The 137,762-nt window shown below is 50.5% G+C and overlaps 7 protein-coding genes, 1 long non-coding RNA gene and 1 other non-coding gene across 30 annotated transcripts; 2 read left to right on the forward strand and 7 right to left on the reverse strand.

The window, feature by feature from the left end:
- Window positions 1–9,134: 9,134 nt before the first annotated feature.
- On the reverse strand, window positions 9,135–15,535 carry DDN (dendrin). 4 transcript variants are annotated; one of them, XM_059935806.1, is made up of 4 exons: window positions 15,369–15,535; window positions 14,912–15,001; window positions 12,992–13,063; window positions 9,135–12,584 (listed from the first exon to the last, which is right to left on the reverse strand). In XM_059935806.1, the coding sequence occupies exons 1-4, from the start codon at window positions 15,407–15,409 to the stop codon at window positions 10,709–10,711; spliced, it is 2,079 nt and encodes a 692-aa protein (XP_059791789.1). In that variant the 5' UTR covers window positions 15,410–15,535; the 3' UTR covers window positions 9,135–10,708. The 4 variants fall into 4 exon arrangements, with proteins under 4 accessions (XP_059791789.1, XP_059791787.1, XP_059791790.1 ...); XM_059935804.1 differs by lacking the exon at window positions 15,369–15,535 and having other exon boundaries at window positions 14,912–15,035; XM_059935807.1 differs by lacking the exon at window positions 15,369–15,535 and having other exon boundaries at window positions 12,992–13,113; window positions 14,912–15,032.
- Window positions 12,041–25,754, forward strand: LOC132373156 (uncharacterized). The gene is made up of 4 exons (XR_009505356.1): window positions 12,041–12,608; window positions 17,783–18,005; window positions 20,263–20,410; window positions 25,652–25,754. It is a non-coding gene; the product is annotated as an uncharacterized LOC132373156 (long non-coding RNA).
- On the reverse strand, window positions 16,135–30,186 carry PRKAG1 (protein kinase AMP-activated non-catalytic subunit gamma 1). 3 transcript variants are annotated; one of them, XM_059935810.1, is made up of 13 exons: window positions 30,092–30,173; window positions 26,064–26,112; window positions 24,083–24,174; window positions 19,043–19,152; window positions 18,763–18,844; window positions 18,606–18,664; window positions 18,420–18,465; window positions 18,263–18,317; window positions 17,856–17,982; window positions 17,582–17,747; window positions 17,386–17,423; window positions 16,971–17,117; window positions 16,135–16,840 (listed from the first exon to the last, which is right to left on the reverse strand). In XM_059935810.1, the coding sequence occupies exons 4-13, from the start codon at window positions 19,112–19,114 to the stop codon at window positions 16,736–16,738; spliced, it is 897 nt and encodes a 298-aa protein (XP_059791793.1). In that variant the 5' UTR covers window positions 19,115–19,152; window positions 24,083–24,174; window positions 26,064–26,112; window positions 30,092–30,173; the 3' UTR covers window positions 16,135–16,735. The 3 variants fall into 3 exon arrangements, with proteins under 3 accessions (XP_059791793.1, XP_059791792.1, XP_059791791.1); XM_059935809.1 differs by lacking the exon at window positions 24,083–24,174 and adding an exon at window positions 20,699–20,881 and having other exon boundaries at window positions 30,092–30,172; XM_059935808.1 differs by lacking the exon at window positions 24,083–24,174 and having other exon boundaries at window positions 30,092–30,186.
- Window positions 30,187–32,034: 1,848 nt separating this feature from the next.
- On the reverse strand, window positions 32,035–70,202 carry KMT2D (lysine methyltransferase 2D). Of its 14 annotated transcripts, none has more exons than XM_059935822.1 (55): window positions 69,011–70,202; window positions 64,690–64,775; window positions 64,294–64,420; window positions 63,890–64,113; window positions 63,666–63,775; window positions 63,328–63,490; window positions 62,823–62,988; window positions 62,609–62,723; window positions 62,305–62,462; window positions 61,952–62,097; window positions 60,356–61,813; window positions 59,153–60,261; window positions 58,570–58,680; window positions 58,106–58,216; window positions 57,467–57,571; window positions 56,541–56,722; window positions 56,227–56,391; window positions 56,022–56,131; window positions 55,875–55,922; window positions 54,977–55,198; window positions 54,628–54,747; window positions 54,434–54,538; window positions 54,076–54,206; window positions 53,844–53,991; window positions 53,579–53,644; window positions 53,293–53,403; window positions 52,954–53,091; window positions 52,765–52,849; window positions 52,293–52,534; window positions 52,122–52,195; window positions 51,862–51,912; window positions 49,924–51,735; window positions 49,638–49,817; window positions 49,424–49,560; window positions 47,327–49,191; window positions 45,664–45,787; window positions 45,433–45,517; window positions 45,257–45,323; window positions 44,924–45,156; window positions 41,917–44,823; window positions 41,643–41,783; window positions 41,352–41,519; window positions 41,033–41,192; window positions 40,332–40,407; window positions 39,985–40,160; window positions 39,746–39,876; window positions 38,926–39,058; window positions 38,720–38,847; window positions 37,433–38,573; window positions 36,162–36,298; window positions 35,933–36,063; window positions 33,969–34,254; window positions 33,656–33,729; window positions 33,420–33,528; window positions 32,035–33,280 (listed from the first exon to the last, which is right to left on the reverse strand). In XM_059935822.1, the coding sequence occupies exons 2-55, from the start codon at window positions 64,736–64,738 to the stop codon at window positions 33,188–33,190; spliced, it is 16,644 nt and encodes a 5,547-aa protein (XP_059791805.1). In that variant the 5' UTR covers window positions 64,739–64,775; window positions 69,011–70,202; the 3' UTR covers window positions 32,035–33,187. The 14 variants fall into 14 exon arrangements, with proteins under 14 accessions (XP_059791805.1, XP_059791799.1, XP_059791795.1 ...); XM_059935816.1 differs by having other exon boundaries at window positions 45,257–45,338; window positions 52,954–53,127; XM_059935812.1 differs by having other exon boundaries at window positions 45,257–45,338; window positions 52,954–53,127; window positions 54,425–54,538.
- Window positions 36,908–37,033, forward strand: LOC132373861 (U6atac minor spliceosomal RNA). The gene has a single exon (XR_009505518.1). It is a non-coding gene; the product is annotated as a U6atac minor spliceosomal RNA (small nuclear RNA).
- A 3,296-nt stretch (window positions 70,203–73,498) lies between the features above and the next one.
- On the reverse strand, window positions 73,499–76,151 carry RHEBL1 (RHEB like 1). The gene is made up of 8 exons (XM_059934577.1): window positions 76,093–76,151; window positions 75,408–75,479; window positions 75,009–75,076; window positions 74,650–74,732; window positions 74,504–74,560; window positions 74,254–74,301; window positions 73,910–73,991; window positions 73,499–73,750 (listed from the first exon to the last, which is right to left on the reverse strand). The coding sequence occupies exons 1-8, from the start codon at window positions 76,142–76,144 to the stop codon at window positions 73,661–73,663; spliced, it is 552 nt and encodes a 183-aa protein (XP_059790560.1). The 5' UTR covers window positions 76,145–76,151; the 3' UTR covers window positions 73,499–73,660.
- A 13,770-nt stretch (window positions 76,152–89,921) lies between these two features.
- Window positions 89,922–94,358, reverse strand: DHH (desert hedgehog signaling molecule). The gene is made up of 3 exons (XM_059934578.1): window positions 93,850–94,358; window positions 90,856–91,117; window positions 89,922–90,592 (listed from the first exon to the last, which is right to left on the reverse strand). Exons 1-3 carry the CDS (start codon window positions 94,150–94,152, stop codon window positions 89,967–89,969), a joined length of 1,191 nt encoding a protein of 396 aa, XP_059790561.1. The 5' UTR covers window positions 94,153–94,358; the 3' UTR covers window positions 89,922–89,966.
- Window positions 94,359–96,144: 1,786 nt separating this feature from the next.
- Window positions 96,145–109,020, reverse strand: LMBR1L (limb development membrane protein 1 like). Of its 4 annotated transcripts, none has more exons than XM_059935825.1 (17): window positions 108,637–109,020; window positions 105,014–105,098; window positions 103,902–103,935; window positions 102,710–102,849; window positions 102,418–102,521; window positions 101,650–101,776; window positions 101,059–101,127; window positions 100,857–100,921; window positions 100,431–100,503; window positions 100,254–100,337; window positions 100,082–100,158; window positions 99,441–99,518; window positions 99,217–99,290; window positions 98,892–98,982; window positions 98,742–98,808; window positions 96,949–97,110; window positions 96,145–96,736 (listed from the first exon to the last, which is right to left on the reverse strand). In XM_059935825.1, the coding sequence occupies exons 1-17, from the start codon at window positions 108,706–108,708 to the stop codon at window positions 96,525–96,527; spliced, it is 1,614 nt and encodes a 537-aa protein (XP_059791808.1). In that variant the 5' UTR covers window positions 108,709–109,020; the 3' UTR covers window positions 96,145–96,524. The 4 variants fall into 4 exon arrangements, with proteins under 4 accessions (XP_059791808.1, XP_059791811.1, XP_059791810.1 ...); XM_059935828.1 differs by lacking the exon at window positions 108,637–109,020 and adding an exon at window positions 103,592–103,710 and having other exon boundaries at window positions 105,014–105,067; XM_059935827.1 differs by having other exon boundaries at window positions 96,594–96,746; window positions 108,637–109,019.
- A 14,218-nt stretch (window positions 109,021–123,238) lies between these two features.
- On the reverse strand, window positions 123,239–126,922 carry TUBA1B (tubulin alpha 1b). Its single transcript, XM_059935840.1, has 4 exons — window positions 126,676–126,922; window positions 125,049–125,271; window positions 124,758–124,906; window positions 123,239–124,403 (listed from the first exon to the last, which is right to left on the reverse strand). The coding sequence occupies exons 1-4, from the start codon at window positions 126,676–126,678 to the stop codon at window positions 123,423–123,425; spliced, it is 1,356 nt and encodes a 451-aa protein (XP_059791823.1). The 5' UTR covers window positions 126,679–126,922; the 3' UTR covers window positions 123,239–123,422.
- Window positions 126,923–137,762: the final 10,840 nt, after the last annotated feature.

The following is a 137,762-nucleotide window of genomic DNA, read 5'->3' on the forward strand; positions in this document are numbered from 1 at the left end:
GGCTCTGTGATATTAGGCAAGTCCATAACTTCCTCAGTTTCTTCCCTTGCTGAGAGGGGATGAAACAAACAAACTTGGAGCCTGCCTTTCCTATGCAGATGAGCTGCTGTGAAAATCGCTCTAACTGAGTGACAGCTATGATGGTGTTCTGAAAAGAAACCAAAGAAGAAAGAGAAAGAGAAACCCCAAACAGAAAGGGTGCTGCTGCTCCTGGTGTACAGCTTTTGGACCCCAAAGCCTATCTGGGCCAGCTGTGGTCAGGGTGTTGGGCAATGGGGAAGCCACTCCCCTTCCCAAGACAAGGAAATGCCATATTAGGAGGCCAGCTTCCAAACCTTGGGCTAAGTAGGATCCAGGTAACAGGTGATAGGCTCTATTCCTGGACCCAAAAGCTCAGAGATGATGATGGGGGAGAAGAAAGGAGCAGTAGGGTTAGAATTCAAATAGAGGCTAGACTTAAACCAGTGTTACCGAAAGGAAACCCAAGTGTGGTCCATAACCAAACCATGAAGCTAGCCATTCCCATAAAGAGCCCAAATGAGGATTCTGTTAGTAACAACACCAGTATGAGACCTCTGTGTGCATTTCACCAGATTGGAGGGGAGTACTAATCCTGCCCACAGCCTGAAACCTACCTCTAACTCTAATCCACTCCCTTTCCCTAGGTCTAGGTCCACCCTTAGCCTTAACCTTACTTCAGACAAACACCAACCGCTTCCTAAGCTCTAATGCCTGTCCCTCATCCTAACACTTCCCCCTAGGGGAGGACCCAAAGAGCAGGGGGGAGCTATGAAGCACCGCACCCCCAAGGGCAACAACTGATCCCAGCCTACTAGAGCATTTCCCCCTCTCCCCAGGACTCTTGCTGTTGTTGCTGCCTCCCACCTCTCCCTGGCTGTGTGAACTCTGACCCCTGTTGGCCTTTGGGATATGTGTGGGGGTAGGGAAGTGGAGCCAGGAGCTGCTCAACCCTGCAATGACATCCCTTTTCCTTTCTCTCCATCCAGCAAGCTAGCATCAGCTCAGCTCTGATGGGCAGCTGAGGGGGAGGAATAGAAATCTTATTGATCCTGGGTAGAAGGCACCTGACAGGGCTTGGTTTCCAGGAAAGAACCCCCTGCAAAGAATGTCCAGTCTATAATCCAACGAGTTATTAGATCGCCCAGATCCCAAAGCATGAAGTTAATGGGCTGCCAGAGGCAGGAGGGGGGCTTGGGACCCTGCTAGACAATACCCAGATTCGGGGAGGAGCAGCATGGTGGGGAGTCGAAAGGTTCGCGGCTGTACCCAACCACTCTTGCCTAATTTCTAACTCTAAAAACTAGAATCAATATCTGCTTTCAGGCCTGGAAGCTGGGAGGCTCTGAGCTGAGCTGACACATAGGAGCTGGAAGAAGAGCAAGGGAAAAAGTGAATCCTGTTCTGGTCCTAACTGGACTTTCAAAAATTCCGTTCTTTTCTCAGCCTCAGTGGCTTTGTCTATTCAACAGGGATGGTTATTAGGTACTTAGTCTTCTTCAGGAAGGTGATAAAGTTCAGACGAGACCATGTATGTGAAACCTCGTGTCGTTTGAGCACTTGCTGACACCTCTTCTGTGCCAGGCATATATGCCAAATGCTGGGGATATAGTGATATATGAGCCATAGAGCCTGCCTGGAGAAGTTTACAGTCTGGCCAGGGAATCAAGCACATCAACAGATGTTGTCACAATAATGGGAGCAGTGCAGTGAGAGCTCAGTGAAGTGTAAAGCCCTCTGAACATGCATGAGGTTGAAGGACAGACTCCCATACTCAAGTCCTCAGCATGGAGGCCCTTCACTTCCAGGCACTGGGACTTCAAGGGAGGGGGTAGGGAAGTACAGAATGGGGCTGGGCCCTCAAGGGGGCGTGCAATGATAAAAAGGAAAAAAGCAAGCAAAAGGGCTGTAGGATCTGCAAAGCACTACATAGGAGCTAATTATTTATTATGATCATCTGTGCCATCCTCACACCGGGCAGGTAAATCCTGGGGAGGAAAGCAGCTGTGCCTAGAGAGAGGCCTCACAAAGGTCTTAGGGCCCAGAGCGGGCTCAGGGGGGTCACCATAGGCTAGTGCTATCAGGAATGGGCCTAATGCCCCAGCTAGCCCTATCTACCCAGGCTATCCTCCCGCCCACCTCTGATCTTCAGGTGGGATCTGAGACTGGCAGGGACCCCGGACACAGGGTCGGCCTCAATGAGTGAGGGAGGCACTCGTCCTGAAATATCCTGGGCGGGGGGAGGGCGGAAAAGCTGAGAGGACTGAGCCTGCACAGTCCCCGGAGGGTCAGCAAGCTGGCACCACACACACCCTGCCACACGCACCCTGGAAAAATCCTGTCAGTGGGGCTGCAAATACCCCAGGGTCTAGCACCCACCCCCCAACCTCAGGCTGGCTCAGTCCTCCTCTCCAGGCCAGAGGGAGAAAAATAACAAAATGAGGAGAAAATAAGCTGTTTGGCTGTGGTGTGAGCAGGAATATCCATGCAGAGCTGCCCACCACTCACCCTTACTCACTCTTTCCACACCCAGCCAGGGCGCCCAGCATGAGACAGACCACCCCCCTGCCCCCTCCCCCGTCTGGGCTAAAAGCAGACGCTGGTGAGCGAGCAGCAGGTTATAAATATGCCCAGGGAACTGCCGCCAACTCGCTCCCTTGTCATCCCCTGGGAGGGTATAGGGTGGGGTGGCTCCTAGGGAGGAGCCAGGGCTGCCCTGTTCCCTGGGGCCCAGGAGGAAGTGGGGCTTCCAAGAGGCTACTGCTTTTTTTTTTTTTTTTTTTTTTTTTTTTTGCCCTTTTCAAAGGGAAGGAGCCACTGCCACTTCATTTTTCCTGGACATTTGCTCATCTGCTCAGAGGTGGGGTCCCCATCCTCCTTGGGCCATGGCTGGAAGCTCAGAATGAAAGGGCCCAAGTCCATTCACTGTGTGTCACGGTGGAGCCCAGCGCCACTTCTCCTCCTCACACCCAACACCAAAATTCATTCATTCACTCAACAGACATTAACAGAGGGCCTGCTGAATGCCCTGTGCACAAGCATGTCTGCACATACAAGCACATGCCCGTGTATGTACACGCACACAGCAGCCCCTACTCCCATGCGCTCACACCAGCTCCAGCCCCTCCTACAGATTTCTTGGCTTTAACCTGGCAGCCTCATCAGGAACGGTAAATCTTCAGGCTCCTGGTCCTGTCTCAGAGTAGGTTGGGCAGGGGGCAGGGGGGACATTGAGAACAGGGCCCCTAAACATTCCTGCTTCTACTACTTCCCTGATAAATGAGAGGGTCCTTTCTCTCCTCCCTGTCCAATCATCCTACCAACGTGGGTGCCACACAAGGAAGAAAGAGCCACTCTGTAGGATGCTGGGGGGCACCTGCCCAGGCTGCCAGAGCCTCCTGCTTCCCAGCCACTTGCCAAGTAGGTAGCAAGCTGGGCAAGAGGGGGCAGTGCCATCCTGGAAAACTCCCAGCTCTCCTCCCCCAGAGCCAAACCCCTCCCTTTTCTCTCCTCCCTATTAATCCTCGGAAGTGAAGGGGCCGGCCCTGGCGGACCCTCAGCCCTATTGTGGCCCCTCGCCCTCCTCGGCTGGCGTCTAATTAACTCCTCCTGCCCCCGGTTTTGTGCGCCCCCCTTACCCCACCTTGTCGGCCCCGCCCCTCCGCTCGGCCGGCTCCCCCCCACGGACATTCCAGCCCGGCCGGGCTGGTGTGCCAGGGCAACCAAGGCCGGACCGAGGCCTAATCCCCCCGCCGCCTGGCCCGGCTCGGGGAGCCCCACTCACCTCCCCGCTCTCTGGGGGCTGCCCGGCTCTGCTGTGGCGGAGACACACAATCGGGACAAAGGCGCAGCCCCCAGGGGGCTAACTCAGCCTTCACGCCCAGGTTGTGCGGCATTTGGGGAGTTTAATGAATTGTCCATCACGCCTTTCAGGGCCCGCCCGTCAGCCTGGATTAATCTTTGGAGCCCTGGTGGGGTAGGAGACACTAAGCCTGTATTTATTACTCTCCCATTGTCACTAATTGAGGTAATTATCTGTGACTCTGGCCTGGCCAACAATGCGGCATTCACTCCCGGGACCTCGATGGGCCTGGCTCCCACTCTCAGCACCAACCCTCCCTCCTCTCCTCTCCCAAACCCGCCAAGGGCTGAGTGGAGCCCTGGAGCATGATGGGAAAGTGGACAATGTCCCATAATGCTTCACCTCCCCACCAGTATGGAGTTGCAGCCAGGGAGAGGCCTGGTGCCTCCAAAGCAGGTGAGAAGAGAAGGCTGCCTGTCTGGGGACAGGTTTGGCAGGCAGAGCCCTCAAGCCACGGAGGGGCATGTCTTGAGGTATTTGGTTTTCTGGACTCTCCAACGCCCCATCTCTGGGTTTGTGGTGCCAGGGTCTCCCAGGGCCCTTCTGTGGATCCACCTTCATGTCCCTGTAGCCTCCTGAGCTCTAGGGTATTAGGAGGCCGCATCCCATACCAGGTGTACTTTAGGGAGGTCCCTAAAGCTTTCAGGGCTGGCAGAGTAGTGTGGGTATGATGGGGGAGGTGGGGAGAAAGAATAGGAAAGGGCTCGTGAGGGAGCTCAGGGGAAGAGCCAGAGGAGCCATCCCAGGAAGGAGCATCCAGGGCTCACGCTAATGTGGCCATGCAGTAACCATAGGGAGAAACTTGGATTTGAAGGGGTGAGCAGTGCCGAAGAGTAGATTTCACATGGAGATGGCTTCCCAGGTCAAGGGGATTGGCCCTGGGGAACAGGTGTGTGTGTGTCTGTGTGTGTGTAAAAGAGAGAGATAGAGAAAGATAGCAAAGGAAGATTTGGACAGGACTGGATGGTGAGCTCCTGGAGGGCAGAGACTGTGTCTTCGTCACTGTTGTTTTCCAAGAGCCTAACATTGTACCTGGCACATAGTAGATCCTGTCAGATGAATGGATGGGTGAGGCCTGTACTTTCATTGGGGTTAAGATCTGTCGACTCGTCTCTTGCAGAGCTGCACGCAGACTCTTCATTCTGCCTCAGGACTTGCTGAAAAGAAGTTCTGACCATCCCCGGACAGTTCTTGAACAGGCAGTTCACCAGCTGCCGGTGTCAAGGACCTTGGCAGAACTCAGTGCTACAGTTGGAACAGCGCCACCTTGTGGTGCCTCTTGGGAGAGCTCCTGCGAGACCCCAGCAAAGGAAACAGGGTCATCCCTCCCAGCAGGGGGTGGTCACATCAGGCAGCAGCCACCCCTCCCTCTATATGTTGACCCTGAATTGCTGTGCCAGTGTTCCTGTGGCACAGTTTTATCATTTGTTCCTTCCTTCTGCCAGCATTTGCTGAGAGCCTGCTCCAGGCCAAGCTCGTAGGTGATATGAAGCTAAATCAAAGGCACTACTCTTGAGTAGCTCATGGTCCAGTAGGGAATTCTACAAAAACTCTCTGCCCCTCACCTCTCCGTCAATTCCTCTCACTAAAGCTCAAATGTTTTATCCTTGCTTCCCAGGGACACTTCATGATTTGGCTCCCACACATCATTCCAGGATCCCATCCCTCTGCAGCTCTGCCTTCCCCAGTGCCTTTGCTCCCAGTGAAATCTGTGCGCTTTCCCACCTCTCCACCTTCACTCACACCTTGGAATGAACCTCTTCCCCATCTCCCCCTGCTGAAATCCACCTCAAAGCTTCCTTCCTCTTGAAGCTCTTCTAATTTCCCTTGGCAAAGTGGCCCTGCCTCCTGAAGCACCTTCTTGGCAGGACTTTCATTAACAGCACATACTGGCTGTTCCACGGGTGGTGATCTGTGTATGTTATTCAGTTTCCTATTGGCTTCTAGCTTTCTGAGGACATGGACTCTGTGTTTTGTTCATCTTGGCATCTCTTGCAACACTGAGCTAGGCACATCATATGCCCTCGTTAAGATAGATGGATGGATGGATGAATGAATGGATAGATGGATAAATGGATGGAAGGATGACAGATGAGTTGGTGGCTGAATGGATAAATGGACGGGTGGGATGTATAGATGGACGCATGCATGCACGGATGCATGGATGAATGAACAAAAGGATGGATGCATGCGTGCATAGATAGATGGATGGATGAAGCAAGTCTTCTCTAAAAAAGATTCACAAAGGCTATGTAGTACCAGGGGCTTCAAGGGAGGGAGCCTACCCCATGCCAGGACACACAGAAGAGAGAAGAGTGTCCAGGCCGAGCCTTCCTTCACTAACCGGTGCACCCTCAGTGACTGGTCTCCCAGAGGCCTGGGTATATTTTGACTCCCCAGAAGTCATAGTTTGGGAGCTGTTCCTTCCTTCATGCTCACGTAGACCCTCTGGAATGTCTTCATCAACATATATTATATTGTACCGCCTGCACGGTGATGACTCTGTAGTTTCCTCTTCCACATCCCTTACTTACCCTGTCTCACACACACCCTAGATTTGTGAGCTCCCTGAAGATAGGTAACATGTCTGAGTCTCTTGTGTGTCACTAGGGCCTGGCATGCAGGTTTAATGGGTGTGTGAACAAATGAATAACTGAGTGAATGCCGACTCTCTTCCCCACAGACACATTTTGCACACTACCACTACTATTCATGTTCAGCCATCTTGGCTTGTCCTCTCCTCCTCACACACTTCCACACACGCCAGAGTTATGGCCTGGTTCTTTGTTTCATTACCCATTTGTGGCCGATCTAGGGAAGTCCCAGGGCTCTCCTGAAAGTCTGAAGGGGGAGGGGGCTCTTAGCTCCTCTAAGGCCACATTAACCGGGACCCATTCAGAAAAGGGCTTCCCTGAGAAGAACCTGGCTATTGGGAGGGTAGGAGCATCCTGCGCTGACCTGAGGGCTGCCGCCCCCACCTGACCACACCCTCCAGCTTTGCCGTCCTACTCCTGACCTGTGAGGCTGTCCCAAGGTGGGGGTGGGAGGAGAGAGGTAGTTGTGGCCTCTGTCTTGAGGCTGGCTGGCTGGCAGACACAGCCAGATTTAGAAGTCATTTTCACAGCAGGGAGTCTCCAGCCTCCCACCCACAGGGCCCTGCAGGGCCAGTCTGAGATATGGCTCACCAAGGGCTGGCCCGGAGACCTGCACTAGCTCCTCCTCTTCTCCTCTCTCTCCCTTTCTCCCCAGATCTTTAGCAGCTGGTGCTGATTCCACCCTTAGGCAAAGATAAAGGAAGTCCTGGGTTGGGGTGGGGGGGGCTAGTGCACTGGCATCTTAACCACCCAAGTGCTCCCAGTACACCATTCACCCGTTCAAGGGGCTGTTTGTCTCCACCCCAGGGATCCCCTCTACTCTCCGCCTCTGCTGCCTGTTCCTCCTCTTCCCTTACCTCTACTTCTCTCTTCCCATCTCCTAGCCCGATACCCCAACACTAATGACATAGCCCTAGAGAGAAATAAATAATCAGAGCTTAACACATATATCACTTACTATGTACCAGGCGTTGTTCCAAGTGCTTTACATATTGAATCATTTCATCCTCCCAACAAGCCTATGAAAAAGCACTATTAATAACCTCATTTTATAACTGAGGATACCAAGGCACAGAGAGGTTGAGTAATTGCCCAAGGTCATACAGCTAGCATGAGGTAGGTACAAGATTTAAACCCAGGCTGCCAGGTCCCAGAGTCCGTGTTCTGAACACAACACTACCATAGTTCTCTAACAATGATAGCAGTGTGGGTAAGCTCTTAGAAACTGGCCTCCTGTGTGCTCAGCCTCAAAGAGGCCCAGGCAGCATAGTGGAGCCCACCTCCACAAGGCCAGCCCCTCCACTTTCCCATGCAGCTCACCTCTCCTGCCAGCCCCAGAGCCCTGGAGCCCCTGGGCTACAGCAAATTCCAGGCAGATGCTCTCGCCACTGCCCTGGTCTTCCTCAGTCTTCCTCCTAGCCTGAAGTCCATCTTCTTCTCAGGCCCAGAGGTCAAAGGCACACACCCCTCAGCTGGACCAGGCTCACCCCAGCCTGGCCTCAGGTTTCACTCCTGCCTTTATCTTCCACAACTCCTCTGAATGTATCCTCAACTCCAGTCAAACCAGACCATTTGATAATTTCCTAAACATACCCTGTTCCCCTATGTCCATGCCTCTATTTTTGCTCTTCCCTCCACCTGGAACCTCTTTCCCCGAATTCTATCTCAGATGCCACCTCCTCCACGGAGCCTTTCCTGATCTCATAAAATCCATACAATCTGCCTTGTTTGATTCCTTAGAGTACTTAACACCCACTGCTCAATCTATCATTATTTGTGTGTTTTCCTCTTCACCCCATTGTCAGGCAGGTGTTACTCATCTCTTTCCTGGAACCCAGCTTAGTGCCTGGTTCCCCTCAGGTGCTCAGTAAATGCTCAGTAGTTATAATCGGTAGAAGTTAGAATTGTAGGTGGAAGGGAGACAGAACTCAGGAACCTCTGATCTCTGCCCAAGGTGAACCCCAATTACTTTACTTCCTCCAGCAAGAGCTAACTTGAAACCTGGCAGTGTGGGTTCCAGGTAGCTTCTGGGATGGAAGGACCTTCCTGGGTGACTCTGACCGAGGTTCTCCAATTAGGTTCAAAGCCCAAAGAGGACACCCTCCCCCCGCCCCATTCCACTGAACCAAGGCCCGGCTTAGGGTCCGGTCCAGCGGCCTCCCTACCCTGCCCCCTCCCCGTCCTGCCCAGCCTCTCCTGGTGCGGGTGGGGAGTGACACTGAGATAATTGGAGACCAAAACTATACGCGGTTTGAGAGCGGGGCTTGGGATCTGAACGCTGAGCCTGAGTTGGAGTTGGCAGGACTCCGTGGGGGTGGGGGGCAGAGGCGGGGCCGAGGGCCGGGCCAGGACTCGGAGACTGAGTCTGAGCGAAGCCCCCGCGCCTGCCTGCCGAGTCGGCGGCTAAATTTACCCAGGCTGACTCAGCCCTTGCCCGGAATGGGGGGTGGGGGGAGGGCATCGGGGCAATGGGAAGAGCCAGCGGGGGTGGGGTGGGGGGCAAGGAACAGAGAGTCCGGCCTGGGGGAGACAGGGGTGGGCAGGGAGTTTCCATCCAATAAAGGAGTCTCCTCCACCGCCCACCAGGCGGGAAGAAGCGCAGGAGCCCTGGGGGAGGGACACTATGGGGAATAGGTCGGTGAAAGGAAGAAGATGTCAAGGCTGGACAAAGGGAAGCTTAGATTTATTGAGCGCCTACTGTGTACCAGGCACTGTGCAAGGCGCTTTACATACATTATCGCATTAAGTCCTCACAACAACCCTGCGAGGTAGGTGTTTATAAACCCCCATTTGACGGATGAGGAAACTGAGGCTCAGGGAGGTGAAGTGATTTGACCAAGTTCACATGGCTAGTAAATAGAGACAGAAGAGGTGCCCGAGATCGAAGAAAAAAAAAATACTTCAATGTCTGGGTCCCAAGCCGTTTGGTGTGGATAGTACAAAGAGGGGCTCCGCGCGCTCCAGAGGTCTGCAAGGCCAGAGGCCTGCTCCCGATCTCGCAAGACTGGAGACAGCAAGGCGGGGGACACGCGCGCAGTAACTCGGGAGCAATTGATTAACTGGCAGTGCCGGGGTTGGAGGGACTCGCGGACTAGCTACCAGGGAAATCCGCGACCTGCGCGCGCCCCGTAGTGGCTACAGCGAGTATCACACCCCACACCTACAGGCTTTTGGGGACCAGCCTCCCTCTTCCTTCCCTGGCTGGTTTCTGGAAGAGGCAGACGTGCAAGACATTCTCAGGGTTCTTTCAGATGGGTGATACCACCTGAGTGGGAAATCGTGGTAACTATTCAGAGCATCGCTAAGGAACGCCGGGGAGGAGGAAAAGGGGAAGGCCTAAAAAAGTCCCAAGCCGCTCAGCTCAGACCACCACAAGCCAGGGACAGTGACAAGGCCACCACCCTGCACTGCCTTGGGGGTCCTACGCCTAAACCCGAGACTGGAATAGAAGCCCTTGCCCACTTACTCGGCTCTTCTGCAAACACTGCACAGTCTCTTGAATTGAGAGTGAATGCAGGTGTCAAAGAAGCCACCCAGGGACCCTCAGACTCTGTTCACTTATTCCTAACTGTCTTGGCTTGTGGAGGCGAGGAGTAGATAAACGCCTCCCCAAGGACTCCAAAACATCAGGGATGGACGTTAGAACTCCCCTGTTTTACATACTATAGGGCCTGGAGAGGGGAGGCGACTTGCCTAAGGTCACCCAGCAAACCAGTGTCAGAGTTGGGATTGGGAGCCAAAACCTGTGACACCAAAGTGAGTCCTCTTTCTGCTTTGCTGGTGGCTTCTGCCAAGAGCCCCTCCTCTTCTGCCAAGGGCCTCTCCATCACCTGGTCACCTCAGTCCGAATCCTCTCCATCACTTTCCCCCTCCTGCCCAGAGGCCCTGCCCTGAAGTTGCCCTATGACTATCTCATCCCTGTTCTCCTGCCTTATCCTGGCTAGGCCTCTCTGCTCAACTCCATGCCTAGTGCGTCGGCCCCTGCTGAAGACCTTACCCGAGTGCCCTGAATGGAGCAAAAGTTAAAGTCTACTGCGCACCCTCATCTCTCCTGAAAAAAAAAAAAAAATCATGAATTGACATATGCTCCCTTTCCTTTCATCTGTGCGCCTTCTATTTTGAGTATGGGAACGGGTATAGGTAAGAGGTACAAGGAAGTCTGTGAGGAAGAAAGGGGACACAAATACAATAAAGGGCCTCTCACTGTCGCTCCCTATTTCCCTGTGGGGTCCGCTTAGTGTCCCTCGCCCCCGAAGAGGACCTCCTCGGTTCGGCTGATGACATCCAGAATCTCTCGGATATTGTCGCTCAGCTCGGCTGCCTTCCCGCCTTCCGGGGGCCCGGTCCGCTCGTTCCGCCAGGAGGCGCCCGAGGCTTCTGTGTCGCTTCCATCAGAAGAGCTGCTATGGACGCTGAGCTCCGCAGCTTCGTCGGAGTCGGAGTCCGGGGCGGTGTGGCGGCGGATGCGGGACACGGCTTCCCGCAGGGCCCCGGCATAGGGCCCCGGGGTCCGCGCCCAGCCCCGGCCTGCGCGCCGCGGGACCGCCGCCACTTCCTCCGAGCCCTCGGCACCGCGCGCGCCTCCCGAAGCCGCTGGGCCTAAGGCTGAATGCTCTGGGCTACCTGGCTGCGTGGGGGCATCCTGCAGGTTTACTTCGCCGACCGGGAGCCCCAAGATGCGGGAGGCGCGCTCCTCCAGTGAGGAGTCCGCGGACTTCCCGCCCTCAGCTTCGAGCCCACGTCCCCCACCGGGCTGGTGTGAAGGGCGACTGCTCAACAGCAGCTTTCGGCAAGGGGAGGGAAGGACCGCGGCCCCCTCTCCCTCCTCCTTGTTGGGCTTCAGTTGGGTGGGGGCATTCCCCACAAGGCGCGGCACCCCAGCGGGCAAAAGCTGCACATGCTGGGTTCGAGGGGTCGGAACATACTGGGACCGTATCACCACGCAAGTGGCGTCAATGACAAAGACGCCTTCCCCACGAGCCGGGCCACGGGAACTTCGGGGCAGGGTGTGGGGGCGGCGGGTCGCCTTCCAACCCTCCAAGGTCTCGGGTCCTGCCTCCTCTCTATGACCCAGGGACTCCCTCCATCCCGTGCCTCCCGGAGCCCAGGGTCTGGGGAGGGTCTGGCTATGTCGGGGCGGCTGCTTTTTAACGGAGGGCATCCAGCACTTGGGGAGCCAGCTCTGTTCTCTCCCTTCTCTCCCTTCCCCGGAGCCCTTGGGATGGGGCCTGGACCTGGGAGCAGGGCGCGGGGGGCTGGGAGTGGCAGGTGCAGACCCCGCAGGAACTGTCTCCGTGCCTGGGTTCCCAGTAGCTTTGGCTTGGGGATGGCCGTCGCTACCACTCTTCAGGCCAGCAGCAGCAGCCAGCCTCAGGCTTCTCTCCGCGGCCCCCTTACCGGACTCCAGCCTTGGCCTGGCTGTTCCACAGCCTGGGGATCCCCCCAGGAGACCCCGGCCCTGACGGAGACCCCAGGCCCCTAGGACGTCCCGGTAGATCCGAGGATCTAGCCTCTTCTTTGCGCACCCTCCCTCTGTCCTGGTCGGAGCAGGGGTTGAAGAGGCGGGCGCCTGCGAGGGCTCGGGTCCTCGCTTAGTCCCCAGGGTCCTGTGGGGGCCTTCGTAAGAGGGTGGAGCCACGTAGGGTGGCGGCCGGTCCCAGCGGCGTCGCGGGGCCATTCCGGCAGCACCTCTCAGCAGCAGGTGAGCTTCGTAGCTGGGGGGCCCTGGCCGCCGACCTCCCCAGGGCCCCGCCCACGCCGCCCCTGGATTGCTCTGCGGCTGCGCGGATGGACGGGGCGGTCGCCCCACGGACCCCAGGCGCTCCGGCCGTGAGAGAGCTGGGAGCCCTGCAGGCTGGGCCACCCGAGGGGCGTTCCGAGGCTCCGGGCGGGGCCGACCAGGGGGACTCCTTCGGGCCCCACCAGCCTTGCGCCTTTTTCGCTCAGTCTCCTTGGCCTCCCGCTCCTGCGATGCCGCTTTCCTTTTCTCTTGCTCCCGGGCTCGGGCCTCGGCCGGGGGCCCCGCCCGCCAGTTGGTCGCCTCCTGCAGCACCCTGGAGGCCCAGGGCCGGCGGGGCGGCGGCTCAGGGGATCCCGGGCGCGGCCCACACCTGGGACAATGAGCAGGAACCCAGGTGAGCAGTTTGTGGGGGAAGGGAGCCGAGGTCCGGGGAGCTGGGAGCGCTGCAGACCACTTGGGGCCGCCTTGTGGAGGGGAGTGTGTGAGTGGGTGCGCGTGTGCACGTGCGTATATGTTAGGGTTGAAGTCGAAGCGGGACTCCTCACCATCTCTCCATACACACTTTAACAGCGTCTGCCCCATCTCACCTGCCCTTTCTCACGCCCACTCCTGTCCCCCCAAACAAACGGGATGAGTCAAGCCCCAGCCCTCGGGATGGGGTGGGGGGAGGCGTGGGAAAGAGAAGGGGGAACAGCAGCCCTGGCTAGTGCCCACGGGAAGGTCCAGACCCCAATCCCTGCCCCACCACTCTCTTCCCCTTACCCCTCCTTCACTCACGTGCGGCTCTGGGGCCCGCGGGCCCAGTGGCTGGCCTGGAAGTCCATGAGCTGTCGAGGAGGGGCGCGGCGACTATAATGACAGGAAATAGTCTTCACTTCGATCACCAGCAGCTTTGATTTCTGCACCCAGAGGCAGCTGCCAGACTCCTCATCCTGGAGCTCCCGGGGGCTATCGGGCCCCTCGGAGAATAGCTGGCCATCCAGCATCCTGCCCCACCCCACCCCGGCCCCCCACCCTCCCACCCGCCCCGAAAGCCCCCTCCCAGCCCGGGGAGCCGGCGCCCACTGCAGAGCGGCGGGCCCAGCGCCTGGGGACTATATATACCCAGGCACACGTGTGTGCCTGTCTGTGTGTGTGCGCGCGCATGTGACACGGCGAGGACGGCTCCTCGCTGCTACCTCCCCCACGTGCACGACCGCCTCCTAGGGCCCGGGATTGGGCGCCCCTTCCCACTGCTCTTGTCCCCCAAGCCTGATGGGACCTGCACGAGTGGGCAGGGGATTTCTTGTTCTCGCCAAGCTGACAGCGCCCGCCCCCATTTCTTCAACCTTCCCGCCGTTTTAACCCTTCATTCTCCTGCTTGTCAGGGTGCCTGACCAGCAGCGTTCTGCCCCTGACTTCCTGCCTCGGACTTTGTTTTCTCCGACAGGGAGGTGATCGGAATGGAACGCAAGGTCTCCGCCTGCCACTCTCTGCTGGTTTCCATGGGGTTGGGGTGCAGGAGGGGCTGGCCCACGGCTGGGGGGGTTATTTTTAGCGGCAGTGGCGTTCGGGCGCAGAGAGGAGATGAGTAACCAGCTTCCACGCGGTGGAGGGAGGAGGCGGTGGCTTTCACGCAGCCTTTGTGCGACTCTGGGGGAGAGCTGCCTCCAAGCTCAAAAAGGGTCACCCCCCCAACACACACACCATTAACTCCTTACCCTCTCAGTGCTGTGCTCAGGGCTGCTGGTGCAGCATGACAGGAGTCTGTCTTAGCCATCGAAGCTGCCCACACTCTCATTCTAAGATGTTTGTCCTTGGGCACCCATGGAGCCCTCTCCCTGAGGCAGGCTCTCTCCCCCAGTCCAGAAGCCTGGATTTAGCGGTCATAATGTTCTCAGCCTGAGCTCTGCTCAGCTTTATGGAGGACAGACTAGGGTGCATACCCACTTGCACCCTCTCAGAGGGTATAGAGGAGGAATGGCGTGCTCCCTTGGCAAAACTAATCCCCTAGCAACTGAAATGATAAAAGTGGCCCCTATTTCCCAGTGTAGATCTCTCCATCACCACTACCACAATGCCTGGCTGACTCAACCCCCACCTGAAGTTGTGCTCAAGACCATCACCTTTTAGGCTCATTCTGTCCCAGGGGGGTTGTTGCTTACATCTACATGATCCCTCCCCCCAAGCCTATACCAGGTGTCCCCTGATTCACCATGGTAATGTTAGTGGCAGCACAGCCCACGCCAACCCTTCCATGCAGAGACTTAGCAACCGTGCCTGGCAACCACGCAGCAGTTCCAGTGGGGAGGAGGGGTGCGGGGGGTGGGAGAGAAGGGCGTGTACGGCGATGGCTCCTGAGGAAGGGATAATTCGCCTCTCCTGAGAGGAACAGGTAAGAATAGGAGGCTATGAAGCTCCCAAATTTGGTCCCTTGTCTTTCTTTCTGCTCCATCCTCAGACTCTGAGACTGACTGGTTGGGTTTTAGGGGGCAACGGCAGAAGCAGATCCCAATTTGTTTTCCACCAAAGTATATGCAGCCCTTGGGCACAGACCCTTCATTTTAAGGTGATGAGCCAGGAGGGTTGTTTTAGGACAGAGACTGACTTACTGAGAACCAGAGAAACAAAACCCAGGCCTCCTGCTCCCTAACATGGACCTTTAGAGAGAACCCAAACATCCCCTATCCCATCCAGTCGACCCCACTTTACACCTACCAGGTGCACCGATGTCTCTCTGCTTGAAGGTGCTTCCTTCCACCCAGGTCCCAACAGAGCCCTAAGGCTTTAAAGGTCCTTGCCTCCTCCCTAGACATGATGGAATGTGACATAAGGAGACATCTGTCCTTTCCATCATTCACCCTCGCCCACACAAACATACCCTGATTCTAATAACTTGGAAGCCTCCCTCCCTCAAGTCTGGGAATGTGCTATGAGAGCTGTGAAGGGATGAATGCAGAAGCAGGGGCTTCTCCAAAGCCATGATGCAGCACTGAAAGCTGACCTCTGACCAGTGCCCTGATGCTTCTCTGTGTTCCATCAAGAAGCCTGGTTTGGAGGAACCAGTATGGTATGGCTGGGTTCATCCCAGTTCTTAGGCACAGTGTGGGTAGGGATACACACAGGAGTTACTCTGAAATTCTTTCAAATCTTGGATAGGAAATGGTTATCATACCTGTAAGGCAGTGGTGAGATGGTACCCAGAATGTGGTTCATAGCGAACAATCTAGCAGTCCTTATGGTGCTCGGTGCTGACTACTGTTTTGGTCCACGTGGTTTCAGCACAGGGAAAGGGTCTGATGGGGTGACCATAATCCTGCTGCTCCCCACCCCCCACTCTCCAGCTCGTATCTACCTTGGAAGAAAGGGATTTGTGAGTTCAAAGACAGTGCCAGCTCAGCAAAATCCAAAGAGTCCCACCTTCTCTAAGAAAAGTTGATAGTGGCAGGTCTCTCTGCCTACCTAAAGGAGATCCTCGGTCTGTTATGGGATTTTCCTTGGGTGCCAGCTATGGTCCAGGCAGAGGAGAAAGTGAGGTGATAAGGAGACTGCAGGGAATAGGGTGGGGAATAGTTATTAACAGAGAATTAGAAAGGCAGTAAATCTAGTGTAGTGGTGAAGTGCATGAGCTCTAAGGCAAGACTATTTCGGCTCAAATCCTAGCTCTACTTTTTATTAACGGTGTGGCCCTAGGCTAGTTACTTGGCCTCTCTGTGCCTCAGTTAAAAGAAAAAAAGATCTGTAAAACTGAAATAGTATCTACTATTGTTCTGAGGATTAGTTGAATATATGTAAAGCACTGAGAATGGTGCCTGGCACACAGCTTTATATATATGTGTGTGTGCTATTATTGTTGTTATTAATGATGAGCTGAAGAAGCCATATGAAGTAGGAGGGTTGGAGTAGTAGTGTCTATCAGCTACAAAAATCAAACACTGAAATACCATGAAGAGGCTCCTGTCATTTTAATTAGGTTTGCCACAAAAAGCAATAACCTCAGCTAACCACTCTGCCCTCCCCCTCCACCTACGTCTCATCTCCCTTCACATGCATACAGCACAGGAACCCAAAGGCCCTCCTCCCCATGATCCTCCCCACTCCCATTATGGGAAGAAATGCCATTAAATGGACTCAGCCTCCTCCATACAGCAGGAAACAGGATGAATAAAAATATCTTTATGAAGAGTCTTGTTGTGTCCATTATCTTAGGGTGGAGTCAGGGGCAGAGATAGAGGCAAAGGCTGGGTGAGGTCTGGGGATCTCTCAGAGATCAGAATTTGCCTGAGGAGCACAGAAGGGGGGCTATGTCTAAGCGGACAGGGACTAGGCGGAAAGTTTTCCTCAAGGGTGAGGATAAGGACAGCTAAAAATCCATTCTCCTTCCCCCCAACACCTTCCCTCACTCCCATGTAGAAGGGTAGGGGGCTCCCGGGCAGGGAACAGAGTCACAATTCTCTAAAGTTCTCGTCTCTGGTTCCCAGAGCTTTGGGCAGGCAGTGAGTGGGGCATAACCCCTGGTGCTGCATGACCCCTTCCCCCGGCTCAGGGCTTCTCTCCGCCTGTGAGCACCAGGGCCTGCAAGATGTCAGACAGTGATACAATTCCCTTGACCACATCATTCTCATCCACCACTACAAGTCGGTGAACCTGCACAGAGCAATAAGGGAGAAAGGGATGTTTAGTGCCAGCCTCAGTTAAGGTGAGCCCTCAGCCCCTACCCTCCATGCCAAACCAAAGCTGCTACCCCCAGCACCTTTTGGGTTGCTGGCTCCCCTACCTCTGCTTCTACCAGCCTGTTGATGATGGTTTCCAGAGTCTCATGCAGGTAGCACTTGAGGACACCCTCAAAGTAATGTGATCGATGTTGCAGGGCTTTGGTCACTGACACATCTAGGTTGTTGTAGGTCTTTTCTGCTGCCAGATTCTGGGGAGAGAGAGAAACATTCATGCAGGGAAGCAAGGGAGCCAGCCCGCAAACTCCGAGCCCACCCAACCTCACCAGAGTGATTTAGGGTAGCTGTCAGCCATGCCCACAAGCCACACCCAGCTCATTCAATTCCTTTTCAAGTAGGATTTGAAAGCTTGGAAGCTTCTAAAACCCTCAGGTCCCAGAAGAGACTCTCTTCTTCTCCCTCTCCACATCCAACACCCCACCCCTCTCCCTGCCTCCCAGCACCTCCACAATCACTCACGATAACATCAAACTTGGAGTAGATGTCCACCACACGCCCTAGGGGGACAGAGGCAGCTCAGCAAGGAGGATCTGGTATCCAAGGCTCCCCCTGCCTATAGAATCACCCTCCGGGCTGAGCTGAGGGGACAGCAGATTTTCCCACAGCCTCCCTGGCTTCCCTGGAGCCCTCCCTCTCCTTTTGCCCAATCTCTCACCTTTCTCATCCACCACTGGCAGGGCTGAGACTCGGTGCTGTACAAAGATGCCCAGAGCCACGTAGACGGGGGTAGTAGTGCGGACCATAGCAATGTTAGCATAGGTGCCAATCTGTAGTACTTCCAGAGACTTAGACATGAACGCTGGCTTGGGGAACTCAGTGATCTGAGGAAATTACCATCATCTTGATTTTTTTCAAGGCCCCTCAAACCACCTTTGGATACCCCTCCGACAAGTATGTAAGAAGTAAAAACTGGGCTGAGGAGCACTTACAAACAACTTGAGGAATTTGAGGATGCGCTTGTGCGTGAGGATGTACAAGGTGTTGCCTGATTCCGGGTCAATAACTGGCAGCCTGTGGATCTTGTTTCGAATTAATGAAGAGACAGCATCAAACAAGCTGTGGGAAGGTAGGGGATAATGGTAAGTTCCACAGTGCTGGGCCTGAGGGTGGTTAAATAGCTCCTTAGAGTTTGTTTATAAAAAGGTGGTTGGGGGAGAGGAGCAGTGTTCAGACTAGACCTAAATGCGTGTGTCTCTGTGTGTGTGTGTGTGTGTGTGACAGAGAGAGAGGAGTGTCTTGCCTCTCTTCTGCCCTCGGATCTTTGTGTATCTAGGGCCTTAGCTATGATAATGGCAAGGCTCTTTCCCCTCTGGACAAATGGTTAGCTGGAACTCACCTGGCATTAGGAGAAATGCAGACAAGTGGTTTAAAGGAATCCTGTAGGTACACCTCTGAAGGGAAAAGGGAGGTTCACAAAATACCACCATGAAAAACTGTTTCCCAGGAAACTTTCCATCCCTTTATCCTTTTACAACCCCCAGTTCTCTACATACCTCTCCAGGTTTCTATCTTGTGTTCTTCCAGCTCATAGATCTGTACCTGAAAGCAGAAGCAACAGAACTTGAGACTTGATCTCCCTGCTTCATTAACCCCCTGTAGTTTGTTTGGAAGAAAGGAAATGAGAATGAGGGACTCTGGGCAGGGAAAGTGGTTTTGGTCATTGAGCTAAGGCTCCTTACCAGGGCTGATTTATAGTAGCGGTGCAGAATATTGATGAAATCAGTGATGGTCAGCATGCCTAGAGGCCAAGATAAGAGCCCTCAGCACTGCTCAAAGCTTCTCTCCCTGCCCAGCACAAGATGCCAGTAAAACTGTGTTCCAACAACTTCTGCTTACCCACAAAACTTTGCTTCTTACTATCCCACAAAGGGGCAGCTCGGACACCATTAGTCACCAAAGCAAAGAAAGCTTTCTTCACCTGTAGTGAAAGAGTAACAGTCACAAAGGAAAATTTGCAGGGGGCAGGACTTTAAAAGAATAGGAATTGGGTATGCTGGGAAAACACGAGCCTAACCCCATAGAAGGACAAGGGTATTACCCTTGGGATGAGGTAGGATGAGAGGTATTGAACCAGAGGCTCCAAGGAAGGGGGAAGGGAAAAGAGGATTTCACCTACCTGAAGGGAAGTATCAAATACAACCAATTTTGAGCTTGTGGGAATCAGGTCATAGCAGCGATGAGACTTCATGAAGGAAGTATACACGCTATTGTTGGATTCTGGAGTCTCTGCATAGGGTGGGATAGTTAGTAGCTTCCTTCCAATGCAACAACTCACAATCAAAAGAGGCAGAAAATAAAAGTGTTGTAGTTGCTCAAATATTTACAGCATGATTTTATAATGCCCCCTATTCTGTTTTGTTCCTATTGTTCCCACAAAACCTGGATAAACCCCTTAGAAACCATTTCATCCAACCCCACCCCCAGGTAGAACTATATCTATTGGCTCCTTAGCCAAAAGATGGCTGACTAAAACAGAAAGTCTGTAATACTTTCACTAACCTATTCTAGTCTAAAAGCTTTTTTTCTCATCTTTAACTCATTGTCCTTTTCATATATTTAGCACATTTTCACTTGTTCTCTTTTCTCAATTAAGATGTAATTAAGCTTCTTAAAATCCAAGTAAACTTCTTAAAATTCTTCTAAGACCCACAGATGAGAAAGTCATGGTCCAAGTTGGGCCATTTCAGAACAACACTAAGTTCAAGCCCAGTGCTCAATCAACCTGGCCCAAAACAACCTGAGAGTCCATCTTGGGATGACCCTGTGATTCAGAAATCATCCCACCTACTCTAGACAAATGAGAGACCCTGGCTGGGTTTACCTTTCCATTCCCCTGATTTTAACTGCTTGCTCTCAACTGGAGAAGCAAGCCCCAAAATAATAGCCCAAATGTGCTACATAGTATGCTATGTGTACTTAAAAATATTACACCATTTAATCTGCAAGGCAAATAAATATTGCCCTCATTTTTTCAGCTGAGAAAACAGGTGGAAAGCAGCGAAAAAAACCCAAAAAAACAAAAAAACAACCTGCTCAAGGTCATACCATTAGTAACAAGAAAGACTCAAACATGGATCTACCTGATTCCAAAGTTCACGCTCTTAAATCCTACGCCAGTTGTTTGTTTTTAATTTTTTACCAAAGTTATACAGGTACACAGTTTAAAGAGTCAAACAGTTCTACAAATTTTGTTAAGAAAAACTGCAGTCCCTAGCACCCACCTCCCTGTACTACCCCTCCCCAGAGATGAGACCTCTTTTAGCTGAGTATTTTGGTACTTATTTCTATGTCTATAAATAACATGCTTATATTGCTACATTTTTTGTTCACTTTTAGGCATTAACTATTATCATGCAAGGAAGATGAGAGGCATTATCTATTATCATGCAAGGAAGATGAGCATTTTCAATTCTCTTTCCTACCAGGACCCCATTATAAACATGCACCTCCCATCACTCCGTTCTCCCAGAAGTTAAACTGTAAGGTTGGTTACATCAGTATTTAAATAATTTTGACTAAATATTCATTATTCAGAGCTAAGTCAAGTAGTAAAGTCTGATTTTTTTTTTTTTCTTTCACAACTTTTTGTTTTCCTTGGAGTTAATAATTGTCTTGTCTTTTTGTTTGCTTAGTTCTCTATGCATAGTACTTATAACTAATTCAATCCCCAAACTCTTTACCAATTGTTTAAATCTCCTTTCAAGAAGTTCAGAAGCATGAGACAGTCTAACAATTTAAACTACCCAAAGAAGTCTCTCTGGAGCCTTCTGACCTGCTCAGATCTGGGCTGGTATGCCTGGTGTGCACTGCTGTCATCCTTAGATCTTCCTTCATCACCATCCAGGGGAGCCCTTTCACGTCTCTCCTGTATTGGCACTCCTGTGTCCTGTATCCCATGTTTTCATCTTTTTTGATTACTCCCTTGTTTTGGTGGAGCACATCTTCCAGTAGCTTCCTGAGAAAGGGTGCATGGGAAGTAAATTTTTTGAGACCTTGTAGCCTGCAGATATCTTTATTTTACCCTCATCTTTGAATTATAATTTGGCTGGATATAGAATTCTAGGTTGGAATTTATTTTCCTGCAGAATATTGAAGGCACTGCTTCATTGCCTTCCAGCTTCTGGTGTTGTTGAGAGTCCGGAGTCCCAGGCAATTCTGATTCTTTATGTGACTTGTTTTTTTCTCTTTGGAAACTCAGGATCTTCTCTTTGTTCCCAGTGTTCTGAAATCTCATGATGATTGTGCTTTGGGTGGGACAATTTCACCCATTGTGCTGAATATTCAATGAGTCCTTTCAACATGAAAACGAATGTTCTTCAGTTCCAGGAAATGTTCTTGAATTACTTCCTTGATTGTTTCCTTCCCTCTGTGTTGTCATTTTTCTCTTTCTGTAACTCCTATTATTTAGATATTATTTAGATATTTAGATATTATTCCAAAACTGACCCTTTAAGGTTTGTTTTTGTTATTGTTGTTGTTTTTAAAATACAGTAGTCCCCCCCTTATCCAAGGTTTCACTTTCCACGGTCTCAGTTACTCGTGGTCAACCCTAGTCTGAATATTAAATGGAAAATTCCAGAAATAAACAATTCATAAGTTTTAAATTGCACGGCATTCTGAGCAACATGATGAAATCTCTTGCCATTAAGCTCAGTTCCAGCCCTGGGCGTCAATCGTCCCTTTGTCCAGCATATCCCGCCCGTTAGTCACTTAGTAGCCCTCTCAGTTATCAGATTGACTGTCACTGTATCACAGTGTTTGTGTTCAAGTAACCCTTATTTTACTTAATAATGGCCACAGAGCACAAGAATAGTGAGGCTGGCAATTTGGATATGTAAAACTGAAGCCCCAAAGTGCTTCCTATAAGTGAAAAGGTGAAAGCTCTTGACTTAATAAGGGAAAGAAAAAAAATCATATGCTGAGATCTATGATAAGAATGAACCTCTGGACGCCCCTGGTGGCGCAGTGGTTAAGAATCCGCCTGCCAAGGCCGGGACATGGGTTCAATCCCTGGTCTGGGAAGACCCCGCATGCCACGGAGCAACTAAGCCTGTGTGCCACAACTACTGAGCCTGCGCTCTAGAGCCCGTGAGCCACAACTACTGAGCTCATGCACCGCAATGGGCTGAAGCCTGCAATGAAGTCCGCACACCTAGAGCCTGTGCTCAGCACCAAGACAAGCCACCGCAATGAGAAGCCCACATACTGCAACGAAGAGTAGCCCCCGCTCACCGCAACTAGAGAAAGCCTGCATGCAGCAACGAAGACCCAACGCAGCCAAAAATAAATAAATAAAGATAAAATGTTAAATTAAAAAAAAAAAGAATCAGCATAAACACAATTCACTGATTAAAAAAAAAAAAGAATGAATCTTCTGTGAAACTGTGAAGAATGAAAAAGGAATTCATGCTAGTTTTGCTGTTGCACCTCCAATTGCAAAAGTTATGGGGTCAGTGTGTGATAAGGGCTTAGTCAAGATGGAAAAGGCATTAAATTTGTACAATAAGATATTTAGAGGCAGACAGACCGACCAACCCCATTCACATAACTCTTAATATATGTTATGGGCTTCCCTGGTGGCGCAGTGGTTGAGAATCTGCCTGCTAATGCAGGGGACACGAGTTCGAGCCCTGGTCTGGGAAGATCCCACATGCCGCGGAGCAGCTGGGCCCGTGAGCCACAATTACTGAGCCTGCGTGTCTGGAGCCTGTGCTCCGCAACAAGAGAGGCCGCGATAGTGAGAGGCCCACGCACAGCGATGAAGAGTGGCTCCCACTTGCCACAACTAGAGAAAGCCCTCGCACAGAAACGAAGACCCAACATAGCCATAAATTAAAAATAAATAAATAAATAAAAATTAAAAAAAAAAAAAAAAAAAAAAAAAAAAAAATATATGTTATAACTGTTCTATTTTATTATTAGTTACTGTTGTTAACCTCTTACTGTGCCTAATTTGTAAATTAAACTTTCATAGGTATGTATGTATGTATAGGAAAAAACCATAATATATACAGGGTTTCATAGTATCTGCGGTTTCAGGCATCCACTGGGAGTCTTAGAATGTATCCCCCGAGGATAAGGAGGTACTAACTACTGTATCTTTTCTCTCCTACTTTCCTCTTATGATTTTTTTTTCTTTTCTGTTATAGTTTGTTACAAGATATTGAATACAGTTCCTTGTGCTATACAGTAGGACTCTGTTGTTTATCTATTTTATATATAGTAGTTTATATCTGTTAATCCCATACTCCTAATTTATCCCCCTCCTTTCTCCTTTGGTAACCATAAGTTTGTTTTCTATGTCTGTGAGTCCACTTCTTTGATTTTTAATTCTACTTTATGAGAGATTTCTTCAACTTGATTTTCCACACCTCCTACTTAGTTTAAAATTTTTGCTATTATATTTTTAATTTCCAAGAGCTCCTTTTTTGTTTTCTGAAAACTGCTTTTCTTAAAAAAATTACTTCCTATACTTGTTTCATGGTGGAAATATTCTTTATCTGAGTATGCATTAATATTTTTAAATTTTATTTTTAATAAATTTATTTATTTATTTTTGGCTGCATTGGGTCTTTGTTGCTGCGCGCGGGCTTTCTCTAGTCGTGGTGAGCAAGGGCTACTCTTCATTGCGCTGCGCGGGCTTCTCACTGTAGTGGCTTCTCTTGTTGCGAAGCATGGGCTCTAGGCACGCAGGCTTCAGTAGTTGCGGTGCACTGGCTCAGTAGTTGTGACTCACAGGCTCTAGAGCACAGGCTCAGTAGTTGTGGCGCACGGGCTTATCTGCTCTGCGGCATGTGGGATCTTCCCGGACCAGGGATCGAACCCGTGTCCCCTGCACTGGCAGGCGGATTCTTAATCACTGTGCCACCAGGGAAGTCCATTAACGTTAATTTTTAAAGTTCTCTTCTCTATGCATTGACTTTTCCCCTCTGTTGCTTTTTTTCCTGTTTGTTTGTTTTTTTCCATTTGTGGGGGGCAGTTTGGATCACTTTTTTCATGTTACAGGCTTTCTTTAGATGTCTGGTAATCCTTGGTTTAAAAGAGGATTCAAACCATATTTTAAGAGTGGAGTCTTTAAAGCTGATTAGAAGCTTTACGTCTGTAAATGAACCTTGTTGATGGTGAACCATTTAGATGGGGAACACTCAATACTTACATTTTTAGGGCTTTCCCCTCAATGGGATTCTGAAGAGAAGGATTATTCATGCAATTTTGTGCTTGGAGGATGAAGTCTTTTCTATTAGCACTCTGAAAACCGAATGGGGGAAAAGGGCTGGGGTCTCAGCATCCAGTATAGTTCACTTCATGCTCCTGTTTTTAGCACAGTACCTCTGCCTTCAACTGGGCCGGCGCCCCTTTCCATACCTCCAGTCTCTGCCAAAGTTGGGATAGGAGTTTCCCAGCTGCACTCAGTGGGGTAGGGAGTCTTGGGATCTGACTGCTTCTTAGACCTTCAATGCTTTTGGACTTTCCTCACTGCTAGTTTATAATTCAGTTTTCTCAGGTCTGCTAAGTCACTTACCACACTTCTGTCTGCGTTCCAGCTTCCAAAAATTCATTGCTATTATCTCCTCTCTTGTTCTCCCTATTCTGGTGGTTTTGTACCTTTTAAAAAAAATTCCTTCATGGTTTTAGTGGCTTTTTGTGAAGGAGCGAAAGTAGATGCATGTATTCAATCCACCATCTTTAACTGGAAGGCCACCATTGTTCTTCAAATTTGAAAACTCACAGATTCCCAAGAACATGTCTTTTGACACCAGTTTAAGACATGCTACACTGATAGTTAAATACTATCATTCCAGGCTACAGGACTACAAACATATTTGACTTGGTTTTCCCAGGATTTTTAAAATAATTTTAAAATCAGTTGCCCAATTAAAAAAATCTGGAGATTTACATAAAAATCCAAACTCTCGGTTTCTTTTCATAATCAGAAGATCTGACAAAAGTAGGTTGTGAATTCCCGAATAGTAGCAATTGACCAGACCTGGATAGTTGCTGCCTCCTTTTAGATGCAACGAGATCTACAGGTTATTGTAGTCATATGCAGCTCATGTCACTGCTTGATCCATGGAGACAATTTGAGTTTCTTACCCCTGCCTCAGTTGGTGCTAATGCGAAAGCACTCAGAAACACAAAATAAGCACTGATATCATGGGGCAGTACTCAATTATGAAGAATCATCTAGGTAATTCAAAATATGACTATATTAACTTTTTTGGATACCAACAACATGAAAACAGAACATTTAAAAAATTCTTGTGGAGAACTCACGGACATTTAATAATATGTTCTAGGATCTCATCCCATATTTCAATCCTCTGAGAAAGTGTGTACTCCTAATGCCATAAACATGTCCTAGGAAGACTAGGAGTGTTCCTGGGCAAAATTCTTTACCAGAGATGCCTATAAATTTTGCTTCTTTCTAGATGACCTAGGGTTGGACCATTCCATTCTAACCAAGTATTTGGGCAGGTGCTGGAATTGCCTTCTCCTGTGCCCTGAATTTTAGGGTTTAGTGCCTCTATTTCTAGATTAGTTCTAAGGGTTTCAAGTCCTTTCTATAATTTCTTGTGTATACTCAGTGGTTTTAGTGAGATCGCTGTATGATAAAATCCTAGTGGCTTTGTTTCTGGGCTACTCAGAACATACCAGGGACTTTTTTTTTTTTTTGCAGTATCAACTCATTTATTCATTCACTATTCTTTCTTTTTTGGCCACACAGCATGTGGGACCTTAGTTCCCCAACCAGGGATGGAACCTGCACCCCCTGCATTGGAAGCACAGAGTCTTAATCACTGGACCACCAGGGAAGTCCCTACCAGGGACTTCTAAACCATGGTTAGCCAGCCCAGAGTTGCCTATGGAAGTTTTCCCTGTACCTCAAAAGTTTCTCTCAAGTGGTTTGACAACTGAAGATATTAATCATCCTCACCCTGCCCAAGATTTATTCCTAGGTGATCTTGCCAAATCTTTGTTCCTGATTTATGTGGTTTGGCACATTATCTGGCCCAGCTTTGATCTTCCCAGGGAAGACTCCGGGAGAAATTCAAAAGCACTGCTGAAGACAAATCAGGATCGGGCTACTGGTATGAAACTGGTTTTTCATACCAGTTTCCTTTCTTCAGTAAACTTACCTTGAGGATGCTCATTTTCCAGAGCTGAGTAGTTATCTGAAGAAGTGACCTGGAGAGACAGAGGAACAAAGATTCAGCCTATCTTAGGCTCCATCCATTTGAGCTTAGCAACATTAGGGAAAGGGCTGGTTAACGAATGACTTCCTTGTCCTTCAGAAATACTATCTCATTTAATCTTTATAATAACCCTGAGGTGAATACTATTATTAGCCTTATTTTCACAGATTAGGAAACTTAGGTTCAAGAAATATTAAGCAACCTGCCCAAGGTCGCATGGCTGGCAAAGGGTGGAATGGGGATTTGAATACAGACCTGTGCTGTTCCAAAGCTCATGCCCTTATATACTACCTTGCCTAATGAAACATTAGGTCTTAAAAGCTGAGACTAGAAAATATGAGCTTAAGGTTGGCCCCACAAGACTCTCACAGACCTATTTTATAAAAATATGGAAGCCAGAGAGACAATACTGCTTTCACCCAAACAGTCACTAAGCGTAGTTGTGGGCACCTGAGTCACTGACGTACCCCTTACCATGAGAGGGGGCCACATCTGGGGCGGATCCCAGAAGCTGACTACCAGAGAGAGTCAAAGTTTGAATGACTGAGGGGTAGATGAGAAGGATAAATGTTCTGAAACTAGGGAACCGAGTCCTCTCAGCACCCTTGTGAGTCAAAGGCTGCTACAGCCCAGAGGGTGCTGGTTTTCCAAGCTTCCTTGTTCATGACAGTCTGAGATTAGAAAGTGCTTTGAATATAGAGAAACCTTCAGAACCATCTCTGTGCTCCCTCAAGTGGGAACATTTGGAAATTTCATTGTTATCTAGGAACCCAGGAGAGATAGTGATAATTTCTGTCGGCTGGAATCAACAGTTTTGGCTCTATTTTGCTCTGTCTGGGTAATATCCCCAAACTAACTTAAAGTCATACTTCACCTCCACAGCTGCTGTAGTAACATCAAGTTAAAGGCCTTGGCTTGAACCTGGGAGGTTGGCTGGTAAACAGGGTCAAGTTGGCAGGACAGCGCTAAACTTCCCTCCTCTAACGGGCCAGGGTGTAGGCAGGGGATAATCTCCCTCTCTTCTGTCTGGGCAGCATGAGGCTATCAGCACGGCCTGGCATTCTGGCAAAACTATCGGAAAAACAGCCTCCTCACTTCTAAGTGGGAAAGAGGTCTGTTTAGCAGTAAAGCAGCCTTACACAGATCTATACAAAGACACAGCAACAGCTACTTCTGTAGAAATTATCGTACCCAGCGTATGATACTTATTTACTGCACTGTGCTACAGTTATGTTGTTCATTATCTATCCAAACAGACTGTAAATTCCTGGAAGCCTGGAACTATCATATACTTCTTTGTATCACTCCCTCATACCACCTAGCATGGGGGTTTGCATAGAACTCTCAACTGTTTTGTTTTTTAACTCTCAAATTGATAATGATACACACTGATGTGAACAGAGAGACCTAAGATGAAGTTAGAGAGAGAGAAAAGAGACACACAGCTAAACAGAGACACAGATACCTACATAAGAGAGTCAGACACAATTGAATATGACTTTATCTTTCTGCCTGTTTCTCCACACAGGAGTGGGGTAATTATGTCCACTCTCTCTACATTTAATAACATAGGGGACTTGTGCAAAATACTATTTTCAGAGACACACCCTAGATCTGACACATAGACTCACAATTTCTTCCAAACTCCTGATCCACATTTTCAGTTGTTTGCTGGACCACCACAGATGTCACAGAGACTCCTCAAATGCTTCAATACAAAACAGAACAGCATCTGTCCCTCCAATCCTATTATTCTTACGGGGGGTCCCACCTTTGTTTTTGCATTGCTGTCTTCCCTGATGCCTAGAACTGTGGTCTTGATTCCTCCAAGAACGAGCTATGCCAACATGTCTGCTTAGAATGACAGAGCAGGGCATGACCTAAACTTGTCCTTAACATCTCTCAGCTAAGCTGCTATGTTAGAAATGCCTCAAAGCCATCTCTCTCCTTTCCACTTTCACAGCTTTAACTTAGCCTTTTACATCCCACTTCTACAGCATTCTCTAAGCTGGTCTCCCTGCCAGTTTAGAGAAGAGGAAGTCTATTTCCTCTTCAATTTGTCTTTCATGCTGTCACCAAGTTCTCTCACCAAGCATCTCAGGTTTGGAAGGGACTTTCAACTCCAGCAACCAAGAACTCACTACTTTCTGAAGCAGCTTCATCCATTTACAGAAAGCCGTTAGGAATATTCCTAAAGTACACTCACTACCTTGCTCATGAATCTTCCATGGGTCCTCTTATTACAAAACAAAGTTCAAACTTAATGTGGTATGCAATATCTTCAACCTGACCCCAGCCTACTCTTCCATTTTCCAGTCATTTCTCCAACTGTGACCAAAATCCAAAGCTCCAGCAACATCAAGCCACTGGCTCACCCCAATTAATCTCTACATGCCCCAGTTTCTATGCCCTTGCTCTCACTGTTCTCTCAACCTGCAATGCCCTCTCGTGGGCTGACAGCAATTTCTCCCTCCTCTATGCTGTCACGGTCCTTTTTCTGCATCTTGATGCTAGCATTTATTACAGTCTACCTTAAATAACAGCTGTCTCTGACTTGCCCTCACCCTCACCCCCACTCCAGTTAGGCTAAGCATTTTCAAAGCAGGAGTTTTCTTTTTTCTTTATTTTATTCAATTAACTAGTTTATTTATTGGCCAAGATGCGTGGCCTGTGGTATCTTAGTCCCCCCACCAGGGATCAAACCCAGGCCTGGCAGTGAAAAGGCTGAGTCCTAACCACTGGACCGCCAGGGAACTCCCTTTTTTTTCTTTTCAAAACTATTTCTATTCCAAAAACCTAATCCAGTACATAAAGTATGAGGGCTAAATTAGAAAACCTATATTAAAATGCTTTGTAAACCATAATACATTTATAAGTAAGTAAAAAATAATGTTACTTTGAATTTAATGAAATCAGATCTTTTATTCTTGCTCAAAATTCTCTTAATCTGTAAGAACTTACTCCCTTGCCTGGGTGACCAGCTGCAAATCATTTTACCACTTTGGTCTGGTTTCTTCTTTATAACCTTAGGGACATGACCTCTCTGCAGGCAAACAAAGGGTACAGTAAGGGAATGACCCTGGGCATGTAACTGATCCAAAGAAAGGTGAACCTGCAGCCCTCACACAACTACAGTAGCAGATGATAAAAACCAAGGTAGTTAGAGTTACTCTGCCTGACAAAGGATACATGGAGGGAAGTGAATGGGAAGGGTTCCAGAGTACTAGACAAAGGCTCCTGAGAGTGAGGATGGGTCCAAACAGGTAGTAGGCAACCTGCAGCAACTCTGGGAGGATGACAGGGACCTGCCACAATCCGTCAATGCCTGCCTGCCAAGAAGGAGCTATGCCAACACACCTGCTTAGAATCGCAGAGCAGGGCATGTCCTAAACTAGATCAGGGACACAGTGGCCTCTAACACTGAAAGATTCCCTCCTTCAGGGAAACCCCACTTTTCAGTCTCATTAAGGGTATGTTACCTCGCTGGACACCTCAATGCAGTATAAAAGTCTTTCAGACGTCCCTCCTGCCAAGGAGTGCATGAATCACACTCACACAACTGGGGACCAGGTGCTACCTGCAAGCGGGGGTCCCTCGGAACCCCCTGCTTCACCCAGGAAAGCTGGCTCACAACCCTTCTCTCTCAGGCAAACCTCTGAAGGGCTCGAGGCGCTAAAAGGAAAGGAGGCCCGACATCGCCAAGGCGTGCGTAGGTTCCAAGGAGGGAGCTAGGAGTCATTGCCCGCTCGGGCTAAAAGTACCACGGACCGAAGGCAGGCACGGGCGCGGCCCAGTCCTAGGAGATGCACTCAGCGAAGGAGCGGAGGGGCAGGGTCACGGGATAGGACAGACACCCTGCTTCTCGTTTACTGGGCACCAGCGCCGGCCCCCGCCTCCCCATCCCCTGACGGGGGTCTCAAGCTCCACAGCGCCCTCCCGCAGCCCTCCCGCAGCCCTCCCGCGCTCCTCACCGCCTCCATCGCGAGAGACGCCGGCTGGGTTCGTTCGCTTTAGGAAGCTTGCCCGGGGCGGGAGGCAGGGAAGGTCCCGCCCCACGTCCGGTACCGCGACGCCACTTCCGGCTACGTCAGGACTGACGCAAGCCAAGGGCGGAAGGCGGGGAGCTGACCCTTCCGGCGTGGCCTGGCCTCCGAAACCGCCCTCCCCCCGGTCCTCCCGCACCTCACGGATCCCACCGACGGCGAGGGTGACGGGACGGAGCCGCTTGTATTTAAAATGTTCTTTTTTTATTTGTCGTTTAAAAACAAACTTGGAAGAAGCAAAATCCAAAACTTGCCCTTTGCCTCTTGCAACATAAATTATGTACAGTTCAGAATGATCGCTGATACAAAACATGCCAAGGACGGGGGCGCTGGGGGTGGAGGGAGAGAGGGCGCTTTAAAAAAGGGAATCATTTCATCCGTTGTTACGAAGGACCAACCTTGCTGTACAGGATACACACAACACAAAATAAAGTCTTCACGGGATTCACACTTGTCAGAGATTTATTTTTTAAAAAGGGGGAGGGAGGGTCCTGGAGGTGAGGGGAGAAGACTGTAAAGGGGAAAAACTGAAAATTGAATATGTGCAAGTGTAAACCAACCCAAAATACAAACATGGGGCACGGGGAAGGGCGGGGCGGGGGAGAGGGAATTCTGATGCAATTATACAGGCGGGGTACTTTAAAAAAAAAAAAACAAAAAAAAAAACCAACAACCAAAATTCCAACCTTGTAGCTTGGGTCTGAGTTAGTTTATATAAAAATTAAAAACTGTATAAGGTTTCTTCACTAAATTCTACAGGACTATCAGATACCTAGCATATGCTTACAAAGTCTGCCCCATCCCCTTTTCCCAATCCCAGGGCCCAAGCCCCAACCAGAGCCTGACTCGCAGGAGCCAATCTCCCCCTCCCTGTAGCCTAGACCTTTTTTGCTCTTGGAAAAGGAACATCCAATGGCTTTGGGGGCAGCAGCCCAGTCTCCGCACTGTCTGATTTAATTACAGTGGTTTCTGTGGGGGTGAGGGGATGTTATTTCTCTTAAACATTTGCAGCTTGAAACAGTTGAGGAAGCAGCTTAAAAAAAAAAAAAAAATCTCCCTACCCCCATCAATCCGCAACCCCCCAAATTCGAAAACAAACAAAAACAAACCTAAAATCACAACAGCAACCGTGCTCCCCCTCCAGCAGGCCCGCCCATACACCACCACCAAGCCCACCCCTACACTCCAGACATTTGATTCTTGAAAATATTAATTACAAAATGCCCTTTGCCCACAGCCCCTAGGAGAGAACTGCATATAAGCTTCATCTTCATCCCCATGGCTCCCTACCAGAGAGGGGTCTGGGGCCTCACCCACCCCCTGACCTAACCCTACCCCCAGGAAGAGGTTCAACTGCAGCACAAGCTTGGGCAGAAAGGGGAAGGACAAGGGAGGAGGCAGGGGAACCCATTACCCTCTGGCTCCCCCTGGGGCCAGCTCACTTTTGTGCGTTATAACATAGTCCAACTATACAAAAGGGGGTGGGAATCGCCCAGCCTCTATACCCCCCCCTTACAGCAGTCACAGCCAGGGGGTGGGGAGGAGGGGGTGAGGAAAAGGGCGGTAGGTTGGGTAATGGAGGGGGCTCCCCCACAAGGGGAGCTCCATGTGTCCGCCCCACGCCCCCCTACCATTTATAAACTGGTTTTGTAAAAAGAAAATAGATATATTTATATAGAATATATAAAGCACAAAAATTAGTAGTTTTACATTTGCTCTCCCCGGGGGTGGGGGGAGAGGGGAGGGTTCTCACCTCCAGCCGGCTCCCCCATGCCCCACAAGACTATGTACAATCCCATGTATAAATAGATAAATACCCCCCACCCTCCCCGCGCTGACACTAAGCTCCCCCAGCCCCACATCACCACCCCTTCCCACCAGACCAGCAGCAGTTTGGTGACGGAGGGAAAGTGGGAGCTCCGGGCCACACCCTGCCTCACTGGGTATGGGCATGCCACTCAGGGATAGCCCTCACCCTACCACCCACCCACCCTATCCAGGGGCTGGAGGGCAAATGGGCTCATGATGGGGTTGGGAAAACCGGAGGGAGATATCCTGGTCCTAAGTTTAGCACACCCCTCCCGCCCCCATGTCCAGATGGAGAAGGAAGTCCTAGAGCAACTAGGGGCCAGTCATCCCCAATCTTCATCATCATTAGCCTCAACCACCATCCCATGCCCGTAATTAAAAACAAAGATGGATTTTTTGTTGTTGTTTTTTCTTCTTCCTCCTACCCCCCTTCCACCCACTCAGAAGAGGGCAGTGAGGTGGGGGAGAGGGTTGGGGCAGTAGGGGGCTTGGAGAGGGTCTCACATTTCAAAACAGCAAAAAATCCAACACTTAAATGAGGTAGGTGTGGGTGCGGGGTCTCCTTGCCCGGCTTGCCTGGCTTGCCCTCCTGGGCAGCGGGGCGCCTCTTTCCCGTTCATGTTGCATTTGTCAGAGTGGAAAACAAGGAAACACAACCCATAGAGAGACAGAAACACAGAGGAGAAGAGGGAGACAGAGACAGATTGAGAGGGAAGGGGATGGGGGTGAGGGTGGGGGCAGGACCCGGCAGGCAGGGCCAGGTGTGGGACCCGGCCTTTGGGATTGTCAAGCTTAGTCAAGTCTCTTTGCAGCCTCGAGTTGGGCCAGAGAGGTCGGTGGGAGCAGCAGGGCTGTGAGGCCCGGCCACACATCCTCCTCCCCCCTCCCTGCTGCCTCCCAGATGCTTCTGGGTAGTTCCCAGCCCATATCCCCCTCAAACCTGAGATGCCCAATGGCTGCTTCTGTCTGACCCCTCCTGGAGCTGGGGGCAGAGATGCCAGCCTGGGGGCCAGTGGCGGGGAAGAGGGTCATCCCTGGTGCCCAGGGTGGGCTTGGCCTAGGGCCCTCTGCCCCAGCCTCCTGCTCCAGGGGCTCCGGTCAGCCGGCAGCCCCAGCCCTGGGTCCTGGCTCTGGCTGCTACCTCTCTTCCCCCTCATCCCTTTCAGGGAAGAGGTTGGGGTGGGGGACTCCCCTGCCTGGTAGCCTCAAAGCTTCTTAGTTCATCCATTTCCGACAATTCCAGGCTCCACAGTGGCAGGGGATCTTGTGCTGATCGTCCTCAAAATCAAACTGATAGTCATATGTCAGCTGGAAAGAGAAGAGGGCAGAATCAATGCCAGCCCCCCAGAGGAAGTGGGGGAGGGCAGTGGCCTTGGATTTTGACTTCCGGCAAATGGCAGAGAAGAGGGAGCTGCTTTGTCACTCACTGAGGGATGCTTCCTCTTACCTCCTCTCCTTTGGGGATTCGCCGGCTGGAGATGATGATGATTTTGTCCTCCTTGTCAAATGTCACAACTTCTGCCACACAGTTAGGGGCACAGGAATGGTTAATGTACCTAGGCAGTGGGACAAAGTCAGAAACGCCGAGCAACTGGGTTGGATGATTCTGGTTCCTTGTTGGCCCACCCCCAGAATGCCACCCTCAGGGACTCTTAAATCCCTTCTTACTCGTCCCTCTCTCACCTGGCAGGGCCTCCGGTCAACGTAGCATCAATGACATGTTCGTTGTTTATTCGAAACATGTAGATGCCTCGATTCTAGAAAGGCAGAGGTTGCAGAGGAAGGGGCAAGAATATCAGAGAATGGCAGCGGTGGTGGCGAGATCAAGGAGTGGACTTGGGCAGTGGGCTTATCTTCATTTCTTATTCTTCCGTTCTCCTGCCTCTCCCCTCCTCTTCCCACAGCTTTCCACCTGCTCCTCTGGCCCCAATCCTGCCCCTTGCCCCTTGGCTAAGTGTGGACCACACACCATGATGGCCCCTCTGCCAGCCCATACCTGCTCCTCATAGATTTTCTCCCGCCGGTTGGCCACCTCATTGCGAATGATGGTGCCAATGTACTCAATGACCATTGTGTGCTTTTCTAGGTCCTTGGCTGCATAGAGCCCCAGGCCCTGGATACGGGAGCGAGCCAGATATACATTGTTCTTCCACTCAGTGCGGAGCCGCCGGTACTGAGATGACTTCGAGTGCACAAACTGCTTGCTGTACGGGGTGTTGGTCTCGCCTGTGAAGGTGCTCTGATATGCCTTGGACATGCTGGTGCTGTTCAGAGTGTGGGGCCTGGGAGGTGATATAGTCCATGACAAGACAGCTCTCCCCCAGACCAGGCACACGCCACCCGCTTCCTCCCTGGGATGTGCAACGCTCCAGTTAGGGGCATGTGCTGCCTTGGGAATGGAGTAGAGGCATCTGAGTCTTGGCTTTGGTGAGGCAGCAACTAGCTATGGGGACCCTTCCAACAGCCTGGGTGGCAAAGAAAGCCCAGGATGGGGGGGGTGGGGCATGGAGGAAGGGAAGGGGCACTGATTCCCCTACACTGAGCCTGCTCTCCCATCTCCCCACCTTCTACCACCCTCCTGCCAAACCAGACTCAAGGCCATGCTCAAGACCTCTGGGAGGTCTTCCCCAAGCAGCCCAGGCCTGGAATTTAAGCTCATGGTTTGTTCAAATATCTGAGCCCTACTTCCTGCTCATACTGGAAGCTCTGAAAATGGGGGCCATGTCTACCACATTGGGCTGGATTTTAATTAAAATTGGCTCTGAATTCATAGCCAAAAGGTAGTATCCTTTCCTTTCTTTAGACTGTCCTCTTCTCTGATGTAACATTGGGCTCTGTGCAGGTGGCTCAGTGCAGGGGAATGACTGCTGCCTAGGAGGATGCCTTTTCACCACCCTAGGGCACCAGCCAAATTCTTGCCCATCCCAGAGCAGTGGTTTTCAAACTGATTCTTTTTTATACAGCAGAAATCTTTTTGTTTTTTTCTTTAACAAAACATTACCGGAACTCCCATACATAAACTAGATGGAAACGGAACTCTTCTGGTTGAATCCAATTTGGGGAAGGGGGAGTTATGCATGGAGAGGGCCAAGTTCTGCCTACTCAGTTTATGCATTCCAGGGCTTTCTGGAACACACACAGTTTGAAAACCACTGTTGTAGAGCATCAGGGACCAGGGCTGGCTGGGGTAGAGTTTGACGCTCTACGACAGCCTGAGGAGCAACCGAAGGCCTTCAAGAAAGCCCTCCTAGCGTGGATTTTGCCTCCCTCTACCCAGGGACCAAGGTCAGCCTACTGTGGTACACAGCAAGAACAGTGGACCACAAGTCAAGAGATAAGGCTCTGGTCCCAGCTGTGACCTTTGTCTAGTGACTTAATCTTTCTGGGTCTCAGTTTTCTCAGCTGTAAAATGGGGATCATACCACCTGCCCTACCTACCTCATAAGGTTGTTGTGAGGATCAAATGAGATAATGGATGTGAAAACGCTTTGAAAAAAAAAGTATAAAGTGCTATACAAATGTAAGGTTTTATTATTTTTCCTATTATATTCCTAATTATATATTTTTGACACCAACTCAGCCTGGGGAAGGGAAGGTGAACCTAGCACTCAGGGGGCGTCTGTCTGAGGTTTGGGAGAATCACAGGCCCCCTAGAAGCAAAACAGGAAAGGAAGGTGGTGACTGGGTCCTTTATACATTTCATATGACTTCACCACTGTCTACCCAGAACCTCCCCAATGGCCATCCCCCGGGTGCCCAAGATAAGTCTATCTCTAGACGGCAGGTCAACCCAGAATACCTGAGCAGGCTGGGGGAGGAAAGGGACACCCTAGTGATACCTGCACACCCTCTAATCAGGAGGCCTAGAGTGAACCCCCAGTCTCTCCAAGGGAACTCTGATCTGTAACCCCAAACACTTGTAATTGGCCAGAGGGTCCCTACCAACCCCCACAAGCTCACCGTTTGTAGTGTGTGAGGATTTTAGGCTCTGATCGAGCACAACCAGTGGGGTTGATCATGAGTGGCAGCTCCATCAGGGGGTGGCGTCCATAGCGGAATAAATAATTTTGACAGCTTTCCACTCCAGGCAGCTGTGGGCACAGGTCATGCTCACTTTAGCCTGAGCACTTCCGGGGCAGAACCAACCTTCCCCGTGCCCACCTGGCCCCACCCCTGGCCCCTTCCTTACTGATTCAGCTATGCGCAGCACGGCGTGCACCGTCAGCCCAAAGAGCTCCTCGCCTTTCAGGTACTCAGGGAAGAGCCGCAGCATGTCAGCCTCTTTTCTCATGGCAGCCACAGGCTCAATGATGCGATTCCACACAGCTAAGAGGCAAGGAAAGAGAGCAGCCCTCAGAGGCAACTTCTGCTCACTGACCTCAGCCCTAACCTCCATCTGAAGCTACATTTGTATTCTGTAGCCTGCCCACCTTGCTGTCAAGAGGGTGTGTGGTTCTTCAGGAGCCCCTCTTGGCCTCCCAATCTCAGTCTCCCCCAACAAGCCAGGAGGCTTCCCACCCTGGAGGGGCATCAGAGAGCCTTGTGACACAGAAACATGAACCCAGGGCCCAGGATACCCAGCACAGGCATGTTTTGGAGTTGAGAAGACTTGGGTTCAAGTTCTAATACTGGCCATGGGACCTTAAGGCAAATACCTAAATCTCTCCACTACTCAGTTTCTCTATGTGTAAAACTTGGCATAGTAATAGTACTCAGCTTGCAGGGTTTTGTGTGAACAAAATAACTTATATAAATCACTCAGCTTAGTTTGTGGCACATAGCATATGCTCACTACAATGTAACTCTTACTGTTACTTTTATCAGTAACACTGAAACTAAGATCAAGATTTTATCCAGGGAAAAGCAACCATAAGGAACTCAAGGCTAGAATCAGATTGGGTGAGCTGGAAGACGAAGTCTCAGAACTGTATCCTTGTGCTGGATGAAAGGAGAGAAGGTTAGCACTCCCCTTGACAAGGATGGAAGAGGCCTTCGGGCCTAACAACACGCATACGGTTAAGGCATTGCCACTTACTTCGTGGCATCTAACCACTGTTTTTAGATGCAAGAGGGAAGAGATATGGGAACATATGTATATGTATAACTGATTCACTTTGTTGTGGAGCAGAAACTAACACACCATTGTAAAGCAATTATACTCCAATAAAGATGTTTAAAAAAAAAAAAAAAGAACTGTATCCTTTAGATCCACTGAGTTAGGAAAAGGAGCTGACATATGTGTCGTCAGACAAGCAAAATATCCTCAATTACAAGGGAATTCAAGGTGACTGAGCGGTCAAAACACTTTCTCTGGAGATCTTCAAGAGACCTCTGCCTGCCCTAAGTGGGGAAGAAAGATCACCCATGAGGAGCCTGCAGGTCTCTTCTCAACATCGTAAAGGGGACGCTGGGAGACGCTTGCCCAATTCCGTATTACCACTTCAAGGGCCCCGTGCTCACCCTGGGGAGAGGCGTCAGTGAAGACCAGGTCCTCCAGGCCCTGCTCCATGACTTTGATCACAAACTCCGGCCGCCCGTTGTTCTCGCCGATGGAGCAGCGGTAGCAGCAGCGGCGGTTGTTAGTACGGAGGCTCCAGTAGATGCGCGTGGCCTCGTAGCCCACGGGATAGAGAGCGGTGGCACTGTGGAAGTCGGCCATCTGGTGGGGGAGCAGCTGTCCGATGGCGTGGAACACAAGGCCCCCCACACGGAACATGTGCAGCCGCTCTCCCCGCTGGATGATGCTGGCGATTTGCTTCACCTCATCTCGCTCAATGTAGACCCGCCGGAAGACAGCAAAAGAGCTCAGCTCCTGCTCGCAGGGCCCCTTGATCTTATGCATCGGACACAGCATGGTCTTGTCTTTGAAGAACATGCACTTGGCGCGGATGGCGCAGGCAAAATGGTAGACGTTGGGGCAACGCATGCGATTGCAGCTGCTGGTGGCACCAGTGCGCTGGCACAGGGAGCACTTGGTGAGCAGTCCTCGGTGCAGGGCAACCTCCACGTTCATCAGTGCCCCACCCTGGGTCTCATATACCTCCGTGGACCACAGGGCACAGTTGAGGTGCACCCACAAGTCCAGGTCCAGGTTCAGCAGGCGAGCGGGCCCATCCGTGGCCCCATCCCCCTCCTCATGACAGAAGCAGCAGCGCCGCATGTCTCGAGGCACCTTGTCAGGTCGCAGGGCTGTGCCAAGCTGCTCCATAAACTCTGCCACTTCCCGCTCATCCTCCTGCCGCACACCACCCTTCTGGATGGTCAGCAGCAGCCGGAGACGCTTCCAGCGCACCCCCTTCCACTTCTTGAGGCGAGGGGGCCGGGAATCTTCACCTTCTTCAGAAGGCCGGGCTCGGGGCTTGGGCCGGGCTGATTCAGGGGACGAGGCAAGTGGCAGAGGCGAGGGGACTGGTGGCTCAGCTGAGGGTTCAGCTGGAAGTTCAGCCAAGGGTTCAGCAGGGGGGCTGGCAGGAGAGGGTGCCAAAGGGGAAGGGGGTGGGGAGGGTGCTTCAGGAGGCGGTGCCGAGAGCTGCCGCACGTCCAGGTTGGAGACGTTGTAGGTGTAGCCATGCTGGATGGGTGGCTCTGGGGCGGGGCTCTCCTATGGGAAGACGCCCTGTACCATTAGTGCCAGCTCCTCGCTGAACTAGTCACCTCTCTCCTCCCACCCAGATTCCACTTGCCCAAAAGCCCTGTGCCTTCTCGGTCCTAGCCAGATACCCACCCCTTTCCCGCCAACAGACCCACCTGTTTGAGGAGACTCAAGATGTCTAACTGGCTCTTGAGGGTATAGCCGGGCAACACAGCATCAAACTGCTTCAGCCAATCAGGGCCAGCTTCTGGGCTCTTGCCTCCCAAACCCTTTTCTTTCCCACCTGCAGGAAGGAAGGGGTCAGAGCCTCCCACCAGAATCATTCCCTGCAGGTCCCAAGGAGTTTTCCTGCCAAACTCACCAGGGCCCTCAGCTTCCCCCTTCTTAGGCTCAATGCCTGCCCGGGCAGGGCTCTCTGGGAACAGCACCTCATAGGAGTTGGGGATCTTCATGCTTAGTAGCTCTGCCACTGCCACCATCACACCATTCAGGTTCTGCCAGGGCAGGAAAGGGGATGGAACAGCCGTGTCAGCAGAGTGCGTGGAGTGAGAACTACCACCAGCTTGGTAGGGACAAGGACACTCAGAAGGCAACTCCCCAAGTGGCCATGTGCCATCAGTCTTGCCCCTGTGCCGTCCAGCTTTCTCACGCATTTCCTTTATGGGCAGCCTTTCCCAAGCCGCTGTGGGCATTAACGGGAGCTCCACAGAAAGAGACCTGTGTCTACTGGGTTTGGGAAATGACACACACTACATCCACTACTTGGAAATTCACAATACACATTAGCAAAGTAAAGGATCTGAAGAGTCTTGTAATAAACAAACCTGTTTTGCTATTTTAACTGGGATTTCCAGTTTCCTTTGACCACAAAACCCTGATAACATTTTCAAAAAATCAGAATTCCACCCAGCGTGACTGGGGACATGCTGTTTTGTAGCACTCGTCACATTATACACACTCTCCTATTTGTTGACTTGTGTCTTTACCACTGAACTGTGAGCCCCTTGAGGGCAGGGACCCCTTGTGCTACATTTTTCCTAATCCCACAGTCCAGCTCAGGCTTTCATACACAGTAGGTCCTCAATACCTAGTTTTAAATGATTGGATTTATCCAGAGAAGCTCCCGGGACTGCCCACTGACCAGCATCCCCTTGGCCTCCGAGGCACCCCCAGGAACATACCTTGGCAGCAGCGGCAGAAACTGTCAGCATGACTGACACCTCGCTTCCTTTGCCCTTTTCCCAAGTTGTGGCAGGCAGCTTCCCAGGGGCCTCCAGATCCAGGGCCCCATAAGGTTTGCTATCTGGGAAGACTGAATGAGAAAGAGGGACCTGTGTAAGCTCCAGCTGCCTCTCTCCCCAACCTCTGACAATGCAGCCCAGCCTGGCCAGGACTGGTCCATGCCCAGAGCAACCTCTACCTGGGATGCTGGCCCGAGGAATGATGGGGATGACGGGGGAGAGAGCCCGGTCGTCCTGCTCCCACCGGCCTGAGCCCAGCTGAGGGAAACGAGGGGCTTCCTCCCCCAGGATGCTCTCGGGGGACGAAGCTGGCACAATGCTGTCAGGAGAATCGCTGTCCTCGTCACTCTCCATCCTGTGGGCCAAAAGTAGACATCCATTGCTAAGGCCCTACAGATGCCACCTCCCAAATCTAGAGATTAGTAGATGTCACAGCCCTGCTTGAAATCTGCCGCCGTCCAAGGGAAAAATAAGGCGACCTGCCCGCACCCCAATTCCTCATCCCCATTTCTGGCCCCACCCGCACCTGACATCCTCAGTCTGATTGTGAGGGGGCGTAGGCAAGGCGGCCAGCAGGTCTAGACTCTTCACCTCTGAAGCATCTGAGGGGTAGGTGGGAGAAGAAAAGTCAGGCTGAGGGTGGCCAGAGCCAATGGTGCTTTCTCCCATATGTTTCAGGCCTAACTAGTACAAGACCTAGCTTAGCTATCATGACCACTGTCTACCCATCCACCCACCTACCAGTTTAGGGCAGACAACCTATATTTATTGAGCCTTTCTAAAGAGGTACTCTGTAAGTACATTCTTTGTTTATAGTTTTTTAGCGACTCCATTAGGCGAGCACTATTTTTATTCCACAGTGAGAAAACTGAGGCTCACACAAGTCAATCAATTTGGCTGCAGTAACACAGCTAAATAAATGCAGGAGCCAGAATTCAAATCCAGATCTGACTGTAGTTCGTACCCACTGGGTAAGGAAGCTGGGCTATTCCCTGTAAGCGAAAGCTTCATAAATACTCTCCCTGTCCTGTTGCCTTTGCTCTAGACTCCAGAAGCCAACCCTTGCCTCCAACAAATCAGTCCTAAAGAGGCCCTTCTTATCTCAAGGACCCTGTCGTGTATGCACACAGAGCAACACGCAACCCACTCCTATCTTAAACTGTACCACATGACCCCAGCCACCAAGACCTAGCGGAGAAGGAGAAGTTCACTCCGTTCCTGACTTACCCCTCAGCGTCCCTTCAGCATCCCGGGCAGAGGTGGCATCCTTGGGGTGCTCCCCCAGCTCTTCAGATGGAGTGACGCCATTCACCATCTTCTGCTGCACCGATGGGGGTGGGGTGGGGGGCAGCGACGAGGGTGGTGTCGGCGGGTTACTCAGGTTATTCTGGGGGTGGGGTGGGGTGTTGTGTGCAAGATGGCATAGGGAGACTGACATGATCTCCTGGCCCTACACTATACCAGCAATTTCCACAAGTCTGCCACCCCCATCTCCACCCCCCCCAGGAACCTCATCGTCCCCAAAAGGTATTGCCATTTTTCTGACCTTGGTAAGCAGCTGGGAATAGTAGTCAGGGCCCGTGGGCAGCGCCCCACTTCCAAAGGCCCCCCTCAGCTGGCACTGCCCATTGATTGGGCAGCCGCTGCCAAAGGGAGCAAAGAGGCTAAAATTGGCGGTGATGGTAGGCTCCGTGAGGGGCAGCAGGGACAGCTCCTAGGAGGGGCAAGATGACAAGGTTGGAAACCTGCAGCGTGTACATCTCTGCTACTGCACAGTTGGGGGCCAGGCTGCCCCCTAACCTGGGATGGGACCAGGGGACTGGCTCCTGGGGGTCACCTGTTTCAGCTGTTTCAGCAAGGCCTCGCTGGCCCTGACCCCGTCCTCCTTCCGCAGCTTCTTTCGGGAGCTCACCAACCTGTCGCTTGCCTTCTGTACCCTCTTGGGCTTCGGTGTCAAAGGCTTCCTTGCTGCTGTATCCTAAGCCAGATAAACCCACAGTGAAGGCTGCTGTCCCCCTCGGAGCCCTCACCTCATTTCACCCAGACCTGTTCACTCTGCCCCCGGGCTCCAGGCCCCGCACTGTCTGCTCCACTCCAGCTAGAGTACTCACCTCCTTGTTGCTGGGGGTACCCTGTAGTTTCTGCTCCAGCCCAGCCAGCTTGCTGTCAATGTGCCCGTTGATCTCAGCTCGCAGCCCCTCGGGCCCCCGCCCAGTGCTGAGTTGCACATTCTTTGCTCGTAGAAGCTTCTGCAAGAGCAGATGCCCGGCCTCTGAGCGAGGGCCTGCCAGCAGGAGGTGGTTGCTGGTACCTGGTGCCCCTATTGGCTCCCCGTTGGCCTCCCTCTTCACTGCCTGGGCTCCCAGGGCACATGGCTCTTCCCGAGGCTCCTGCTTGATGCTGAGATGGGGTGGCTCGGGTACCACCTGCCCATTCACCTGCTCCAGATGCCCAGGTACCAGGCTGCTTTGGTCCGGCTTCTGGGCTTCCGCTAGGTTGTCTGGGGGGTCCCAAGGTCCCAGCCCCTTGCCAAAGAAGGTATCTGCAAGCTGGGCAGCAGCAGGTGAGACCCTCCCAGGAGGCAGCTCCAAGGGTGGCCCCTGGGGTTTTGGGGTTCCTGGTTGTGTGGTAGGGAGCTGGGCCTCAGAGGGAAGCTGGGAGCTGGGGGAAGGTAACTGTGAAGAAGGTCTCTTTGGCTCTTGGGGGCTGGATGGTGGAGGTGTGGGAAGGACAGGGCCAAGGACTGGTCCTGTGGATAAGGCTCCTTGTGGGGCGGGGAGCCGGGGTGGGCCCTGAGGTCGAAGCCCTGCCCCCAGCTCCTGAAGAGGGCCTGTCTGGGATCCAGGGAAGCCCCCAAGTTGGGGTTGGCGGCCCAGGAGGCCCTGGAGGGGAGAGGGCTGGGTCCCAGGCTCCTGGTAGGGTGGGGCCTGGCGTACTGCCTGACTCTGCTGTAGCTGCCGCTGCATGAGGAGTGCCTGTAGCTGCTGCTGCTGCTGAGGACTCAAGTGCCGCAGCTGTGGGTTTTTGGCCAGGACTCCTTGAAGCTGTGCTCGAAGCTGACCCACTGTAGGCATGACCCCAGCTCCAGGCAGGCTCTGCCCAGACTGGGGGATAGATCCTGGTTTGGCAGGCTGTGGCCCTGCATTATTTTGCATGGGCCGCTCTAGTCCAGGGGGCTGTTGGGAGCTCAGAAGATTCTGGGTCATGGGTCCAGGCTGCTCCCCTAAGGAAACAGAGGATTGGGCCAGCACGTGGGGCACAGATGAGGCCTCAGAAGATGATCCACTGCCTGGTTGCCCATGGCTTCCCACACCCGCTGTGTGGAGCAAGTTAACTTGCTGCTGCTGTTGTCCTGGGAGCCTCAGAGGTGGCTGCAGCTGCACAGAGCTGGGCTGAGCCTGGGCCTGGGGTTGGACAAGGAGGAGTTGTGAGTCCCCGGAGAGTGAGGGCTTTACCTCCCCTGGTTCAGTGGCCACTGACTCTGGTACAGTCCCTACAGCTAACGGCCCTCCCTGATGCGTGGAGGGCCCCTCAGTGGCCTCTGGAGGAAGAGCCGCCTCTACAATGTTTTGTTCCTTGCCCGTTAGGATGAGGGTTGGGCCCAGGGCTCCGGGGCTAGAAAAGTGTTGCAGAGGCTTGGCTGGCATGCCAGGGCCGAGTGTCACTTGCTGCTGTTGCTGTTGCTGCTGCTGCTGTTGCTGCTGCTGCTGCTGCTGCTGCTGCTGCTGCTGCTGCTGCTGCTGCTGCTGCTGCTGTTGAGGAGACAGTAAAGTTCGACTCTGGCTCAAGAGGCCCATCTGCTGCTGCTGTTGTTGAAGCTGCTGCTGCTGCTGCTGCTGTTGTAGCTGCTGCTGCTGCTGCTGTTGTAGCTGCTGCTGCTGCTGCTGTTGTAGCTGCTGCTGCTGCTGTTGTTGTAGCTGCTGCTGCTGCTGCTGTTGTTGAAGCTGCTGCTGCTGCTGCTGCTGTTGTAGCTGCTGCTGCTGCTGCTGTTGTAGCTGCTGCTGCTGCTGCTGTTGTAGCTGCTGCTGCTGCTGCTGTTGTAGCTGCTGCTGCTGCAGCTGTTGCTGCTGCAAGGAGGCCATGGGCTGAGCACTCAGTTTGGGCTGCCCACTGTGTGGCATCAGACCCTGCTGAAGATGGGAAAGCCCTGCCATGGATCCCTGCTGTTGGTGCTGCTGCTGCTGCTGCTGCTGCTGCTGCTGGGATGTGACCAGCCGGTGTCCCATAAGGCCCTGACCCTGCTGTGCCAGCTGGGGGGAACTTAGCACCCGGGGCTGGGTCAGGATCACCTGTCTGTGAGGGCCCTGGGGGCCCAGAGCTCCAGGGTGCTGCTGCTGCTGCTGCTGCTGCTGCTGCTGCAACACTGCCACCTGGGCAGGGCCCAGCATGCCCTGGGGCCCCTGGGGTGGCTGGGGGGACAGCTGCTGGACCAAGAGGCCCTGATGGCTGCTGGGAGGCAGAAGCCCTTGGGGCTTGGGACCCAGACCCTGGTTTGCCGGTACCCCTGGGCCCTGTTGCTGTTGCTGCTGGATTGCCACCTGTCCTAGGAGGTGCTGCTGCTGCTGTTGCAGTTTCTGGGCAAGCTGCAGGCGTTGCTGCTGTAGCTGCAGCTGCCTCTCCTGTAAAAGCCTCGAGTCAGGTCCTAGGCCTCGAAGAGCAAGGTTGCCAGGGAAAAAGCTCCCTGAGGGGCCAGCCAGGGCCCCAGCCCCACCAGAATGTTGCTGTTGCTGCTGCTGGGCCAGGGTGGTGTTGAGGAAGGGGCCACCAGGCTGTCCAGGTAGTGCCATGCCCCCGGGGGGCAGGCGAAGACCTGCAGCTTGCCCACCGGGGGGCCCCTGCGGTGGCTGCAGCCCATGGCCGGGGAGCAGCTGACCAGGAAGCTTGGTGAGTAGCCGGGGGCTCTGGGAAGGGCTAAGGGCCAATACAGCTGAGTGCTGCTGCTGTTGCTGCTGCTGCTGCTGCTGCTTATTCCGATATTCTGCCATGAGATTAGTGTGCTCCTTCTGCTGCTTCCGGACCTAACATGGAAGGGTCAGGGAGGTCAGCCTGGAGCCTGCCCACCCATGCCATCCCTCTTCCCAGGCTCCTGGTTGCTAGGCTGAAGTCTGCCTTCCCCACCTGATCCAGCTGTTTCTGGATCTTGCTCTGTTGTTCTGTAACCAGCTTGAGCTTCTCAGCATCAGCCTCTGGGAACTCACGGCCAGCCTTTTTGGCAGTGCGCTGCTTGGCGCACAGAGCTTTCCGGGACTTGCGGTGCACCCCGATCTGCTCCTCTAGCACCTTCAGTTGCATCTGTAGGAGCTGCTGGGTATGGAACAGCCACTCCTCATACTGCCGCTGGTCAGCTTCATCTGGGAAAGGAAGCGGGCGGGTGTCAGGTGATCCAAATCCCTCTTTCCCCACATACCCCAAGCCACTTCCTTGCACACTCCCCCCCATCCCCATACTCACTGATCACTCCCTGGGCAAAAGTGGGTGGATTGGGACGAGGCTGGGAGGGGTCACCGGCACTCCGCTCCTGTGACGAGAGAGACTGCTAAAGGGTCACTGTTCTGTACCAGGCCCTAAGAAGGGTGGCCTGATGCCATAGGACCCAAGCTCCCACTCCCACCTGACCATTTATTTACCTGGCCACTCCCAGCTGCCACGTGGTTCTGCAGATCACTGCCGGGCCCCCCTGAGAGTCTCTGGGCTAGCAGGGACACTTGCTGCCTGGAGTCCGCCAAAGCAAAGAGGATGTGTCGGTGATGGGGAAAGTTGAAGGGCAAAGAGGTGGGACAAGAAGGAAGTAGGATGAGGAAGAACAGGGGAAGGACTGGAAAAAGAAAGGGCCAACCCTCCCACCCTGCAAGTCTTACCTGTTCATACCAGGTGCCACTCCAATGCTGCCCTGAGCCATCACCTTCTTGATGCCTTTCAAAGCAACCATCTTGGCCTTTGCAATAGGATCAATGATATCTTCTGCAGCAAATTTGTCCAGGTCTGGAGAGGGAGGAGCCAAGTGAGCTGGGCATTGAGGTCAATGTCCCATTCCATGTCTACTGTTCCAACACCTTGACCTCCACTAAGCCAAGCAGAACAATGGCATGGCATGGTGGAAAGACCACTGGACTAGGAGCCAGGCAGCATAGGTGACTCAGTTCTATTATTCACAGGACATGTGGCTCCGTTTTTACTTGCACAGTGCTAGGAAAAGGTACTCAGTAAATATCTGTTGAGCCAATATATCAATGTCATTTCACCTCTATGGGCCTCAGTTTACTCTTCTATTTGACAGAGATCATGATTCCTTATTCTGCTCACCTCATGGAGCTATTGAGAGGATCAAATGTGACCAGAATACGAGTACACTTTATGACCTAGAAAGCATTCTTCAAAAGTAGTGTTCTTAGGGCAACTAAGTGCAGCCCAAGAACCCAAGATGTGGGCACTGTGCCAAAGCCCAACGCCAGAGCTGTTTTGGGCACAACACGCATCACCTACAGACCACTCTTCTGCCTGTCCAGGATGCTGGGTAGGAAAAGAGAAACTAGCAGCCACCAAAAACTTAAATCTTCCTAAAATCCTGTACATTGTATATTTCTCCACTGCTCAGAAAGCTTAACTGACTCCCTACTTTTTTTTCTTTTTTTGGCTCCGCCGAGCTGCATGTGGGATCTTAGTTCCCCAATCAGGGATCGAACCCTCGCACCCTGGATTGGAAGCAGTCTTCACCACTGCACTGCCAGGGAAGTCCCCTGACCCCCTACTTTTAAGAGGACTAACCAAACTCCCTCTCCTGGTTATTTTGAGGCAGTAAAACAGTTAAGAGGATATGAGGGCCAGGGTTCAAATTCCAGCTCTGTTAGTTGTGCTGGGCAAGTTAACTTAACCTTGGGCAAGTTAACTTAACCTCTCTGCCTCAGTTTCCTTTTCTATAATCCAAGATAATAATAGTACCTATTTAATGTGTTTGTTGTGATGATTAAATTATACAATGAATGTAAAGCGCTCAGCACAGTGTCTGGCATAGCAAACAACCGTTATTCAATAGACGCTATTATAATTTGAGGTCTTCTTCAATCTGAGCCCTCTTCTTACCTCTCCAAAGCTACGGTGGCGCCCCCTCACTTCCCTCCGCAAAGCCTGCTCCAGCCTAACCACTCCACTCATTGTCTCCAAATATACCCCATGGGCTTTCCTGCTGCTAAGTCTCACTAAGTCTTTTCACCAACCCGGTTGCTTTTTCTTGCACCACTTCTCTCCAAGTCCTAATCTTTGGGTCTCACCGTAGCTACAAAGCCTTTGCTAATCAGACTTCATGCGTCTATTCCATTCATTCATTCAACATTTGAATGCCTGCTGTACGCCAGGCACTATTCTCCCTTAAAAGCTACAGTGCTTCTGCTTACACCACTCGTATGGAATCTGGCCAAAGCTCTTTGTGTCCCATCCCCTTTAACTAGGGAGGATCTTGGGTCTGCAGCCTCAGTGAGCATTTAGTGGTCACAGTGATAAGCCAGCGCCCCCAGCTGAGGTTACCTGTATCCGGGAAGAAGCTGTTAGCCAGCTGCTGCTGCATTGCCAGCTGCTGCGGTTTCATGCACATGGAAGGTGGCATGGTACCCATGGGCTTCTGTGCCAGCACTGGCTGCGGGCTCTGCTGGGGCACCAAGCCTGCCTGTCCCCCATGCTGCCCACTTAGCATATGCCCTTGGTTGGACACCATGGTCATGGATGGGGCCAGGCGCTGCTGGAGGGCATGAGCTGGTGGCTGGGTGGGCATCAGTGGCTGGGCCAAGCCTGGCTGTCGGGAACCTCCAAGTCCCAGGGCAAGCTGCTGCTGGGCGCCAGCCAAACTGGGAGAAGAGCCCTCATGTGGCAAAGGCACAGGCTGGGCAGGGCCTGGGGTGGACAGCAGGGAATGCTGCTGTTGCTGCTGCTGCTGGGCAGGCTGCAGCTGTGCTGAGAGCTGCTGTTTCTTCTGCAGCTCCTTCTTCTCATGTTCCAACAGGTCCTCGATGAGCAGGGGCAACTCACTGGCTACCAGTGAGCTCTCCATCTTGTCCAGCTCATCCCCAGATGCATGTCCACCGGGCAAGGTCAGGGCCCCACTCTCTAGCTCAAACTTTTCCAGCAGGGAGGACCCTCCTGGGCCACTCAGTGGGCTGGGGGTCAGCAGGTGAGCTGGTGGTCCTCCTGTGGTCCCAAAGGGGACCTTCTCAGCTGGGTGCCCACTACTGGAAAAAGGTCCTGGGCCCATTCGAGTGTCCCGGCTGCCCACCACACTCTGTCCTGGCTTCAGCCCCAGGCCTAGGGAAGTGGTGGCTGGAGCTGGCTCTACCTTGGGGGTGGTAATGGTAAACTGGCAAGGGGAAGGGTGGCGCCCACCCTCCTCCAACTTGGGCTTCACCTCGGGGAGCACGGATGCCAGACGGGGCTCAGAGGCATCAGCAGCGGGGGGAGGGCGCTCCTCAGGGCCCAAGGGTCCTGCCTCCACCCCCCGCAACAGAGCCTCCCGCTCAGCCTTTTCATTGGCCGACTCCACCAGCCTCAGATGCTCATTGAAGATGTCCTTCTTGTCCCCGGTGTCCAGCTCAGGGTCAGTATAGGCCAGCAGGTCAAACTCATCCCCGTTGAGCAGGTCGTCCAGGTGGGGATCATTGGTCTCCAGGTTTTCCAGGGTGCCCAGCTCATCATCTCCCTTGGCCACATCCACACCCAGGCCCAGGTGAGCAAGCTCCTCATCATCCTCCAGGGCCTTGTGGGCATCAAAGTCATCGTCCAACTCAGGATCCTCACAGGGTAACTTCCCAGCTTCCAGGGCCAGAGGAGGGCGGCCAAGCTCAGTGCCTGAGGGGGGCCGGCTGACTAGCTCCAAGCCAGCGGGCGCGTTGGGACCCTTGGTATGGGGCGTTGGATGCAGGCCGTTGTTCAGTTCAGGGGCCGGCGGGGCTGAGGGTTTCTGGGGAGGAAGGCCTGACACTGCTAGGCCACGAAGCCCTTCAGGGGCCAGTCGGTGAGAATCCTCAGTTACAGGGAAAAAACGGGGTCTCTGAGGGGGGCCCTGACCAGGAAACGGAGGCACCCCCGGTCCCAGTCCTTTCTGTACATTGTGCCGCAACTCAATGAACTGGGCAGGACCAGCTGGACCAGGCACTGGCTCACCAGGGCCAGGCAGGCGGGTGGGAATTCCCGCCAAGGGGGAACCTATGGCTTGGCGGCCAAGTTCAGGCCCAGGAGTTGACGGAAAGCGTGTCGACATGGCAAGTCGCATGGAAGTTGCTGCTGTTGCCTGTTGCTGCTGCTGCTGCTGCTGCCACAGTTGCTGCTGCTGCTGCTGCAAGGGCAGGGACCCAGGATACGGTGCTCGCTGATAGAAGGCTTGGGAGCCTCCCACCAATTGCCTGGAAGAATATGCAGTAGTCAGTAAGACGGAAGCAGGATGAAAAAGAGCTAGAACACGGGCTGCCCTAAGGAAGGAAGGCTGGAGTTAATGCAGTGAGGGGGAAGGAATGGGGAAGAGAAGTTAAGTGATACTGAAGAAGGATTAGAGAGACAGGAAAATCAGAGGCAGCACACAATGGTGGTACAATATGTTCCCTTGATTTTCCCCCAGGGCACCCCCTGGAGCCTCACCGGCTGTTCACATCCATAGCGGAAGGGGTGGCTGGTGGAGGTGGCCGGGAGAGTCGGTCATCACTGGGGAAAGCCCCCGGCCCCAGGATGGGGCCACCCAGCTTGCTTGGGGGCAGCCCCACAAGGCTGCTCTTGTCCTAGGAGAGATGAGGGTAGATGAAGGTGGGGCCACCTTCAGCATCTTGGATCCACTACCCCTTGCCACTCCACCTACCTGGGTGCCAGCAAAGGGGGTCTGGCCTCGACCCAGCTGCTCAAAGGCAGGGCTACTAGGCTCAGCACCCCAGCTGCCCGGGGGCCCCACTGCTCCGGCAGCTGCCGCAGTTTCCTTCTCCTGCCGAAGGGTGTTGCGCTGGATCTGCTGCCGAATCAGCAGCTCCCGTAGTCGTTGGCGCTGCGCAGAGAACAGAGAAGAGGGGTAAGTCCATTCTACTCGAACCAAAGGGCTGGCACAGAAACAGAGGAGACGTGGGGGGCTCAGGTCCAGGATGTCGACTCACCTGTCGTTGCTTCTCCAGCTCTGTCTGACTGAGGCTGGACATGCCTGGGTCCTGGGTACCTGGAAGTTCAGGTGCTGCCAAAGAGCTGCCCATCCCAGCCCCTGGGTCTTCTCGCTTCTCAGCTGGAGAGGTGATGCCTGCCCGCTGTGAGGCTCCATGGGACAGGTAGGGGAGGGATCCATCGGGTGCAGGTGGTGGAAGGACTGATGGGGGGCGCAGTGGGGACAGCCCATAGCCCTCTCCTGTGGACCCACTGCTGGGTCCCAGAGGGCTGCCCGATGGGTGGAAGTTCCCTGTGGCTACTGTGTAGTTTGTGCTTTGAGGCTTGCCCAAGGTAGGGCCGGGCCCAAAATGGCTGTTGATCCCATGGGGTGGAGGGAGACCAGGCTGAGGGACAGGGGGCTTTAGCGAAGGCTCCCCTACTGCCTGAGGGAAAGTGAAACGCATGGGAGAAGGGGTGCCTACAAATGCACCAGTCCCAGGAGACCGGGCAAAATTGGGGGGCTGCACACTTGGGACCTTGGCATGGAGCTCACCTGCCGGCCCTGAGGGCAGGGCTGCTGGGAAACCCCCAGCCCCCAACGGAGTGTGGGCTAGAGGCCCAGCCTTGAAGGCAACTTCAGGGGGCTGGGGGCGGGGTGGCTTATGCAGTGGGGCAAACGGGTCCCGGGACTGAGGGCGTGACGGTGGGCGGGAATAGGGGTCAGGGGACTGGAAGCGAGGGGTAACAGGGGACGGGCAGAAAGCCTCAGCAGACAGAGGACGGGGTGTCAGCGGGGACTGGGAGCTGGACTGGGACTGGGGACTGGCGGGCACTCGGGAGAAAGGGTCAGAGGGCAGCGAGCGAGGAGGCAGGGCACAGCAGCTCTCAGGGGGCGGGGGCGGGGGCCGAGGGGTCAACGGCGGTTGGGCATAGGGGTCAGGGTAGGAGCCAGGGCGAAAGATGTCCGAGTGGCTGGGAGGGGAAGGGGCCAAAGCCTGGGCAGGGGGCGGCTCCTGGGGCCTTAGGCCCAAGCCTGGGCTCTGGGGCTCTACCTGAGATGCCCGAGGGGTCAGGGGGGCTTTGAAGACGTCGGGTGCCTTTAACTCCAGGCCACCCAGATGGGGGCCTGAGGAGGGTGAATCAACAAAGCCCAGGTTTGGGGGCCCATAGCTGGGAGAGGATGCCCCAAGCTCTTCCTTCTTCACCTCTAGGGCCTTCCGAGACTCCCCGAAAGGCAGGGGCGACAGCAGAGGCTCAGAAGCCTTGCCTCCCCCTACCCCTGGGCTCTCAGGCACAGCCAGGTTGTCCAGTGAGGGGCAGCGGGGTTTGAGGAAGGGGTCAGGTGTGGAGGGCTGGTGTCGGGGGGTGCCAGGTGGGGTGGTGTGGAACTCCCCTGGCTGGCCGGTCCCAGGACGAGATGAGGCGCCCAGCGTCGCGGGCTGCGCGGGGGCCCCGGTAGGACTAGGATAGGGAGGATAGGTGGGTGGTGCCGTGGGGAAGCGGGGCTCCAGAGCGTAGGCGGGGGCCAGTCCAAAGGGGTCCTGCGAAGGCACTTGGGCGGGCACCTGGGGTGGGAGCTTGAGGAAGAGCTCACCGGGCGAGTCGGGGCCGGGCACCGTGCCCGCCGGCGGCTTCAGGAACCCATCCGCAGAGGTAGACAAGCCGGCGGGGGGAGTGGGGCTGCCAATGAAAATGGTGGGGGCAGCAGCAGGAGGCGGGCTGCCCAGTGCCCCTGGCTGGGGGGGAATGCGGAGATGAAGGGCCGGTCGGTCAGTCTTACGGGCCATGTCGCCCACCTTGGTCTGCTTGTTGATCTGGCTCTCAGCCTGCTACAGGGGGAGACCAGGCACAGAGCAGTCAGGCTGCTGTGGGCAGGCCCTATGTCCCCCCTACCCTTAGAGAGCCCGCCCCACTACAGGCCTTGGATGGCACGACCCAGCCTGGCCCCCACTCACCTTTTGCACCTTGCTGATGCGGTGAGCTGCCCGGTTATCTTTGGCCTTTTGCTGAGGAATAGAGGACACAACCTTAGGCTAGGACGCAATCTCACGCTCAGCCCCCAGCCCTCGCAATGTCACTCACACTGCCTACCCAGAAGCCGATCCCTACTGGCCCAGCTGCTTTGGGAGTGGGGAATGGAAAGAACTGAGGCGACCTTCCCAAAGTCACCCCGCACCCTCAGTTCCCATGCTGACCCAGGCTCCCTCTGTCTCACCAGGTAGGGGGCTTTATCAGCAGCTGGAACTTTTCTCCAGAGCTTCATGATTTGTTTGCAGCGGCTAGACCAGTCTGGAGGGCAGAGAGAATGTGTTAGAGGAGACCTGGCAGGTGACCCCTGCACGTGCCATGTTACAGGTTGTCTCCCTTGCCCTCATCCCACGGGTACCTGGGTAATCTTGCTTGAGATTGGGAAAGTTAATGTTGGCATAGAGCACAGGTGAGATGGTAGAGAGCTGGCCCAACTCCTCGTCCTTCTCCCAGCGCTGAAGACTCCGCTGGTTGTAGGAGAGCCCGTCGCCCTCACCCTCTGTGGTGGGCGTGGTCGGAGTGGAGGGCGTGGTGCCCCCCGAGCCTGTCCAGGGGCTGTCTGGCTCACCGGGCTCCGGGCTAAAGAAGCCCCCGCGCTCCCTGGGGCGCAGGGGCGGAGAGTCACAGAGGGCAGGGACGCCAAGCCCCACCCCAGACAAACTGCCCAGAGTCCCCAGGCCACTGCCCTGCCCCAACAGAGGACAGTCACTAACAAAGGAGCAGAGGGAGGTGTTGCTACAGCAGCACCCAAGAGTCCAAGGTTCCCTCCCTTGGCATGGCCCCAGTTGGAGGGAAGGGACTGCCCACGGGGGTTAAGCATAAATACCAACCTAGAATCCAGGAATGGGGACTGGCAAAGGCCCGGGTAGGAGTCCATTGGGCTGCTGGAGGGGAGACTGCCCAAAGGGAGTCCACCTACAAGAGGCACAGGATCAGCGAAAGGAGTAAGTGGCCCATCCTGGAGGCAGGCTTGGCCATACCTGCCCACCCAGTTTTCAAACCACTCCTATCCGGATCACCTTGAAGAAAGGGCCTCTGTAGCGGTGTACGGCTGCCGTCGAGGCCAGGGGTTCCACAACCCAGATGTTGCTCTCGTTCAGAACCCAGAACATCCTTGAAAAGCTGCTGCAGGTCCTTGGATTCCATCTTGGGCAGTTCTGTGAGGGATCGATGAAGGATGCTGCTGAGGAAGACTGGGGAGTTGAAGGGACACCACAGGGCTACAAACGGTCACGGCCAGGGAAGGGGCCCACGACTCCCCACTAGAGAAGCTGTACAGATGAGAGTCTCAAAGGTAGGATGCTCTCCTTCTCCCACAGAGGACCCTTATACGCAAGGAGTGAGGGTCACAGCCTCACCTTCTGTGGGAATCCTGTCTAAGTCAGAGCTAAGCATCCCTTCACCCGGGGTGCCTGGCTTCTCAGGGTCACTAGGCACTGGGGATGCCTTTACGCCGCCATCCTCAGGTCCTGCAATTGCCAGGAGAAACCCATCAGCCAAGGCCAGTATGGAGGTACCACACTGGCCACCCTGAACCACAGAAGGCACGGAACGCTTTCTAGCCTCCAACCCTGATAGTGCTCAGGGGCAGAACAGGTTGACAGAAGCAAAACCAAGATGGCACACAGTCCCAGCAGCCCTCACCTGACGTATCAGCCTTGCCCTCAGGACCACGGGATTCTTCATCTGCAACATCCGGACCATCATCTCCTACGAGCAACAGTCGCCATTCCAATCAGAGATGCCCTACATGTGATGCCCCGAATAGGACCCCAGCTCCAAGGCCAGGGCCCTTGGCCCACCCTCAACTCCTGGAGACCAGCCCATTTCCCACTAAAATCTCTTACCAGCTTCTAAGCACAGAGTGAAGTTGGACCCCTTCAGACCACCTTACCCCCACACGACTGACCTTTCTGTGAGGTCGGGAGCTCCTTCCTATCTGAGCCTCCATCCCCCTTGGCTTTTGGGGTTCCTAGTCCAAAGCTTGGCCGGCCCACCCCAACTGCAAAAAGGGCCTTCCGGCTCAGGTCCAGCAGCTCCTTCCCAAAGAAGGCTTCCTGTGGGAGGAGTCAGGGAGAAACAGGCTTCTTCATGCCCTGCAGGACCGACACTGCCCTTGCCCCTCGGAGCCTAAGACCCACCTGCAGATAAGCAGGGAACATGTCCTCTAGTTTGCTCTTCTTGCGCCCTCGCCGCTGCTGCTTCTTCTTCTCATCCCCATCAGCTAAGCTCTGGTCCACAGAGCCCTCTGCAGGCAGGTCGGCAGGCAACACTGGGGACCGAATGGGAGGTGTCTGCCTCTCTGGGGACAGCGGGCATGCTGCTCCCAACTTGGCCTGGGGACGCTTTCTGCCTACTCTCTCCCCAGCACCAGTTGGGCCCACTACTCTCTTGGCCCTCTGAGTGAACTCCCCTGCCCCAGGCCTCCCTGGCAGTGTCCCACAGGTCCTGTGATCCCCACCTTCTCCCAGGCCCCACTGGAGCCCTCACCCGTCTCACCCTCGTCGGGCTGCCCATCCCCACTCAACACCTCCGCCTGTGCAGCAGGCCCCTTTTTCACACGTGTGTGGGATTTCCGCTGTCGCACCATGAAACCACCGATGCCTACAAGGAGACAGAGCTGAGGCTGAGAAGCCGCTGGGGACCTGGTGAGCTGCCCTTCACCACCCCACCTCTGCATCCCAGGGCCTCACCAGGCCGATAGGGTTTGCGTTTGCGTTTTTTGCTTTCCTCGGTCTCCTCTTTGCCAGGCTCTCCATCAGGGCTGACGGGGCCCTCTAGTTTAATTTCGCATTCCATGTGCTCCACACCACCTGTGTACGGGGACAGACGAGATGGAAGCAGGTCAGAGGCAAGGACCCTTTTAACCCTGTCATCCTGCCACCTAAGAACAGAGCTGAGTGCCCTGCCACAGAGCCATCTGGACAAGACCAACAGTGGCTTGAGGGTGACTGGGAGTGATAATGCAGCTCCTACCCAACATTCAACTCTCACAGGCACGCTCCCATTACTCTGGCACTCCCTGAGATTCCTCAGCCTGACCTTCACCCTTGAGCAGCTCATCAGTGTCCAGGTCTCCATCCTTCTTGTCATCAGGGCCAAGGGCATCTGAAGGCTCAGAACCCTCCAGCCCTGCCTCGCCTGGGAGGCCAAGCCGTCCTCGCCGCTGGCGCCGCTTGTGCAGGGGCGACATGGTCAGGTTACGCAGCACAGCCATGCCAGTTTCTGTCAGCCACACACCCTCGAAGCGGAAGTACTGGGGCTCTGCACAAGGGGGAAGAGCGTGTGACCCCTGATGGAGGCCCCAAGGAGGGCAGAACTCCAAGTTTCGGCCTAAGTCCCTAGCTGGGACTAAAGCTCTGTGAAGAGCGAGAGAGAGACAGACTGAAGTCCAGACTGGGGTCTGAGGGCTGGAGAGGAGAGACCACCAATGGGCGCCAGCTAAGGCCCGAGTGCTCCCTCAGTTAACCAGGGGGATCAGAGAGACCGCTCCTGCTGAAGCCAGACTTTGCTCACGATTAACCCGCAGTTCACCAAATATATTCTCTAGCTGTCTGGGGCCAGGAAGGCCCCTCCTTGCCGAATGCCAGCTCACAGTGCCCCAGATGCCAGGAGCAGTGCCCACATTACAATGGAGGTGGGAGAGCCCCAGCTCCTTCATTAAGGAGAAAGAGCTGTGTTCTGTGCTCTCTGGAGATGAGATTCTAGCCGTACAAAGGCCGTGTTGCCTGGCGGAAGGAACTCTGCCTGGGAAACTGGATGCCTTGGTTCTCGTCATAACTTCATCACTGACCTATGGGGTGACCTTGGGCAGGCCACTCAACCCCCCTGGGTGTTAGTTTCCTTCTCTGAAAATAACGAGATAAAGTTGGGGGGCTGGAGCTGGACTAAGTGTCTAAGGTCTCCTCTGGCTTTGGCATTCAGAATTTCTGTGACTCACCCGGCTCTTTCACCTTCATAGGCACCAACTCTGGAGGCGCAACAGGCACTGTGGAGAGGACAAACCAAGGCAGCTAGAGGCCCTGTCCCAAAGCAAGGCACCCCTGCCCCGACTCCTCCTCCCCTCTCCCCAGCTCCTGGTACTCACCAGCAGGCTTTACCACGTAAGGCTGGCAGGAGACACAGTCAAAGCCCTCGTCAGCCGCCTGCTCCACGTCATCCTCTGTGAAGAGGCTCTCGCAACCAGCATGCATCCACCTGGGAGAAGGGAGACAGGAGGGGATAAACTGAGACAACGCAAGGCTGAGAACAGGGAAGAGGGGGCTTACATGAGGGGCAAGGGGCACCCTCACCGTTCACAGTGACGGCACTGGATCAGGAGGTCCTCTTCCACATACGGGGCATGACAGATCGGGCAGGTCACCAGGCTGGCGCAGGGCCCGCAGTGCGTGTAACTATTCTGCCATTCACAGTGGAAGCCAGGGGAGGCGGCCCCACACTGCATACAGGACACACACCTGGTGGGGGCAGAAAGACAGGCCCTCAGCACCTAACCTACCCAAAGCACCCAAAGCCTCCCGGCCTTCTAAACCCCGCCTCTGCCATGTATTCAACATGACACCCACTCAAACATTTCAGACCCCTCTGAAGATCCCAGTCTCCTTACCACTTGCACTTCCAGCCACCCTTGGGCACGGTGAGCAGTGGGGGGTCCAGGCAGTACGTGTGGTAGCTAATGTCACAGTCATCGCAGAGCAGCAGGCGGGAGGGGTCTGAGGCCTGGCCGCATACCTCACACACGATGCACTCCACGCAACGCCAGCCCTTCAGCAGCATCACCTTGGTGATCTGGTGCAGAAGATGGCAATTCCTCAGGAGGTGATGCGGGGGGCAGGGCAGACCTCTCAGGGGAGGGTGGGACTTACACAGGTGAGGCTGGAGGACCCCAGGACCCAGGCCAGACCTCCATTTGAGCACAGGGAAGCGACACAGAGCACCCTCACCCCAAAAATAGTGGATCTTAAACAGGCTTCCAGGGATCTCTGCTGATCAGAGAACAGCCTCACCCGGCCACTGCCTCATTACGACCTTACACTAGCGAAGTCTCCAAAAAGACCGTGGATAGAATTAGGTCGTATTTCCCCCAGTTTTTCCTGAACATGCAGAACCTGCTACTGCTGCAAGTTAGTGAGTGTTAGCAGTGGACAAGTTCTAAATTAACATTAATGAAAACCCCAAAATGACTGATCATACTTGAGTCAAAAACACTGCTTTCTCTTTGTGGACATGTGTTTGATTCTGATTTTACATTTTATATCCAGACCATATCATGCTTTCTACTAGTAAAGTTCTCATAGTTTATATGATGGACTGAATTATACCAGCAAGTCATGGTCTACCACAAAGAAACTCGTAAAGACCACTATGGTTTCCAAAGTATTTTTTCCCCGAGATGAATTTGACAACCACTGGAAACTAATGAACAACACCCATGACCAATGGCCACTTTAAGTAGAGTGGCCAGGACAGGGAACTAGGATAAGCAGTAATGACCCCATCCCCCAGGCCAGACCTCTTGGGCCCTGAACTCACCTTGCTGTTGACACAGTAAGGGTGATAGCACTGAGAGCACTGGGAACAGGCAAGGAGGTGGCCCTCTGCCCCCCGGCCAAAGCTGCCACATACCACACACATGTCCTGGGGAAACACACAGAAACCCAAATGTCCAACCTCACATCCTCAGTACCACTCAGTCCCAGTAACCGACTACACCACTAATCTGAGAGGAGGGAGTCAAAGAACCAGAAGCCTATCCCCAGCATTAGGACACGGTGAGCCATCACGGGACCCCGTTCCTTCCTAGCATGCCTTGCTCATCGGATCAGGTAATTTGAAATGATACAGCCTGACATGGGTAATGGTAATGAGAAGTAAAAGATAAGATGGGTAAAGACTGGTCAGGATGAGACAGTAATATATGCGACAAAATTCTACAGCTTCGAGATTACTCGTGTTCCCTAGACTCTAAGCCTCAATAGGGCAGAAACCATTTCTGCCTTTTTCACTGCTACACCCCTAGCTGCTAGCTCAGTGTCAAGCTCATTCTCTGGAATGCCAGAAGTAGGTCCCTGGTTCTCCCCATTTACCCTCCCACCGAAACACACATATCCAACTGTTCAGTCTGCCAGATCTCACTGCTGAAGATGGGACTACAAAAGTCAAGTATGGTACCTGCATTAGGACAAACTTGTCTGTGTTGGAGAAGAGAACCACAGTATTTTGCATGGTGTCATCATCATCATCTTCTTCCTCCTTGCTGGGAGAGCTATCGATATCAGCAACCTTATAGGCAGAGAGTTGTGGAAAGTGAGGCAGCTAAATCTGCCCCAACTAAGCTGCTTTCCTCTTTGGTGTTGGGGGAAGGCGGCATAAACCTCTGGCTAAGATGAAAGCCAGGAGCCAGGACTAAGAAGCAGAAGAACACCCCAGCTCCCAAACTGGGCCTCAGCCCGACATCAGATTTCAGAGAAGCCTGAGGGCCAAGAGGACAGAAGGAGCACAGACATAGCTGGACAGGCCCTAGGCTAGCAGGCAGGCAGGTGAGCGTGCAGGGGACTGGCAAGATTTAAAGGGTGTTTAATCTTGAAGGGGCCAGCTGAAGCATGTTTGGGGGATGGGAGGCCTCTCCTTACTACCAGAGTCTCAATGGAAGAAGTAGTTGATTTTAGCCGGGCCCGTCCTCTGCCACGTCCTCCGTGTGCTCCTCCGCGTGGCCGGCGTCTTCCTGGGAAACTACTGCTGCGACCCTGAGTGAGGAAAAGGGACGATTACAGGAAAAGTCGAGGGCTAATATGCTGGATCCACAGGCTTGGAGGGAAGAGAAGAGACGAAGGGACAGAGTATGGCAGGTACCAAAGCCCAAAAGTCCCAGTCAGGGCCAGGGAAAAAGCCAAGCTCTCATATAGCAACAGGTAGGTAACTGGTCCAAACCACTCACCATCTTCCAAGAAGAGTGGTCAACGTGGTACAACAAGAAAAAATACTGGCTTGAGAGACCTGAGTTTCTAGTCCCGATTCTATGGCTGAGTTACCATGAACCTGGGCAAGTCACGTCCCCCTGTGAATCAGTATTCTCCTTGATAAAATAAGAAGATGCACTCAAGGATCTCTGACAGTCCAGGATTCAATAAGCCAGGTAGGAAGGTATCAGTGACACAGGACTATATCTCTGACAGTGGCATGACACCAAGCACATCCAGTGGCTGGATAGCCCCTTACCTGTTTGATGCGGGAACGAGCCGGGGAGCTGCGCCGCCTCCCCTTGTCCCCCTCCGCTTTGCCTCCTCCGATAGCCGTCCCGGCATCACACAACAGCGAGTCATCTGTCTCTGGCAGCGAATCCGTACAAAGCCGCAGGGAGCCCTCATCTCGGGCTGGACTAACGTCTGTAGATACCCCCAGCTCCATGGACAAGGAGCCACCCCCCTCGGGGTCGGGAGAGCCCAGCAGGGGCTCTGAACCAGGAAAACTGGCACTGGCATCGCCCTGGCTCAGATTGGAGATCTCATTAACGATGTCAGATTTGATGAGAGTAGGTGGGGTAGGAGCCACTGGTGCACGTGGCTCCTCTTGCTCTTCACAGGGTGAGCCCTGCTCTGCCTGCTTGCATTCTGGGCCATAGACCTCCATAGGGGTCACAGGGGCCAGCTCCTCGGGGTCCAGGAGCACAGGGGAACCCTTAAGTTCACTAGCCAAACTGCCAGGGGTCTGTCCGGCCTCTGGCTGTGATCCAGGAGTGTCAGTCCCATCCAGAGGGGCTGTATCTTCCCCCAGGCCAGAGAAGTCATCCAGGGCTGGGGCAGGGCTGGGTGCAGGGCAGGAAAGGTTCCCCATGGGAGAGGGGAGAGGACTAGTAGGGCTGGGTTCCAAGGCTGGGCACTCAGGTTCTGGGGCTTTCTCAGTCTCCATCTCATGTGGCTCAGCCTCATCTGAGACCTGCACTGCCTTCTGCATGGGACTCAGTGGGGAAGGAATAGACAGTGGCAGAGCAGGGGGAGAGCAATGGGAAGGAGGGGAGTTTGGGGGAGGCAGGGAATGCTGGAGGAGTGGGGAACAACGAGGGGGAAGGGGCTCCATCAGCATGGGAGAGGCCAGTCCTACCGGGGAGCCTGGAGATGGGGGAAGGATCATAGGGGGTACAGGCTCAGGGTCAGTGCAGTTAGCTTCTGGTGGAGGGCTGATAGGTGTCTCTAGGATGGGGGCAGCCAATGGCGACTCAGGGTCACTGTCCCCTTTGGCACCAAAGGGGTACTCTAACTCTCCCAAAGGAGACAGGGCCGGCGGGGCCACAGCTGTGATAATGGGTGAGAGCGGAGGAGGAAGAGGATCTGGAGAGAAAGAAAAAAAGAGAGGCTCTTAGATTAGATGTGCCATAAAGAGTTAAGACTGTCCCAGAGTAAGAGGGTACTAACGTCCCCGTACCTGGTGGCATCAGCTGAGGTGACAAAGATGGCTCCCCAGATGGGGACAACGGCAGCTCCTCCGGCAGAGGGGACAGAGGTGGCTCCCCAGGCTCAGACAGGGCCGGCTCTCCAAGCAAAGGGGATAAGGGTGGCTCCCCAGGTGGGAGGAACGAGGGCAATTCCTCAGGTGCCGGGCACAGGCCTGGCTCCTCAGGGTGCTCTTCAGGGCGAGGGGACAGGTGCGGCTCCTCAGGTCGAGGGGACAGGCGCGGCTCCTCGGGCACTGGGGACAACTGCGGCTCCTCGGCCGTGGGGGCCAGGCGTGGCTCCTCAGGCTGGGAGGACAGATGCAGCTCCTCAGGTGCAGGGGACGGGCGCGGCTCCTGGGGCGCAGGGGACAGACGAGGCTCCGCGGACACAGGGGACGGGCGCGGCTCCTGGGGCGCAGGGGACAGGCGCGGCTCCTCGGACACAGGGGACAGGCGCGGCTCCTCGGGCGCAGGAGACAAGCGAGGCTCCTCGGGCACAGGGGACAAACGAGGCTCCTGGGGCGCAGGGGACAGATGTGGCTCCTCGGGCCGGGGGCAGGGTCGCAGTTCCTCAGGCAGTGGCGACAGGGGTGACTCCTCCAGGGGTAGGGACATAAGCAAGTCCTCCGGTGGCGGGGAAGCAGGTGAGTCTTCAGGTGGCGGGGACGCGGGTGAGTCCTCAGGCGGTGGGGACAGGCGTGAAGCCTCAGGTGGCGGGGATGTGGGAGACTCCTCAGGTGGTGGGGACAGGGGAGATTCCTCAGGTGGTGGGGACAGGCGTGACACCTCAGGCAGGGGAGACAGGCGTGATACCTCAGGCGGGGGGGACATGGGCGAGTCTTCAGGTGGCGGGGACATGGGTGAGTCCTCAGGCGGTGGGGACAGGCGTGACGCCTCAGGTGGTGGGGAGAGAGGAGACTCCTCTGGTGGAGGGGACAGGGGCGATTCTTCAAATGGTGGGAACAGACAAGATGCCTCAGGTGGTGGAGACATGGGTGACTCTTCAGGTGGAGGGGACATGGGTGACTCCTCAGGCGGTGGGAACAGGCGCGATGCTTCGGGTGGTGGGGAGGTAGGCAATTCCTCCGGTGGGGGGGACAGGGGAGACTCCTCAAATGGCGGTGACAGAGGTGATGCTTCAGGCGGTGGGGATAAGGGTGTCTCAAGCGGGGGAGATGGGGGGGACTCCTCTGGGGGAGAGAAGGGTGACTCCTCCAGTGGAGAAAAAGGTGATGCCTCAGGTGGGGGAGACAGAGGAGACTCCTCAGGCGGTGGAGAGAGGGGCGAGTCCTCAGGCGGTGGGGACAGGCGCGATGCCTCAGGCGGCGGGGATGTGGGCGATTCCTCAGGCGGTGGGGACAGGGGCGACTCCTCAGGTGGGGGCAGCAGTGGCATCTCCTCATTTAGGGAGGCCTCCAACTGGGGCTCAAGTTGGGCCCCTTCTCTACCTGCAGACATAACACACCATGCTCCTACCTAGTTCAGCTGCACTCCACAGAAAGTACAGGGTCTGGGGCAAAGCAGAAACTGTCCCTTGCCACACGACAGAAGGGGATTACTTTCAGGGACCCTCACACCCTACTCACCTAGTGGTTTGGCTTCACATTGCAGGGGCCCCGGTTCCTTGGGTTGCATAGAGGTCACGTGCCCACCCTTTGGCTGCCCTTGGCATGCAACGTACAGAGCATCGGGCTCATCAGTGGGGGTATCGCCGGGCTCTGGGGATGAGAATCTGCAGAGGGTACAGGGGAGCAGGCACCACGGCTCTCATCAGCTATCAGCTCCTCACGAGAGCACACTGGGGCGAGGCACGAATGCTACGGATTGTACTGCCCGCCTGAGGGCCCTCCTCTCAAAGTCAGCTTGCTTTAACACGAGCCCTGCCAATCTCAGTACTTCCGATCCCCCAGCCCGATCTCTGCCAGTCCACACCACTTACCTGCCACAGACCGCGGGGTGCTGCTCAGCAACAGAACTGACAGGCTGTCCTCCCTGGGCTTTGTGACAGCGGTGACAGAGCGAGTAGTTCTCAAACCACTCAGAGTTGGGGTTCAGCTCTGCTGAGCCGGCCCCACAGGCCCGGCATACCCGGCATGCCTAGGGGAAGGGAACGGGCAAAACGGGCACTTGTCAGACAGCCAGAGACTGGAGGAGAGCACGGGACTCGTCACAACAGAGAAACTCGGGACGCTGTAGGAGGCAGACTCAGGGAGAGTAAGGCAGGAGGATGAGGGGACACTCACCTTGCACTTCCAAGAGTGAGCAGGCAGTTCCTCCATAGGTGGTTTCAGGCAGAAGGTATGGTATCCTTTGTCACACGTCTCACAGACCAACATCTTAGAGTCATTCCCAGGTTTCCTGCAGGGGCACAGGGCACATAACAGGGTCCTCCTTGCCCTCATTTTCAATCTTAACCTGTGCTTCGCCTAAGGTTCTCTCCTGCCCTCCCACTCTTACCTGCAAGCTTGGCACACTTTGCACTCAGGGCACTGCCAGCCAGCACGCTTGCGGGCAGTCAGAGCAGTGTCCAGGCAGGCCCCGTGATAGTGATGCCCACAGCTGGTACAGAAGAACAGGTCACACAATTCCCCTGGCCCCTCACATACTGCACAGCGAGCCTCCTCTGCAGTGGGAAGGGACAGAGGACACAGGTCAGCTATGGATTCCTTACAGGACTCGGCACAGTGCTGTCTACATAACAGGCATTCCACAGACACAGAATGAACGAATAACAAATAGTTACTAGGTGTCTGCCTAATATATGCCAGGCACTGCTCTAGGCACTGCAGACACCATGCTAAACAAGACAGGCAAAGCCCCTGCATTCACAAAGTCCACACGTATTTTAGTGGGGCAGACTGACAGTATGTAATTGTAGACTTCTGAGTGCTCTGCAGAGTACAAAACCCACAGCACCCCTGGACCCTCATTTGCCCTACGTCCAAAGGGCAGGACTTCTCACCCAGATGTGTGGCCCCCTCACTGTGCTCCGGGCATAGCAGCTGCAGTGTTTTCATGGATAAGAAGGAACCGCTGGCAGTTGCACAAGGGAAGTGGTAAAGACGTGGACATCCAGGTGAGCGGCAAGGGATGGAGGCACCGAGTCTGGTGCAGTGGGAACAGCGCTGCCAGGGTGGAGACAAAGGCTCAGTGCTAGCCAGCTCTCTCCAGAGCAACACGTCAGGCACTGGCTCTGTCCCAGTATGCCCCCTGCCCTTCTCATTCCACCCTGACTCTAGGAAGCCCACCAGCCCTGCCCACCCTGCCCTGGGCCTACGCAATCCCCTGGCCCGGCCCCACCTGTGAGATCCCTGAGAAGATGGCCTTGTCCACACCACATAGTTCTGGGCCCTCCTGCCCCCACACGCCTGCCGACCACGCAGCACACCAGTGGTGAGCCCAGCAGGACCCTGCATAAGGGGAAAGGGGGAAAGAGTTAACAAGAACGTGATCACTGCTTCAGGACCACTCAGCCCCTTCCCCGTTTCCTGCTCAAGTCAGCTACCCCACTTCTCTTCACTTACCTCCAGGTTCTCCTAGGTGGGCAGGTGTCAGGCCCTCAGGGAAACCAATCTGTGATAGGTCCTCACTGGGCAGCGCTGCCTCACTGGGCCCTGGGTTCCCCCCAGGGGATACCACTGGACACCGGGGCCAGTCAAATGGCAACTCAAAGCGCCGTAGCTCCCGCTGCCCATGTAGACTGGGCTCCCCGCAGTTACAGAGAGCACAACGCCGCATTGGACCCCCACTGTGAACACACAAGCATCAGCACCACGCTGGCCCCTGCCCACAGGTACCCCTAAACAACCCCATGACTTGCACACCTATGCTTCCCACTCATTTTCCTAAATTTTCCACCTTGAAAGCCCCAGACTCTCAAATCAAATCCTCGTATGTCCTTACATCCTCATTTCCCCAAACTAGTTACCTGCAGTCCTGGGGAGGCTCCTGAAGCCTGGGACCCCCAGAACTGGGCACAGAGCCCTCCCCCACATGTGGTTTGGGAAGGTCTGGCTCAGTGGCACCTGACTCTTCGGAGGCTGCAGGTCCATCAGCTGAATGAACAGACAGAGAAGTGTGCATCAGCCATTATCCTCTATTTAATACTAGTCCACTCATCAGACCCAAGAGATTATCCAAAACCCTTGGTGGATAACAGTGATGGCATTTCAACTTTTGTCCCAAAGAACAAAGTCCTTCCATTACCTTTCTATTAGATGGACTTAGCTCCTGTCCTTGTGCTAGGACCAGAAATTGTCTGGTCCTAAGATTGTCTGGGTAGAACAGAAAGCTGCCAAGCAAACCCAGAATGTGCCCTACTCACCTGCTGGTTCTGAATCTTTATCCTCACCAGGCGGCTTCGGGCTGTCCATCCCTCTCTCCGACCGGGCAGGGCCCTCTCGGGGAGACCTGTCAGACCCAAGAGATAACTATTTGTCTAGTAAGTCTTCCCACTAAACACTTTCCCCCAAATCCTAGGAAGAAGGCAGCTAATGTTATCTCGACCCTACAGAAATCAGAGTAAAGCCATACCTACAAATTCCTGCACTAATGACAAGGAAAGTCCCTCTCCCCAACAGTTGTCCCACTGCCTACTTCCTCCCCAGATAAACACATACCATCTTCTCCTACTCTGAATTCTGAGAGGATCCACTCCCCTTTCCCACTTCCCACCTCCTGTCCAAGAGTTCCCAGGACAATAGCATCCAACTAGAAGCACATACAATCTACATCTAGTATCACTCTTTGCCTCATGACTGAGTTCTTGGCTTCTGGTGGGACCTATCCCTTGGACTTTTTCCTCAGGTCTTAAGTCAGCTACCATCCTAGAGGCCTTTCAGAGCCAACCCAGGGGCAGTCATAACAAGAAGCCTGAGTCCAGCCGAAATCCCTCTCCCTGGGGTCTTGCAGGACGTAGAACACATTACTGGAACTAAAGCCCATCTCCGAATGGATCTCCCCCATCTCCACTGGTTTCAACCAGAACATCCCAATCACAACAGAAGAAACTCCCCAATTTCCACCCACTGCCCATCTAAATCCAGCTCAGGCCCACCCCCTGGCCCCTGCCATGACTGAGCTCAGGATCTCACCCAGCCTGAAGGCCTCAGGTCGTTGCCCTTAGCAACGCCAACAGCCCTTCCTCCTCAGATGTCCCTAGTAGTTAACAGAAGTGGGCCTTAAGAGTTACTGAGCATGTGTAGCCAGGCCTGAGGCTAGGCATGCTGGGAGTTGTAGTCTCAGGAAGCACACCACCACTTGGAGCTGTTCTAAACAGGGCAGGACAGAGCAAAGTAGCTTCCTTCCTCTTCCGTCAAGCAGGGTTTCCACACACACTATGGGGGTGGCGGGTAACGGTCCCCTCTTCTAAGATATGCCTGCCTATCCCAGAGCCAAATGAAACATATTAAAGTTATACCTAAGAAGGTCAAGACCCACGCCTTTGGGTATATTTTCCTAAACCTCAGATAAAACTAAACACAGTACAAAAAAGAGAGAAGTAAAGAATAAGAATTACAGAGCTGAGGAAGAGGAAAGAGGTCCTATAGAAGAAGGGAGAAAAGGACAGGTGTAAACAGCTCTTAGTGGGAAGGGTAGGGGCTTAAGCAGAGAAACAGAGCATAGTTTTCCTACAGAAGGTAGAGGGGAATCCCTAAAACAAAACTCTAAATAAAAGTTTGAGAACTGTATCTCTCACCTTCTCCACTCCTCTTGTTTAACCAGAGGGACCACACCAACCTTAGTAAGGACAAGCCTCTCTTCCCAAACCAAATACCCCAGTCAGCCACTTGGGGTTGAGTGACTGGGGCAGATGAGACAGGGGGGGAACCCTCAAAGGTGCCCAGGATCCATAAATCAATTACCTAAGAACCACATTATCAGTCCTCTTTCCCTGAGCTAACACTCCATTTCCAGAGACTGGCAGTGGGCCTCATGTAACATGTCACAGGAAGGGAAATTTTATTTCACTTTTTTCCTCTCACACTATTAGATTCTACTAGATTGGGAAAGTGAAATATCACCTGATACCTGTTACCTCTATTCCCAGATCACCTCTTTCCCAAACCTGCCACCCACACAATCACACCTGAAAGGAAAGCAGGGTGGTCATCTAGCCAGCCCACAGAAAAGCTGCTCTGGAACTCCAAGGGGCCACCTAGAAGCCTCCTATGTGAATTAGGGGTTGGAGGCCAGGGCACCAGCCAGGCTCCTCTTACCATTCAGTCATTCAAGGCCTGACCACACCCAGAAGGCTTCAAAGTTTCCTAAATGTGTGCAACTTTTGCTGTACCTTACCACTAAATGCCGCCAAGATCTTCCAACTGTTGTGCTCTCAAAGTTAAGGCTAAAGGAGTCACAAACAGCAAGAAATGAAATGCAACAGTGATAGTACAGTGGGTGGGAGGAGGACTGCCTCACACAAGGCCAGAGGGACAAATTCCTCCGCCCTCCCCCAAGCGCAGCCCTCTCAAGCTGGTGCTGGCACTGCTTGGGGAGCTACAGAAACCACCTTCGTCTAGCCTTGGGAAACAGTACCAACATCCTCCAAAGCTGCAGCCTCATTCATGGCACCATGGAAGATGAGAGATAAGCAAAGGGTTGAGTGTCCTCCAAGCTGAGGAAAAAGAATCTAGAGGCACTTCCAAGAAGCCCCATTTCACTACCCTGCAGTCTAGCGCCTGCACCCCAATGCTGAGTGCCAGTTGTCAGGCCCCTCCTTAAACAGATCTAAACAAATAAAGACCATAGGTTCCCCTGTCCCATCATTCACAGCCAGAAACCACACATCCACACCAAGGGTTTTTTCCCCTGGATCTAAACTGGGGTAATGCCTGGCCAGGCTTCCTCAGGGGAACTAGGGATCCCAGAGAAATACAGATCTAGGGAGTAAAACTGTGGTGGGTCCCCTTAATCCTAGGCCGAAGAGGCCCAGAACAGCAAGGAAAAAAGCAGGGATTCATCTCAACCCACTTTCCTCCCTGCCTCCATCCCAGACCAAAAGCTTTAACTCCATTTTCCCAGCCAAAGGGGAAATGGAGGCTTGGAGAGGTGAAAGGCTGAAGCAGGCCCTTGAGTGAACAGCTCTTCTGTAGGACTCAGGACTTCCTGGTTCCCAGCCTGAGACTCAAACCACACCTCTCCCCACCCCCATTTTGGGTTGGCCCTCCAGGGAAGAATCCAAATGGCAACAGTGGCCCTGTAGACCCTCCGGACTACCCCCTGGGTCATGCTAGGGTCAGCCACAGCTAACAAGGAGAGGTCTCTCCTAAGGAAGTTCTTCAGGGACAGACAACAGGAGAGGCCCTCCACAGGAGGCAAGGGCAGACAGCATGGGCGACAGCTAGCCTCATTCCGGCACCCCTGTGCCACCTCTCACCTCAGGATTACCACCCAGAAATCTTTCAAGGGCAAACCCCTATTTTCTCCTTTCCAAGACCAGGCTCAAAGAGGTCTAGCCTATGTATGGTGGAGGGAGTAGAGTGAGGGAGCAAAATACACCAGCCAAATCCCTGCTGGGCAGCATGACAGCTGTGAGAGGGGCTGTCCCAGCCCAGGGTCAGAGGCATGAGGCTCATGCTGCACCCTTCATGCAGTCACATACACACCACTTCTCCCCAACACCTCCTGCCAGGGCTGAAAACACTGGCTTCAGCAGACACAGCTCTGATCAAGTCACTTCTCCTCCAAAGAGATATAGGCCCCCCTATTCTGCAGAGTTGGGACAGGATCAGAGGACCAGTTAACATTCCCTGATTGAAAAAGGTTGGAGAGGTCTGGGAGGGGCCTGCAAGATTGGCCAGGGACTTATGGGCAACCAGCTCTCCACACCAGGCCCAGAGAAAGCGGGAGACAAAAGCCATTTTTTTGCAGCCCACATTCGCAGGGAGCAAATCTCAACGGCCTCCTCTATAATCCCCTAGAGATTATGTCCATCCGGAGAGGAGGGGAGGCAAAGCAGGCTAAGACAGCACTAGGCCTCGCTGGGGTCACTCTGCCAGGCAGGGGTAGTTGAAAGTTGAACAGCAAGGCCACAGCTGCCCCCAGCCCCGCCTCCTTCTTGCCCCGGCCACCCCTTCATCACAATGGTCAGTTTCCACACACTCTCCCCTTTGCACAGTGAAATAAGGCCTAGTGAAGGATCTAGGGTTCCCTGAGTCTCCCAAAGACTGCTCTGGGTGCCCGGATGGGCAAGAGCAACCTTAAAGTCCAACCTGGCAGTAAATCGGACCTGGCAGTGCCACCCTACCCCCGCTCCCAAGTTGTTCTATTCCCAAGGCCCACAAGGAACCCTGAAGGAGAAGCAGCTGACTGGGATTGGTGCTGGCATCAGGGCTTGGGTCCTAGTTTGGTAGAGCTCCCCCCAACACAAAAATAAACAGGCAGAGAGGCTTTCTGGCCAGGTTCCCAAACTCCCGTGGTTCCCTGAACCCCCCAGTCTTTAAAGAGGCACACCCCAGGACACCAGGCCTCGGTTGTGCTCTGGCGACTGGCTCGGGTTCCCTTGACAGACCCTGCCAAAGGAACCCTCTTCAGCTCTGGCACCCCTTTCTCCAACCTACAGGCCAGCTCCGGCCAAGACAGTCCATCTGGCTATGCCCCCAGTCCAACCCTTTCTGGGCCCTGGCCGGGCGGACTTCACTCACCTCTTCACAGGGCGATCCAGAAATCCTCATCCGAGAACATGGCCAGAGCCCGGGCCGCTCCCCGACCTCCAACCGCCAGAGCGATCACAGCCGCCCCCCGCACGGGGGGGCTTAGGGGGGCCAAGAACGGTAAATCCAGGTCGGAGTGGCCACCCTCCCCCGCCCAAAAAAAGCAAGAAGCCAAAGAAAGGTTCTCTGCCTCGGGTTCCAGCAGTTTAGGTTTCCATGGACAGCCCCTGGGCGGCGAATCCCGAGCGGACACAAAGAGAGCACCGGTGGCTTTGATCTTGGGCGAGCAGGATCCGCATCCGCGTCGCCGGGCGGCCTCTCAGTCCTAGGGCCGGGCCAGCGCCCCGGCCGCCCGCACCGGGCTCGGGCGGAACGTCGAGGCTCTCCAGATGGAACGTCGAGGCGCCTCCCCAGCAGCCCGGAAGGAATGCCGCGCCGCCCCGCGCCGGGCCCGGATGGAACGTGAGACCCTCGCAGGAGCGCCGAGCCCCTCTCCCCGCTCGGGCCGGCGCCCCGGGGCCGCGCGAGCTACGGCGACACGGAGCCGGCGGGGCCGCGAAGCTGAACCTGACACACACCCCAGCGCCGGGCTCCTCGACCCCAAGCGCTCGCCCTCGGCGGCTTCGAGCCCCCCACCTTCTGCTCCCCCCGGGGAAGGGAGGAGGGTAGGTGGGCGAGGAAGAGGAAGGGGCGGGCGGTGCGAGCCCTCTGCCCGCTCCCCTCCGGCCGCTCCAGGCCCTGCGCTCGCCTCCCTTCCCCTCTGGCCTCGGGAGCTGCCCCGCCCCCGGCCTGGCCGGCTCTGATCGGCGGCACCCTCTCGACCCCCGGCTGGCTGCGATCGCGGGGGGCTTAGAGGTGCATGGCCCAACCCCGGCTCCCGGCGCCGGGGGGTCAGGAAACTGAGCGGAAAGTGGGGAACGAGGCAGCCATTTGCAACCGGAGAGGAAAGTAGTGCAGCGCGGCGCCGCTCCGCCTCCCCCCCCCTCCGCCTCCTGTTCGGCCGGTAGGGTGGTTCCTGCGAAGGGGCTATTTCCTGGCCCGAGATCTCGGCAATGGTCGTGGAGATTCAGGAAGCCTCCGGCGCGAGATCCGGGTGGCCCTTTTGCCTGGTGAACCCCACTCCAGAAGGGGGAGAAAGGAGAAGACGCGGCCCTATTTTGTGTTGGAGCGGAGCGGCGGAGGGATCCGGCCCTCTCGGAGGAAAGGCTGTGACTTTGCAGTTCTACGCACACGCTGAGGGATCCCTCCGCCACGGGTTAACCCCGACTGCGCCGGGCCAGCCGCTGTGCAGACACGTGGGAAAGAAGCCCCCCTTCTCTTCGCCCCGGCCCTAGAACTGCCTCCTTTACCGCCCGGCTAGTAAAACTAGGACTCCGGGCACTTTCTAATTCCGTTTCCCTGGAGTTATCGGCCCCTGAAACTCCAGCTGCCCCTTGCCTTGACCAGCAGCAGTATTTCCCGGGAGGGGGATGGAAGAAGAGCCAGGAGGTTGGCCGCTGCTCTGCATCCTGGGAACTGGAGTCCGCAAATGGAGAAAGTGAGGCACGGCGCCTGGCGCTGCAAAGGGTGGGTTCCTGCCACGTTCGGGGGCCTGAAGAAAAACGGAACGAGTCCCTAGTCGTTCCTTCTGGCTCTCAAATCCCCTCGAGAGGAAAGAGGACTGTTAGTGCCCCCACAATCACCTCCCCCATCAAAACATAAATGTAGAGTTTCCCCTCCTTTGCCGGGTGCTCCCACCCCCAGCCCCAGTCCTTCTTTCCTAATCTTCAGGGCCTGTGTCCCCCTTCTTAGTAAACATGTAACCCCTTTTTAGAGAGCATGTAACTTGTAGCCTTGCTGCTACCTGGCCGGAGTACTGTTATTCTAGACAAGATCCCAGCATGCAGGCACCCCACCCCCCATTAGTCTGGATGAGAAGGGATTGGAAATGACTTCTCTGCATTAACTCTATCCACGGGATGGACAGGAGGAGAAAAATTAACAAATGTGCTAGATACTTTATATACTCTTAGTTATTCTTCACCCTCGTTATGAATTACGTGTAATTATGTCCATATTACAGGTGAAAAGATTGAGACTGAAATAGGTAAAATTGCTCAACAAACCACATGAAGTGAGAAGTTGAGCCATGCATGATGCAAAACAATGGCCATGTTTTTCCTGGGATATGTGTGTGTATTCATATATATGTATTTATTTTATTATTATTATTATTTTTAAGATGTGGAGAAAGAGGCAGGCAAATCAGGTGCAGGGCTGGTTTTGTGGGAAAGGGTTTACAGTGCTGTCCAATAGAACTTTCTGCAATGATAGAAATGCACTATACACTATCTAATATGGTTTAGCCACACGTAGCTATTGAGCACTTTGAAATGTAGGTGGTGCAACTGAGGAACTTTTAATTTTAGTTAATTTTAAAACTAAATTAAATAGTAATATGTGACTTGTGGCTTTCATATTGGATAGTGCAGGAGACCTAAATCCCTACTGGCCAGAGTCATAGGAGGGATCAGATATGTCCTGTGCTAGCCACACACTGACATATGCTCTTCACTGACCATTCAGGTCTATTTCAGCAAAAAAGTCCAGCAGTGACCCCACACCTGTCCTAGCTATAGTGGAATAAGTTCACCAAGAGTCAGAAGTTGGAAAATGGAAGGCCTCTCCCTACTCTGCACCCAGAGGCAGAGGCAGACCCTCACCAGAAAGACCTCAAATAACACAATAGCCACTATTTCTTAAGGGTTTATTATGTATGAGGACCTATGCTAAGCATTTCATAAATCACTTCAGTTTAATTCTCACATCAGTCCTATGAGGAAGGTTTAACTACACTTCATAAATGAGAAACTGAGAGAGGTTCAGAGGCTCAGAGAGGTTAAGTGTCTGCCCAAGGTCACACAGCTAAGTGGAAGAGTAACTCTTTTAACCCAGCCATTAACCGCTATTCTTTACTACTATCAGGCCTTGAGATTGTTTGATACACTTCTAGAAAACCTCAGACATTTGTTAATCTATCTCAGACCTCATGGAAATAACAGCAGGAGTGTAGGTACCCTTAATGAGAATTCCAAGTCAGATATACAAAAGGACCTAATTTTAGTGTAGGGAGAGAGGGTGTTTACAACCCTAAAGAGACTCCTAAGCCCCCGAGAGATTGCTCTTTGGAATATGCTCCTTACTGCAGCCTTTCTTTCTTTTTAGAGTCTAGATCAGAGATGCAAAAGCAGCTGGCAGGACTTTTGAAAACCAGCATGACAAACCGTCATCCCCAACTGTAAGCCCAGCTAGCCTGGAGCCAGGCAATAACAAGGTCACAGCTAAAAATCACACCTAAATTTTGTCCATTTTCCCCAACTAAGTGCATTGACAGAGTTGGCAGGAGTGCATCCCCAGCTGGCAGGAGAACTCTATGCCCTTCCTGTGAAGGATACCATTCAGGTAACCCTTATAAGTCCTTGGAGGAGGTATTAGGCTAGTTAGGCCCTAGGGCTGCTGGGGAGGGGTGGGGGGTAGAGGCAGGTAGGACCAAATTTTCCTAGCCAAACTCATCCTCCTACCGAGCTGGCGGGTCAATAAGAAAGAGCAGAAGCAATAGCCTTTGACACCTAAGAAAGGTAGCACAACTCCAAAGGTGTGAAAGGTATGAAAGGAGCAAAGAACATCCATTTTAATGGAAGGCACTTGGGGAGATGGAGAGCGGGGAGTGGGGATTGACCAGGGGCATTATTTCTTACTTTATTCAACTCTCATAAAGCTGAAATCATCATAACACTTTAGTCCCTGCCTTCACACTACTTCACAATTCTTACATCATTAGGAACAAGGGTCTTTCTTCCTCCACCCAAACCCTATCCTCTCTGAGTTCCAGCAAATGCCAAGGCCCCGCAAGGGAAGCTAGGTCAGCATGTGGCAGCTGGCCACTAGAGGGTGGTGTTTCTGTAGTTAAGGGGATTGTGAGAGCCTACAAATTTGGATGGGAGTGGCAGTCAATAGGTTACCTGTATAGGAGAAGAGTCGAAAAGAAAGATGGGAAAGACAAGTAGTAAGTCTTAGGGTAATGGTCCTGAATGAGTGAGGGGTAAGGAATAGGAACAAGGTAGGAGGAAAGAGTTAACCCTGATTCTCTACCAAAGGCCATAGTCATCACTCCTTAGAAAAGGAGATATTGGCCCTGAGCTCTCCCCAGATACAGAGAAGTCAACTACAAAAAGATTAATCAGTTTATTTGCATATATACATTGTCACTCCAGGGAGCCAGCTCCACTTCAGGAGTCCCCAGCTCCCCTCACCCAGCCAACACCCAAAACCTACATAGGAGACTGGGTCCTGAATAAACAATGCCCAGGACTCATATCCCAACTCCATAGGTTATAACAATTCATTTATTTAGCAAAAACAGAGCTAGAGGACAGTGCCCATGAGACATCCTTGCCTCTTTGTAAACATTGAGAACCAGGCCACTGGAGCCCGGGTAAGTGTGCAAACATGAGGGTACCACACTGTGTGCCCAGAGGGCCAGGGACACAGCTGGCAACCAAACAAACCCGTGAAGTCCTGAGGGCCTGCCCCCCCAAGCCCCCACTGGAGCCTGGCAAGTGCCAGGGGCAGAATCAAGGCAGCTACCCCATGCTCAAGGGCTCACATGAGATGGCAGCGGCGCTCTTGCCCATATGAATTCTCTACCCGAGCAATCTCCTGGATGACTTTGGTGAAGATGCCTTGAGTCAGCTGCAAGGGTTAAGGATTCAGGGCAAAAAAAAATTGTTTAGTTCACTGCCAATACCACCCAACTCTGAGGTGAATACCCCATTCCCTCACCATCCCCACCACCAAGCAGTGCCATAACACTGCTACCCCCACCACCTTCCTAATCTTCAGGCCCAGCACCTGCTTATCTCGAGCAGATGACTCCATAAATGTCGCACCCCAGGACTCTGCCAGCTTCTTCCCCTCGACAGCCTGGACCTCCCTAGAAGCAAATTTGGGACATGAAAATGAAGGACAGCAATGGCCCCATGTTCTCTGCAAAATCTTTATAGGAGCCTAGGACTGAGGCTTGAAATATGAAATGATAGTTTTTGAAACAGAAGGGTTGTTTTGTCTTACCCTTCAAGTTAGAAATGAAGAGGTAAAATGACTGGTTCAAATCAGTGGCAGAGCCACGACAAGAGCCTGGCTCATTCCTAGTCCAGCTCACTTTCCTTCGCCTTAAGCTACAGAGATTTCCATACCTGTCTGGAGAGAGATCTGCCTTGTTCCCCACCAGCACCACTGGCAGCCTGGGAGGAAACAGCAGTTACTACAGGATCCCCTCTGTTCCCCATGGACCCCAACCTCCTTCACATCAGAGCTGGACAACTCCCCATCAAACCAGACAGGATCTATGTCCTGACTTTCTCCTTAATTTGGATCAATACTCCCCTCTGTCCTCCCTCTCCCCTCGGGTCCACACTATGTCTTTATTCCCCCAGAGCCACATACCGGGTTTTCCCGTGGCCTTCATGTAGCTTTTGGTACAGACTCTCAATGACTTGGAAACTTTAAACACAAGAAATGAATCTATAACTTTATCCTGGGACAGCCCTCAGATCCTCCCAAGTCCCCCACTCACAACCTTGGTCACTTACCTATGCAGAGAGGTGACAGAATACACAAGCACATAACCATGGACCCCAATGATGAATGAGTAGGGCAGAATGCTGTACTCATCCTGACAAGAAATAGAAACATCAATACCTAGATCCACAGCACTCAGATGGCCAAGGTTGGTGGGCTGTATCCTGGGGACCCTCCCTGTGGCACTCCCTACTCCAGTCACTTCTATTCAACAAGTATTAATAGAGTAGCTCCAATCAGCACTGCGCACTGAAATGCTGCTAAAATGCTTTTCTTTTAATTCTACTTTACAGACGAGCCTCAGAGGCTACCAGACTTCATCTCCCAGGACTGAACTGCCACATTTAGATACCCTACCCCAAACTGGTACCTGCCCTGCTGTGTCCACCAGGTGTAGGTGAAACTCATCTTTGCCAAGAGTCACTATCTTGCTGTAAGCTGAAAAGAAAAGAAAACTTGACTGTGAGGTGCCTTGTAGGACTAGCAATCTGTGCCCCTATATATTGTCATAGATGGGCCAGGTCTAGAGAGCTCTCCAGGAAACTGGAGAGACAATGTTAGGCTTCTTATTGTCTACATATACACCATCCTGGACTCAGTATCTTGGAAAATCCACACTCTAGCTCCACTCAGAACAGGATTGCTAGGGGAGATTAGATTTAATGTCTAATTAAATCATCCCTCTGGCACCAGGAAAATCCCAAACTATGGACTTGGATGGGGCACCCAAGCCTTCCCTACCCAATCCCTAGGGGAGAAGTCTACTCACTATTCTCCACAGTAGGATCATAGCCTTCCAGGAACTCGCCCTCCACAAATTGATGTGCTAAAGATGTCTTCCCTGTGGGAAGCAGAGGTAATTTTATCCAAATCACCCATCCATATTCACATCCTCTGTCCTTTCGGGCTGTGGCCCTGGACTAAAGGGGACCCCAAATTAGCATCATAGCCTGGGAATGCCCCATGCAATGCTTTCCCTTAGGCTACCTTCACCCTCTTTTCGCCCTGGGTCTCTGCACCTCGGCCACCGGATGCATACAGTAGCGCCGCAGGAAGCCTTTCCCGCCGCCTTTCCCCACCCCACCCCACCCCTGGGAAGATCCAGGATTCCTTAGGACCCAGTCAGTCCTGCACCGGACACCTGAGACTTGCCCCACCCAGACCGCGCCCCCGCCATCAAATCCTGACCCCGCCTCCACCCCCCAGAGTAACGCTGAGGACCACCGCGGTGATCCAGCAGTAAAGCCCACGTTAACTCTTACATGCTCCAGCTTCCTGCAGCCTTCCACACTACCACCACCCCACCCTTTCCAACTCCAACCTTTCAATCCTCGCTCTACAAGCTGGTTCTAAGGATGCCACCATTCCTCCCTGGGTCGCGTACCCGCGGCAGTGCGCCTCCTCTGGCCAAAAAGCCGCGGTGCATCCGTGCTCTCCCCAAGACCGAGACTCACCTACGGAGCGGTATCCGAGGATGACCACCTTCCTGTAGCGAACTAACGGCATGGCAGGAGCCGGCCCCAAGGGGCTTGCAGAACTTGGGGCTGAGAGAGCCCCAAGAAGAGAAAGTCGAGTGCAGGCAGGTGTAGCAACCGGCACAGGAAAGCCGCTCACCCTGAAGCTGCCAGGGGCAAGATAGAGGGAAACCAAAACAAGCGCCGCGCCCGGAGCTGGCCACGTGATCACAACACAGCGAGTCTAAGGCGAGGGAGCCGGCCGACCGGGGAACTACACTGCCGCGCTGCTCAGGGCTCCGCCCCCCAGGCCGCTCGCCATTGGTCCACTAGAAACGATAGGGGCGGGGCCGTTGGCAGAAGCAAAGGGCGGGCCTCACGTGGAGCGGGAGAACTAGGAGCTGCGCGTGCGCAGACTAGACCCGGTTCATTCATAAAGAAACAGAAAGGAACCCGGGGTCCTAGAGGTGTTTGCGCCTTTGCAACCTAGTAAAAGCGGCTGCAAAGAATCATGGATGGATAATATCCGTTGTGGCTGGGCTGGAATTTCTGGTCAAAAGATTCTAGGCCTCCTTTTTGCAAGGTCTCCGGCGTCCTTGGGTAGGGAAAAAAAGGCCAACGTTGCAATATATTCCCTCCGATTCCCGCAGACTTCAGCCCCAGATATTTATTGTCGGGTTTCCACAGTCTTCCAGGATTTAACTTCGGAACTGCAAATCTTATTCCTGGGAAAATTGTTAGAATTTGTGGCCAAGTCCTCTGAGGTTTAGCTGTCATCATTATCACAGTGTTTTATTTATTCAACAAATATTATTAAGCGTATACTATATGTTTTAGGCATTTCTCTATTTTTGAAGATAGAGCGAAGAACATGACAGATAAGGTCTCTGAACTCACAAAGCTTAAAACCTAGTTGGGAAGAAACAAACTTAAACAAGTAAGTATTAGATAGTATTAAGTGCTATATAGAGCAGTGTGATAAGAAATAACCAGTTTAGATCAGTGACACTTCCTTTCAAAAGAAGCCCCATTTAAGCTCAAGTCTGAATGACAGTAAGGAGCCAGCTAGCAAAAGATCAGACAGAAGAATCCATCAGTGCTATGGCGCTAGGGTGGAAATAAATTTGTTAAAATCCAGAAAAGAGAGAGAGAGAGAAAGCCAGTTAGCCTAAAGCAGATGAAATTTAAGAGGATGGCAGGGGCCAGGCCATGTAGAGTAGTTTGGACTAATTCTAAGTACCTAGAAAGCTGTTGATTATGTTACTAAGTAAGTTGGGTCACGACATGATCTGAATTGTGTTTCTAAAAGATCTCCCCGGCTGTAGAGAATGGATGGGGGTTTGAGAGAAACAGGAGCAAGTGGAGCAAGCAGGAAGATCAGCTAGGAGGCTGTTACTTGTAGTCCAGGTGAGAGGTGAGGGTGGCTTGACTAGAGTGGTAGAGATGAATGAAGCTGAGAATTCAGTGTAGGTTTTGAGGCTGAGGTTAAGCTGGCTTGCTTGCTGAAGGATTGGATACAGGAGGTGAGGGAGGATAAAGAGGAAAGAAACCTAGATTTAGAGTGCTACTTTGTGCCAGGTGCATTTCATTGTCATCTCATTTAATATTCTCCACGGCCTGAGGTTGTTAATTGGCATTATTCATTCATTCATCAACAAATATCGCACAACCACCATGGCCCAGGCACCCTTCCAGGTGCTTAAAATAGAGCCATGAACAACAGGGACAAGGTCTTTGCTTACAAGGAGCAAGTATTTTTGGGGAGAAGACCAACAATCTACAAGCAAACAATAAATGAGTTACAGTTAAAAAGTAATAACTGCAGGGACCTCCCTGGTGGTCCAGTGGTTAAGACTCCATGCTCCCAATGCAGGGGGCCCCAGTTTGATCCCTGGTCAGGGAACTAGATCCCGCATGCCGCAACTAAAAAAGACCCCGCGTGCCGCAATGAAGATCCTGCGTGTTGCAACTAAGACCCGGCGCAGCGAAAGACAGAGAGAAAGAAAGAAAAAAAGTAATAACTACAATGAGAAAAAATAAACAAGACATTAGTGGGCTAGAGAGTAACCTGGGGTGTTACTCCTCTTTTTTTATATGATATCCTAGGAAGCTGAGGAGGTAACATTTGTGCCTGAGACTTGAGTAGTGGGTAGCTATTATCACGGTTCTCTTTCAGTTGTGGAAACTGAGAGTCATACAGGTAGCACACAGAAGTTGTTTCTTTTGGAAGGCCCTGATGTCCCCTGCATTGGCAGGTGGATTCTTAACCACTGCGCCACCAGTGAAGTCCCCAAAGAGCCACTTCTTAATCTGCCCTCAGAAAGGAACCCAAATACCTTTTCTACTGGATAAAGGAAGTTCCTTGCAGACCAGCAATTTTATGCTGGATTATTGGGCTTGAATGAGGTTGGCGGTAGTTCCAGGTTAGGTTTCAAGCACTGTAGGATAAAACAAAGAACTGGATTCAATTCAATAAAAATTTATTCATCTCCTACTTTGTACCAGGCAGTCTTACCATGTTTTGCACACTAGGGATATAAAGATAAATAATATTGATAGATGCCTTTTATGCTGTTTGTCTTTCCACATCAACTCTCTACTCTTTTCCACCCAGATCTGTGTCCAGGAGGTAGACCTTGCCCCTTGGATTCCAGTGGGGTTCAGCCAAAGAGGAATACTCACAGAAGATCAAATGGAAGGAAGAGAAGGTCTGTTCCCACACTGAAGGTCACAGCACCTCTCAAAGCACTCCCCCAACCCTAGCACAGACAGCTCTCAGTGTTCTGTTTCCAGTAATTCCCTCCCCTTACCCTTCAGGCCTACAGTAATAACAGCCTCTCTGATACTCACCCGGAGGTGTTGTTCTATCCCTTTTGCTTCCCTACACCTTGCCCACACCTTTGTAAATAATCTCTTTATTAAATCATCCTCAAACTCTCTTGTTTTCAATCAAGAAGAAGGCAAAAGGACTAAGGCAAAGGGCTTTTTCTTGTGGTTTTCTCTGGATGAGAAGATCTCACAGAAGATTTTCACCTATATCTTCTTGAACAGAACTGTATCATATGATCATCTCTACCTGCAAAAGAGCCTGGAAATTTTAACATTTTCTTTTCCACCCTCTATAGTATAGGAAGGTAAAAGAGAATAGGAACAAATGTTTAGTGAGCCATTCTACAAGACCTGCATATCTTGGGACCAAGATATTTGTTTGTTAAATATCAGTCGCCATAAAAAGTAGGGCATAAACGGTTACTTTGTAAAGATCAGAGGTAGGGACTTCCCCGGTGGCACAGTGGTTAAGAATCCCCCTGCCAATGCAGGGGACACGGGTTGGAGCCCTGGCCTGGGAAGATGCCACATGCCACAGAGAAACTAAGCCCGTGCACCACAACTACTGAGACTGAGTCCTAGAGCCTGCGAGCCACAACTACTGAGCCCGTGTGCCACAACCACTGAAGCCTGTGTGCCTAGAGCCCATGCTCCACAACAAGAAAAGCCACCGCAATGAGAAGCCCACGCACCACAACGAAGAGTAGCCCCTGTTAGCCACAACTAGAGAAAGCCTGCGCGCAGCAACGAAGACCCAACACAGCCAAAAATAAATAAATAAAAAATAAATTAATTTAAAAAAATCACAGATATGCAAAGATCACCAATATAGGATAAAATAAAGGAAGCAAACTATCCTAATGTTTGTTAGGTAAATAAGCTTAGAATAAAATTTCTGGTGACAGCATCATACATTGCTCTGTCTCAAACAACTGAGATAAAATAAAGATGAAATGCTCCCAGAAAACTGTTTTAAGTATCTCTATGAAAAGTGAAAACATTTTTACTATGTTTCCATTGAAATGATGGGTTCCATTTTACAGGTCTTCAGAGATTCTTGGTTTTCCACGGTTTTGGTGGAGAAAGGCTTCACCTCCCTGCTGATGTATGTTATCGATTGTTGCATAACAAACTATATCAAAACTTGGTGGTTTAAAACAATAACAATGTATTATTTCTCATGATTTTGTGGATTAACTTGGCAGTTCTTCTGTCGTCTCTCCTGGACTCACTCATGGGGCTACCAGAGGCCACAGACCCTGTTGGGTAGCCCTCTCTTTCAACTAGATACAGTTGCAGCTCTTTTGAGTTCTTGTAATCCTTCCTTCCCTTGCCCCTTCAGGCCTAGGGGTTAGCACCTCTGATGACTCCCCACTGATGCCAGACTGAATGCTTCACCACGCTTGTAGATACTTCATTACTCTGTCCACACCTTTATGAATATCCCTTTCATTATATTATCTTGAGTTTCCCATTTGAGTATGCAATCTGTTTCCTCCAAGGATTCTGAATGATACACCTCTGAATGTTATAGTAGGGAAAATTATCAGGCAAAAGATTAGAAGGCAAAATTATATCATCTCACATTACAGTATAAGTAGCTAGAAGCATGGAAGAAATTTTTCTTCAAAAAAGAAGAGAGAGAGAGAGAGGAAGGAAGAAAGGAAGGAAGAAAGAAAGAAAAGAAAAGTTGATTGATTCTGTCTGGAAGGATCAGAGATTCCACATGATAATTGAGCTGAGCCTTAAAGCTCAAGAAGGCCCTAAGCAAAAAAGCAAAATGCTGGGATGGTGAGGAATAAATTAGGAGTTTGGGATTAACATATACACACTACTATATATAAAATAGATAACCAACAAGGACCTACAGTATAGCACAGGGAACTATACTCAATAACTTGTGTGTTTCTTTTTATAAATTTATTTATTTATTTTTTGGCTGTGTTGGGTCTTCATTGCTGCCTGCGGGCTTTCTCTATTTGCGGCGAGCGGGGGCTACTCTTCGTTGTGGTGCGCGGGCTTTTCATTGCGGTGGCTTCTCTTGTTGCGGAGCACGGGCTCTAGGCGCGTGGGTTTCAGTAGTTGTGGTGCGTGGGCTCAGTAGTTGTGGCTCGTGGGCTCTAGAGCGCAAGCTCAGTCGTTGTGGCACACGGGCTTAGTTGCTCTGCAGCATGTGGGATCTTCCCAGACCAGGGCCGAGCCCGTGTCCCCGCCATTGGCAGGCGGATTCTTAACCACTGCGCCACCAGGGAAATCCCTATACTCAGTGTCTTGTAGTAACCTATAATGGAAAAGAATCTGAAAAAGTGAATCAGTATATATATATGTATATATATATATGTATGTATATACACACACAACTGAATCACTTTGCTGTGATTTCCTGAAACTAACACAACATTGTAAATCAACTATACTTCAATAAAAAAAATTTTTTAAGGCAAAATGCTAAGAGAAGAGTGAAAGCACAGTGTGTCTGGAAATACAGAGTGGACCCTGTACCTGGAGCATTCTGTGTGGGGGGACTATGTGTGGAAATTAAGGCTGGAAATTTGACTGGGATCAGATCAGGGAGGGCTCTGAATGCTAGCTTTAAGAATTTGGTCTCGGGACTTCCCTGGTGGCAAAATGGTTAAGAATCCGCCTGCCAGTGCAGGGAACACAGGTTCGAGCCCTGGTCCAGGAAGATCCACATGCCGCGGAGCGGCTAAGCCCGTGTGCCACAACTACTGAGCCTGTGTGTCACAACTACTGAAGCCCGCGTGCCTAGAGCCCGTGCTCCGCAACAAGAGAGGGCGCGATAGTGAGAGGCCCGCGCACCGCGATGAAGAGTGGTCCCCCGCTCGCCGCAACTAGAGAAAGCCCGCGCGCAGCAATGAAGACCCGACAAAGCCAAAAATAAATAAATACATAAATAAATAAAAAGAATTTGGTCTTTATTCTGTACCGCAGGGTTTTCAAAATATACAACTAGTGCTATGTAAGATGACTTAGGTAATACACAAAAGAAATTTTTTTTAAAAATTTATTTATTTATCTTTATTTTTGGCTGTGTTGGGTCTTCGTTTCTGCGCGAGGGCTTTCTCTAGTTGCGGCAAGCGGGGGCCACTCTTCATCGCGGTGCGCGGGCCTCTCACTATCGCGGCCTCTCTTGTTGCAGAGCACAGGCTCCAGACGCGCAGGCTCAGTAGTTGTGGCTCACGGGCTTAGTTGCTCCGCGGCATGTGGGATCTTCCCAGACCAGGCCTCGAACCCGTGTCCCCTGCATTGGCAGGCAGATTCTCAACCACTGCGCCACCAGGGAAGCCCCAGAAATTTCTTTTTGCTATGTAATTTTTAATATTTGGTAGGAAAAACAAGAGCTATAATGCCAAAACTCTGAGTTCGCAAATATTGTTGCTTAGAAGAGGTTGAAATTGATAGAAAGAGAAGCCAGTGAAATTAGAGAAAAATATTAAACAATTATATGGGTGGACTGGGTCTATGGACATAGTCATGAAAATAGTACAAGGTTTGGGAAGCACTGCAATAAGCAATGGGACCTTTGATGTTTCCTTGGTGGGAGTGTTATGGGGAGGGCAGTACCATGAAGACAGCTGTGCTTTGTAAGGATCATGCTGGCGACCCTGTGGAGGAGGATGTACCGAGAGAGACTGGGGCTGGAGGCAGGAGCACTGTTAGGAAGCTAATACCCAGGAGGAGAAAGATGAGGGCCTGGACCACAGTAGCAACAGAGAGGATGGTGAAGACTCACACAAAGTGCACTCCAGATTCAAGTTAAAAAGTTGATGACCTGATTAATAGAGGCAAAATGCCATTTATAGATTTAGAGGACAGGGGAAGAACAGGAATTGCTTAGTGGGGGCATGGGGAGAGTATTGAATTAATGCACTTATTTTTGACATGTGGATTTTGGGGCACCTCCCAGATATTCACATGTCGATGGGCCACTTAAGGATATGTGTCTCTAGGCACTGCCCAGAAAAATAGCCAGGATACACGTGCAGGCATGTTCCCTACATGTTCCATATGTCTAGTTCTTTCCTCACTCTCACACCTATTCTTGAATTCTGCTATCGTGGAATTTGATAAACACCAACCCATTTCAGGAAAATGAGAAGTACTTAGCTCCTCTCAGGGGACCTTGCTCGATCCAGGGATCACAACCAGCAACTTCCAAAATAAGTGAATGATAACATATTAGAGCTGGAGGACCTTGGTGATCATCTGGTACAGTTATTCTGAAGGGTCAGGACACATAAGAGTCACCTGGAGGGTTTGTTAATGCACAGATTGCTGGGACCTACACCAGAGTTTTTGATTCAGTAGGTCTGGGTATGGTCCAAGAATTTGCATTTTGAACAAGTTTCCAGGTGATACTGAGGTTGCTGGTCTGGGGACTCCACTTTGAGAACCACTGATGTAACACAACTTCTCCAGACTACAGGCTGAGAAACTGCAGCCTGGAGAGGTAAAGTGCATCCTAGCAGCAAAACATATTGGAAAGAACATGGACTTTGCAGTCAATCAGACCTGGTTTCAAATCCTGGCTGACTCACTATGTGAGCTCAGGCAGGTACTTAACTGCTCTGAGCCTCAGTTTCTCTTCTATGAAATGGTTAGAACAACAAGATAGTAGATGTTTGTCGTTCTTTCTGGCTGCCACAGAAAGATTGAGTTCCAGGGTGGATAGTGGCCGTGGTGTCAGCAGTGCCTTCCAGCATCCAGTCAGGGCATTGGTCTGCAAATTGCACTGTCTAGTGTTTAGTGGCAGTTGCCACAGTGCCCCTGTTGGCTTGGTTCTATGATTTGAGGCATTGTTTCTGGCTGCACAACCTTGGAATCCAGACCCCCAGCCCTCCTGCGACCTGCTTAAATCTTTCTGGAACCAAATACTTATTTTGCACAACTGTTATGAGAAGTAAATGAGATAATGTATGTGATATCCCTATCACTCTGTTAAAAAATAGTTGGTACTCATTATATTGAAGCCATCATAGTAATTATCGTTATTAGTTTGAAAATGAATTCGCAGTTTGGCCAGAGAGGTATGCCCAGAGGCAGATGGTCTGGCTCCCTCCCTGGACATCACTGAGAAAGATGATGCTGGGAAGAGCACTCAGTCTAGCCAACTTGGGAACTGGACTTGCTCAGGACCTCCAAACGCTCATGTGCTAGGGAAGCCTCACAGTAATTCATGAACGCCTGATTTGGGTTCCCACCACGCCAATGTATGTATCCGTTGCTTTCCCTTTCCACTACCGAGGAAGTCGGCGCATCCTCTATTTGGGCACTCCCTTTTCAGCGAGGTACCAATTTGTTGCCTGATGAGCAGAACATTAGGATAAGAGAAGAGGACTAACTCTGTGAAGGTATTTTGGCCAGGACACGTGGAGGCCCAAAGAACCATCCCTGCCCCACCAGTGACCACATTCGGCACCTCTCTCCCCAAGATAATTCTGGGCACATGGTAACAATTCTGATTGACTGAGTTGCCCATTTGCCACATTCCATTTTGGATCAATAGATTGATACTGGTTGATCAATGACTTTTTCTTTCATTTTAGATACATTAATAGCAAGCCGATAAAGTTGAGAGAAATCGTTTTCTTCTTCTACCTTACTCTTCACTTCCTCTTTGTCCAATCAACCACCAAGTCCTATCAATCCCACAAATACAAATATTTCCTGAAACTGTCCTTTCCATCTCCATTGCCACCTCTTTATCTCAACCAACATCATCTCTCATTATCTCATTATCCTTTTTGCTTGCTCTCCTCCCTGGGCCAACTCCCTTCTAACTCCATTCTCCACTTAGGAGCTAGAGTGATCTTTTTAAAACCCAAATTTGATCAGGCCACTCCTCTAAGCTAAAACTTAATTAATTTAATCCATTAAAATAACTGCCTGTTTAGAAAACTGTCAAAAATCCCCAGCATAGTACAATGCCTAATAGTATTTGCAGGGGCTTTAATAAATATTTGTTGAAGGGAGGGAGTCAAGTCTCTGTACCTGAGAGGAACTGTCTTGTCCCTTTGTGTGTTAATTTGACTTGTTTAAATCTCAGAGCACCTCCTTATTTCCAACCTCTTGGAAACACCTCATTGTAGTAGCCTCTGGCATCTCTCACAAAGTGATTTTCCTCAAGGTCACACAGCTGGTGCATAGGCACCAAATAGAATATACAGCCCTATTGTTCTTCACTGTGGAGCCACCGTTATGTGAGAAGCAATCACAGTTCAAAAGTGACAACCACCAGTAGGATGCTTGATCCTCCTGCAACACTCCCACCAAGTTTCCAGGCCTCGGTATAGAGTCTTTCAAAGATAAAGGAAATCCACCTTCTTACCCCACCAAAGAAGCCCCTTCATCTTTAGACAATTCTACAAGTTATTGAAAATGAGACTTTTCAAAGAAGAATCCATCCTAGCCAGTTTATCAAAGGATAGAGATAATGAGGGAAAGGAGATTGTGTGTGAGAGAGAGACCCACATCCTCTCTCGTGTGGTGGTGCTAAGGTGCTTTGGGCCAGCTGCCTCCAAGAGAAGAGGAAGGTGGGTGACTTTGACTCCAGCTTAGTTCAGGGAGAGATTCATGAGATCTAGCCTCAAAGATTCTACGAGCTACTATAGACTAGCCAGGGACTAGAACAAGGAAAGGATGTGTGTGGAGGAAATGGGATTAATCCCAGCTCACATGTTGGGTGGAATCCCAGCTGCTGCAGCTGCTGAGGGCTTAACCAGCTGTTCCCTGGGCAGCTGCAATGTTCAGCCCAGACCTGGCTCTCGGGGTGGTAGCTCCGTCTCAGCTTAGGGCCATCAGCTCCAAGCAAAGTCAAGGCTCCGTGGAAAGAATCGCTGGAAAGCAAGAGAATAGCAGAAAAAGAGTCCCTAGTTCCAATAAATCCTGTTTGGACACCATGTGGTTTGAAAGCAGACCACTGTGTTCTTAGGTTATGTGGCCTCAAGGAGGGAAGTTGAGAGACAGTTTGGGTTCAGGTTTCAGAGAGAAGCAAAGCCAGGGCTGGAGGTACCACCTTCAGTTCTGTTCCTATCTTATCCTGTCCTGCTCCAGTTTCCCTACGCTGCCCCCACCACCATCTGTTCCCATAACACGCTCTGTGTGGGGACGGGGGCATTTCCTACTTGTGATCAGAATTAGCGATACTCATATGCTCAGATGAGAACCAACCTACTTAGGGATAAAGATGACCCAAAAAGCCCATCCAATTGGCAATTTCCTTTTTTATTTATTTATGGCATGTGGGAATCTTACTTCCCCGACCAGGGATGGAACCCTTGCCCTCTGCAGTGGAAGCGCGGAGTCCTAACCACTGGGCCATCAGGGAAGTCCCGGCAATTTCCTTTTTTTAAAATGCAAGTTTGACTTTTCCCCTCACCTGCTTCAAGTCCTGCAATTGCTTTCCAACTTCCAGACAGGACTGAAAATCCTTAAAGTCGATCCCATCTCCCTCTCACTATACTGAACTTGTCGATGGTCCTCAGATTCATCTTACTGTTGCTCCCCAACTCCAGGACTTTGCACATGCTGTTCCCTCTGCTTGAACAACTCTTATCTGTCTTACAGGTCTCAGCTTAAATGCCAATTCTCATCTCTTTACCACACTCAACAACCTTCTAACCACTTATGCCTGTCTCACCAGATGACCTGTAAGAGTGATGCCTGACTTTATTGTCCTATGCCCAAGGCACAACACAATATTTGACACATAGTAGGCACTCAGTAAACCCTTATTAAAGATACCACTTTCTCATGGGAGATGTTCATCATTAACCAAGTCACATATAGAGACAATAACAGGGAGAGGAAGGTTTGAATGTGCTAATTGGCCACAAAATCCCCCACAGGAAAATACCCTAACCAGCCATAGGCTGCTTCCCATAGACAGCTGCCTCAGTCACCCAGACAGGGAAGAAAGTTTCCTCCAATACAGCAGGGACCACAAAAGCACAGTCAGGGATAAACATCTCAAGGCTCTAGGTCAGAAATGCTAATTTTTCAAGCAGAGTTGATTATTTTCACTAAGGACCCCATCTTAGCACTGGCCTCTTCTTATTTCAAACATTTCTGGAAGCTTATATTATTCTGCTAGAGCTGCCATAACAAAATATCACAGACTGGGTGGCTTAGACATCAAACATTTATTTTCTCATAGTTTTGGAAGCTAGAAAAATCCAAGATCAAGGTTCCAGCCAATTTGGTTTCTGGTGAGAGCTCTCTTCCTGGCCTGCAGACGGCTGCCTTCTCACTATGGCCTCACATGGCCTTTCGTTGCATATGTGAAGGGAGAGAAAGCAAGCTCTCTCCTATGTCTTCTTGTAAGGACACTAATCCTGTCAGATCAAGGCCCACTCTTATGACCTCATTTAACCTTAATTACTTCCTTAGAGGCCCCATCTCTAAATACAGCCACATGGGCATGAGGGCTTCAACATATGAACTTGGGGGGAGACACATGCATTCAGTCCATAACAAAGCACAACATTCCCCTCCTCTAATTCAAAAAGAGCTGAGAGTCTTCTCATGCTTTCTGGCTTGGTGTACCAACCTACCATGGATGACTGCCAGAAACTTGCACCCACATCTGTATTTCCTTAACTGGTACCTAGGTAGCTTTAGTTAAGGAAGCCAGTCATCCAGGCAGGAGGAAGAAGAGCCAACGAAAATGAGAGAGAAATAACTGTCAGAAAGCTAGACTTACTAGTGACCCAATGAAGGGAATGAGGAAGAGTCAAAACCAGCCTAAGGTCCCATAGGATGTGGCCCCATCCACCAAGGCATTCTTATTTCATTATTCCTGCTCCAATTTTCCTCATTTGTAATACAATCTCATAGGGTTATTTTGAGGACCAAATGAGAAAGTATGTAAAGTGCTAAAACAGGGCCTGGCCTGCAGTAAGTTCTCAGGAAATTTTAGCTACATATAGTTACACTTCCCAATTTCCTACTCTAACCAGCCTGCACATCTTCATCCCAGATTCCAAGTCCTTGTTCATGTTGGTACTTCTGTCTGGAATGGCCTTTCTAGTCTCCTCCACTTACACAGGCTACAGCATCCTATTCAGGCCCTACTTTCTCCAAAAGGCCTTCTGTGTACAAATATGACGTTTACCACCCATTCAACTCATCTTGATTAAGTAACAATGTTGCTTTGGCAGCTAACCATCTTATACCTTTAAGAAGCTATTTCTTAATTTTGGTGTGTTTTTCAGTGCCTAATACGGTGCTACACTGTAGATGTTCAGTAACTCCTGCTTGAAGAAAGGAAGGGGAAAAAAATCTGGATTCTGGGCAATAAAAAGGTCACCTGAACCTTGAAGCAGTGCTTCTCAACTCAGATTTCTGGAAATCTGGAATACTACAGGCTACAACTATACTTCCAGCTTCCAGGAGCCACAGAGCTAAACCAGGCGCAAGGGATACAAAAGTGCCACTTTCCAGATGAGAGGCAGGTGGGCTCCTCGTCAGCCCCTGACACATGTGGCTCAGCCCTGGCAGCTTAACAAGTACCATCCACCATCTCTTGCATCCTGGAAGAAGGCTCCTCTGCACAAATCCAGTCCACCCTCTGCGCAGCATTTTTCCTTTGGCCGGGAAGGGAACCGATCCTGAAAGCCACTAGAGGGCAGTATATAGCAGGGACCCTGTGCAGGCAGAGCATAGCCGCTACAGGGAAGGGTGGGCTCCTGGTGGTACCGCCAACCCCTACCATCCCCCAGGCCCTGACACTCTCCTTCCAGTGCAGTCCAACTTCCTCGGAGCTTCCATTCCTAACTCAGGGGCAGTTGCCTGCCTGGATTCCAGGTGTCTGCTGCGTTGGACCCAGAGGTTCCAGAAACACCCAGTCCAGGAAAGCAGAGCTAGAAATAATGGGAGAGGGGAGAGGGGAAAGGTGGAGGAAGCCAGTAGAAACAACAACCAGGACAGCTGATCAGGAAGGGGGCCCAGGTTTTAATTCCTATGTGCCCTTGCTTGGAGAGCCTATGCCCCCTCTACCCCCATACATCTGGGCTCAGCCCATCAGGAAGGATAGGTTCTAGCTCTCTGTCCAGGTTCTTTCTCTTGATCAAGAGTGTGTGGGGACTATCAGTTATGAATTAGCTAGGGATTCCCATGAGTCATCAGTTGGTCCAGTTACATCCCCCCAAAAAACATCAGCCCCATGTAGACCCCTTACACCAGAGTAGGATGGGGATTACGGTGATTCTTGAGGGAGGGACCAGGACTGCAGGCTAACAATTGGGGGTCAGAATTCTTTAAGTATCAGTACCCACAGTGGCCTGAGCCACCTTTGGAGCCCCTATGAACAGAAAAAGGACATTTTTGGGTTTTCTTGTTCCTTGGGTAACCCTGGTCCCTCCAACAGTCGGTATGCAAACATGTGGGCAGAATGCTAGTCCTCTCTGGGTGGGAAAAAGAACTAGCAGCCTAGAAAAGGGCAGACTCTTCTGGTCTCTGTTGCTGGTCGACTGGGATGTCTCCTCTGAGAGGAGGAAGCAGGGTGGGACGACCTGCTGGGGAATGGGAAGTAAAGTATGGTTCCCTTTCTCCATACCCCCTTCCCCCAATCTGGAGGTAAATCACCATCTGAATAGAGATCTTTCCCAATAAGCTCCTGGAAGCCTTCCTTTTATTAGCCCACTTGTAGGAAAATGTCAGATGTCAGATTGGCTCCCCTGTCAGATAACTGTTAACGTCGTGCCCCAGCCCCTCATCTTGCCAGGCGGGGCAAGCAGATCATTATATTACAATTTATAAATAGAAAATAAAATAAAATAATCGGGTGGGGCTGAGGCACTGGGGAAGAAGAGGAGAAACAGTCCTCGTCGACGAGTACCCATCATCAACCCCACCTACCTAGGACCCAACCTCTCAGTTAGAGGTTGCCCCTAAACCATCGCATCCATTTTTCTCCCTATCCCTCCCTCCCTCCCAATCAGCATCGTCTGCTGCCCACACCCCCAGATCTCAGCCCGCACACTCCCGTTTAGGCGGATGCCACGAGGTTTCTATGCCTGGAGCGCTCAGTCCAGCAGCTCCTCCGCCAAGCGATAGAGGAACCGAGAGTACCAATGCATGCCAGTTGGCTGGACGGCCCCGCCCGGAAGCAGCGCCCCCAGCGCGTGCAGCAGGCGCAGAGGAGCAAAGGCGCGGTGCGCCCACTGGTGACTCTCCAGAACCGCGTAGCACGAGGCCAGGACATCATTGACCAGCAGCGTCCCGTGCGCTGTGAGCGGTGCGAACACACCCACGGCTTCCTCCCGCGCCACTCGGGCCACGCGCGCAGGCCGAAGGGCGTCCCCGCCTGGCGCCAGCACCGAGTCCCCAGCGCGCAGCCGGCGCGCGAACACCGGTGCAAAGTCGCTTGGCTCGGGCGCGGGCCCTCGAGCGGCGAACACCAGGTGCCAGGGAGTGAGCAACAGCTTGCGCGGGGGCCGCTCGGTCTCCACAGCCACGAAAGAGGCCCGGCGCTGCAAGTCCCGGTCCAGGAAGAGCAGCACAGGCGTGGGCACCACCCGGCCTGCCGCGTCTGCCGCCAGCACCCAGTCACCGCGGTGCAGTTCCCGCAGTCCCTTCCGCTCGCCGCTCCTTAGGCGCACGGTGGCATTTCCCGGAAAGCAGCCGCCTGCCCTGACCGCCAGTGAGTTATCTGGAGGGGACAAGCAGAGAGAGGATTGAATGGAGACCAGTTCTAGAATGTTAGTACAGATTGTCAAAGACGTGGGTCAAGCCCAGCGCAGACCTCACCAGTCCCGGAACAACATGCAAGTTCCAACGGATCTGGTCCTAACCTGGGCAGAAATGGAAGGGGGGTTTACAACACTAACGCCCGCGTGGTGTCCCCTAGAGTCGCAACAGGGCTGTGCACCCTCAGTTTCCCGGAGGGACCTCACCACCCACCCCATACTGTACCGGCTTTGACAGACACGTGGACGTGGTTGCGGGACTCGTAATAGACCCAGTCGAAGCCGGCTTCCACTGCCAGGCGCGCCAGCAACCCATACTTATTGCGGTCGCGGTCGGACGTGGTGATATCCAGGGCACGTCCTTCGTAGTGAAGTGAGTCCTGAGCGTGGTGGCCGTCCTCGTCCCAGCCCTCGGTCACCCGTAGGCGCACTCCGGGCCACATGTTCATCACCGCAATGGCCAGCGCGTTCACGCGCTCTTTACAACGCTGGCGGGGAATAAAGGAGTCAGTCTCCTCGGTACCACTACCACCAGCATGGGGGCTAAAGCGACCTGGACGGGCGGGTTAATTCTTCGCTTTCCCGACACCCCTCCAGTCCCTCCCAGATTTTGAGTGTCCTGAGGAAGTGAGAATCTGAATGGGTGTAGTCGCTAATCTATGCTCTCCAGAGCGTCGTTGGCGAACTGTGGGGTCACCCCTGAGATCAAGAGGGAGCGCCCAAACCTAGTTCTTTCCCCCACTTTTAATTTCCGCCCCTCATCCCTAGTTGTTCTGGGACCTCAGTTCAACCTGGGAGAGGGCAAGAGTGGAAAGAGCGGGTGTAAGCTTGGTCAGGGAGGGGTTGAGCAGCCCGGCTCCGCGAGAGGAGCCCCTGTTTTGGCCTGGACCCCGCCCCAAGCCCCGGCTGCCCTCCCTCAGCCTGATTCATCTTTTGTTTCGTTGCCTTCCCTGGCACCGGGCATCGCTTCCTTCCTTCCTTCCTCCTCCTCCTTTCAGCCCCTAGCATTAACCCTTTCGTGGTGCGAGTGCCCCCCACAGAGGTGCCCAAGCGAAGCCGTGCGGGATCTAGGCTGCTGGAAAAAGGGTTGGGGTGGCGGGGGCTGCGCGAAGTACAATGGCCATTCTCCCGGATGACTTAACCGAGCGAGAATCCCGGGCCGAGGCCGGGGACGCGCCGGGAGAAGCGGACTCAGCAGCTCCATCCACAAAGGCGCTTTTCAGCCGCCCCGGCTCAGGGAGAGGAAAGGGCAGAAAGCCGCGCCCCCCATCCCTGCTCCGGCCCGCCGGGTCCCCTCCCCCAGCGCGGCCAGCCCTCCCAGTTCCAGCTCAGGCTCCGCCAGCCCTAAGAGCCCCCCATCTCTCCGTCTCTGCTCCGGAGGCAGCGCAGAAAGGCGTGGGAGTAACACCTGAGAATAACGCGAGCCGCCCTTTCGCGGATCTGGGGGGCCCCCTGCAGGGTGGGAGTGGAGAGGAGGAAAAGCAGCAGCGGCTGGAAGCCTGCGCCGGGGGAGTGAGACCATGGTTATCTCGGCCGCTCCAGTCTGGGAGCCGGAGACCTTGGCGCGCACCACAGCACGGACCTCGCGGGAGGAGGCACAGAGAGGACAGCTTCCTTTTCTTCTCCCCGCTCTGACCTCTCCTCGGACTTGGTTTTCTCCTAACTGCCAGAGGGACGTTTCCCCCCTGCCCTTCTTCCCGAGTCTTCTACACCTCCGCAGGGTTGGAGAGGAGGGGAGGGGGAAGACAGGAAAAGTGGTAACTCCTTCCAACTTTTTGTCGTTTCGTCCCCTAAGGAGGCCCTGAGGCCTTGACCTGCGGGGGCAGCAGCCCAGTGCAGAGCCAACTCAATGGAGGCCTTTTGCAGCCAGGGTGTGGGAGATAAGCAGGACCGAGGGGGGTTCCCAGGCCTGTCAGAGCCTCTCCTGGGCCTATCCCTTGTTCTGCCCCCTCTGCTGCAGGTGGAAACCAGAGGAAAGGGCCAGGATATTCCATCCCTGGCCAGGAGGGAAGGAGTATCCCCTTCCCAATCTCTGGGTAGGAGGAATGCTTCAGGGCAAGAGCAAGAAGAAATTCTTTCTCCCCTGGACAGGTTTTCCTAACAAAGTAACCTGGAAAACTATGGCAGTTAATCAGAGGAAATCCGTACCCCTCCCTCTCCCCCCCACCTCCCCACTCCATACACAATTAGGTGGTGTAATGGAAAGTGTATAGGACTTAGAATCAGGAGTCCTGAATTCTAGTCCCAGGCATGCCACTAATTAGTTTCAAGATTTTGATTAAATCACTTTTCCTCCTGGGGCCCAGCTCTCAGATGTAAAAATCAGAGGGGGGGTGGTGGAAGAATGTGACCTCCAAGTTTCCTTCCAGCTCTGACATTTGAGATCACAGAGCAGAGGTGGTCCTTCACACCTCACCCTAGGTTGGTTAGGTTCTGGTTTGCAGCAGATGCTTAATACATGGTAGTTGAATTCATTTTAACCCTTTAATTCCAAGGAAAGTCCCTGAGCTACGCTGAGTTTGAGGGACACAGGAACCCTATGATTCTCAGGTGGGCCCATCTGTTCTTCCCATCAAAGATCACTTTTCACTCCAGGACAGTCGTTTAGACTCTAGAATAGCTTTACTTGGTTCTGGGATGCCTCCCCCGCACCAAAGACAATTCTTGCCCAGCCCCTCCTCAGGTAGATGGCCTGATGACCTGACCCTTGGTCACCCCTTTCCCAGCCCCTTCAGTCTTTTGGGCCCACAGAGCTTTAACACAATCAGGTCAGGAGCCAGGCTAAGGGTAGAGCTTTCTGTCTGCTGCCTAGCCAGCTCCTGGCCCCCAGCTCACCCCAGCCCTTCCTGCCTGGCTCGGTAGCTGACCCCCGGTCCACGCCTCAGCCATTTCCCGTCTCGCCTGCCGCCATCCTCCTTTCCCCGCCCTCCCTGTCTCTCCCAGCTTCACTCTCACTAGTCCCTTCTCCCCCTCCCCATGCAGCCTCTCCCTGGATCCCTCCTGATCACTCAGTACAGCCAGCAGAGGTGTGTGTGTGTGAGTGTGTGTGTTTTGGTGGTGGGGGGCGGGTGAGGGGTGAGGAGTGTAGGTAGGTCCTTGAGATCAAGGTCTCTATAGATGAAGTCCAGCTCACACCATCCCCCGTCCCCTCCGCCAGCTGCCGGAGGAGAGCAGAGAAATTGGCGGTGCCCTCGAGCAGGTGGGGAGAGGCCTTCCTTACCTCGGTCATCAAGCGGTCTGCACCACTGTTCTCCTCATCCTTGAAGATGATGTCGGGGTTGTAGTTAGGCACCAGGTCCCGGAAGCGCTCAGAGCCTCTTGTCACCCTCCCCTCGGCCGGCCCACTGGCGCCCAGGGTCCGCTCGGGCACGCTGGGCACAAATTGCTTGTAGAGCAGCGGCACGAGCTGCTTGCGCACGTAGCGGCGCCGGCCAACCGGCCCCCGGCCCGGCCCACAGCTCTGGGCCGGCAGCGCCAGAAGTGCCAAGCAGCACAGGGGCACCAGACTGGCCGGCAGCGCCATGGATGCAGCGGACTCGGGCCAAAAGGGAACGTTCTTGTCCTCACCAGCTCGCTCGTCAGTTGGGCATCTCCCCCTGCACCAGAGAGCGCAGCAGGCAGAGCTGCCCCCAGGGCGCCCTAGAGCTCTTGTGGCTCAGCACACCTGGCTGCCGCTAGCTCTGCCTACATACCTCCGGGGGGTCTGGAACCTGCTACTGACCGGCCATCATAGCAGGGAAGGGGGGTCGTGGGTAAGTGCCAACCCTGCCGGGCTCTGCCGTCAGGCTCCGGCTCTGCCAGAACGCCGGGGCTCCGCCTTAAGTGGCCCCTGGCCCCGCCCCCCGCCCTTCTCCCAGGACCGTCCCGCCCCCTACCACCGGGGCGGGGGCTCTAGTCGGCCACCGCTGGTCCACTTCGTTTCCACCACCCTGGAAACCAGGCAGGCACCTGCCTAGGAAATTCTAACAGCCGTACAGTCCTTGGCTGCCTGGATAAGCATCCCTCTACCTCTAAGCCTATGTGTGGCACCAAACCACCCTCCTCTGATACTCGAATTGGATCTTTGCTCTCCCCAAGCCTACCCTAGCAGGCCATGTCCCCCGCTATCACCTAGGAGCTATGGGATCCAATTTCTGCCCAAGGCCAGCCAAGCCCTTTGGGCACACAACCAGAGCCTCCCTTCTGTGGTCCTCCCCCAACCTCCCCCACTTCCATCTCTCCTCCTTAGCAGTAACCAAGACTGGAAGGGCTGGATACCAGGGGACCATTTTCCCTGGTAGCTTTGCAGTCTTCTGGTGGGAGCTTCCCCAGAATCAGGAACAGAGCTTCATAGCTATAGTCTGGTTTAGGACTTCAAACTTTTGTCCCCTCTCTTATCCTTGCCAAACACCCAACTTGTGGATTGGAAACTGCTGGAGGGCAGTGGGTACTTAAAGTCATAGTCTCTAACAGGCTAATGATCTCTTCCCTTTACCCTCCATCTAGTCACCTCTTTATCTTTCTCCTTCTTTGCACCCCCTGGAGCCATTCGGGTCTCATCTCAGAGGCTTTGAGCCTGCAACAACACTTCACCCATTAATCTACTATCGTTTAGAAATCTTTCTCTAAGAAACCTTCCCTGATGTCCTGACACTGGACCTCTATGTTTCCTTGAGAACCAGTAATTAACTGCCATCCATTGTGGTATGGTATTAAAATTATGTCACCCTTACTACACAAAGCAGTTCTTAAGCACAAACTTAAACACAATCTTAGCTGAGCACCTGGCCTATAGCAGGGTGCTCAGCCAGTATTTGTGGCAACTACACTCTTCTTTTTTCTTTGTATTCCATACTCGCTCCTCACTCAGCTCCATGGCTAGCATGCACAGGAACTTTGTGTACATTAGAAAAAAGCAGCCCTTCCTCAAGCCACCTGATTGCCATTTGCAAGAAAAGTCATAGTAACTATACATACAGTGACTGTGAGGTGAATGGTGCCCCTAGAAGTTGTGCAATGTACAATCTACATAACCATGAGCAGAAACTTTGCCTCTACCCCCAACATAGCAGTGGGGCTTGCAGAGTATTCAAGGCACTGATAGCCTCGGGAAAGATGGAGTTAGGTTCTTCTCTGAGAATCATAAACCCTTGTCAGGCAGTCACTTCTTTTACTCTACATCCAATAGGCAGGTCAAGGAGGAAAGGGCTGGTGTAGGGGGGAAGGGGATATTATATAGGGGGATGTTATCCCATTCCTACACTGATGCCCACCTACCCCCAATAACCAAGGCACAGAAAAAAGGCCTGGGCATAGGGAAAAGTCAGGTGACCAGCCAGCTTTAAGGAAGGCTAAGGGAGGAGGAGCTTCCCACTGCCTAATTGTATGGTCTAACACCAGACCCAAGTCCCCAAAGGTCACTGAGGATGCGGATGGAGGGGAAGGGAAAGGATGGTTGGAAGGACCCCTCTGTTTCTCTCTGTAGACTCAGGACTGGTGGGAGCAAAGCTGTTCAAACAGACACAGAGACAGACCCTTTAAAAAACCAAAGCAAACCCTGGGATCAACTTTATTGCTGATGGTTGTGGTCTCTTCCTCCCTATTCCCCCGTCTCTCCAGTGGTCCATAGCTCTTCCAGGATAGCACAGGGCTTAGGCTCTGCTGGGCCAGAGGCAAGGGAGACAATCTGCCTCCCAAGTCTGCCCCCAGCTCAGTCCCTCCCCTGCCCCCACCCCACCCTATTGCACATCAAATCATGTAAACATGGCTATGGGCATGGCCCGGAACAGCAGTGAGGCAGATTGACGTGTAAACGAATTTGGGACCAGGAGCCAGGCCCAGCCACCCAGCCCCACCTCACGCTGGGGCCCACAGTTAAATCTGGAAAAGCAGGGGGGCCTGGTCCCAAACTCTGGCTCAGATGATGCAACAGTGCAGACAGCTCAGCTCCCCTATTCCACCCACCCTCTCAGATTCCAGGTCCTGAGGTCCACCCACCCCTGGGCACCCCTCCAGGCCTGGGCAGCAGATGGCAGTGTCCAGTTTTCTCCCTCCCACCCCCAGCTGGAGGTCACTGGTGCTGGGTCTTCCTAGATGCCCGGGGGAAACCGGAGACCGGCAACGGCAGTCTGTCCAGCCCTGCGGAAGAGGCAGGGTGGGCTGTCAAAAGCGGGGTATGGGTTCAGTCCTCAGGGATAAGACAACCAAGCCACAGAATGGGTGGATGAGGTATGCTGCAAACAAAGCAGACAGCATGCCATCTCCCCTGTTGGGATGACCACTGTTCCAGAGGGCTCCACCCCACAACCACCCTACCAGCCTCACCCCCACTCCCTCTCACCAAAGGCCCGGATCAGCTCTGCCCGCACAGCTGCGGTGAAGGTTTTCACCAAACAGAGAGTGGTAAGGCCCGCGAAGGCTGCGTTGTAGAGGAACACGATGTAGAAATTGCCCAGCCAGTTGAAGCGTCCAAAGTCACCCAGAAGGTCCAAACGAGTGAGCCCTGAAGTACAAAGGCCAGGATGGGACGTAGGCTCCCCAACCCTTCCCTGGCTCAGAGCCCAGCTTTCTGCTGCCTCCTGGTGGCCACATCTCAACACTGCAACTGATAGGTTGGCTTCTATTCATTAGTTATTCCTGTCTCCCAAGCTCTGTCTCAGGGACAGTTCAGAGCTGTTGAAGAAAGTGTCAGCAGCTAGGCTTGCTTTAACTTCGCTTCCAGAGTTTGGCATCTTCTCCTCCCATGGGGGGTCCCCTCTGGCTCCAGGAGTCCTGAGGAGCATCCTGGGCCTGCTACTTGTTCCTGGGCCAGGAGCCAACAAGCAGGTCACCAAATGTTTTTTTCAGTAGACAGAGCAGTGCGGAGGCTAAGAGCTCTGACTCTGATCATGGCTGCTTTGGTTCATATCCGAACTCCACCCTATCTAACTGTGTGATCTGGGGCAAACTCCTTAAACATCTGTGCCTCAGTTTCTTCAACTATAAAGTAGAGAAAATAATGGGACTGGGAGAATTAAATGAGACAACACACATAAAGCACTATATGTGCCAGGCACTATTCCAACACTTACCGAGCCCCTAACAATAATAATATAATCATCATAAATTTAAATTCTGGAGCCCTGCCCCCCCCACTTAAAAAATACTCCTACCAGCATCCAACCTAAAGGAACTAACTGGTGGACCCAGAGGCCAAGTTTCCTAAATCACCATGGCATAAGTACAAATGGTAGAGTAGAGAGAATATGAACTTAAGAATCAAATAGAACTGATTTAAATACTAAATCATGTACAGTATATGGATGATGATGGCGGGGAGGTGGGGAACCTATGCAACTCCCCTGCTACCTTGGGTGAACCAGTTACACTTTTGAACATTTTCACCAGGTAATGCTAGATCATAGCTAAAGATGGGAGAAGAATTGAGCATGTTATTTGATGCCCAGCGTGTAGAAAAAGCACTGGACTGGGGTTCAGGAGACAGAGGTTCTAGCCTGACTTGGCTTTGCTTCAAACTAGCTGTATAACTCTGGGTAAATCAATTAGCTTTTCTGTTTCTCATTTTTTTTCTTTTTTTTTTTTAATCTTAGTTTGGCCACGCAGCGCAGCAAGCCAGGATCTTACTTCCCTGACCAGGGATGGAACCCACACCCCCTGAAGTGGAAGTGCGGAGTCTTAACCACTGGACCGCCGGTAAAGTCCCTGTTTTTTGTGTTTTAAATGAGAATGTTGGGACTTCCCTGTCGGTGCAGCGGTGCAGCGGTTAAGACTCCGTGCTTCCACTGCAGGGGGCGAGGGTTGATCCCTCATGCCACAGAAAAAGAAAGAACTGTTTATCAGATGATCCACTGCAAAAGAAGATTTGGGGGAAAGTGGTGCTTCTCCACCAAAAAAAAAATGGAAGTAAGTAGGGGAGGCTGTAGCAAATGGAAAAAGTATGAGCTTTGAACCAACACTACCCTGAAGCTCAGCATAGCATTTTATAGAACCTCTGTTTCTCCATCTGTATAATGGAGATAACCCTTCCTCATAGGTTTGTTGTGGGAATTAGAGAGAGCATGAATATAAAGTGTCTGCTTAGTACCCATAGGTACTCAAAAAAAGCCAATTCTCTTACCTCCTTTTGCTACTTACCCAGGGTTCGAGAGAAGACAGGAAGTGCTGAGCTTAGGACCAGGAGACAGACACAGTTCCCAATTATCTGGGTGGGAGTAAGGAAAGGGCAGGTCAGGGTAGCAGAGCTGCCAGCACCTAGTGCCCAGGCACGCCCCCCAGGCCAGCTACCTGCGTCATGGCTGTGTCATGCCATCTGGGCCGCAGTCCCCAGAAGAGTGGAGAGCTGTAGAATCCCACGACCGAGGAAACCATAAGGTAACTGTCACTGGGTTAGGGAAGAACTGGTCTGCTCCCAAGGATTAATGCCTCATCTCAAAGGGAACAGACCTCTCTCCCCCAGCGCTCCTTTCAAATCAAGTCTTTTCCTTCTTTCTGAACCCCGGGGTAGCCAAGTCTTGCCCCCTTCCCTATCACTCCCACTGTAGCTCTGCCCAGCAACCCAGAGGAGACAGGTTTGGTGAGGAGAGGCAAAGGTGGGTTTCCAGAAAGATACAAGATGAGTACGACCTGAACGACGGCACCAAAGGAGCCCAGCTTGGAGAAGGAGACCTGGCCCAGGGAGGCACCCTGAGAGACGGAGCAGTGTCACTGTGCAGCACGCCCCACCATCATCAGTGCCACCTGCACCCAGCCTACCCTCTGGCCTCAGCTTCTGCCCCCTCACCCGGCCTTTCTTAGGCCCTCCCCAAAAGATACGGTGAGAGGGCAGCCCAGTACCTGCATGCCCCGGGGCATGGCAGCCTCATCGATGAGCAGCTCCAGGATGTGGATGGCCACAGTGAGCACAGACAGACCCTGTGTGAGGCAAGGTCATGGACTCCCATCCCTGTCCCAGCCCACGGTTGTATCCAGAGTTGAATGTTCAGAGCAGACACTCTGGTCCAACATTTTCAGTTTCCAGTTAGCTGTGTGGGACCTCCTGAAGCCTGATGCTAGCAACAGAGCACCTTTGAGGGTATTATAAGATGCACCCTCTCCAGATGGAAGGATTGCAAAAAGGCCAAATAGAAAAATATACCTCTTCCTCCAGACAAATAAGACTTACTCCCAAGTCCAGGATGTAGCAAATGGGGGGATGGACTGGATTTCGACCCTTATTTTCACCCCAGAGCAAACCTGCATAACTGCTTAGGCCCTGCGTGGCCTTGGGCAAACTCCTTAACTTCTCAGTTTCGTCATCTACAAAATGGGAACTGATGTGCTCAGCACAAGGCGGGACACAAAGTAGATACTCGTTGAGAGACAACTACTATTACTGATGATAACCAGGTCCTTGCATCTCCTCCCTGCTCCCTGAGAAGGCCTAAGGTACTCAAGGGCCTACTACCTCCCACCCCCACCAAGGCTGGTATCCGTACCGTCAGTACCAGCAAGCACAGCATGGCCAGCGGGTAGCCCAGGTTCCGCTGCCAGGCTGAAGCCTTCCGCCGCTTCTCTGTGCAGGGATGGGAAGCAGTTAGCAAGGGCCTAGGATGAGGCGCTATTCTCCTTGGGGAAAGCAGGCATCCCAGTGCCTACCAACCCACATACCCAGCAGGACCCTCTGTGTCTGCAGAGCTAGGACCTGTCTGTGCAGCAGTTCCATGTCCAAGGGCAGCCAGCAGGAAGTGGGATCTGAGGGCAGAGAAGATGGTGCTGTCCCCAAGTCCTGCACAGGCCCTGCCCTAGCCACGCTCACCATCCCAACTGGGAAGAGCTGTGTCTCACTGTAAATCCTGCAGGTCAAAGCTGCCTCCTCAAAGGCTGAGCAGTGCAGCTGCTCCTCCAGGTCCTCCAGCAGCTGTGGGGGGGGGGGGGGGGGAAGGGAGGGATGGACTGTCACAGGCTCTCTGATCCCAAAGGCGCCAGGAGAACCCTGCTCATCTCAGGGCTCCTTTGTCCTATTCCTTCCCCTACCCTCATTCACCACCCTGTGGCCAGCAACTTTATCCAGTCCCTCCCAACTGCCTTGTGTTCTGCTTTGTATGTCTGGTGACCAGCTCCAGGTGATGAGGGTCAAGGATACAGGGGCCAGCAAAGGCTGTGGCCCTCTGCAAGGTGTGTGCTGCACAACTGTAGGGTTGCTTCATTGTTTGGCTCCAGCTTTGCAGGAAGCCCGCCCTGCAGGATCAAAGGACAAGGAGCACTACATACCCGGGGCTTGACCAGCAGCTTCCCAGTGACCGAGAACATGCGGGCGAGACCTAGCGGAGTGCACACTGTGGGGACAGGAGCCAGTCACCTGCCAGACCCTTCTCTCTACCGCTTCCCCTACCCACCCTTCCATTCCGTCTTCCACCCTGGTTGCTCTGGCCTGAGGACCTTACCCATTCCCTCCCAGGTCCTGAACACTCACCCAGGAGCAGCAGGACCCCGAGGAAGGAGATGCAGGAGTAGAGGTAGGGGAGGTAGTACTCCCAGAAGTCTAAGGGTAAAAAAAAGTACATCAGCCCGTCTCTCTCCTCCTGCTTACTGGGGGATGACAGGCCTCAGAGTCTAGGCAAAGGCACAACACAAAAGCCTATAGGGGTTAGGAAAGTAATGTAAATGAGGAAAGCTGGCCAGCAGAAGAGGGAGTGGCAAGAGACCATAGCAAACTGGAGATACTAAGCCCTCTCTAAAGGGCACAACCACTATTTGGCCCAAGGCACTGGGGCCTAGTGTGGCCAGATCCTCAACCTTGTCAAGCAAAGCCAGAAACCTGGATATTAATGTCAAATCTCCCCGTTTCAATGGACTCACATTTTTATAAATCATTGCCTGGGCCCAACGGAACACTTGTACAGGTTGGATTTGGCCTGAAATCCATCAGTTTGAAACTTCAGTCTCAGGGAGAAGGTCCCAAACCTCTCCACTTTAGAGGGATACAGTTGGTCCAGGCAAGGGAACACCAGCCAGCTGAAGAGTCACCCAGCCTGGAGGGTGGGGAGGAAGCTAGCCTTCTCACCATAGAGGGACTCCCTGCTGGCCTTATTGTTGTCCACGATGGCTGACGCCACCCACACCATTCCCAGCACCAGCAGAGTGAGAAGCATCAGCATCACCACCGTCTCGTAGACCCGGGCCAGGACACCCTACAGGAGGAGGCAGTAGGTGGAGGGGGGGGCAGTGTGGGGAAGGAAGGAGACGGCAGAGATGGCAGCTTGGCTGGGGAACCAGAGAGGACCGGATTCAGGAGGCAGCGGAGGGCGTTTCCCTCTTATTCTCCTAAGTCACTCTGTCCTCCTACCCCACAGTCCGGGATCATTCCCTCTACTGGATATTCTTCATTTGCAATCCCCCTCCCCAGATCCCTTCTCCATCCTTGTCTTGCCCTGGGAGGCTGACCCCGAGGTCTGTGTCACATAAGCTCTTTGCCCTCTGGTTTCCTGTTCACCTTGCCCAATGGGAAGGGCTGGCAGGAGAGTGGAAGGTAGGAAGAGAAAGAGTCCAGGGTATTTTTTTGTGTTTCCTCCCACCTTGGGCCCCTTTGACACTAGCTCCTCTCCTGGGTGGCCACACTTCCCCAGCTTCCACTATCAGTGGGTTCCAGAAATTATGTCTTCCTTTGGCTTAGGGGTGGTAATGACTTCCTGTTGTCAATAGTGCCTCAAGCTCCTTAATGCTGATTAAACCTCTGCAAATAGTCTCTTCATTAAAATCTCTTCAGTTGAACCACCTCAGTGGACTTCTGTCTCCTGTCTGCACAGATTGATTGATACATTCCCCCACTCACCTTTTTGGAGCCAGCGAAGCCCTCAGACTCAGTGAAGAAATATGCAAAGGGCATGAGGAAGATGAGGGACAAGTTGGAGAAGAGGAAAACGAGGTTCCAGAGGCCTAGAGCAAAAAATGAGAAGCAGAGATGGTCATTAAGGGGGGACCCCAACCCACTGGGGGCTGACCATGTGGCAGGGAAGGCGGGAGGGATGGGGTGCTCTATGACTGATTAGCCCCAGGCTGTCTGTGTCTCCCCTACCCTATCTGCTCCCCATCCCCACCCTCAGCTGCAACCAGGATCGATGTACCATGGATGAGGGAGCCGTTGAGCCACTGGATGTAGTAGTTCCGAGGCAGTGAGAGCAGCACCTCGTTGCTGATGATGGAGAAGGGCAGGAGCAGGACAGCACCCAGGGCGACTGCCAGGGTGAAGGTGCACAGCTCGAGCCTGGGCAGAGAAGGGGTAGTGCCTCTGATTAGCTCAGACACTCACTTCCCTGGGCCCAAGAAGCCCCATTCATCCCCACAAGCACTTGTGACTTCTCCTAGAACCAGCTGTAGCAGTGACAGACCTAGGGAAAGAGCTGTCTAGCTGGGGCTCTACCCACTGCCTCCCCACCCTAGCCCTTACCTCCAGGAAAGCCTTGGCATGTGGGATGGGAACACCTCAGGCATTTATGGGAAACTGGTCACCTGCCATGTCACTTGCCCAGACTGCCCCCAGGAATGTGGTCCTCCCGCACTTGCCTATAGGGTGTGCCAGGCATGATGCCAAGTTAAGGGGCCTGACTTCTCTGCTCAACTCAGGGAAGTGGATTTCTGAGCTTGCCTTCTTCAGCCTGGACAGGGCAGGGTCACCCCATATGGCTATGCCCTATGTGAAGGTACTAAGGTAAAGGGGGGACAAGGGGAGTTGAAACCCAGCTCCATAGCCAAGGCCTGTGCCCTGGGCTGCATCAGCTGAAAAGAAGGGACAATTATCTAGTTGGTCCATGGGAGGTGAGGGTGGGGGTTGCCTTTTAATCTGTTGTCTGTTGAATCAGAGGGGTCATCTCTATATTTTTCTCTTTAGGTGCTAGTGAATAATAACAGCCTAGAGTAAGGGCCATCCTCTCAGAACTCAGCATGCCCCGCCTTTGGGGGTTCCACCTTCCCCATCCCCTGCCATTTCCATCAGTCTGTATCCCCACCTCACTCCCTCTCCAGTGGCTGCTGGGAAGTGAAGCCAAGCTGGAGCCACTTCTGGTGACTCAGGCCCGCAGGAGAGGCTTCAGAGTTCCTGGCCAAGAGGCTGCTTGAAGTTCCCGGCCTAACCAGGGAGACAGGAACAGCAGCTTTTCCAAGCATCCCCAGGATAACGTAAAGCCAGAAGAAGCCAGAAATGGGGCAGAAGCAGAAACTCTCTCTTCTGACACCTTACTCTCCCCCAGCTCCAGGGGCCTCACTAGATCCCAGCTTCTAAAGGCTACTAGTGCCAGGTGCTGAGGCAACGACACTTACGCAATCTTGTTGACTGTAGCATCTTCATCATCCGCTACAAAAGACAGAGGCATGGGGAAGAGGCAGGCCATCAGTGTGCAGCTCTGGGAGCCATCTGTGTTGCAGTGTGCTCTCCTGCTCCCACCTGCCTCCTGAAAGAAGGGCCTGGGCCCACTGAGGCAGAGCTGGACAGGAGGCCCTGGGAGAGCTCACACTATGAACCCCACAACCTATTCTCTGGCCAGGGTGGCAGCTTAAAAATCAATGGTCCCAGGTGGAGAGAGTATGGACCAGAAATTCCCCCACTTCCCTCCTTCCCCAGCTCTCCTCCATCATAGGTTCCTCTCTGTAAGCCGCAAATACAATGAATGACTGGTCTGTGAGGTTAGTTACATCAGTGGCTAGGTATAGCAAAGGGAAATGGCAGTGGTGGGGGCAGGGGGGGAGGGGAGAATCATGGAGAAAGTCCCCAGGGAAATCACACTGAGGACTAGCTGCCTTCTTGGCTGAGGGCGCATAAAACCGTCTGGAGGGGAGGAAAGGTTCAGGCCAGGACAGGAAGATCTGGACGGGCTGGAGCTAGGAACTGCGGTAAGTGTGTCCCTCTCCTTAACCACACAATGCCTACAGAAAGCTTTAATCTGAACGCTCTACCAAGAGAAAGGTCACCATCACCAGGTCCTGGGGCCCCAGTGGTCAGGGAGGTCTCTGGTCCTGGGTATAGGAGCACTAGGAGAGGAGATGACAGAGCTTGTGCCCATGATAACATTCACCCTGCAGTTGCCTGCTTTAGGTTCACAGAGAGCTTTCACATTAGCCATCATATTTGGTCTACACAATGACAGTGGACTGGGTAGAGACTGTTAGGCTCATTTTGTAGAGGATGAAACTGAGGGTCATAAGAGTTACATTACTTGCCCTGTGGCTCTGTTAGTTGAGGGACTTCCATCTAGACTTTCCACTCTACCACCTTGTCTCTGACTGTGGAGCGGGGGAGGCAGAAGAGGCAGAGGCTCCAGAACAACCACCTCTCCTTTCCCAGCAGGCACCATAGGCCTCTTCCCTTGAGGCTGGTGCCATGGCAACGGGAACACTGGCAGAGGGCAGGCAGAAGGGAGGGAAGTCACAGGTACCTGTGGTGAACTCAGCAGGCTTCTTGAAGTGGGTCAGGGCGATGTGGCAGAGGATGTAGAGTGTCGCAAACAGAAGTGTTGAAATCTGTGGCAGAGTGCGAGAGAGATGAGAAGCTCTAAGCCCCACACGTTTCACAGCCCCAATGGCCTCTCTCTTCCACAGGGACACTTTCCCAAAACTAGGCTCCATACTTCCAGGGGTTCCATCTTTCTCCCCAGTACTTCCTTCTATTCAAGGCCTCAGGGGCCTATAAGAAGCATCAGACAGGGGCTGTCCCATGCACTTGGGAAAACAGCACCATGCCCAGCTCTACAAGGGTTTTTTCCTAGGAAAAAAATAGTTCCAACTGAACCCTGGTTGGTAAATTGTCAGAGAAGACTCCTAGAGATGCACATATCCACACACCTGAAACAGGCCACAGAACCAGAGGGAATTTACTCCTAGCAAATTATTGGAAAAGGAAGCAGGTTTGAGGGGAAGAAGGGGATGTCTGCATTGTCCTGGTGCTCCACCCCCCTCTTCCTCCACTCCCACCTTGATCCAAGCTCTAGGAGAAAATAAGTAGGAATCATGTTCCTAGTCCAACTCAGGGCTTCTACTCTGTTTATTCAGGGGCCCTGAAGGATCAGGTCTGCTCTGGGCCAAACTAGAGCCTCTTTGATGCCCTGTCCTTAATAGTAGGTTTTTTTAAAAAAATTATTTGATTTATTTATTTTTGGCTGTGTTGGGTCTTCGTTTCTGTGCAAGGGCTTTCTCTAGTTGCGACAAGCGGGGGCCACTCTTCATCGCGGTGCGCGGGCCTCTCACTATCGCGGCCTCTCTTGTTGTGGAGCACAGGTTCCAGACGCGCAGGCTCAGTAGTTGTGGCTCACGGGCCTAGTTTCTCCGTGGCATGTGGGATCTTCCCAGACCAGGGCTCAAACCCGTGTCCCCTGCATCGGCAGGCAGATTCTCAACCACTGCACCACCAGGGAAGCCCAATAGTAGGTTTTAATTGGGGCCCCACATCTATGAAGTTTCTAGAGCTGGCATCAGCCCCTTTAAAAGCTTTCAATCCCTGGTCCCTACCTAAGGTGATTTCCAACTGCAGGGTAGGCCTCAAAGGGTCTGTCCCATGCCCCTGGGTGACTAGTCCTCCAATGGACAGTTATGGCAGGACTTGGCCAGGTTATTCTACACATGCATGCATCCCTACTCTACCGCAAGTAAGCTGCTGTTGCCCAGGGGAGGAGCCACTGGACAGGTTGGCTCCACAACCAGGGCCAGAGAATCTTGAGATTTTATTGTGTTTGAAGTAGGCAGGATCAGGGACTTCCCTGGTGGCGCAGTGGTTAAGAATCCGCCTGCCAATGCAGGAGACACGAGTTTGAGCCCTGCTCCGGGAAGATCCCACATGCCACAGAGCAACTAAGCCTGTGCACCACAACTACTGAGCCTGCACTCTAGAGTCTGGGAGCCACAACTACTGAGCCCACATGCCACAACTACTGAAGCCCGCGCATCTAGAGCCCGTGCTCCGCAACAAAAGCAGCCACCACAATGAGAAGCCTGCGCACCGCAACAAAGAGTAGCCCCCGCTCGCCGCAACTAGAGAAAGCCCGCACACAGCAACGAAGACCCAACGGAGCCAAAAATAAATATAAAAAAAAAAAAAAAAAAGAAGGCAGAATCAGTCTCATAGGTGCTCCAGTCCCCAAGAGGAGCTGACCCTACAGGGAATCTGCACACAGCTATCTATGCAAAGAGAGAAGCCATAGACCCCAGAAGAACCAAGGGTCCAGGACAAAACTGTAGCTTTTATAAATTAATTAATTAATTTATTAATTTATTTTTGGCTGTGTTGGGTCTTCGTTTCTGTGCGAGGGCTTTCTCTAATTGCGGCAAGCGGGGGCCACTCTTCATCGCGGTGCGCGGGCCTCTCACTATCACGGCCTCTCTTGTTGCGGAGCACAGGCTCCAGACACACAGGCTCAGTAGTTGTGGCTCACGGGCCCAGCTGCTCCGCGGCATGTGGGATCCTCCCAGACCAGGGCTCGAACCCGTGTCCCCTGAATCAGCAGGCAGATTCTCAACCACTGCGCCACCAGGGAAGCCCCAAAACTGTAGCTTTTAATATCAGGGAAGTAGGGTAGAATGAGCCACTCAGATTGTAACTGCAAGATTTTTACTGCCTAGTGCTCTGCCCTGGGCTTGCTTAATAAGCAGGAAGGTGGGAGGGCTCAAAAGGTCAGACTGGAGTTCCACGCAGTTCCATGCAGTTCCAGCAGAGTCTAGGTCATTTTCTAGAGCAGGGGATTGGAGCCAGGTGGGGGAGGTACTAGAAGCCTTCAGGCTGCCCTTGGCCAGCACTGATGTCCTCAACTAATGGGACTAAAGGATGAGGGAGACAGCCAGGAGGCTGCTTCTCTGTCCAAGGTCTCATCCCTCCCTGTTCTCTAGGAATGTGGGTCTCTGGCTCTACACTGTCTCAAGGCCTGGGTGTGCCTCCATGATATGCCCAACCCTGCCATGTGGAACTCTCCACTAAGAAACACATAAGGAAAGCTTCCTGAAGGCAGATCTGGAGTTCTACACATGGACAGATACACTCCCTACTTTTCAGTCCTCACAGATAAGGGCAGACCTAGTTAATGCCGTGGCTCACTTTAGCCCTCCTCCAATCTGAGGCTGCCCAGGGCAGACTAGAGCCAAGTCTGAGAAAAATGAAGGATGACCCCATCAGTGGGTTCTCCACTCACTAACTTCTATTCTTCTAAACCTTTCCCTTTCCCTTTAGTATTTGGGGGTGAGGGCTACCCTGGGGAGCTCCAAGGGAGGAGACAGAGGAGAAAGGAGAGAGATGAGAGTTCAGAGCAGGCCTGAGAAAGATGCAATCCCCTAAACTTCACTGGGTGCCCCTGGCCCAGAAGCAAGGAGTCCCTTGCTGTGTGGCAGTTTCAGCTGTTACTCTAGGTGGCAGTGAGGCTGTAAGGAAAGCAGCCAGGTGCCCTCTGTAGCACCAGGGAAAACCACTCACAGGAAATCCCTGAATGGCTGGGAAGCTAGGAAACTCGGCTTGCAGGATTTCTAACAAATACCAATAAGGGGGAGGAAAAGAAGGGGAAACTTTAGTTGTTCTCCATCTCTACACAGTAGAATCCACCTCAGCAAGAATACTTTCTTCTAAAGTGGGAAACCCACCAAAGTCCACTGTTCGTCTCCCCTTCATCAAACATTATTTGGGTTTGAGGGGTAAGTGCAAATAAGCCTTCCCCCAGCCAAACTCATCCCTCTCCGACCATCTGACTAAAACCGGCAGGTTCACCAGACTCCCAGACACACGAAGACCTGCACTCCGAACACGGGTGGGGGTGGGGGACAGGAGGGGGGGAGGGGCGTGTAGAGTGGGAAGAACGGAAACCGATCGGCTTTGTTTATCGCGCAGCTACCCAGCTGACCCGATCTAGGGATTCGCCAGCCCGAGCACTGGTCGGACCGGGGCCCTTCGTCGTTCGCCCCTGGACCAAGCAGGGTCTGCCGGCGCTCTGAGCGCAGGTGGTCTCACTCCGACCCGGACTCTCCCTCTACCGCGACTCCCGTTCCCCACTTGGTCCTACCCTTCCTGCCCGGGTCCCGCACTCACAATGCACTCGCGGACCCTCTCGTGGAATAACTGCTCTCGCACGGATAGCACTTCGTAGTCAGCTGCTTCCATACTCTGCTCAGCATGACTGGGGCGGGGGTGTCTCCGGGCCCGGGGAGGACCAGCGGGGATGAAACCGCCGCCGCCAAGCACCCGGACCCAGCGAAGGAGCCTTTTCTTGCAGCCTGTGACGGAGACTTAGAGTAATCTGGGGCTCAGATTCTGTCGTCTGGACGCCCTTCCCTTAAAGGGGCAGGCACCCGCGGGCCTCGTTTTAAAGGGCCCCGGCCCCCCGCTGCTCCCTTCCCTTTAAGGTCAGGCTTCCGTAGAGTTTCAACGCAGACACCCGCCGATAGGCACGCTAAGAGGAAGCGCAAGTCCCGGTTCTATTTTACTAGAGGCAGAGTGACAACACAACGGATGGGCGGGATCATTCCAGAGAGCGGAACTCATTGGCTCCTACGGAGCTGCCGCTCTTCACTAGAGGAACGCTGATAGGCTCGCCCCGTGGAAAGAGGCGGGATCTTTGGGGCTTACCGGTGCTCGTTCTGAAACTAAGCAACTGACTTTTTCACCTCCCATAGTTGATGAGCAACGAGTGTGACCTTGGTTAAATAAGCCATTTGGATCAGGCCATCCAGGTGGGATGTGACAGCACCATAGGGTTCCGAAAGGTACCACTGCTCAGTAACACAAGGCCCGTAGTAGCATTTTCTTTTTTTTTAATTTATTTTTTTATACAGCAGGTTCTTATTAGTTATCTATTTTATACATATTAGTGTATATATGTCAATCCCAATCTCCCAATTCATACCACCACCACCACCACCATCCCCTCCCGCTTTCCCCCCTTGGTGTCCATACGTTTGTTCTCTACATCTGTGTCTTTATTTCTGCCCTGAAAACTGGTTCATCTGTACCATTTTTCTACATTCCACATATATGCGTTAATACAGGATATTTGTTTTTCTCTTTCTGACTTACTTCACTCTGTATGACAGTCTCTAGATCCATCCACGTCTCTACAAATGACCCAATTTCGTTCCTTTTTATGGCTGAGTAATATTCCATTGAGTAGTAGCATTTTCTGAAAGTGTTTATTGTGGGGTGAGGAACCCACTGCCGCCACGGAGTTTTCACCCAGTCACTTTTGTGGGAGCCCTAGTGTATGCTAGAACAAATACCAAAGAAAAGTGGATAAGAAACTATAGAAATATCCATCTGAAACTTTGTGAGGAAATGCCCACAGGGGATCATGGGCTGAGTCAAACATTAGCTGACCACCTACTATGTGCCACTCACTTTATAGATTTTATCTCATTTTACCCAGGGAAAGGTATTATGATTAGCATTTTAGAGATTAGAAAATGGTGAGAGGTTGTCACAAGGGATGCAAGTTACCCTCCTGTGACCTTGATACATGTACTGTTTGGGAAGTCCCACCTTCATGAAGTTAAACCCTTCCTCTAAGGTGGAGGGAGCAGTACAGGGAAACTTAAAAGAAGGGCTGAGTTTTGCAAAGCTCCCCACTGAAGAATAAGAGCGCAATTCTAAAGGACTAGACTGTGTCCCGTTACTATCTGAGCAAGAGTCAGGGGCCAGAATGAACAAATGAATTCTGTACTCTTGAAACAGGGCATGTACTTTTATCTCTATTCTGTTTCCCCAGTGATTTGAAGTAGAACCTTGGGAAATAAAAAGCATATACTTGTATATACATACATATTTGTATTTGTGTGTATGTTATATATAATATACTACACATGTGTATGTATATATGTATACATATATATATATGTCTTTGGTAGTAGCAAGATAATGAGAGGATGTGAATAGCTGATTTCCCTTCTAGCAGTGAAGCTTGGAGTGAAGAGAATCCAGTGGGGAGAGTGGGCAGAGATAGAAAGAGAAGATAGCTGGCTGGGTCCTTGGCTCTGTTGCAGGGAAGGAAAGGAGAGCAGCACAGGGAGGTGGCTTGGGCCTATCCCATGACCCTGGTGCTTAACTCTTATCTTTATCTCAAGCCAAAGTACTTTAACGATCTTGTTAAAACACAAATCAGATCTGTCCCTGCTCAAAATCCCTCAAAAGCAATCCATTTGCACTTAGAAATTCACCTGCCTTAAAGTAAGAATACCAAGCCCTGGGAATTCCCTGGCCATCCAGTGGTTAGAACTCGGCACTTTCACTGCCGAGGGCCCAGATTCAATCCCTGGTCTGGGAACTAAGATTCCACAAGCCTCTTTGCAAATGAACCAACTGACAAAGGATTAATCTCCAAAATTTACAAGCAGCTCATGCAGCTCAATAACAAAAAAACGAACAACCCAATCCAAAAATGGGCAGAAGACCTAAATAGACATTTCTCCAAAGAAGATATACAGATTGCCAACAAACAGATGAAAGAATGCTCAACATCATTAATCATTAGAGAAATGCAAATCAAAACTACAATGAGATATCATCTCACACCGGTCAGAATGGCCATCATCAAAAAATCTAGAAACAATAAATGCTGGAGAGGGTGTGGAGAAAAGGGAACACTCTTGCACTGTTGGTGGGAATGTAAATTGATACAGCCACTATGGAGAACAGTATGGAGGTTCCTTAAAAAACTAAAAATAGAACTACCATACGACCCAGCAATCCCACTACTGGGCATATACCCTGAGAAAACCATAATTCAAAAAGAGTCATGTGGGCTTCCCTGGTGGCGCAGTGGTTGAGAATCTGCCTGCCAATGCAGGGGACACGGGTTCGAGCCCTAGTCTGGGAAGATCCCACATGCCGCGGAGCAACTGGGCCCGTGAGCCACAATTACTGAGCCTGCGCATCTGGAGCCTGTGCTCTGCAACAAGAGAGGCCGCGATAGTGAGAGGCCCACGCACCGTGATGAAGAGTGGCCCCCGCTTGCCACAACTAGAGAAAGCCCTCGCACAGAAACGAAGACCCAACACAGCCATAAAATAAAAAATTAATTAATTAATTAATTTAAAAAAATTTTTAAAAAAATCAGAAGAAACATTAAAAAAAAAAAAAAAAAAAGAGTCATGTACCCCAATGTTCATTGCAGCTCTATTTACAATAGCCAGGACATGGAAGCAACCTAAATGTCCATCATTGGATGAATGGATAAAGAAGACGTGGCACATATATACAATGGAATATTACTCAGCCATAAAAAGAAACGAAATGGAGTTATTTGTAGTGAGGTGGATGGAGTTAGAGTCTGTCATACAGGGTGAAGTAAGTCAGAAAGAGAAAAACAAATACAGTATGCTAACACATATATATGGAATCTACGGGAAAAAAAAAAAAGGTCATGAAGAACCTAGTGGCAAGACGGGAATAAAGACACACACCTACTAGAGAATGGACTTGAGGATATGGGGAGGGGGAAGGGTAAGATGTGACAAAGTGAGAGAGTGGCATGGACACATATACAGTACCAAACGTAAAATAGATAGCTAGTGGGAAGCAACCGCATAGCACAGGGAGATCAGCTCTGTGCTTTGTGACCACCTAGAGGGGTGGGATAGGGAGGGTGGGAGGGAGGGAGATGCAAGAGGGAAGAGATATGGGAACATATGTATATGTATAACTGATTCACTTTGTTATAAAGCAGAAACTAACACACCATTGTAAAGCAATTATACTCCAATAAAGATCTTAAAAAAAAAAAAAAGGCCCTCAGGGATTACAAAATCGTGGCCTCTGGGCTGCATTAGACATGCTGTGTTTTGTTTGGCTCACAGAATCTTTAATAAATTTGAACAAACATGCCCTTGTCAGCCCAGCTGTGCATTTGAGTTTGTGACCTGTGAGCTAGCACCTCTCTACTGCTTCAACTTGGCATCATCTTCACCCTGACCTTTGGTCAGTTCCTGGTGGACCCTGCGAAGCTCTTTCCTTCCCCAGGGCTCTGCACTTGCTGTTTCCTCTGCCTGGAAGAGCTCTCCCCTTCCCCTGCTTCTTCCCAGTTCACTTTTGGTTGGCTCTGGTCTCCTTCAGGTTTGAGCTTAAATGTTACCCCACTGCCTTATCTAAAGCAACCTATTTTTGTAATTTCATTTATCACAAGTTGCCATAATTTAATTTGTTTGCATTTGTTTGTTTCCCCCGTATAGGCTCCTAAAGGGAAATAATCATATTTGTTTTGAATGTGGTTATTTCCTTAGCTCTTAGCCCCATGCCTAATTCATGTAGGCGCTCAAATATTGGTAAATGTAGTGAGAAAGATGGCAGGCATTGCTAATTATCAGAAGAGCTGAGTTCTGGTTCTAGCACTGTCATCCTGGGCTATGCTTGATCTCATTTGCAAAACTAGAAGACCCTTAAGATTACTTCCAAATCTATGAATCTAATGCTCACAGTCCTTTACAGTTTACAAAGTGCTGTGACCTCACCCAAGTCACAGACTATTACATCTGATTCTTTCAACAGTTGGCTAACATAAACTCTGCTTAAAGACTTATCATCATCCAGAATGTACAACTGAAGTGAACTTTAAGAGGCAAAATATCAATAAACAAATAAACCGGAAACCTCATAGTATAAGACAAAATTGAGCTCAGAACTGAGAGAAAGAATCTAGAAGACTTCCCTTGAGAAAGTAGTTTTGAGCCCAGCAGCAATCTGATTTATTTGCCCACAGGTCCTTGAGTCCTTGTTTACAAATCCATTGGAAGCACAATAACTTTTTTCCATTGCCTATGTTTAGAATTGGTGAAAGCTTTTGTTTACTAAATTACCACTCAGAACACTATGCAAAAAGACACTACACATTCTCTTTTTAAACTTACCAAATCTCGTAAAGTTGCAGGATACAAAATTAATGCACAGAAATCTCTTGCATTCCTATACACTAATAACGAAAGATCAGAAAGAGAAATTAAGGAAACAATCCCATTCACCATTGCAACAAAAAGAATAAAATACCTAGGAATAAACCTGCCTAAGGAGGTAAAAGACCTGTACTCAGAAAACTATAAGACCCTGTTGAAAGAAATCAAAGATGACAGAAACAGATGGAGAGATATACCATGTTCTTGGATTGGAAGAATAAATATTGTGAAAATGACTATACTTCCCAAAGCAATCTACAAATTCAATGCAATCCCTATCAAATGGCATTTTTTACAGAACTAGAACAAAAAAATCTTAAAATTTGTATGGAGACACAAAAGACCCCGAATAGCAAAAGCAATCTTGAGGGAAAAAAATGGAGCTGGAGGAATCAGATTCCCTGACTTCAGACTATACTACAAAGCTACAGTAATCAAGACAATATGGTACTGGCACAAAAACAGAAATATAGATCAATGGAACAGGATAGAAAGCCCAGAGATAAACCCACACGCCTATGGTCAACTAATCTATGACAAAGGAGGCAAGGATATATGATGGAGAAAAGACAGTCTCTTCAATAAGTGGTGCTGGGAAAACTGGACAACTACATGTAAAAGAATGAAATTAGAACACTCCCTAACACCATACACAAAAATAAACTCAAAATGGATTAAAGACCTAAATGTAAGACTGGACACTATAAAACTCTTAGAGGAAAACATAGGAAGAACACTCTTTGACATAAATCACAGCACAATCTTTTTTGACCCACCTCCTAGAGTAATGGAAATAAAAACAAAAATAAACAAATGGGACCTAATGAAACTTAAAAGCTTTTGCACAGCAAAGGAAACTATAAACAAGACAAAAAGACAACCCGCAGAATGGGAGAAAATATTTGCAAACGAATCAACGGACAAAGGATTAATTTCCAAAATATATAAACAGCTCATGCAGCTCAATACTAAAAAAACAAACAACCCAATCAAAAAATGGGCATAAGACCTAAATAGACATTTCTCCAAAGAAGACATACAGATGGCCAAGAGGCACATTAAAAGATGTTCAACATCACTAATTATTAGAGAAATGCAAATCAAAACTACAATGAGTTATCACCTCACACCAGTTAGAATAGGCATCATCAGAAAATCTACAAACAACAAATGCTGGAGAGGGTGTGGAGAAAAGGGAACCCTCTTGCACTGTTGGTGGGAATGTAAATTGATACAGCCACTATGGAGAACAGTATGGAGGTTCCTTAAAAAACTATAAATAGAATTACCATATGATCCAGCAATCCCACTACTGGGCATATACCCAGAGAAAACCATAATTCAAAAAGATACATGCACCCCAATGTTCACTGCAGCACTATTTACAATAGCCAGGTCATGGAAGCAACCTAAATGCCCATCAACAGACGAACGGATAAAGATGTAGTACATATATATACAATGAAATATTACTCAGCCATAAAAAGGAACAAAATTGGGTCATTTGTAGAGATGTGGATGGACCTAGAGACTGTCATACAGAGTGCAGTAAGTCGGAAATAGAAAAACAAATATTGCATATTAACGCATATATGTGGAATCTAGAAAAACGGTACAGATGAACCGGTTTGCAAGGCAGAAATAGAGACACAGATGTAGAGAACAAACCTATGGACACCAAGGGGGGATGGTGGTGGTGTGGTGGTGGTGGGATGAATTGGGAGATTGGGATTGACATGTATACACTAATATGTATAAAATAGATAACTAATAAGAACCTGCTGTATAAAAAAATAAATAAAATTAAATTTTTAAAAAGACAATCTGGTTAACAAAATAGATTGAAATCAATCTGAATAAGTAAATAATAATAATAATAATAAACTTACCAAATCTCCCTTTGTCCAAATCCTATGTACTTCCAAGCCTCAACCCAAATATCTTTTCGTCCATCTTTTAATTTTATTTATTTATTTATTTATTTATTTATTTATGGCTGTGTTGGGTCTTCGTTTCTGTGTGAGAGCTTTCTCTAGTTGCGGCAAGTGGGGGCCACTCTTCATCGCGGTGCGCGGGCCTCTCACTATCGTGGCCTCTCCCGTTGCGGAGCACAGGCTCCAGACGCGCAGGCTCAGCAATTGTGGCTCACGGGCTTAGCCGCTCCGCGGCATGTGGGATCCTCCCAGACCAGGGCCCGAACCCGCGTCCCCTGCATTGGCAGGCAGACTCCCAACCACTGCGCCACCAGGGAAGCCCCGTCCATCTTTTCTTGAAGGGATTTCCCCCTTTTCTAAACTCCCGAAGCAACATCCAGTTGTATAGTTCAGTGACCAGTTAGACATATATGCACCGTCTCGGACCATTCATTACCTTGAGGTGTTATTTAAATCTTTTGTGTTGTTTAACTTTACCACCATTTATGTGTTTTCTCCTTTCCTCTCCCCTTAGAGAGTTGGAAACCTGTATTTGGCTTCTAATTCACCCCTTTCATTCCAACACCAGTTCTTAACCCAGTGCAGTTCTCCCAGTGAACACTTGAAACAATGTTTGTGGATTTGATCTGTCCAGGAGATAAGTTACCTATTCTTAGTAGGGAAGGGGCCATCTTGACCGTGGAGAGTAAATTTCAATGTCCTCAAGCAACACAGGGAAGGGAACTAATCCAGACTGAGCCTCCTGTAAGTGCTAAGCATTAACAGATACTTTACAAAGATTAGTTTATTTGGTGTCACAAGGATCCTACAAAATAGACTTTATTTATTTTTTTTAATAGATGAGGAAACAGTTCAAACAGATTAAGTATCTTGTACAAGGACCTACAATAGTAAGTGGTGTAACTGGGATTTGAACTTGGTCTCTCTGACTCCAAAGCCTCCTTTTTCCCCAGTATTCTGCAGTTGCCTCTTAGTAGATATACCCCCCTAGTTCTGTATTCCCTTCATTACTGCTTAGATACTTAGTGTAATAGAAGGCTAAAACTTGAACTTCAGTATCCTCAAGAACCCTGGTACCTTCCATTTGTATCTAAAGGGCTCACTGTTCTGCTCCTTCCTGTGGGGCTACCTTTGAGCTTCCAAATGATGAAGACTTATTGCTGAACAGCACTTTGAGAGGAGCAGACAGAAGGCCCAGGGCCACCCATCCCAGAGGTGACTGGGATGGGAGAGGGACAGAAAGGGGCATTAGGAAAAGTTGCTCTTTTTTTTTAAATGAAAACTTCAAAAACTTTTCATTCAGATTATAGGTTATTTTCATTTTCTCTTTGCTTACCTACATGTCCTAACTTTCCCACAGAAAACACAATAAATATGGAAAAATTCCTGCTCACTCTAAGAATACCATGGACTGAATATGTCCCCCCAAAACTTATATGTTAAAACTCTAACCCTCAATGTGATGTATTAGGAGGTGAGGCCTTTGGGAGGTAATCAGGTTTAGATGAGGTCAAGAGGTACAGCCCTCATGATGGGATTATCTTTTTTCTTTTTTTGGGGGGGACCACTGCTGCAGGATCTCCCACCAGGGCTTGAACCCATGCCCCCTGCATTGGGAGTGTGGAGTCTTAACCACTGGACCATGAGGGAAGTCCTGGGATTATCATCTTTATAAGAAGAGGAAGGGAGTAAAGTTTTTTTCTCTTCTCCACATGAGGACGCAGCAAGAAGACCGCCAGCCATCTGCAAGCCAGGAAGAGGGCTCTCACTTGACACTGAATCTGCTAGCACCTTGATCTTGGATTTACCAGTCTCCAAATCTTTGAGAAATAAATGTTTGTTGTTTACACTATCTGATCTATGGTATTTTGTTATAGCAGTCCAAACTAAGACAGGCTATAAACTTTCTTCCTTATCTCTGATGGAAATTGGACTAATTCCTAGAAATAGACCAGCAACTTTGGAATTGCCCTCTTGTCTAGGCTGCCAGGGAAGCCAGAAAACCAAAGGTTCCCATTAGGCAAGGCCTCTATGGGTCTGAGAACTTTCGTTGTTTTTGTTGTTGGCAGGGGTGAGGGAAAGGGTTTAAGAAACATGTTTTGAGAGATTCTGTTCCTTTGTTCCTACCTATCTCTGACTTCTCCAAAAATACTTGAGAGAATAGTCATAATTAAAGATTGGCTTGAGACACCAGGAAAATTTGTGAAATCTTAGACTCTGGGAATCTTAGAAGGATATTAGAAGCCTTCAGTTCTGCCTGTTTGTCCTTCATGACATGGATGGCACTGTGGTCCATTGTTGGGCCTAGCTAATTGTTACAAAGTGAGCTGCAATGTTCTTCCTCATCCTTTACTGTGCTCTCTGGGTTTTAAGGAATGAGCCTGCTGCCATTTCTGGACAGCAACTCTTCATGGGTTTCTCTTGTAATCTAAACATCCTCATTTCTCTGAGTTGCTTTACCCAGTACCCCTTGCCATTCTACTTACCCCTTGGAGGAAACTCACTTGTCTGTCCATTTCCTTCCTGAGGTGCCCAGAACTGGGTAACAATTTGCATAGTAGGGTGACCAGTGAAGAGGATGGTGGGATCGCTCACTTGCCTAGCTTTACACAGTGTTGTATAGAAGGAATGTCTAAGGTGACATCAGCCTGTTCTGGCAGCTGGGTCACACCTTCACTCATGGCACACATGCATTTGATCAATGTGAGCCAGTAGAAGTTCCTGCATGCTAGTATCATGAGACATTAGAGCTGAGACGTTAAAGCTGGGCCAGAGAGAGGCTGAAGGACTTTTTTTTTTTTTTTTTAATATTTATTTGGCTGCACTGGGTCTAGGTTGTGTCATGCGGGATCTTTGTTGAAGCATGTGGGATCTTTTAGTTGCGGCATGCAAACTCTTAGTTGTGGCATGTGGGATCTACTTCCCTGACCAGGGATCAAACCCGGGCCCCCTGCATTGGGAGCATGGTGTCTTAGCCACTGGACCACCCTGAAGGATATTATTTATGAAGAATCTTTAGAACAGAACAGCAGCTTTCCCTTCTACCTCCATTTGATGCCACTGTCTACCCTATAGTGTCTTCCTGAGGCATCTTAGATCTTTGGGCCTGGGGAAAAAAGGAAGGTAGTATAGGGACAGTCACCTCTAGCTTTCAGAGTTAAAAGTATAAATCTGCTTTTGCTCAAAATTAATTCTTAGACTATGAAAATATATAATGGAGAATCTGACCTAGTCTTACCTAGCCTTCAAGGCCTTGAATAGGAGACTCTTGGGTTTTCATCATCAAAGGAAGAGAGTATGAGTTAACTGGGCAAAAGTGGTGGGATCAGTTATGGTTGTGAAAGGTATTATAGGCAGAGAGAAGAGTGTTCGAAGGCCCCAGGAATGAGGTGATGGGCTTGATTCCATCACTGCTGGACACAGTAACATACAGCAGGCTGTCAGTTGGGAGATGGGTTGGTCAGTTGAGGGATGGATGGGTGGGGTAAGGTATTTATTTTGGCAGAGAGGAAGAAGCTGGCCCCTGAAACACAGTGATATCAGTATCTACATGATGATGTCCACATCATCGGGTGGTTATTAATTTTGTATCAGTATTGAGTTCAGTTTGATCTGGCAACATGCTCCTCCATTATTACATGTTGACCCCAAGGCCATATTTTTAAACTCATTCCACCCTGGGAAGCACCCTAGAGGCAGGAGCTGAAGTCGAGAGCTCCAACAGTGTGGGGATTCCTGTGGCTGACTGATTCACAGTGGCCTAGCAGGAGGCTCAGCTGCCTCCAGGAATGGACAGAACAAAAAGTGACAAGCCCGTGAATGCCAGGTCAGTCACTTCCTGTTTGTGGTGTATCTTTTAGGCTCAGCTCCAAAGTGACAGGGAGAGCAGAGTTCACAAATCTGAACTTGACTTTTCTGGGCAGAGAACTCCTTGTCAGTGGTGCCATCTGCAGGGCATTAAAGAATTTGCCAGGAATTTGATGGGAATGGGAGGGGAAAATGGCATCTCTCTCCTCCCTCCCTCAAACTCTTAATCTGAGCATGTCCCTAAATCATAGCCCTGGTCCTCCATAGGGCTAAAAGACCCCTATTTCTTGTGACATTTTGGCAGGCAATATTTAAGGAACCTGGTCCTACAAGGCAGGACCAGGGCTGTGGTATCACTTCCTTTCTTCCCTGCCAATTGAATCTGTCCTCTGTAAAAAACGAAGTAGTGGGCTCCTCCCATTTTAAGGTCACCTCAGTGAGGCTGAGAATGCTGGGTTGTGAAGGCACTTAAGCATTATATTATGGTGTTAAAATTTTGTAAAATGTGGACTTCCCTGGTGGCGCAGTGGTTAAGAATCTGCCTGCCAATGCAGGGGACATGGGTTCGAGCCCTGGTCTGGGAAGATCCCACATGCCACAGAGCAACTAAGCCTGTGCACCACACCTACTGAGCCTGTGCTCTAGAGCCTGCGAGCCACAACTACTGAGCCCACATGCCACAACTACTGAAGCCCATACGCCTAGAGCCTGTGCTCCGCCACAAGAGAAGCCACCACAATGAGAAGCCCGCACACCACAACGAAGAGCAGCCCCTGCTCGACACAACTAGAGAAAGCCCACACGTAGCAGTGAAGACCCAATGCAACCAAACATAAATAATTATAAATAAATTAAAAAAAAATTTTTAAATGTGGGTGGGTATAAATTGAAGGTGTTGATGTTGTTAAGGTTAATAATCATTATTATCAGTATCATCACCCTCGCCATCTCTAAGTAAACCCTCCTTGAGCTTTATTTCTATTTCTTTTCTAAATAAATGGTTCATTCTTCCTTGGCAGTGGCTCTGGTGTCCTGCTGAGCAGAGCTGTCAAGTCCTGGGGTACCCTGCCCCTCACTTCCCAAGCTTGGACACACAACTCTAAGCTTACAAGTCCTTCCAGACTTGATTGCCCTATTTGCCACCCCTCAACTCCCCACACACCTGGAGAAAGACAGGATGGAACTCTATAGTGCAAAAGGGGAAATAGGCCCAGAAGGTTCAGAGAGCCCGACTAGTGACAGAACAAGGAATCAAGTGTCTCAGTCAATCTGTTTCCAAGGCCTCTCTACCCTGAGGCTCAATTTCTCAGAGGGTGCTAAAAGAGACTTGGGCCTGGTAAGAATGTGAATGTGTTTTACAAAACCCTAGAGTTTGCTGTTTATATTAAAGAGAGCAATAAAGAATCTGGCTTAAGAGTGAAATAAATAATCATTATTTATTTTTACTTCCATTAAAGTACTCTGTGAGCCCTAAACCTTACCAGGCACTGTGATTGCTGCTGGGGCAGAGATGTAGATAATAATACTCTCAAACCCCCCACCAAAGGAACGCTTGATGGCATTTCCTGGTTGCCTCGGCATTTCAATATAGCCTTTTCCCACCCCCACCCCCATGTCCCACACTGAATATCTCATATTACCAAAGGCTTTGACTACTAGTACCTGCTAGTTATCATCTTGACCTATAAGATGAATGGGAACAGAGGGGACAGAGGGAAATACTGAATTTGAGCAGCAAGTCAGATCAACAACCAAATAACTAGGGTATAAAGGGGACTGGATAGTTTAGGAGTGTAGATAGGAGGTGTCTGTTCTAAAAAACAACCAGACACTGAAATTGGAGTTTGAATTGTAGAAAATGGAAAATCCCTTCCCTCTATAGGTTTCCTCTTTTAAAAAATGAAATATTTCAAGCATACAGGAGAAAAGGATAATTGGTATTCTATTTGATAGAAACATTAACCCTTAGGGTTTTGTATATAACTCCCACTGATACTTGCCTCCTATCATTGTGTAGTTTCCTCCCACATTGAATAGGACTGACATGTGTAACGGACAGGATATTGTAGAAATGAGTGTGACTTTCGAGGTTAGGTCATAAGACTTTGTGGTATTCAACTTACCTTCTCTTAGCTCACTCTGGGGGAAGACTGCTCCAATGTCATGAGGACACTCAAGCAGCCCTATGGAGAGGTCCATGTGGTGAAGAACTAAGGCCACCTGCCAACAACCAGCACTAACTTGCCAGGCATATGAGTGAACCACCTTGGAAATGAAACCTCCAGCTCCAATCAAGCATTCAGATAACTGCACCCTCAGTCAACACCTTTACTGAAACCTTATGAGAAATCCTGAGTCACAACCATCCAGCTAAAGTGCTCCTGAATTCCTGACCCTCAGAAACTGCATGCGATTTTACATATAAAAATATATACATAGTTTTTTCTTTTTTATACACATACATTAAGCCACAAAGTTTTTGGACAATAGATAACGGCATTGCAGACATCTATGTACCTACCACCCAAGCAGTCATAACGCTTTATTTATTACAGATCTTTTCTTAAAAATACAAACACCCCTCCCCCCAAAAACAAAAAAATAAAAATAAAACATTAGATATAGTTGAAACCCTGGCTTCCTCTCTATCCTGCCCCTGCCTTGCGCCTCAGAACTCCTAAAAAAAGCACCATGGCACACTGGATACCTAGTGTGTGCTTTTCCTGAAAAGCCCTTCTCTGTTTTTTCGTTTCCCAGGCTCCAGCCGAGTTCTTTCCCTCTTTAGTCATCTTTAGTCATCTCTCAAGATGGTCTTTCTCTGAGAGTTCAACAGTAACTCAAAATCCTATCTGCATTTGGTCACTAATTCCGTTAGGGTTCCCCTCCGTGCTTTAAAGCCCTGGGATCTGCCTTCCCCTGGGACCTGTGGTATCTGGCTATATGGGTGTCGCTGTGCCACCCAACTGAGCTTTCTCTCTGAAAAGTCTATAGATTTTTTCAGTTGAGGACAGCTATTTTTAAGTTTATAGGATTTATGGACTAGGGAAAAAACTGATAAAACTTTGGTCTTCTCTACTCTTAAACCAAAACATCAATGTCTTCAGACCTTAATAATCCCTGTGCTTCCTGAATTTGAAATGTACATCTTCTCGGAAGCAAATGAGATGCAAAGGGATTTAACCTATCTCTATAGTCAACTTTAGATGTAGCCAAACTATATACTGGAAATAATGTAAACTATGCCAAGTGCTTTAAACTGTAAACTTTTATCCTAACCTTTGCAAATGTTGCCATTTCGTCCCTCGTAAAGCAGCCACTCAGCCGCTTTCCCACACATGCACATAGCTTACTCCCCATTTTTTTTTTTTTTTCTATACTAGGATTTTTGATCACCAGAATTCTGATCCTGCAACTTTTCTTCTCCCATCCTCCCTACAGGTGGGAAACAGCTTTTACACCTTCCTGCTCAAATATTCTCCAGCCTGATGTTTACCTGTTCAAGGGTCACTAAGATTTTTTTGTTCCACTGATAGATTAGCAGGCCTCTTTAAACAGCAGTGGTATTTGTAGCATATTAAAAACTACTTCCCATACCTAACTTGTAATTACCCAATAACTTCAAGATCTAGATTAGCAAAACCACTCTCATCTGAATTTACATTTTCCCAAGCCCCCTGACCTGGATTTCAACACTGGTTGATCTAAGAGTGGATGTATGTGTAACTGATTCACTTTGCTATACACCTGAAACACAACATTGTAAATCAACTATACTCCAATAAAAATTAAAAAAAAATTAGATTGTACATCTGAAAACAAAAAATATTGGTTGAGGTGAAGTTAACAGACCAGTTTCAGAATCAGGCTCTTCTGTTTTTCCAGACCAATGTGCTCCTTCCCCCCATAGAGATTTCTAAAGTGAAATCCTTGATATTACCACCCTGTTGCAGAGACTTTCAGGTGTAGGAGTGGTAGCACATCTTGAATTGGAGAAACCAATTTAGAAGCACAGAACTCTTTCTTTCTTAAAGCCTTTACTTTTCAGACATGACAGAAAAATCTTACAGGTACACATGGAAAAGCAATACATGATCACAGTTGAAAGTGAAGACAATCTAGTCAGAAAGCTTTTACTCATGTCAGCTAATGTTGAAGCTGAAGTTCTGCATATGACATGCTGCAGGGCTGAACGGAATGGTAATTAGTACTCTTCTCCTTCTTCCTCTCCCTCTCCTTCAACAGAATCCACACCAACCTCCTCATAATCCTTCTCAAGGGCAGCCATGTCCTCACGGGCCTCAGAAAACTCTCCTTCCTCCATGCCCTCACCCACATACCAGTGAACAAAGGCACGCTTGGCATACATCAGGTCAAACTTGTGGTCCAGGCGAGCCCAGGCCTCAGCGATGGCTGTGGTGTTGCTCAGCATGCACACAGCTCGCTGTACTTTGGCCAGGTCCCCACCAGGTACCACAGTGGGAGGCTGGTAATTAATGCCAACTTTGAAGCCAGTGGGGCACCAGTCCACAAACTGGATACTGCGCTTGGTCTTGATGGTGGCAATGGCAGCATTGACATCTTTGGGAACCACGTCACCACGGTACAACAGGCAGCAAGCCATATATTTACCATGGCGAGGGTCGCATTTCACCATCTGGTTGGCTGGCTCAAAGCAAGCATTGGTGATCTCTGCTACAGAAAGCTGTTCATGGTAGGCTTTCTCAGCAGAGATGACAGGGGCATATGTGGCCAGAGGGAAGTGGATGCGGGGATAGGGCACCAGATTGGTCTGGAATTCTGTCAGATCAACATTCAGGGCTCCATCAAATCGCAGGGAAGCAGTGATGGAGGACACAATCTGGCTAATAAGGCGGTTAAGATTAGTGTATGTTGGGCGCTCAATATCGAGGTTTCTACGACAGATGTCATAGATGGCCTCATTGTCTACCATGAAGGCACAATCAGAGTGCTCCAGGGTGGTGTGGGTGGTGAGGATGGAGTTGTAGGGCTCAACTACAGCTGTGGAAACCTGAGGGGCTGGGTAAATGGAGAACTCCAGCTTGGACTTCTTGCCATAATCGACAGAGAGACGTTCCATCAGCAGGGAGGTGAACCCGGAACCAGTTCCCCCGCCAAAGCTGTGGAAAACCAAGAAGCCCTGAAGACCTGTGCACTGGTCAGCCTGTTAGAAAAGAGGAATAGAAAAAACATAGTTATTGCTCTTTGTGATACCATCATAGTAATCATAGTAAATATTTTCACTTTTCATATTAATCCCAAAGATTTAGATCATATTTTGACAAGAAACAGTTTTTTTAAAACTGTAGACCTTCCTTACTCAGCATATCTTTATCAAAAATATCTTTATTAATATTTATAAAATGACATCAAATAGTTCATATTTTAATTGAACTTTAAAAAAAACTTTAAAAGAATAATTAACCTATTACATTTCAATTCTGTGTGAAAAAAAGAGCATATTCCAAATATCTCCCTTAGGTTCATTAATTTACTTTATTCTTGAGAATAAACATACCAGTTTCCGAATTCGGTCCAAGACGAGGTCAATGATCTCCTTGCCAATGGTGTAGTGACCGCGGGCATAGTTATTGGCAGCATCTTCCTTGCCTGTGATGAGCTGCTCAGGGTGGAAGAGCTGGCGGTAGGTGCCAGTGCGAACTTCATCTGGAAAAGGAAAACGAAGCAGCCACCCATCACTAACAACCTGCACAAGGCTGCTCGACCCCAGGGCATCAGTGGAGCCCCCAGGACACACCTCCTGTCCCAGACCCCCGGGATCTCATTGGGGTTACTGAGGTCAACTCACCAATGACCGTGGGTTCCAGGTCTACAAACACTGCCCTGGGCACATGCTTGCCAGCGCCTGTCTCACTGAAGAAGGTGTTGAAGGAGTCATCTCCTCCCCCAATGGTCTTGTCACTTGGCATCTGGCCATCAGGCTGGATGCCGTGTTCCAGGCAGTAGAGCTCCCAGCAGGCATTGCCGATCTGGACACCAGCCTGGCCAACGTGGATGGAGATGCACTCACGCTGTGAGAGGGAAGAAAAAAAAAACCATTAAAAACCAATTAGTGGTGACTGTGAAGCAGAACAAAATGTTTATGGAAACTTAATCTTACAATTTCCTTTCAAAACGAATTACAGTGTAATGCTTTTTTTCTTAATCTAGGAGAAGGGCTATACTTTTGATTTCCATTAGTTTTAATTAATTTCCTTTTCCCCTCTAAATTGGGAAGGCCTCTTTCCAGATCAAGAACAGACCTTAGTCATTGCTTCCTCCTTTGGAGGATCAAGATAAGGAGGAGGTCATCCATCTAGCGCTCAGGCCCCAGAATCCCATTTTAGAGTAGGTGGCCAGATTTCTGGGCAGTCCCAACACAGGAAGCACGTAGCCAGAACAGGGCAGAGGAAATGTCTGGCTGCAGGGACGAGGGGTGGGGCTCTGCGGCAAAGGATGAATGAGCAATTCCGGGTGCGCGCGCCCGCGCCCCACCCCCGCCGCGGTTCGCGGAGCCGCGCAGCTGCAGAGGCTCTCAACAGCCACGTCTGCAGAGGCGCAGCCATGGCCAACCATCCTCCGCTTCCCGTAGGCATTGAGTTCAGTCCAGCACCTCCACATGTCACGACGCAGCAGGGGATTATCGGCGGCCCAGATCTGGACCAAGATCCGATTTCCGTTCCCTCAAAACCCCTCACCGCTACCACCTGCTCCCACACGCATTCCTAACACAGCAGAGGGCAGGGAGGGACAGATGGCCTCTACAGGCTGTTGGGAGCTAGCTGCCCTAATACACTGGCATAGCGCAGTACACCGATAAGGAGTCCTTCTCCACATTCATCTTACCGTTTTTATTTTTTTAAAAGAAAGAACTCAGGGTAACAGGAGACACGCCCTTCAACCATAGACCTGCAGCGCCGCTGCGCGCCTGCGCATACTGCAGTGGCGGGCTCCCGTCCACTCCCTGGCGGGAAGGTAACGGTCGCGCGTGCGCTTTTGTGTCCAGCTCCTTCCCGCCTCCGCTTTTCGTGCTGAGGAGGAAGTGAGGGCGGGGAGAGCCCGCGCGCGCGCTCGCCAAAGGCTGGGGGGAAGAGGGGGATGGGAACGCGCGGGAAAAGAATGCAGTCTTGAGGGCACCGCGCCCAGGAGTTAAGGGCTAAATGAGAGTCCCAACCACGGTGAAGGAGAGCTAGTGCCCCTCCATCCCCTTCCAGAGTCCCAGAAAAAAAGGCGGTGGGCTCCCTCCGTTCCCTCTTCCCGGGCCCCAGCCGTTCTCCACAAACCGGGATCTATCTACTCTCATCCTCGGCCCTCGCCTTGCTCTTCGCCCTCCAAATGGACAGCGGTGGCGCCAGCCCTCTCTAGCTAGAGGCCCTCCGCGCTCCCCCGGGCTCGCTTCTCCCCGTTTTCCCGAGAGAGACCGGCGGTCCACTCACCATGGTGGCTACGGGTCAGCAGGCGCAGGCAACAGTAGACACCGGGTCCCGGTTACCGTCCTCGACAAGCTAAGAGTCGAGGTAAGTAACGCACTGAGGTGGGGGCGCTGCGGGAGCCACTTAAGTAACGGTCCGGGGAGGGGCTGGCGGGCACAGGCGGTGCCATGGCCGCAGGCCCCACCCCCGGCCCGGCGTACCCACTCGGCGCCCGGCTCGGCCGCCGCAAAGGCGGGCTCCTGGCCCCGAGCCCTTCCCCGCGCCGGGCGTGCGGGGTGGGGTCCGCCGCGCCTGCGGGCCGCGAGCTCCGATGCTGCAGTCTTTGGCGCATGACCGCCAGGGCCAGGGCGGGGGCGGGGGCGGGGGTGGGGGTGGGGTGGGGATGGGGATGGGGGGAAGGGCGCATGTTCGGAAGAAACCAACGTGGGAATGGGTGCTCGATTGCTTTAATTTGGACGAATCCTAAGATTTAAGAAGTCCACACAGTTTTAAAGATGAAGCACCATGAAATCGAGAAACTTCTCGTCCAGATAGCTCAGCCGATTATTTTCACGTTGTCACCATTTGTCAATGAATTTTGTTTTTCTCTTCCCACTTCCTTTAAAGGCAGTTCAGAAAGCATTTACCTGATTATGTGGAGGAGCAAGGTTTAGAAAAAATAGTTCTATTTGGTTTACTTGTTATTTAAACTAAAGGTACCAAACAGTATTTCAGTCATTCAGAGTAAGCACCTAAGCATTGAACATCTAAGCTGTTAAAAGGGTAGGGTAGGCCCCATTTTTAGACCTAAACCAACCAACTTTATGAAACAACTCTAGGGTCTTTTAGAAAGAGAGATTTAAAGACATATTTCAAATTTGGTAGCTGAATTGAAGGAGTGAGGACAGAAACTTGGGGAGGGAGGAAATTTTTTGACCCTGAAAGATATTCAGGAAGTAGGGATTCCTTGTGCTATTTAGAGTTTTGTAAAACTTTTTAAAATTGAAGCATAATTGACAATGTTACATTACTTTCAAGTGTACAACAGTGATTTTACATTTATATACATTGTTACCCTCAAAAATAAAGCAACCAGTTATTTTACCAGCAAGGTGGGTTTATTCAGGAATAGCAGAGAATCACAATTTGAGACAAGCAAGCAATGGGGAATCATAGGCAAATCCAGAGAACAAAGGAGAGTGACTTGCTTTTATTAGATTTTGGGAGGAAACTGGGGGGGGGGGACTGTTTGAAGAGAAGTTCTCTGGAGAAGAAGGAGAGTTCAAGATTTTGAGTTTCTCTCTGGCTGCAAGTGGTGGTTAGTGTTGTTGCTGGAGCTGGGAGGGATCTTCCTTCTTTTAAAAGCAGGAGGTGAAATTCCTATGTAAAAATGTCCTCCCTTGTACCAGAAGAAAAGTAACATTCTTATCTTCCTTTTTCCTGCTGATTATGCAGACTGCAACTGGTGCTACCTGTATTGAGAGTCCCCCCTTTAGGGCTTCCTGACTCCATTTAAAATGAAGTTTCCTTTATTTATGTTCACATTTACCCCTTTCGATCAAGACCTTCCCTTAAAAGGGGCTTCCCTGGTGGCGTAGTGGTTAAGAATCCGCCTGCCAATGCAGGGGACATGGGTTCAAGCCCTGGTCCAGTAAGATCCCACATGCCGCAGAGCGACTAAGCCCGTGCGCCACAATTACTGAGCCTGCGCTCTGGAGACTGCGATCCACAACTACTGAAGCCTGCGCGCCTAGAGCCCGTGCTCCGCAACAAGAGAAGCCACCGCAATGAAAAACCCGCATACCACAATGAAGAGTAGCCCCCGCTCGCCGCAACTAGAGAAAGCCCGCGCACAGCAAGGAAGACCCAACGCAGCCAAAAATAAATAAAATAAAAATAAAAAATAAATAAATTTTAAAAAAACCAACTCTATATCTTACCAAGGTCTTAAGCATTGGAGATCATCTTGAAGTGTTGAGCTAACGTCACTCTCTTGGGTAAGTCATTTCTACAAAGATTTAACAGGCAACAGGCACAAAGCTTAAAAATGATTATGTGAAGCAGAATTTAAATTAATATAAGTTCAGTTTGTATGATGGGTCCAAGCCAGGAGCCCACACCTGAAGGTAATCAGCTAAATAGGTCAAAAGACCAGGCAAGGGCCATCAGGTGGAAGGTGTAACCAATGGGCTTGTTCCCTGATTTTGTGTAACTGAGTTTCTGTTTTTCCAGAGGCACTTATCTATACGCAACAGGTGGTATTTGCTGTCGTACAAATGCCTCCTTGCTCAGCAAGTTGATAATCAAAGGCCATGCAGTTATCCAAAATTACTTTAGTCAACAAGTCAAGTGGTCATTGTTGGGTTGCTGTTGCTTTGGCTGCGGAACCAGCTAGCACTCCTGATGTTCGGGAGAGATCTCTGCTCATGCATTTCATTGGCACTTATTCTGACCCAAAGGAGAAAGGTTCTCCCTATGGAGGCATACTTGGAGTCATGTATGCCTCCTTGAAGTTCTTGTTTAAGGTGACCAGGGAGGCTTAATGGGGTGGAACAATGGGAAGCTTCAAAAATCTTACTTTGTAGCTGTCATCAAGGAACACCAGGTGAAATTAGCTGTAGCACTTGGGAAAAGTGAAAAAAAATTCATTACAGTATGGACTAAAGGTTCACTATTGTTGTGAACAGATCAAGGTTTCTGGTGGCAAACCCAACAATTAGATAAGTTTTCCCCTTTTGTAATAGACTGAGAAATACAGATAAGAGCATTTCATCCCAAGAAAAAGAAGGAAAGGATAAGGTAGGAAGTAACAGTGGGATATGGTATACAGGCCTGGTCTGATTATCTTGGGAAAGCTGTCTCCTTCAGCTGTCATCTACTTCAGTTCCTGGTCAGTTTGATTCAGAGGTCTCCAGTGCTTGTACAGGACTGGATGTCAGTTGGAGCCTTCTTTAGCTGTGAAATGTGTACCCAAAGCTTGAGTCTCAAGTTTGGCCGTTCACCTGTGTAGTGAGGAGGACCTATTATAGTCCCTTCCAAGGAAATTTAAGGGCAATTGTTGTTTTTATTGATTTGAAATCAGAAGGGTGAGAGAAATTGGAAACGTTAGTTTGGAGATTGGTAGTCAGATATATGATGAAACTAGAAGAGTTCAGGATCCAGTCCAGCTCAGGTGTATAACCTTAAAGATAATTAGCAGGACAAGAATCTAGTATCTACAAAGGTGCAAACATAATTTCTCTCTTCATAATTATCCTCCTTTTTGTCAAAGATAATCATAGTAAAACTAATTTGGTTGTATTAAATTTGGCCTGATTATTTACATAAACACAGCGAGAATAGTGATTGATCATATAAGCTCTTTTTAAGCTTACCTTGTTGGAAGCTTGAAAGCAAGGTACTAGGCCAATTTTTACAAGTAGTTCCTTAAAACTGTCTGATTATTTCTGAGTCTATGTATATCTCTCTTGAGTATGATAAGCTAGTTAAAGCCTTGGTAAAATAGCCAATATTTCCAATTGTTTTCTGTTACAAGGAGAGTAGATTTTTATTGAACTTATGCAAATACATATGTTGTGATTAACAATAAGAATAATGAGTCTGAATTCTGGAGGGATCAGGAAGGGGAAAAAAAGATATATATTTGATCTTTGCTTACAAAGATATCTTTTACCAAATTGCTGTTAAGTCATAGATGCTTAAGAGAAAAAGTTTCCTTAAATCTGGAAAAATAAAACATTAGAGAAACAGCATAAGAAGTCAAAATTTATAATCATCCTTATAGGTTCATTTAGTCTCCTGTAATTAATTCTTGTTGATCTTGATCTTGGGTTAGCAACTTTATGAATCAATCAGTTTGCCATTAAAGTCTTAGAAATTTTTATCCACTTCAGTGTTATGATCTTAAAGTTATCAGAAACCTGCATTCCAGGGACTTCCCTGGCGGTCCAGTGGTTAAGACTCTGCACTTCCACTGCAGGGGGCACGGGTTTGATCCCTGGATGGGGGAACTATGCACAGCCAAAACCAAAACAAAACAAAACAAAAAACCCTGCATTCTAGAGTACTTGTCAAGGTCTTTCCTATGAATCTCTTTGAAGATGAAATTCCTTCAGGTTGTGGGAACATTTTTGCAAAGCATCAGAGTAAAACAATAACTATCTATAAATGACAAAAGACTTAAAAATAGCAAAAGTTAAAGATCTAAGAGTTCATTATAATGCAGGTGACAAGAGAATTTGGTTATTTCTTTGACATACAACATTTAAAGATAATAGCTGAAATTACAAATGATAACGTTATACCAGGACATATCAGATTCTCAGGAATGTCATATAATTTCTGAAACACATATACCTATACAGATGTAATGTAAAGAAGGCTTAGTATTATTTCTTTTTTTTTTTTCAATAAATTTATTTATTTATTTATTTTTGGCTGAGTTGTGTCTTCACTGCTGCGCGTGGTCTTTCTCTAGTTGCCGTGAGCGGGAGCTACTCTTCGTTGCGGTTTGCAGGCTTCTCATTGCGGTGGTTTCTCTTGTTGCGGAGCACGGGCTCTAGGCGTGTGGGCTTCAGTAGTTGTGGCACGTGGACTCAGTGGTTGTGGCTCGCGGGCTCTAGAGCGCAGGCTCAGTAGTTGTGGTGCACGGGCTTAGTTGCTCCGTGGCATGTGGGATCTTCCCGGACCAGGGCTCGAACCCGTATTCCCTGCATTGGCAGGCGGATTCTTAACCACTGCGCCACCAGGGAAGTCCAGTATTATTTCTTATTTGAAAGTGCTTCCCATGTAATTTAACATATCAAATAAGCCTAATTACTTTAATATCTTCGTTTTTATAAGGTAAGAGAACAGATCCTTTGAGATGCTCCAGGGGCCCTCTGGAAAAATCCCGGAGGTAGTGTAAGGTCAAAAAGTCTTCATTTAGAATTTGATTTGGGGGATGATTGTCAAAAAGATCAAAAGGTTTGGACACTTAACTAAATAGGATCATGGATCATTGTGAAATAATATTTAATTATTCATTTAACCCAAGTGACAAAAAGATTTCAAAAGCAATTATAGAAGCTTACCTAGCTGTAAGAAGCCTTAGCTCTTTTACAAACTGATTTTGGCAAGGGATCTTTTATAGCAATCTGTATTTTTTTCTCACAATTTCAATTTTATTAGTTCAAATATTGTTTTCTCAATTTCAAAAACTTACAAAGCTTATCTAGAGAAAAAATGATTCAAGGCAGTTGTTACAGAGTAATTTCAGATTTACTCTTAGAGGATAGCGTAATTGCCTATGCATTACATTAAATGAATATAAACTCCTTCTACATAATATAGTTAAACCATATGCTTTTTGGAAATTACAGTGTAGAGGCTCATTCTGACATGGCTCTGCTATACTGGGAATGATAGAACAGGGAAGGGCAACAGGATCCCTGCATTATTGCTGAAGAGAGTTGCTCTAAGATAAGTAGGCAGAATAAAGATTTGAAAGATGGGACAACAACTTCTAAACTGATGGCAGAGTTATAAATATCTGGTAAGCTACCAGCAGATTTCCCAGCCTTGCAATAGTTATAAGAAAGGAGCGGGGGTGTTCTTTTAAACAAAGATTGCTGCCTGGCTGTCAAGGCAACAAAGTATGAGCCTATCAGAGAGTGATTACCTCCTGGCCTTGAGGAGTTATCATCGATTATGTACAGGGCAGAAAGGGAAGTGGTTCTTGTTTTGGCCTTTTCAGCTGGCTGCATAGACCCTTTTTGTTGCTCAATTTACTGTGGTATAAGAACAGTGGCTTTTAAATGTGTTGGATCATTTCACAGTAAGAAATGTAGTGTATTTATGGCCCAGCACATACTTACATATATAAAACCATATAAGTAACTGAAATAAAAGTTTAAGGGACTTCCCTGGTGGCACAGTGGTTAAGAATCCGCCTGCCAATTCAGTGGACACAGGTTCAAGCCCTAGTCTGGGAAGATGCCACATGCCGCAGAGCAACTAAGCCCGTGCACCACAACTACTGAGCTTGCGCTCTGGAGCCCGCGAGCCACAGCTACTGAGCCCGCACGCCACAACTACTGAAGCCCACGCACCTAGAGCCCGTGCTCTGCAACAAGAGAAACCACCGCAATGAGAAGCCCACGCCTGGCAACGACACTCGCCACAACTAGAGAAAAGCACGTGCGCAGCAACAAAGACCCAATGCAGCCAAATAAATAAATAAATAAATTTATTAAAAAAAAAGTTTAATAAGCTGACATGTATTTCCTACTTTAAGTATATGCCATGCATGTATTCTAGTTTGCCTTTTATGAAATTATTCTTTTATTTATAAATAGATAATAAATATAAATCTATCTATAAATTATAGATAAATTAAAGGTACATATTATCCATTTATCTATACAGATTCATATAGAAATATATATTTTCTATTTAGGTACATGTTAATCATAATTCATCAATGTTCTGTGATCACAGTTTGAAAAACAAGAAATTACAGTAAATCGTCCCACAGTAGGCGAAAGCTTTCATGGGCGTTCCAGTGCTTCTTAGCTTCCAAAGGGGTGCTTGCTGCTTTGCCTGCATTTTCTCATTATCAATGCACATAGTTTGTGCAGAGTTAATTTACGCTTCTTACTCAAAATGTTTTGACATTTTCTCTTTGATTCATTTTGTATTCTCAGCTCTCTTTCTGACCTTTTTAACTATTTATAATCTTTGCTTCCCAGTGAAAACTAGAAAGCAGGCAATTGTGAACTGTCTATCATATATGAACATCCTGCAGTAGATTAGCAAACTTATAAATACATTTTAAAATGCTTCTTCATAATACATTTTTTCAGTGTGGCATAAAACGTTTGTTAATAGACCTAAATATTTTTCATCTCTGTAAAAGTTAAAAAGCCAAAAGTAGATACATTTATGTTTACCATTTAATGTTTCTTTTAGTTAGAAATGATTTAGATATTCAGTGAAAATCCATTATCTAATTTAACTCAATAAAAACTTTTATTTTCATTAAAAAAAACCACTTGTTTTTAACAGCGATGCTTGGATTAGACATTAAACAGCTAACCATCATCTTAGGGGTTTTTTTGTTTTGTTTTTTTGCTGTTGACAAATTGTGTAACAAATAGCATGAGCTCATTTGATCAGTAAACTCAGGTAGAAAAAGTTGTGTGTTTGCATTGCATTCAATATTGCTAACTCTGGAGACATGCCTATTTTCATTAAGCCAACAAATTTAAACGAGCTTTTATTTATCGAAGATTATCTCAGATCATGAGAACTTGAAAAACGTTTGGGTTAGTTTCTATATTTCTGAGAGTGTACCTGATTTATATAAATACTTAGTTCTTCTTTAAGTCAATTAAATAGAACTCTTAAGAAATTAATTTTGGCAATATCATCCAGAGGTAGAAAAATATCATATACTTATAATGTACACATATAGACATACATAATATACAGATACAGAGATCTGATAGCTTTTTAAAAAAATTTTTTTAAGTCAATTTATTTATTTATTATAAATTTATTTATTAATTTTTGGCCACATTGAGTCTTCATTACTGCACGGGGGCTTTTTCTAGTTGCAGCCAGCGGGGGCTACTCTTTGTTGCAGTGCACAGGCTTCTCATTGTGGTGGCTTCTCTTGTTGCAGAGCACGGGCTCTAGGCACGCAGGCTTCAGTAGTTGTGGTGTGTGGGCTCAGTAGTTGTGGCTCGTGGGCTCTAGAACTCAGGCTCAGTAGTTGTGGTGCACGGCATATGAGATCTTCCCAGACCAGGGATCGAACCTGCATCCCCTGCATTGGCAGGCAGATTCTTAACCACTGCACCACCAGGAAAGTCCTGATAGCTTTTGTTTTTTAAAAAATTAGCCATAAGGAATTCCCTGGCGGTCCAGCGGTTAGGACTCCATGCTTTCACTGCTGAGGGCCTAGGTTCAATCCCTGGTCGGGGAACTAAGATCCCAAAAGCTGTGCGGCATGGCCCAAAAAAAAAAAAAAAAAAATTAACCATGTCTTAGGTATAAAACTCAAAGGAATAGTTGGATCCAAATTGTGTTTCTGGCAGATGGAGTAAGTTAAGGTTACTTGCTCAGATGACCAGTTTTATTTTTTAATTAAAGTAAAAAATTTTTTGGCCATGCAGCGCCGCATGTGGGATCTTAGTTCCCCCGACCAGGGATCGAACCTGTGCGCCTGCAGTGGAAGCCTGGAATCTTAACCCCTGGACCGCCAGGGAAGTCCCTCAGATGGCCAGTTTTTTACTAAAAAATTTTTTATTTGCATACTGTAAGTCATTTTGTTTTTTAAAAGCTTCTGCATAACAATCAAATAATGCATTCCAGTGTCTCTGAGAGATTTGGGATCCTCTCTTTTAAGGGTGCCCCTTCAGGTGGACTTATCTAAAACATAAGTTCCCCAGAATGGCCATTGCAATTCCAACTTATCCAAAAGTTCACCTATTTTTCCAGAAAGGCACAAGAGCCTGGTCAAGGACCAGGTGAAACCTTCCTTGCCTTTGATTCCCTAAAACATCTTAATTATGAGGGCCCTTTTTTCCAACAGCTGGTCTAAAACACTGGGAATCATGTGTTTTCCCCCATTTTGAACAAAATGGGTGACTTACCAGGAAACTTCGTAAAAACAGATCTTAAATAAAGACAGAGAACTCAAAATGCAAAGAATGTGGAGCTCAGATCCAGAAGAGACTTACCCTCAAACTCCAGGGTCGGTGATAAAGGAGTGAGCTCAATGGGCTCTATAGGTACTGGCACCCGTTTGCACACCAGCATTGGAGTTGTTGGGGGTCTTCTTTGGATCCCACTTCAGATCACCAAGTAATGTCAATCTCAAAAATAAAGCAGCCAGTTATTTTACCAGCAAAATAGGTTTATTTGGGAATAGCAGAGAATTGCAATTTGGAACAGACAGGCTGTAGGGAATCACAGGCAAGCCCAAAGAACAAAGGAGCGTGGCTGGCTTTTATTAGGTTTTAGGAGGAAATTGGGGAGGGTTGTTTTGAAGAAAAGTTCATTGGAGAGTTCAAGGTTGTGACTGTTTTTCATTGGCTGCAAGTAGTGGATAGATCGTTGTTGCTGGTATGGGGAGAGATCTTCCTTTTTTTTTTTCTTAAAGCAGGAGATAAAATTCGTCACTTGCACCAGAAGAAAAGTAACATTTCAATCTTCCTTCTTCATGCTGGTTATGCAGGCTTCAAGGATGGTACTTACAAAAAAAAAAAAGAACGGTACTACATGAGCGCTCCCCCGGACTTCAGGGTTTCCCGACTCCATTTAAAACGAGGTTTCCGGACTTCCCTGGTGGTGCAGTGGTTAAAAATCCGCCTGCCAATGCAGGGGACACAGGTTCAAGCCTTCTTCCGGGAAGAACTCACATGCTGCGAAGCAGCTAAGCCCGTGCACCACAACTACTGAGCCTGAGTTCTAGAGCCCACGAGCCACAACTACTGAGCCCGCGTGCCTAGAGCCTGTGCTCCACAAGAGAAGCCACCGCAATAAGAAGCCCGCGCACCGCAACGAGAAGCCCACGCACCGCAACGAAGGGTAGCCCCCGCTCTCCGCAACTAGAGAAAGCCCATGTGCAGCAACAAAGACCCAACGCAGCCATAAATAAATAAATAAATAAATAAATAAAATGAGGTTTATTTTATTTCACATTATGAGATAATCACATTGATAAGTCTAGTTACCATCTGTTACCAGTTAAAGTTATTACAGTATCATTGACTAAATTGCCAGTTCTGCATATTACATCCCCATGACTTATAACTGGAAGTTTGTGCCTCTTAATCCCCTTTACCTATTTTGTCCATGCCCTGAACCCCTCTCCTCTCTGGCAACCATCATTGTAAACTGTCTATATAATAACTGCTTTCTGTTCCTAAGTCAAGGTGGATTAACAAGTTATACCTTAGTGCTAGGAGGCCCAGAATAGAGTGAATAGACTAGTTTTTTTGTTTTGTTTTGTTTTGTTTTTTTCTTTAAGGAAAATCTATTCCCAAACCATAAAATTCATTGTTATCCCTTGGAAATACATAAGGTGGTTAGTTAGGGTTAAAGTGTGGCTTTAAAATGGACCTAGCAGAAACCTATTCCTGTTACTACACTACTGAAAATATCCCCCCAGTGATAGTGTATTAGTAACAAAAAAGGTAAACACAGACTGTAAAAATTCATAGTTCATAGTCAGCTATTTTCTTATTTGCATTTGGTAAAGCTTTCACCCTTCATATCAGACAAATAACAAGCTTACACTGTTAATATGTGTGTAGTATATATATATATATATAAACATATATGTATATTTTTTATGTATATATATATATATATATACCTGGAATGCAAACTAGGAGGCTCTTATTTATTTCTAATAAATATTTTTGTAGTTATATTAAAAGGTTTTCAAGTCAAGATCCAAATTTGTTTTATTCCTTTTTTTTTTTTTTCTTTTTTTTAAGTTTTTGGCTGTGTCCGGTCTCTTAGTTGTGGCACGTGGGATCTTTCGCTGTGGTGCGCGGGCTTCTCTAGTTTTGGTGTGTGGGCTCCAGATTGCGTGGGCTCTCTAGTTGTGGCGTGTGGGGCTTAGTTGCCCCGCGGCATGTGGGATCTTGGTTTCCCCAACCAGGGATCGAACCTGCATCCCTTGCATTGGAAGGAGGATTCTTAACCACTGGACCACCAGGGAAGTCCCAAGATCCAAATTTGTACACGTTTCCCAAACTGGGTCATTGGAGACAGGAATATATTTGAATATTGTCTCCCTTATTCTTAAAAGAAGGTGGAAAATAATTAGCTTGCCTTGACTGGAAAAATGAATGTTAGGGAACCACACTGCTGAACTCTATTTTGCTGTCTGCTCTGGATGAAAGCCATTTGAAAGTAGGCACCTCCCTCCTCCTAGCTCTGCAGAACCTTAGAGCTTTCACTGCAGAGAATTTCTCCTGTCGGCCTATGTGTTTCCTCAGGTACCTTTCTAAAACCATTAGCTTTGCTAGCCTTGTTATCTGTGAATTCCCCTGTTGTGAATGAGGAAGTATTTGAGGTTTTTTTAGGTCCCTGATGATACCTTACATTTCAGAGAG

Source organism: Balaenoptera ricei, chromosome 10 (assembly GCF_028023285.1).
Source record: "Balaenoptera ricei isolate mBalRic1 chromosome 10, mBalRic1.hap2, whole genome shotgun sequence".
Taxonomy (NCBI): Eukaryota; Metazoa; Chordata; class Mammalia; order Artiodactyla; family Balaenopteridae; genus Balaenoptera; species Balaenoptera ricei.

Excerpts from the sequence above, each read along its gene's own strand:
- DDN (XM_059935805.1), bottom strand. The coding sequence starts at position 13,200 with ATGCTGGATGGCCAGCTATTCTCCGAGGGGCCCGATAGCCCCCGGGAG. Across the intron at positions 12,585-12,991 it reads CGCGGGCCCCAGAGCCGCAC|GTGTGGGCCGCGCCCGGGAT; the intron begins GTGAGTGAAGGA and ends TCATTGTCCCAG.
- PRKAG1 (XM_059935808.1), bottom strand. Across the intron at positions 18,665-18,762 it reads TAAGAAGCAAAGTTTTGTGG|GCATGCTGACCATCACTGAT; the intron begins GTAAGCAGAAGT and ends CTTGGCCTCTAG. Across the intron at positions 17,748-17,855 it reads TCAAATTCCTCAAGTTGTTT|ATCACTGAGTTCCCCAAGCC; the intron begins GTAAGTGCTCCT and ends TAATTTCCTCAG.
- KMT2D (XM_059935811.1), bottom strand. The coding sequence starts at position 64,738 with ATGGACAGCCCGAAGCCGCCTGGTGAGGATAAAGATTCAGAACCAGCA. Across the intron at positions 41,784-41,916 it reads GTACCCCCAGCAACAAGGAG|GATACAGCAGCAAGGAAGCC; the intron begins GTGAGTACTCTA and ends TATCTGGCTTAG. Across the intron at positions 33,730-33,968 it reads AGAAAATCTATGAGGAGCAG|AATCGAGGCATCTACATGTT; the intron begins GTATGGGCTGGC and ends CTGCCTTTCTAG.
- RHEBL1 (XM_059934577.1), bottom strand. The coding sequence starts at position 76,144 with ATGCCGTTAGTTCGCTACAGGAAGGTGGTCATCCTCGGATACCGCTCC. Across the intron at positions 75,077-75,407 it reads TGATCCTACTGTGGAGAATA|CTTACAGCAAGATAGTGACT; the intron begins GTGAGTAGACTT and ends TTTTCTTTTCAG. Across the intron at positions 73,992-74,253 it reads GCAGATCTCTCTCCAGACAG|GGAGGTCCAGGCTGTCGAGG; the intron begins GTATGGAAATCT and ends ATTTGCTTCTAG.
- DHH (XM_059934578.1), bottom strand. The coding sequence starts at position 94,152 with ATGGCGCTGCCGGCCAGTCTGGTGCCCCTGTGCTGCTTGGCACTTCTG. Across the intron at positions 91,118-93,849 it reads CAGACCGCTTGATGACCGAG|CGTTGTAAAGAGCGCGTGAA; the intron begins GTAAGGAAGGCC and ends ATTCCCCGCCAG. Across the intron at positions 90,593-90,855 it reads CCACGTGTCTGTCAAAGCCG|ATAACTCACTGGCGGTCAGG; the intron begins GTACAGTATGGG and ends TGTCCCCTCCAG.
- LMBR1L (XM_059935825.1), bottom strand. The coding sequence starts at position 108,708 with ATGGAAGCAGCTGACTACGAAGTGCTATCCGTGCGAGAGCAGTTATTC. Across the intron at positions 100,504-100,856 it reads AGCTGCTGGTCAAGCCCCGG|CTGCTGGAGGACCTGGAGGA; the intron begins GTATGTAGTGCT and ends CCCCCCCCACAG. Across the intron at positions 98,983-99,216 it reads GTTCAGGTCGTACTCATCTT|TTACCTTATGGTTTCCTCGG; the intron begins GTATCTTTCTGG and ends ACCCAGTGACAG.
- TUBA1B (XM_059935840.1), bottom strand. Across the intron at positions 124,907-125,048 it reads CCTGGAACCCACGGTCATTG|ATGAAGTTCGCACTGGCACC; the intron begins GTGAGTTGACCT and ends TTCCTTTTCCAG. Across the intron at positions 124,404-124,757 it reads TGGACCGAATTCGGAAACTG|GCTGACCAGTGCACAGGTCT; the intron begins GTATGTTTATTC and ends CTTTTCTAACAG.